This window comes from Lepidochelys kempii, chromosome 9 (assembly GCF_965140285.1).
Source record: "Lepidochelys kempii isolate rLepKem1 chromosome 9, rLepKem1.hap1, whole genome shotgun sequence".
Lineage (NCBI taxonomy): Eukaryota > Metazoa > Chordata > Testudines > Cheloniidae > Lepidochelys > Lepidochelys kempii.
In genome coordinates this window covers 58,096,442-58,231,236 of record NC_136388.1, presented here as the reverse complement: position 1 = coordinate 58,231,236, position 134,795 = coordinate 58,096,442, and the positions used below count along the sequence as shown (strand labels likewise).

General features: G+C 47.3%; 1 protein-coding gene across 3 annotated transcripts; it reads left to right on the top strand.

Moving 5' to 3' along the window:
• The first annotated feature begins 33,271 nt into the window (after window positions 1-33,271).
• On the top strand, window positions 33,272-110,492 carry F8 (coagulation factor VIII). Of its 3 annotated transcripts, XM_073360565.2 has the most exons (26): window positions 33,272-33,715; window positions 42,534-42,658; window positions 44,879-45,001; window positions 45,722-45,934; window positions 46,990-47,061; window positions 50,024-50,119; window positions 51,752-51,973; window positions 53,491-53,758; window positions 56,136-56,310; window positions 66,795-66,888; window positions 69,915-70,126; window positions 72,722-72,872; window positions 73,226-73,435; window positions 79,223-82,604; window positions 84,283-84,448; window positions 87,795-88,007; window positions 89,228-89,456; window positions 89,694-89,876; window positions 90,911-91,027; window positions 94,243-94,314; window positions 95,300-95,385; window positions 99,202-99,357; window positions 100,169-100,313; window positions 101,295-101,443; window positions 102,538-102,714; window positions 108,443-110,492. In XM_073360565.2, the coding sequence occupies exons 1-26, from the start codon at window positions 33,555-33,557 to the stop codon at window positions 108,596-108,598; spliced, it is 7,353 nt and encodes a 2,450-aa protein (XP_073216666.2). In that variant the 5' UTR covers window positions 33,272-33,554; the 3' UTR covers window positions 108,599-110,492. The 3 variants fall into 3 exon arrangements, with proteins under 3 accessions (XP_073216666.2, XP_073216667.2, XP_073216668.1); XM_073360566.2 differs by lacking the exon at window positions 42,534-42,658; XM_073360567.2 differs by lacking the exons at window positions 33,272-33,715; window positions 42,534-42,658; window positions 44,879-45,001; ... (15 more) ...; window positions 90,911-91,027; window positions 94,243-94,314 and adding an exon at window positions 94,356-94,848.
• Window positions 110,493-134,795: the final 24,303 nt, after the last annotated feature.

Below are 134,795 nucleotides of genomic sequence, written 5' to 3'. Positions count from 1 at the left end.
TGAGTGCGTGCGTGCAGGAACGTATGCCATTCCTGGGAAGTGGTTTTAAATGCTTTTCACAGATTCTGCATTTTATTTTTGGTGGGCCCAATCGAAATTATAATTATTTTTTCTTAGCAGTGCAAAGGTAGGCATAAAAAAAATGAGGAAATTCTGCATTAGATTAACATCCCCGAATACCATTGTTCTTTGTCTTTGAGGGTAAAGCTGCAGGACTGGAATTAATGGGGCGCTCTCTCGGGCAATGGTTGAAGAGGGAATTATGACTCTGATCATATTATTCTTGCTGGCAGTGAAGTCAGTGGAGCTACAGCAATCTATATCAGTTGATGACTCATGCTTCTACATATATCTTATTTTATGTTGTTAATTTAAAATGAATTTAGTACTGGTGAAAGGTCCTGGATTTAGACCTGGACCTAGAACAAAGTCCCCTATTTCTGTGTGGCAAGCAGCTCTATTCTGCCCAGTAATTTGCATCCACCCTAACTTGAAAGGGTCATCAGTAGGGGTGAGCTTGCCTAGTCTATCACCTTCCCTCTCTTAGCCCTGGTCAACACTACAAGGTTAGATCGAATTTAGCCACGTTCGGTTGATTTTGTAAGCAATGTGGCGACACAACCAACTCCATTCCATCAACCTAAAGGGCTCTTAAAATTGACTGCTGTACTCCTCCCCAATGAGAAGGGGAATAGCGCTAAAATTCACCTTCCTGGGTTGGTGGTACTGTAGATTTGAGGTACTATAGATGCAGCACTGTGAAATTCGATGGTATTGGCCTCCAGGAGGTATCCCAGAGTGCTCCACTGTGACCACTCTGGACAGCACTTTCAACTCCGATGCACTAGCCAGGTACACAGGAAAAGCCCTGGGAACTTTTGAATTTCATTTCCTGTTTGGTCAGCGTGGCGAGCTCAGCTCCACAGGTGACCATGCAGTGCCAGAATCGCAAACGAGCTCCAGCATGGAGCGAACGGGATACACTGGATCTGATTGTAGTATGGGGAGAAGAATCTGTGCAGGCAGAACTCCAATCAAAAGGAAGAAATGCTAATATATATGCCGAAATTGCACAGGGCATGGTGGACAAAGGCTAACACCAGGGACACACAGCAGTGCCGCGTGAAAGTTAAGGAGCTCAGGCAAGCCTACTACAAGACAAAGGAGGCAAACGGTCACTCCGGGTCAGAGCCCCATACATGCCACTTCTATGATCAGCTGCATGGCATTCTAGGGGGAGACCCCACCAGTACCCCACCACTGTCTGTGGACACCTGCAAAGGGGGAGTCTCACGCAATACGGAGGAGGATTTTGTGGATGAGGAGGAGAATGTGCAGCATGCAAGCGGAGAATCCGTTCTCCCCAGTAGCCAGAACCTTTTTATCAGCCTGGAGCCAATACCCTCCCAAGGTGGGTTCCTGGACCCTGAAGGCGGAGAAGGCGCCTCTGGTGAGTGCACAGTTGTAAGTACGCTACAGGAGTTAAAAGCAATTGTGTTGAATGTTTGATTTGCCCTGAAGAATTGGGATGCATTCGTGGACAGTACAGCTACTGGAAAAGTCTGTTAACGTGTCTGAGGATGGAGCAAGAATCATCCAGGGACATCTCCATGAAGCTCTCCTGGAGGTAAAAGCCTTTGCAGACTGTTTCTGGGGAGGGCTGCCTTATTTCATCCTCTACGGTATGATGCTTTACCACGCCAAGCCAGTAGCAAGTAGTCTGGAATCATCGCAGCACAAAGCATGGCAGTGAATGGTCCTGATTTTTGGTCGCATCCATGCAACATTCAATCTTTGTCTTTCTGTGTCAGCCTCAGGAGAGTGATATCATTCACTGTCACCTGGTTGAAACAGGGGAATTTTTGTACGGGAACAGTAAGAGGACCCCGCTCATGCTGGGCTACTTTGCGCTTGGCTAAAAGGGATCATCCCGGAGAATAGCCACGCGGTGGGGGGAGGGGTGTGCTGCACATCCAACCCAAAACCGCAGCCCCTCTTTTTAAATGGCAAACCCAACCGGCACCGCTTGCCATGGGAAAGGAGGGCGCTGCAGTTTGAAACCATTGCCACATGTTATGAAGGCGGAAGAAGCCAACCCCACGTACCCTTTGGCTTACCATGGCTGCCTGGAAACCGAATTCTGTTGCCCAGCTGTGTGTGATGTGTCACCATATGGGCAGGCAAAGGACCGTGGCAAAGGACCATCCTTAAAGCGCTGCCGCAGCAGCCCTTTAACGTCGCTGCCCCTCCCTCCCCTCCCCGCCCCGACAGCGGCTCTGCTGGTAGGGTCCGTACCGGCAGGGCCGCCGACAGGAGGTAAAAGGGGCAGGGTCATTAAAGCATTGCTGCGGCAGCGCTTTAGGGATGGTCCTCTGCCGTGGCAGCGCCTTGACATTGCTGCGCCCCCCAGCCCGGTCAGGACCCTGCAGCGCTTTAACACCCCTGCCCCTTTTGCCCCCCCCCAACCGCCAATGTGTGGGGTTCCTTTAAATTGCCACAGGAGCCCCGCGCAGCATGGGCCAGGCTGCCTGGCCCATGGCTGGCTGGGAGATGCTGACCCCCACCCCAGCCCCGCCCCTTCCGCTTGTGGCCTGGCCCCGGCCCCGTACTGGTAAGTGTCCTGAGTTACTTTCACCCCTGGTTCCGTCTATCGCCCCACCACAGTTAGGGAACCATATTGCAGAAAACCATCCACTATGACCTGCACAATTCCCAGAGTCACTACCCTTGTGAGCAGAAGGTCGCTGATTGCCTTGGCTACTTGGATCACAGCAGCCCCCACAGTAGATTTGCCCACTCCAAATTGATTCCCGACTGACCGGTAACTGTCTGGCGTTACAAGCTTCCACAGGGCTATCGCCACTCACTTCTCAACTGTCAGGGCAGCTCTCATCTTGGTATTCCTGCACTTCAGGGCAGGGGAAAGCAACTCACAAAGTTCCAGGAAAGTGGCCTTACGCATGCAAAAGTTTTGCAGCTACTGGGAATTATCCCATACCCACAACACTTTGCGGTCCTACCAGTCTGTGTTTGTTTGCCGGACCCAGAATCAGCATTTCACTGTATCAACCTGCCCCACTGCCACCATGATGTCCCAACTGACACATTCTGTGCTTTCAGGAACATCTGTGTCCATGTCCTCCTCACAATCGTCCTTGTGCTGGCGTCTCCTAACCAGGTCCTGCACATACTGCAGGATAATGTGTGAGGTGTTTACAATGCTCACAATGACAGCGCTGAACTGAGCAGGCTCCATGCTTGCCGTGCTATGGTGTCTGTATGGGTAACCTAGGAAAAAAGGCGCAAAATGATTGTTTGCCATTGCTTTCGAGGAGGGAGGAAGGGAGGGGAGACTGACGACATGTACCCAAAACCATCCATGACAATGTTTTTGCCCCATCAGGCATTGGGAGCTTAACCCAGAATTCCAATGGGCAGCGGGGACTGTGGGATAGCTACCCTCAGTGCACCACTCCGTGAGTTGATGCTAGTCACGGTATTGAGGATGCACTCAGCTGACCTACTGCGCTTAGTGGGGCGTACAAAATCAACTGTATAAAATCGCTTTCTAAAGATCAACTTCTGTAAAAATCAACCTAATTTCGTAGTGTAGACATGCCCTTACTGAGACAATCAGCATAGGATGGCGATGACCATTTTTGTCTCCTAGGAATCGATCCGAGCCCTAGCAGCCCAGTTTAGATAGTTCAGCAAACAAGTAATTCCTTACTTGAGTTCTTGCAGCCTTGCTCTACTGGGCTCTGAGAAATAAAATCCAGCACATTTCACAGAAGAGTAAAGACTCTTGGATTAAACCCTCAAGAAAACAACAGGGATTGAAAAGAGCCTGTGTATTGTAACTTGTTCTGAAAACAAATTAAACCAAAGCACATCAAGCACGTATGCAGGATTTTTGGCCCAAGAAATCCTGCTAATGAACAATTTAACATCATGTTGCCCCTCCCAGACAAACACAGGGACGTGTTCAGAGAAGTAGCAGGTCATTTAGGCTGTTGTGCACAAACACATGTGTTTCCTGTGATACTGATTAAGGGAAACCAAAATAATCTGCACATGGGGCCAGCTTTGTGAAACCAAAACTCTGGAAAGCAAGAGGAGGCCTGTGCTGCCTGCACAGTGGCAGGTGGGACTGGGGCCTGGGGGACTGTTTCTGGGGGAGTGGGAGACTGTGACTGTTAACCATGAGCATGCTTAGTTAAAGAGTGAGTCTTACGGACCTAACAGCTCTCCCAACTGGCTGACATGCAGAGATGCCAGCATTTGCAAGCTGCTTCTGGTGTGACTGCTCTTCTTCTCTTGTACAGATAGATTTCATGTAACAAACCTGGAGGTTTCCTAAACTTAAGTCCATGTTAGGGATGCAGGGAGAGGGAGCTGACGCCCATGTAACCTGGCTTGCACTAATGAATGTATTGGAAGGATCGAATGACAAAAGATGACATTTTTGCTGCAAATACTGTACAGTAACCTACCCTCCTCAACCCATAGGCTGGATCTTGTTGGGGGGAGGGGGGAGAAGGGTAAGGCAAACACTGCTTCCGTTAGGCTCATTCCCACATTGGGCTCTGGGTTAGACTTGATTCTATACTCCTGGCACAAAATGTGCCAGGTAAATCTATCTACTACAAAACAGTTAACTCTTCTTCCTTCCATTCCAGAGCAGTTTCTACTGCAAGACAAGTATCATTATTTCTATTTCACAGATGAATCTGGCTCACAGACAGATGACATCAGTTACCTGAGGTTAGCTAGCAAGCCAAGGACAGAGCCAAGAATAGAAACTAGGTCTCCTGACTCCTGTCCTGTCATCTGACCCAAGATATTTCTGGCTCAATATTAACATCTCAATTAGATTAGAGAGAAGACAGGGATCTATGTGAGACTTCTTGTGCCCCAAACAAAATCTTTGAGGCCAGATGAAGGATCATGAGCAGTGTGGGACTTCCATCCTGTCTTGCCTTACGAGTGATCAAGAGGACAATGCTGCAATCTGATTGGCTTGGTCCTTACAATGGTAATGAATAGTGTTTCATATTTACTATTTTTCCTTTCAAATGCATGTACCAATAGGAAGTACAAGGCTACACCAGCTCTGGACTGAAGTAGTACAAATGGGTCAGAACTATAAAGTTCAAGTCCAGAGCCAAATCCCCTCTAGCTCAGGGGTGTTGATGTCTGGTTGGATTCAGCTTTATCATGAGGCAAGTATCCTCAGGCATAACTGGTAATTTAGTTAGCAACGAACAGGTTCCATTGGAGACCCTCTGCCCTCCTGCCTTTTCTTCATGAACCAGGTTGTTTGTTTTTTTTATTAAAGTTTTCAGTATACCTAGAACATAACCTGTGTTTAGCTAGACCTGCCTTGCACATGTCTCTGGGATACATTGGGTTGAAATAATCTGTTAATGTCAATGGAGCCCCAAAAACGGGGCCCATTCATATACACAGAAACAACAGTGAAGCTGTTAAGTCCAGGAGCAATATAGGTAAAAATATGGAGAGGCTAAAAATGTTTGTGAAGATGGAAAAGGGAGAAGGGATTGCAACAGTGTGTGCACTGGAAGGAGGAGGATGTATGCAGGGCGTAGTACTTTATTTTTTCCCCTGGTAAAACTCCACAATTGTTCTTGCACAGCTCCCTAGAATAGGATGCACTGGGTTAGGTATAGCTGGTGTACCATAGATGCATCTCTTGGGGACTAACAGGTGGGGCATGCTGGTTGCAGAAAACCCTGTCAGAATATCAGGTGCCCCTGACATGGTACAGCCAGGAATAACATGTGCTAAATATACACCATTGGGATGAAGTAGAAGAGTGAACCACATCCCCAAGGAGCCAGCACATAGTGCTCTACCCTTGCTGCTCACACCAAGGAGAGGGAGATCCAAACTAAGACAGTTCAGGTTGTCGTTGGATCAAACGAACAAATCCCATATGAAACAAGTATGTCTAACTATTAACAGGATTCTGTTCAGTTCTCTGTTCTGACCAGAGGGCTAACTGCAAAATTAGATCAACCCAAATAACCCAAAATGTGATATGGGAAATTTATTAGCTCCTTTTCAGCTTAGAAAGCTACTTGTGAAATTCCCACCAGGCACTGTACGTTTAGACACACTGTGGCGTTTAAAGACACTGGCCCAGATCCTCAGAAATATTTAGGCACCTAACTCCCATTGATTTAAATTAAATGGGAGTTTGGTGCCTAAATACCTGTGAGGATGTGGGATATGCTGCCCTTTAGAGTCAACAGGCTTGGGGTAAGCTACAAATGCAAGGTCAAACTCACACATGAACAAATGCTCTCAGCCTTGTTCTTTTCCCCCCTCGCTGGCTTTCTCTGTCGAAGAGCTCCAGTTGGCTGCAGTTTGATGATGCTATCAGTGACCCAGTAATCAGATGTAGCTGTTGGTAATAATGTCAGACAGATCCTACACCGACTACTGAGCAGCCAATTGCATCTAGGTTCTCCTGCTTCTCCATATCTCTTCAAGGGAAAGAGATGACTCCAAGTGGGACTTATTGTTAGCGTACTATCTTCACCCTGTGAAAACAAGACATGGTCCCAGGAGGGTGGTGACCACATGCAAAGCAGGACGCCGGATGAAAAGCAGCTATACAGGCACCTATGTTCCTGAAATGCACATGTCTCTGTGTAAAAATACCAGTGTTGCAGTACAAAGAGGTCCGCGTGAAGCCCACACATTCAGGAGTTTCAGATCTCTCTTTTACACGGGGATCAGCCAGGGTCTTGAGAATCCCCAGTTCACACCTACACCTCCCTCCCAATTCGTCACTGCTTTATGCTGCCACCCACATTGTAGCCGCTCTCCTGGCCAAGGAGGACGAGTCAGGCTCTCTTTGGACCCTGTTGACAACTCTTGTTATTGGCCTAGTGGGGAGTGCCTAGCTGAGTCACATGAGCTGCTCCCAGCCTCTCCTGAGAAGGGAGAGACCAAAGCCAGACTTGGCCACTACCCTTTGTTTACCTCAGTGGGCTAAGGAGCGAGGTCTGAATTTCTTGGCTTTGGTAGGTTTTGGGCCAGCCATGTATGTCGACCCTTGGTATTTAATCCTGCGGTAGAACTAACTTACTCCCCTTCTGCCCCAGGAAAAGGGCACAAGTTTCTTCGAGGCCATTGCTTTTCAGACTGTGCTACAGCACTTGGGGAAGGTTTGTGTTGGGGGGTTGACATGGTTTTGGGACCAGATTGGGCCACATTATCAAGAAAGAAGGGGAAGGGAAGGACTGGAAAGGGGGGGCACACAACAGCCAAAGTCCCCAGAGCAATCCTAGCTAACACAGCAAGAATTCCTCTAGGCCTCTGGGGACATGCAGGTCAGCCTGGACAGTCACTGCCCTTCCTTGGATTTTCTAGCAGGGCCCCTTTAAACACAGCCAGGGGTCCCCTAAGAGAACCACTGAGAGGAAGCACTAGATCAGCGCGGCCCTCACCATGCCCTCTTGCTGACCAGCCTGCATATTTTGCACACTACTGACTCTCTGCAGCCTTCACATAGTAGAGGGTGTTGCCACACCGCACCCTGCTCCACCGTTGTGGCAAGCTGGTGCAAACTCAGCAGGAAGTGGGGCCGATGACATGCTCAGCTTACTTTTTCAGAACTTGCTTTTCTCTTTTAGGACAGAAGTGGCTGAAGACGAGCCACAGAGAAACCTGGGCTGTTCTGCATTGGTTCTTGGCCTCATCAGCTTACCTTCGGCTTATCTTTCTCATCAACCCACCCACACCTCCCTGTCTCTTGTGGACACCTGCTTTCTCCCACTGCTGCATTTTCTCTTCCTGCTCTTCCTATCAGGTCTCTCACCAGCAGCTGCAGTCATCCCCTGGCTCTCAGCCTTACTATTTCTTTTGTCATTTTTGTAAGTAACAACGAGAAATCTCTTTTCCAGGCTTAACATACCTCTAATGAGCTGGGATCCTGTGAAACTCTCTAGGGAGAAGCTGATTGAACATTCCCAATTGTTCCAGTACCAACTTGAAATTCAGGGCCAGCCACCTTCCACTTAGAGCAAAGTTGTTCTGTGAAATAAACAAGCCTGAAAACACCTGTGTCTCTCCCAGCCCTCATGCAAAGCTCAGACAAGTAGGAGATGTAACTAGGGATCAGTGTGGGAGGGTACCTGTTCCATGCCCCTGGCATGGCCCTCAGCAGCTGTGCAGCCATATTGCTAATGCCACTGTAGCTGCAGTTGGAGCCCTATGTGGGGAGTTTATCCCTAGGGGTCTGCATTGTGGCATGCTCCTACCCCCCACTCTTCCTCCTGTGCTACTGGAGAGAGAGAGAGGCTCTGGAGTGCATGCGTGAAATGTCCTGCTGTGCAGCCTCTCCAGCCTGGCCACAATGGAGCTAGGGTGGTTCCACTCCCCTGAGGGTCTTCCCCAGCTGCATAGCAGAGGCAGTGTTTAGGAGAGGGACTCACCCGGAGCTGGACGGGGCTCATACTGCACCTGTTTGCACGAGTGCTCAGCTACACATCCTCCCAGGCAATGTGGCTACCCCATCCTTCCTGCCGCACCGAGCCGATGAGTGAAATGTGTACAATCGCTGTGAGAGATGAGCACAAGGTGATCACGCAACTTCCTTCTCTGGGAAAAATAGGGGGTGAAATGCTTTGAATACACATAGAGTTATACAGAGGTGTGCAGCATTGCTCTAACAGAAAGGCTACAGTGTTCTCCAGCAATACACCGGAATGCTCCAGCTTACTGCTATGCTTGAAGCATGACTGCAGAGCACTGTAGCATGATTGTTATTGCAGGGATGGTGGCTCATCACTGCAGATCTTTGTGACTTCTGTGCAATAAAAGGGAGATACATATTAACTGAGCACACAGGCACACTCAGATAGGGACAATATAGCATTTAAGGCATTCAGATGGAACCCAAACGCACACTTGGGTACACACATGCACATACAGATTGGGAATGGGAGATCTTATTTTTGCCAAATGTAGAAGCCACTTAGAAATAGTGGATTCTAGATTTACAGTAGAACTCAGGCCTGGCAAAAAGCCATCTCTAAGCTCCTGCTGCTGTTTTTCTTATAGGTTATTCCACAATCACCCTCAAAGTATAGCAAGACTTTCAAACAAGAAACATTTTCCTAGCATAGATTAGAAATACTGCACAAGGATTTCTCCCCCTTTCAGATTAAATTTTCACTCAGAAAACAATGGTTTGCAAAATGCAAAACTTTGAAAGATGAACAAATCTGATCTTTAAAAAAGAAATAAAACCTCAAAAACTACTTGTTCCCTTAGCAAGTCACCGGCCCCTCAACCTCCACTTTAGCATGTGCTTAACTGTAAGCACATTAGTACTCCCATTGAAATCAATACGACTACCAAAATTCCTTAAAGTTAAGCATGTGCTTAAGTGTTTTGCTCAGTTGGGCTACAGCTCAGCACGGGGGAGCCATTAGCTATTATTAAGAAAATAGCCTTTGAACCTGCACCTTATGGCTCTGATCCAGCAAAGCACTTAAGTGTGTGTTTAGCTTTAAGCAAGTGAGTCCCATTGACTTCAAATGGGACTGCTTAAAGTTAAGAATGTGCTTAAGTGATATGCTGGATCGGGGCCCCAGTGCTTAGCACCTTACAGGGTCGTCCCCATGGAGTAATCAGTGCACCGTCAGACGTGGTCACCATACCTTGCCATTTCTCTCAATGAATCATAAAAAAAGTTTGCTCTTTTACAAAAGCAGGAACCAAAATGTTTTTTCCAGATGGGGCTCAGCCAGGTGAGGGTTACCCTTTGTCCACCAGACATGCTGCTCCTGGATGCTTTCTTAGAAAATGAAACACATTTTTTCTAACCACGTGTCCCCAGCCCAACTCCAGACTCAGCATTTTTAACAGAAGAAAAAAATTAAACAGAAGTGAAGAAAAAAAAAAGGAAGAGACAAGGCTTTGTAGAGCTTCATTTTCTTCCCCTGGGCTTACAGCTTCTTCCTCAGAGTAAAATCCAAAGGTAGCAGGGCAGCTGATGAAGTGGGAAGGAGGCCTGGGCACAACCCATGGTCTGAATCCCCAGTTTGGGTCATTATTGTGCTCCCTTCTTCGTGAACCTCTAGCCATCGAAGCTGCTCTCTGTTGAGCCAGGATGTAGGCAGAGGTGCTGCCGCTTTTATCAGTACTACAGCAAGCAGCTTCTGAATTCCCCTTCCCCCAGGATGGGACATTCATACTCTTCTTACTCACCTCCAGCAGGGACAGTCCCTGCGCCACAGGTTTGGGGCAATGACGAGGGCTCCTCTTAGATCAAACAAGAAACTGGGGATTTTTACTGGGTTTTCTCCCCTCCCCCCTCTCTTTCTTCTAATTTTCTGGAAACGAAGCACACTCAGTCTCCAGTTTTTCATGCCATTTGGCGCGTTTCACTGCTTTGTGGGGGCGAGGGCTCGTCTTTTTAGCCCTGACCACTTTCAGATAGGCTGTAGGGACTTTACAGCCTAGTTTGTCTCTTTCCCGACTTCCACTCAGCAAATAAAGGGACTTTCTTCTCCTCTTGCACTGACAGCTGGAATTTCTGATGATCTGGTTTAGTGAAAGCTTCGTGGTCATTTCCCAGTCAGGCTTTTCCCCTGCTCCTCACTGTACCTCGGCTGGGGTGACCAGATGTCCTGATATTAGGGGCTTTGTCTTGTATAGGCAGCTATTACCCCCACCTCCACCCCCAACCTAATTTTGCACACTTGCTATCTGGTCATCCTAACCTTGGCAAATCCATATAAAGGGTAGTTGTTTTCATATAGAGCCTGATCATATCTCCCATATGCTCTTAGTGAGCAGTTACTCATGCAAGGAACCCTGGGGATTTCAATGGGTCTACTTGAATGCATAGCTGCTCATCCAAATGAGTAAAGGATTCCTGCAAACTGGCCCTCAGGCATTACAAATAGTAAATAATAATAATCATTTATTATTAATCGAGGCAGACCTGAGTTCTGTTCCTTGCTGTGCTGTTGGCCTGTTAAGTGACCTCGGGCAAGGCCTCTTTGTACCTCAGTTTCCCTATCTGTAAAATGGGGATAATTATAATCTCTTTTGCCAAGCATTTTGAGATCTAGAGTTGAAAAGTGCATTATTAATTAAGTATAATTATATTTACATGTACTATATATGTGCAAGGGATATCCATGTTATAGTCAATATTTTTCTAGAAGATATGCTGTAGTTCACGTATAGCTAAAGGACCTGAAGCAGAAATTGATACAGGAAAATTCTGTGGCCCGTGTTATTCAGGAGGTCAGACTAGAAGATCACAACGACCCCTTCTGGCCTTAAAAATCTATGACAAAATTGCTGAGTTATGTGATACTTTGTATCTGCACCCTGCATCTTTGACCAGTTTCACCTGCACTTTGCCCACTGGAACTACTTCAAACAGTTGCTAAATGCAAAAATAAAAAAACTTGCCACAAAATCCAGCCCTGGACTGATGTGATGAAGTGGGAATTTTCTGTAATATTTTTATGAAGCCTATATGTGACTCAGTTTCCCCTATATGCTGCATTGTTACCAAGTGGGGAAAGGGACTGTTTGCTCTCAGGGCATGCTAGGAGACATGGGTATGGATGTCCCCTAGCTGCCTGGCCTTAGTCGCCATATCAGTGGCGCACCTAAGAAGACAATGACAAACCCAATAACCAGGACATTTGACACTTAGTAACCAATGACCCAGAGGGATATTGATTTTCCTCACCTCTCAGCAGGGAAGCTGAGCAACATCCCCAGCTGGAGAAAAAAGGACAGAGGTGAGAGGTGAGGGATAAGAGTTGGCTGCTGGAAGGTGCCAGGGCTCTCACTGGGAGTCTGACCAAGGAGGGACCAAAGCTAGAACAATGGGGTTCACTACAGCTTGTCTGGGCTCCCCAGAGTGGACTATGCATTAACCTTCATTCCTCTGTGTTAACCTAAGGACTTCCTGTGCTGTGTTCCAGTTCCTAATACACCTGACTTTTGGCAATGCTATAACGTCACTGCAAATGCTGGGTGAGCTGCATTAATCCCCGCAGAGTGTACAAGAGTCTATTTCTGTTGGACTCACTGAACAGAGCTCACAGTGTGAAGCAGGGACCTGAAGGCCCAGAAGCAAAGTCTAAGGAGGTGGTGAACCAATATGGCCTACCCTGAAGGAAGAGTGAGACCCCTTGGGGGTCTGGCACACTAACAGGGTTCTTCCTAGAGACTGTTCCATAGCTGGGGGAGTAGCACCAATCCTGTAGATCCTTGACAACCAGCGACAGATTTAAAAACTGAATATCTCATGAACAGATCAGGCTGGCAACAGGTGTTTAATCACATTGGAAAGAGACTGGGATCCCCCTTTTAATGTCTAGTCCTGGTAGGTTCCAGCTTATCAGTTCTTAAAATCATGAACCCCAATAGCTATTAGTATAGGTTTACGCGTGTGCACGCTGTGACACTCTGTACCTTGAGGGAACACCCAGCACCCCCATGTTCATCCTTATAAAATGATTGCATGGGATCCAATGCAAAGTTTGTCTTGTCAGGTGTCTTTGGAAGGCTCATGATGTACTGAGCATTGTTGTTATAGTGATGTTATAGGTTATAATTTCACTTATATAGTTATGAGACTGAAAATGTATCCTCATGGCTTAAAGCAAGCCCAGACAAAAACTCTCCAAGAGCAGAAAGGCAGTTCATCATGGCAGGTATGGGACAAACCAAGCCCAGCCTCACAGGAACAAAAGACCCTGGCTTAGGCAGCAACAAAAGAATCTGTTAGACTCTTGAAGGAGTCACCCCCCTTCCTTTGGTCAGTTTGGAACTGCAATGAGGTAATGCTGACCTGACTCTGAAGTGGGGGGCAAAGCCAAGAGGGAAGAAAGGACATGAAAAAAAGGGAAAAACATTTGCCATGGCTCTCTCTCTCTCTCTTCCACCTACATCTACAGACACCACCACCACCACCAAGCGACTGAAGCACTGATCAAAGGGGAGAGCCTGGCTGAAGAGCAACCAGCCAGCCTGTGGTGAGAAGCATCTAAGTTTGTAAGGACATTAAAAGTGTTAAAAGCAGCTTAGAATGCATTTTGCTTTTATTTCATTTGACCAAATCTGACTTGTTATGGTTTGACTTAGAATCACTTAGAATCTATCTTTATAGTTAGTAAATCTGTTTGTTTATTCTACCTGAAGCTGTGCGTTTGGTTTGAACCATGTCAGAGGCTCCCCTTGGGAGAACAAGCCTGGTACATTTCAATTTCTTTGTTAAATTGACAAACTCATATAAGCTTGCAGTGTCCAGTGGGCATAACTGGACACTGCAAGACGGAGGTTCCTAGGGTTGTGTCTGGGACCGGAGACATTGGCTAGTATCATTCGCTTGCAAGTAGCTGGGAGCAGCTTACATGCCAGAGGCTGTGTATGAACAGCCCAGGAGTGGGGGTCCTCACAGCAGAGTGAGGTAAGGCTGGCTCCCAGAGTCAAGGATTGGAATGGCCTAGCAGATCATTGGTCCGGATAACACCGGAGGGGAGCATTTCCCTCTGTCTCTCATAAACACACACACTCTCTCTCTCACTCACTCACTCATTCTACCTCCTTTATTCTCCTTAAATATTGGTTGGGAATATTTTTTTTCTGGGACGTCCAAGTATCTTTGGAGCTTCTTTCCCTGTGGAATCACATTAAAAACCTGATGTTAAATACAGCCCTTTTTCGGCTTGCTGAAAACTAAGTTGGTGAGATGACTGCCTGGCTCCCCAGGTGCTTGGGTAGTGCTAATAATGCAAAGAGCAGATTTCACCTTTTGCAAAGGGTAAATTAATTCTCCTTTCAGTATGTGCTAGACACCAGGATTAAAGATAAAGGGCTTAGTTCTCAGTTACTCCATCCCTAAGCCTGGGGCTGTCTAACAGAGCAGGCTCCACTATCTGTCATAGAATCATAGAAGATTAGGGTTGGAAGAGACCTCAGGAGGTCATCTAGTCCAACCCCCTGCTCAAAGCAGGACCAACACCACCTCATCATCCCAGCCAGGGCTTTGTCAAGCCGGGCCTTAAAAACCTCTAAGGATGGAGATTCCACCGCATCCCTAGGTAACCCATTCCAGTGCTTCACCACCCTCCTAGTGAAACAGTGTCTCCTAATATCCAACCTAGGCCTCCCCCACTGCAACTTGAGACCACTGCTCCTTGTTCTGTCATCTGGTACCACTGAGAACAGCCTAGCTCCATCCTCTTTGGAACCCCCCTTCAGGTAGTTGAAGGCTGCTATCAAATCCCCCCTCACTCTTTTCTTCTGCAGACTAAACAAGCCCAGTTCCCTCAGCCTCTCCTCATAAGTCATGTGCCCCAGCCTCCTGATTATTTTCGTTGCCCTCCGCTGGACTCTCTCCAATTTGTCCACATCTCTTTCTGTAGTGGGGGCCGAAAACTGGATGCAATACTCCAGATGTGGCCTCACCAGTGCCGAATAGAGAGGAATAATCACTTCCCTTGATCTGCTGGCAATGCTCCTACTAATGCAGCCCAATATGCCATTAGCCTGCTTGGGAACAAGGGCACACTGCTGACTCATATCCAGGTTCTCATCCACTGTAATCCCCAGGTCTTTTTCTGCAGAACTGCTCCTTAGCCAGTTGGTTCCCAACCTGTAGCGGTGCATGGAATTCTTCCTTCCTAAGTGTAGGACTCTGCACTTGTCCTTGTTGAACCTCATCAGATTTCTTTTGGCCCAATACCCCAATTTGTCCAGGTCCCTCTGGACCCTATCCCTAGCCTCCAGTATACGTACCTCTCCCCACAGCTTAGTGTCATCCACAAACTTGCTGAGGGTGCAATCTATCTCATCGTCCAGATCATTAATAAAGATGTTGAACAAAGCCGGTCCCTGGGGCACTCCACTTGATACTGGTTGCCAACTAGACATTGAGCCGTTGATCACTACCCATTGAGCCCGATAATCTAGACAGTTTTCTATCCACCTTATAGTCCCTTCATCCAATCAATACTTTATTTAACTTGCTGGCAAGAATACTGTGGGAGACCATATCAAAAACTTGGCTAAAGTCAAGCTATATCACATCCACTGCTTTCCTCATATCCACAGAGCCAGTTATCTCATCATAGAAGGCAATCAGGTTGGTCAGGCATGACTTTCCCTTGGCAAATCCATGTTGACTGTTCCTGATCACCTTCCTCTCATCCAAGTGCTTCAAAATGGTTTCCTTGAGGACCTGCTCCATGATTTTTCCAGGGACTGAGGTGAAGCTGACCGATCTGTAGTTCCCCAGGTTCTCCTTCCCTTTTTTAAAGATGGGCACTATATTTACCTTTTTCCAATTGTCTGGGACCTCCCCCGATGGCCAAGAGTTTTCAAAGATAATGGCCAATGGCTCTGCAGTCACAGCCAATTCCCTCAGCACCCTTGGATGCATTAGATCTGGACCCATGGACTTGTGCAAGTCCAGCTTTTCTAAATAGTCCTTAACCTGTTCTTTCACCATTGAGGGCTGCTCACCTACTCCCCATGCTGTGCTGCCCAGTGCAGTAGTCTGGGAGCTGACCTTGTCTGTGAAGACTGAGGCAAAAAAACCATTCAGTACTTCAGCTTTTTCCACATCATCTGTCACTAGGTTGCCTCCCTCATTCATTAAGGGTCCCACACTTTCCCTGACCTTTTTCTTGTTGCTAACATACCTGTAGAAACCCTTCTTGTTACCCTTCATATCCTTTGCTAGCTGCAACTCCAGTTGTGTTCTGGCATTCCTGATTACACCCCTGCATGCTCTAGCAATATTTTTATACTCCTCCCTAGTCACCTGACCAAGTTTTCACTTCTTGTAAGCTTTCTTTTTGTGTTTAAACTCACTGAAGATTTCACTGTTTAGCCAAGCTGGTTGCCTGCCATATTTGCTATTCTTTCTGCACATCGGGATGGTTTGTTCCTTTGCTCTCAGTAAGGCTTCTTTAAAATACAGCCAGCTCTCCTGGACTTCCTTCTCCCTCATATTAGCCTCGCAGAGGATCCTGCCCATCAGCTCCCTAAGGGAGTCAAAGTCTGCTTTTCTGAAGTCCAGGGTCCGTATTTTGCTACTCTCCTTTCTTCCTTTTGTGAGGATCCTGAACTCAACCATCTCATGGTCACTGTCCTGCCATCCCATATTGTTACCAGATTTCCCTGTTACTTTGTGGTATGCTCATTTATTAGGGTTACTCTTCTGGGAGAGGGTGCTCTATAATTCTATCAATGTACTGCTTGTGTCACTTATGCTCTCATATGGAGCTCTACTTCTCCCTTCTGCAGGTTCCCTCCCAATGGAGCTATCCTGCAGGACCTAGGTTCCCCAGGGCTGGGTTCTTCGAACCCCAGAATCAGATGAACACAGACATTAACAAAGGGCATCTGAGAGGACTGGGTTAATCAGCACTCGCAAGCTGACCCCTCATATGCCCCTGGACTCAGCAGAATGGGTCAAGCAGCAGCTCCAAGCTGTCACCCTCAGAGGCCCTTGGACTCAGCAGGTGGGTCGAACAGCACCTCCCAGCTGTCACCCCCGTGTGCCACGGGCACCGCACTGGCATAGAGCACGCCTGAGCAGGCTGGGTCGAGCAGCACTTTCAATCTGCCTCCCTCATATGCCCCTGGACTCAGCAGACTGGGTCAAGCAGCACTTCCAAGCTGCCACCCTCATATGCCCCTGGACTCAGCATGTCCCTATCCCCACTTTCACATTACAATTGTTCTGGTAGTAACCCACTTGATGAGCAAATTCCCCAGGGTTTTTGGGCACTACACGGATCTTAAGCTTAGGTATGAGGAGCATTGTTGCAGAGCGAATGAGGAAGCCAAAAAACACCCACAATGGGGGTGGAGGGGAGGGAGAGAGAGAGGCAACCAGCTTAACCATGAAAGTTATTTATTGCCAGGTAATAACCATACAAAGGGAGGCAAACAAACAAAACAGTGATAATATTAAATCTAACTTACATTTGATTATAAAAGTCAGGTTTAGAAAACTATAACCTGATCACACAAGTCAGGGTCAGAAGGCTATACCTAGAGAGAGAGAGAGAGAGCTGGGTTCTTACCACTCCGTGAATCTTGAATCGATCGGGGGTCCCAGGTGGTGCAGAGGGTCCGGAGTGCTGGAGACAGGCAGAGCCTCCAGCATGATCAGTCAGGAGAAGATGAAGTCCCAATGAAACTGATGCAGATTTTGGATCCAGGCATCAGAGCACTTACTTGAGCATGGGCAGAGATTTTTGTAGGGAAAGAACAATGGCTCAAGGGAGAACACTAGATTTGTTTATAGGTAAAGTGATGGTTTAAGGGAGTACACCAAAGGTGTTTTGTTCAGGCTAGACAATAGGAGCTGATCATTCCTGGCTATGGGTGGTGTTTCTTTGAGGGAGCTCACAATGCAATTAGGCAACTTCAGTATTTTGGATACCAATAAAGGATTTATTACTAGAATTGGTCTGATAACTATTGAGCTGGGTGTGTGCAGGCGTGGGTTCATTAACATCTGGAGCAGAGATCCCCCATCATGCAGTGCTTTCCTGCTTTTCTGGTCCCATAGTTCAGTGCAGATCTTGCCTTGGAATCTCTGTTCTCCATTCCATATGCTAATGAGGATGCCTCCCTGTCCCATCTCCAATGCAAATGAGGCTAGGGGAGTTTCCTTAATCCTGTCACCCTTGTCCAAGGGGTTTAGGTGTGTCTCTTCTTGCCTTTTCATTGCTTTTTGTAATTCTTTCTTCTGATCAGCTTTGGTTCAAGCAGAGGTTGTTGTGGGGAGGGGGAAGGTCTTTTGTGAGTCAGACAGGCTGGGTACTGCGCCCTGGTTCCCCAAGAACACAGAGCTGATAGATAACAACACAGTCTTGAATTCCTCATTTGTTAATGCCTTTATGTGATGTATTCATGTTATCACCACCATCACAGTCCCATCCAGCCTTTTTATCTGCAACACTCTATCAGCCCTTTCTTCAGGGAACAGGAGAGCTCTCATCCTTCTGCGATGCCCTTCTCCCTCTACATTTGCTTCCTGTGCTTTTTTAACTACTACTCCCAGCTGATGGGACAATTAGCTCTTTAGAGCCCCCAGTCCACAATCTGGTCAGGTAATTAAGTAGTCCATTCCTCAGTCAAGTTTTCTCTGGGGTGGGGAAATTAACCAGAGCTTAAGTGACCAGAGTGCTGGGACAATTGTTAGCTCTCAGCACTCTGCCAAAAGCAGAGATGGAGGAAGCAAATGGGGAGAGCAAAGCTATTTTTGTACTTACTGTATTGTGAAGCTGTGCAGGCTTCTTCCTGGGCCCTGGCATAAATTAGAGTAGCCTCAGGAATTTAAAGATTATTATTTTGTATTGCAGTAGCACATAGGAGCCCCAATCATGGGTCAGGACCCACTGTGCTAGGTGCTGTACAAACACAGAACAAAAAGATAGTCCCTGCCCCCAAAGAGCTTACAATTTAAGTGTATGATGGGAGGTATCAGGTTGATACAATGAAACAGGCCAGAAGAGCACAAGGTAAAGGTGAGTATGATTAGTGTAATAAGCACTGGTCACAGAGCACAAGCTGAGTCTTTTGTAGGCATCCTGGCAGAGATGAGTTTTAAGGAGAGACTTGAAGGAGGAGGATGCAGTGTCATTGTGGATTATTACAGGGAACTACTCCCAGAGATAGGGGGCAGTGTGGGAAAAAGCATCAAGGTGATTGTGGGAAAATTTTCCTAATGGGTTGGCAACAATGGATAGCCATTGATGATCTGCACTCCCATATAAAAGTTATCTGCATTAATCTTACATTTTATGGGACAAGTCCAAATTAATAGGGTCCTTATAAAATAAAGCAAAGCACCACACCATCTTCTCTCCCCAGAATGCATGTCCCATCTTGCTTCTACTGCACAATACACTTCTGTGGGTTAGAAAGTATTTTGTCTTGAGTTTTGTCTTTGTTCTCCACCTATGTCATCCTAGGTATCTATCTGCCTGATTCATTCAGAAATGCCACAGATGTGAGAAAAAAAAACTAGAAAGGAGAAATTACTGATCCAATTACTGTAGTGATTCAGAAGAAAGCACAGAAAGGACATGGCAAGTTTTAGGGGTTTTTAGTAAAAGATAACACTTGATTAAATGGCTCATTCATGGTTCAAGCCAATATTCAAAGAAGTCAGGGAGAGTTCTATTAACTTCATTGGATTTTGAAGAAGGTCCTGAGGTTAGAACATTGGGTCACAATCAGTGTAGCTCCATTGAAAACACTGAAGCACCTGAAGATCTGGCTTGTTGTATGAAACCTCCTGTGAGTTGGCAGGGAAGATCCCAGTCTGGGGCTCCTCTAGAAGGCTGTAACAATGATAAGTGGGTGTTAGCCAGCATGGTCTGATCTGGGGATCTTTCATGTGGAAGGGGGGAGGTAACCCATACCTGGCAGAGAATATATTTTTGACTTGATTAGGGTGATCTTTATAGAACACTAATGAACTAATGGCATCGTCATCATTATTATCTTACCGTTTCCTTTTGGTCCCCCATCAGTGTGGGGCATCCATCTGTTGTGTCTTGGATCACTCTGAGGCCAATCAGCCTCACTTCCATCCCTGGAAATATCATGGAGCAGGTCCTCAAGGAATCAATTTTGAAGCACTTTGAGGAGAGGAAATTGATCAGGAACAGTCAGCATGGATTCACAAAGGGAAAGCCATGCCTGACTAACCTAATTGCCTTCTATGATGAGATAACTAGCTCTGTGGATGAGGGGAAAGCAGTGGATGTGTTATTCCTTGACTTTAGCAAAACTTTTGATACAGTCACCCACAGTATTCTTGCCAGCAAGTTAAAGAAGTATGGGCTGGATGAATGGACTACAAGGTGGATAAAAAGCTGGCTAGATCGTCCGGCTCACTGGGTAGTGATCAATGGCTCCATGTCTAGTTGCCAACTAGTATCAAGCGGAGTGCCCCAAGGATCGGTCCTGGGGCCGGTTTTGTTCAATATCTTCATTAATGATCTGGAGGATGGCGTGGATTGCACCCTCAGCAAGTTTGCAGATGACACCAAACTGGGAGGAGTGGTAGATATGCTGGAGGGTAGGGATAGGATACAGAGGGACCTAAACAAATTAGAGGATTGGGCCAAAAGAAATCTGATGAGGTTCAACAAGGACAAGTGCAGAGTCCTGCACTTAGGAAGGAAGAATCCCATGCACTGCTACAGACTAGGGACCGAGTGGCTAGGCAGCAGTTCTGCAGAAAAGGACCTATGGATTATGGTGGACAAGAAGCTGGACATGAGTCATCAGTGTGCCCTTATTGCCACAAAGACTAACAGCATTTTGGGCTGTATAAGTGGGAGCATTGCCAGCAGATTGAGGGACGTGATCATTCCCCTCTATTCGGCACTGGTGAGGCCTCATCTGGAGTACTGTGTCCAGTTTTGGGTCCCACACTACAAGAAGGATGTGGAAAAATTGGAAAGAGTCCAGCGTAGGGCAACAAAAATTATTAGGGGGCTGGAGCACATGACTTATGAGGAGAGGCTGAGGAAATTGGGATTATTTAATCTGCAGAAGAGAAGAATGAAGGGGGATTTGATAGCTACTTTCAACTACCTGAAAGGGGGTTCCAAAAGGGATGGATCTAGACTGTTCTCAGTGGTACCAGATGACAGAACAAGAAGTAATGGTCTCAAGTTGCAGTGTGGGAGGTTTAGGTTGGATATTAGGGAAAAATTTTTCACTAGGAGGGTGGTGAAGCACTGGAATGGGTTACCTAGGGAGGTGGTGGAATCTCCTTCCTCAGAGCTTTTTAAAGTCAGGCTTGACAAAGCCCTGGCTGGGATGATTTAGTTGGGGATTAGGTCCTGCTTTGAGCAGGGGGTTGGACTAGATGACCTCCTGAGGTCCCTTCCAACCCTGATATTCTATGATTCTATGACTAAGATCATAAGCTCTTTGGGGCAGAACGTTCTGTTGTTCTGTATTTGTACAGCACCTAGCATCATGGGGCCCTGGTTCATGACAGTCCCCTGCTAGGCACTACAGTGATAATTAACAATACTTTCCAGTGGGAAAGGCTCTCCCAGCAAATTTCCTCATAGTATGGTCATGTATCTCAGCTGAAAGAGAACAGTCTCTCTCTCTCTCTGAAATCATCTGGGTTTAGAATCATAGAATCATAGAATCACAGAATATCAGGGTTGGAAGGGACCCCAGAAGGTCATCTAGTCCAACCCCCTGCTCGAAGCAGGACCAATTCCCAGTTAAATCATCCCAGCCAGGGCTTTGTCAAGCCTGACCTTAAAAACTTCTAAGGAAGGAGATTCTACCACCTCCCTAGGTAACGCATTCCAGTGTTTCACCACCCTCTTAGTGAAAAAGTTTTTCCTAATATCCAATCTAGACCTCCCCCACTGCAACTTGAGAACATTACTCCTCGTTCTGTCATCTGCAACCATTGAGAACAGTCTAGAGCCATCCTCTTTGGAACCCCCTTTCAGGTAGTTGAAAGCAGCTATCAAATCCCCCCTCATTCTTCTCTTCTGCAGGCTAAACAATCCCAGCTCCCTCAGCCTCTCCTCATAACTCATGTGTTCCAGTCCCCTAATCATTTTTGTTGCCCTTCGCTGGACTCTCTCCAATTTATCCACATCCTTCTTGAAGTGTGGGGCCCAAAACTGGACACAGTACTCCAGATGAGGCCTCACCAATGTCGAATAGAGGGGAACGATCACGTCCCTCGATCTGCTCGCTATGCCCCTACTTATACATCCCAAAATGCCATTGGCCTTCTTGGCAACAAGGGCACACTGCTGACTCATATCCAGCTTCTCGTCCACTGTCACCCCTAGGTCCTTTTCCGCAGAACTGCTGCCTAACCATTCGGTCCCTAGTCTGTAGCTGTGCATTGGGTTCTTCCGTCCTAAGTGCAGGACCCTGCACTTATCCTTATTGAACCTCATCAGATTTCTTTTGGCCCAATCCTCCAATTTGTCTAGGTCCTTCTGTATCCTATCCCTGCCCTCCAGCGTATCTACCACTCCTCCCAGTTTAGTATCATCTGCAAATTTGCTGAGAGTGCAATCCACACCATCCTCCAGATCATTTATGAAGATATTGAACAAAACCGGCCCCAGGACCGACCCTTGGGGCACTCCACTTGATACCGGCTGCCAACTAGACATGGAGCCATTGATCACTACCCGTTGAGCCCGACAATCTAGCCAGCTTTCTACCCACCTTATAGTGCATTCATCCAGCCCATACTTCCTTAACTTGCTGACAAGAATACTGTGGGAGACCGTGTCAAAAGCTTTGCTAAAGTCAAGAAACAATACATCCACTGCTTTCCCTTCATACACAGAACCAGTAACCTCATAATAAAAGTCGATTAGATTAGTCAGGCATGACCTTCCCTTGGTGAATCCATGCTGGCTGTTCCTGATCACTTTCCTCTCATGCAAGTGCTTCAGGATTGATTCTTTGAGGACCTGCTCCATGATTTTTCCAGGGACTGAGGTGAGGCTGACTGGCCTGTAGTTCCCAGGATCCTCCTTCTTCCCTTTTTTAAAGATTGGCACTACATTAGCCTTTTTCCAGTCATCCGGGACTTCCCCGGTTCGCCACGAGTTTTCAAAGATAATGGCCAATGGCTCTGCAATCACAGCCGCCAATTCCTTCAGTTTACTTCCTTTACAGTGTAGAACCCCAAATGGATTTACTTTTCATGCCAAAGGGAGAGAGAAAAGAAACAAGAGACAAAACTTTTTTATTAATTTCCAAAATTGAAAACAACTTTTTAGCTAACATCACAAGGGAGAATTCCCTTGTATTGATTCTGTGCTCACTAACTAGTGAGCATCCATTTGCAAAATCTCATTTCTTTCTTTATTGCTCAGCTCAGAATTAGTCAGCAGGATCCAAAATTGATTCCTCTAAGGTAGGTAGTAAGGGTTAGAGCCTCAGGTAATGTAAATTGGCATATGTCCATTCACGTCAATGAAGCAATGCTGGCATACACCAAGCTGAGGATCTGACCCTCTGTATGATAAACATCAGCTGCATGAATAAAATCCCGCTTTGGACAAGCCTGGGGAGGGGTGGGGGCTGACAAGATCCTTAGTTACATTGTTGGAAGGTATCTGGGTTGAAATGAAGCACGAGGTAGAGACTGGAGCACAGTGGAATAAAGGAAAATGAGTCAGGGCAAAACCTTTGAAGCTTTGCTATTACAGTGCACTCCTTTTATAGGAATCACATCCACCCTGCATGATTTGATTCTTATAAGCAGGAATAATTTTGTCCCAGTGGTTTCAATCACTGTATGTGGTTGATTCTTATGTCAATGATTCTTATAAACGGAGGGCACTATGATAGTAGCACAATAGCTTGCATCCAATTTCAGGGCCCCATTGTGCTAGGCACTGTTCATAAGCATAATTAGAGACAGGCCCTGACTCAAACTGTTCACAGTCTGTACAGACAGAAGGTGGTAGAAAGGGGCAGCCCCTGAGTCACTTACATAGAAGAGATTAGACGTGGTTCACTTTTTTCTGAATAATGTTTACCCTACAAATCCTCTGTGTAACTGAGAACACACTCTGCAGGGAAACGAGCCGGGCTTTCTGTGCATACATGAGTACTGGGGTCTGTGTCTACGGTTAATGTCGCCCTCTTTGACATTGGTGCATGTGACTGTGCTCAGTGAGCGGCACTGATTCAGACAAAGAGCTTCCAGAACATTGTGCTGGGAGTACTGGCACCTCGTTAAAGGCACAGTTTCAATGGGCATCTTTTCAATGTTGTCCTTAAATGTGTTTAATTAAGAGGGCAAAAATCAGGTGAGGGGTATGGAGCCTCTGGCCAGTTCATTCCCCCTTTGCGATCTCCAAGAGACATTGCTGGTGAGCTGGTCGCTGAACACAGCAAGCTGAGCCTGAAAGTGGCCAGGGGGGTGTGAAGAGAAGAGGGGAACTTCCCTCCCCCAGACCAATTGGATGTTCTGGGTCCGGGAGACTCCAGACCCACTGGAACCCTTTCTGCTCACTTGGAACACTGGGCAGGCCCAGTGCTGCAGGACCCCGCAGTGTTGATCACCATCAGAAATTTGTGGTGATGAGCCTGTGTGCACCATCCGGATCCAGATTTCAATCACCCTAAACATTGAGGCTGGAGCAGGGCTTGGTTCAGACCCAGCTTATAGGAGGAGGAAGGCGAAAGAGCAGGAGCTCTACTCCTGTTCAGACAGCAAAGTTCCTCCACTGTCTAGCACTTCCCAGTGAGGCTTGCTTTAAGTGGCTGTGAGTTGCTAGAATTTTCCAGCTCATATAAAATTTGCCAGTTAGGTTGCAAATTCAAGGCTAAATCCCTGGTCCCCGTACTCCCATGAGGAGTCCCATTGATTCCACCCCATCCTGCTACTCAGCTCTGTCCCACTTTAAGGGAATCCATATGTTCCTTGCTGAGGCACCTTCTGTCCAAGGATCTCAAAATGTTTTACAAGCATAGCAGCTAAGGATTAAGATCACCTCAGTGTCACAGATGGGGAAACAGATGAGGCACAGAGATGTTAAGTGACTTGACGAAGGCCAGAAACTGAGTCAGTGGGGAAGGCAGGAACAGCACACTGTTCTCCCAACTCCACAGTCTCTCCCTTAACCACAAGAGGACCCCTTCACGCTCCAGCCTTTAGTTGCTATTATTATTATTGTTTTATTTATTTGTGCAGAAGGGCCCCAATCAGAGATCAGGAGTGGAGCTGGGAAAAGTTTTGCAGGTTGCATTTTTTTGGCAAATTAACTATTAGTTACAGGGTGAGTGCAACTATTCACAAATCCAAGTCAAATTCAGCCAAGAGTTTCAGCTGAGGGGGAAAAGAAGAAAAAAAATCAAAACCTTTTGTTTAGATATTGTCAAAATGATCTGTTTTGACTGTTTGTTACAAAACGATCACTTGTTTTGAAATTTTGCTAGATTTATTTAAAAAGAATAGACAAAAAAACTAAATTAAATGAAAAAAGGGGCAAAATGTTTTGGGTCAAACAATTTTTTTCATTGTGGTCGAGAAAAATGAAAATATTTCATGTTGAGTCAAACCCAAACAAATATTTTTCCAGATTTTTCCATTTGATTCTATTTCTGGCTTAGCCAACATCACCCAGCAGGCCAGTGGCAAAGTCACTTTCTTGCTCTGTGCCTCAGTTTCCCCATATGTGAAATGGGAATAATGATTCTGCCCGCCTGTGTAAAGTGCTGAGAGATCTATGAATGAAAAGTGCCAGACAGCTGGGTATTATTCTTAGTTGTTAAAAACGCTTTACAAGAGATATAACACAGACAGCCCTCGCCCTGGAGTATATACAGCCTCACCAAGACAGATGCAGAGTTGACAGGATGTGTGGGAATGCCCACTAAATGCTTTTGCCCTAGTCAGATGTTTGCTGCAAAACATGTTTTTTAAAGAAAGCAAACCCCTTGGACGCAAGGCGAAAAGCTGCTGCAGCTTTTACTTGAACTTGAGGAATTGCTAGTTTTTAATTTCTCGGCTTTGAGCTGTGGGGAGAGTGTTTTCCGCCCAGGTTGTGAGCTTGCTGCTGTGTCAGCCATCCCCTTAGATAACGAGAAGGAAGGAGTGGGCAGTCCCCCAGAGGGCTGGGTTTTTTCACTTGTTAAAGGGGAGAGTCCCTAGAAAATTTTGCATCCGTAGCAGGAGCCCTGCTAGATAGTATCGTTGCTTGGAAGGTTTTCCCCTAAAGTGGCCAAACTCAATATACTCACAATGGGAGGGAGTTATGCTGGGAAGAGAAGGGGTTCTCTGCCCCTCCTTCCTTCCCCCTCCCCCTCACCCCTGAGATGCCTTGGGTGGCTTCTTCACTCCCACAGTGTCAACAGTGGTGCAAAACCACGGAGGGACAGAGCAGCTGGGGTAAATTGACATTGCTCCATTGACTACGGATGGGGCTCTGCCGAGTCACTTAAGCTGAGGGTTTGGCCCTGATGTCAGCTTTGCTGTTTAATCACTGTGTGGCCGTGGGCAAGTCACTTCCCCAATCCGTGCCTCAGTTTCCCCAGCTGTAAAAGGGGGATAATGCTGCTGTGCCTCTCAGAGGGGCTGCAAGGCTGGAGCCCAAGAGGTGAATTCTCAGGTCTGGTCAGCAGAGGCGGATTAAGGTTTCCTGGAGCCCTGAGCCAGAATAAGTGGAGGGTCCCTCCCGACCCCTTCCACCTGCAGCCCTGCCCCGCCCCTTCTGCCTGCAGCCCTACCAATGGCCCCACCCCTTTCTGCCCCTTCCCCGGGCAGCCCTTGTTCCAGTTAGTGTCCCCCCCGCATTCTGCCCCCCTCTGCAGCCCCGCAACCCCTTTTGCTCCTTTCTGCCTCCCCACCCCACCCCATGCGGCCCCAAGACTGGAGAAGCTCTGTCCCCATGCCGTGGCCCTGGGGCTGCAGTGTGGAGTGACAGCTCCTCCAGTCCCAGGGCTGCAGCAGTGGTTTGGGTGCTGGGGCTTCCCCCTCCACTCTCTGTACTTCTGCGGGAGACCAGGGAGGGGGCGCTGGGGCTTCTTTCACCCCACCTGCCTGATGCTTCTGCCGGAGAGTGGAAACAGGCACGGGGGCTTCCCCTGCTGGGGACAGGGTTGGGGGTCACTGAGGGAGGCTTCTCCCATCCTGTGGTTTCTGACAGGGAGTGGAGTTGGGGCGCAGGGGCTTCCTCTGCCCTGCCCATCCGGCGGTTTGGACTCCGCGCTTCCGCTGCCTGGTGGCAGATTTTTGCCAGGGCCCCCCAGTTGGCCAGGGTTCCTGGGCACAGGTCCCGTCGGCCCAGTGGCTAATCCACCACTGCTGGTCAGAGACTCATGTTAATTTCCTCCTTCCCCCTCTCCCTAGATTTCCCTCTTTCTTTCCTTCTTTCAGTTTTTTATTCCCTGCATTTCACTTTTAGAATTTGCATCAGTGCCAAGGAGATTCAAAGGGTGACATGAAGGGGAACAGAAACGGAAAGAAAGAGGAAGAAAATATTTTCCATTGGGGAAAAGGGCAAGTTCTTGGTGTCTGGTGGGGAGACAAGGGCTGGGCTGGATTCCTGTTCCTTCCACTCAAGGAGCTGGGGCTCAGTGCTGTGAGTGCTGCCATGGGGCTCAGCTCCTGGGAGGAGCTCCATCCAGTGGCTTCTATTGGCTCAGTACCCATGAGCAGGGCCTTAACGAATAAATATGCGTGTGACTGAGTATAAAGCCCACACCTACCACGGACTGTGGGATAAATGCTCTCCCTGGCTCCCAGGGTCCCCAGGGCCAGCCAAGCTGTGATTGACACAGGACCTGAGGGACAAAGGTATCTCTCAGGGCTGCTCTAATTTATTCTGGGGTGGGGGGAGGTGGGTGGTAAGTGAGCCCTGAGTGTTGGACCTATCCAATGGGGACATTGTGTGCACCTCGATGCCATTGCCAGGACATGGAGTGCGTAAGTGTGAGCCAGTGTACCCCACAACTGGGCTCCAGTCCAGGAAGAGCCTGTACTCCTGTCATGGAGGACAAGCTCGGTGGCCCTCAGAGGAACAGCACAGGAGAGGTCAGCTCCACCCCACACTGCTCGCCAGAGATTCCCAGCCTGGCTTCTGTGTGTGGCATTGTTCAGAACTGAGCCTGTAGCACTGGTGATCATTAGAGGACAATGAGATGTCTTTCTTTGAGGGAGAAGAAAGCAGAGATCTGTCTTGATTAAATCTGTTGTGCCTTTGTGAATACAAATTCCCCCTGTGGCAGGCTAGCCCCTTGTGGGGCACCCTCCAGTGTCAGGCTGCAGCACAACAGATAGACCTGCCTCAGTTTCCCCTTTCTTCCACCCACAAATGGACCATATCTTTCAGTGTCTGACACAAAGCCCGCCTCCGGCCTTAATTTATTCAACTACACCAGAGCAGTGATTCCCAAAAACCCTTGTAGTAAAACCATTCTCCAATTCCCATCATAAACATACCAAGATGCAACAGGTTTTCCATTCCCCTCTCTGGGGAGATCACCTGACGTCACCTACCCAAGAGTCAATTGCAGCATTGTGTTCCCAGGTCCTTTTCCTCCTCATGCAGGGCCCCACTCTCAAGGCTTCCCTGCCTGAGGGATCAGTCTCACAACTCCTTTACTACACAGTCCCCAAGTCAGGTCTCCTGCAAGAGGGCTCCCCACAGCATTCCCCTCCCCACACCTCCTTGCCTGTGCATCCTACCCTGGCTCAGGGATCCACCCTTCAGCAGCCATCCTCTTGCTTCCAGGCTTGGCTTCCCTTGACCAAGATGGCTCTTCCCCTTTTCCTGGGGGCTGCTCATCAGCTCCCCCAGCTGTGGCCAGTTCTCACCAATACTCCCGTTCCAGCTCTTGTGGGAACTCAGCTCTCTCTACTGGGTCTCCTACTGCTTTCTTCCAAGCAACTGCTGCCAGCTCTTCCTTGCTGCATCCTGTCTCTGAGTCTCAGACACCTCCTCCTTCTGGTTCCTCTCATGCTCTGACTCACCCCAGCAATAGATGCTGGAACGAGGGATGCGGGGGGTGCTGCAGCACCCCTGGCTTGAAGTGGTTTCCATTATATACAGGGTTTACAGTTTGGTTCAATGGTTCTTAGTACCCGCACTATCAAAATTGTTCCAGCACCCATTTTGGTTCAATGGTTCTCAGCACTCACAATATCAAAATTGTTCCAGTAACCATGACCCGAGCTCCTTCCCTCTAGGTCCCGGGTGGCCTCTCTTAAGCCTAACTGGGGTTCAGCTGAGCAGTCAAGGTGCACTGGCCTCTTCCCTGCAGTCCCCCCACTCCCTTAGGTGCCTCAAGGAGCAGCCAAGGAGTTGTTCACCTTGCACGTGCATTACTTCAGAGAAGAGGCTTCCTAGGAATGACTCATGGAGCATTTCCCGCATCACCTCATTTGCATAGCAGAGGACAAAGCAAGGCAGGACCCTCACTCCTCATCTTCCTGCCTTTTTATTATTTGTTTACAGAGAGAAAAAAATCAATGAACTCAGAGTGGGGGGAGAATTTTCTGGTCCTTAAAAACGAGAAAGAAAAATGTGAACTTAAAAATAGTGAAAGATTTGCATAAAACATTTTGGTGAATCATTTATGAGCTGCTCTCCTAGACTCAGAGAGAGGAAAGTTGTTTGCTTTTGCCATGCAGAAGGTCACTAGGCATTGTGGCATGGGGTGTTTCCAACTCTCTTTCATTCTGTCACTCCATTTGGGTCCAGCCAAGTGGGTGTGTTCATAATGGATTCCCCATTGGGGGTGATTTTAAAGAAAGTGTGTGGTGGAATGGAAGTGTTTAAAGAGGGGTAGATGACTGTGTGGCATACATGTAGGAGACATTTGTGGATCGTCTTGTGGTCCTCTGTAACACCCAGAAAAGGGATTTCCCTTGAGCCTGTAATTGGGGTGGATGTGGTGTGAGGCTAATCCACGTGATTTTTGCCCATGTTGGTATGTAGGATAGTCCATAGCACAGGGGTGGCCAACCTGAGCCTGAGAAGGAGCCAGAATTTACCAATGTACATTGCCAAAGAGCCACAGTAATACGTCAGCAGCCCCCCATCAGCTCCCCTCCTCCTGCTCCCAGTGCCCACTGGCAGCCCCACCGATCAGCACCTCCACCTCCCTCCCCGTACCTTCCAATCAGCTGTTTTGTGGGGTGCTGGAGGCTTGGAAGGGGAAGAGCAAGGGCATAGCAGGCTCAGGAGAAGGGGCAGGAAGGGGTGGTGTGGGGGCAGAGCCTGTGGCAGAGCCAGGGGTTGAGCAGTGAGCACCCCCCTGGCACATTGGAAAGTTGGCCCCTGTAGCTCCAGCCCTGGAGTCGGAACCTATACAAGGAACCGCATATTAACTTCTGCAGAGCCGCATGTGGCTCTGGAGCCACAGGTTGGCCACCCCTGCTATAGCAGTTCAGACTATGTAGACCAGCATCCAACCTGACTAATGCTCCAGAGGAAAGTGGAAAATAAATCCAGAGTGTACTTACTCAATAGTGCAGCCTTATTCCATGGACAGAAATGTCCTTTATGGTGATTAGCTGATGCCCAAAAACGTGAAGTTTGATTAGCCTTGTATTAGTATGTATAACCCTCTGTGTAGGGCCTGGTCCTGCTCCCACAAAAAGCAAAACTCCTGTTGTCTTCAGGACCGGGCTCACTATTATCAGGCATAAACAAAGCACATTGTACTGGGAAGCGATTTTTATTCAGGATATTGCCAGACAGAGTTGATACCCAGATCTTGGCACATGTGCTCCGGCACACACACACCTTGGCATCAGGAGGTATCAAGGTTAAACTTCTCATAGGCTCATAGACTCATAGATATTAAGGTCAGAAGGGACCATTATGATCATCTAGTCTGACCTCCTGCATAGTGCAGGCCAGAGAGTCTCACCCACCCATTCCTGCAATAAACCTCTCACCTATGTCTGAGCTATTGAAGTCCTCAAATCGTGGTTTAAAGATTTCAAGGTGCAGAGAATCCTCCAGCAAGTGACACGTGCCCCATGCTGCAGAGGAAAGAGAAAAAACCCCAGGGCCTCTTCCAATCTGCCCTGGAGGAAAATTCCTTCCCGACCCCAAATATGGCGATCAGCTGAACCCTGAGCATGTGGGCAAGTTTTACCAACCAGATACCCAGGAAAGAATTCTCTGTAGTAACTCAGATCCCACCCCATCTAACATCCCATCACAGGCCATTGGGCCTATTTACCATGAATAGTTAAAGATCAATTAATTGCCAATATCATGTTATCCCATCATACCATCTCCTCCATAAACTTACCGAGTTTAATCTTGAAGCCAGATAGGTCTCTTGCCCCCACTGCTTCCCTTCAAAGGCTATTCCAGAACTTCACTCCTCTGATGGTTAGAAACCTTCATCGAATTTGAAGTCTAAACTTCCCGATGGCCAGTTTATATCCATTTGTTCTTGTGTCCACATTGGTACTGAGCTTAAATAATTCCTCTCCCTCTGGTATTTATCCCTCTGATATATTTATAGAGAGCAATCATATCTCCCCCTCAACCTTCTTTTAGTTAGGCTAAACAAGCCAAGCTCCTTGAGTCTCCTTTCATAAGACAGGTTTTCCATTCCTCGGATCATCCGAGTACCCTTCTCTGTACCTGTTCCAGTTTGAATTCGTCCTTCTTAAACATGGGAGACCAGAACTGCACACAGTATTCCAGGTGAGGTCTCACCAGTGCCTTGTATAACGGTACTAACACCTCCTTATCTCTACTGGAAATACCTCGCCTGATGCATCCCAAGACGGCATTAGTTTTTTTCACGGCCATATCACATTGCCGGCTCATAGTCATCCTGTGATCAACCAATACTCCGAGGTCCTTCTCCTCCTTTGTTACTTCTAATTGATGCGTCCCCAGCTTATAACTAAAATTCTTGTTATTAATCCCTAAATGCATGACCTTACACTTCTCACTATTAAATTTCATCCTTTTACTATTACTCCAGTTTACAAGGTCATCCAGATCCTCCTGTAGGATATCCCGGTCCTTCTCTAAATTGGCAATACCTCCCAGCTTTGTATCATCCGCAAACTTTATTAGCACACTCCCACTTTTTGTGCCAAGGTCAGTAATAAAAAGATTAAATAAGATTGGTCCCAAAACCAATCCCTGAGGAACTCCACTGGTAACCTCCCTCCAGCCTGACAGTTCACCTTTCAGTAGGACCTGCTGTAGTCTCCCTGTTAACCAATTCCTTATCCACCTTTCAATTTTCATATTGATCCCCATCTTTTCCAATTTAACTCCCCAGGTGGCCACCGTATCAAATGCCTTACTGAAATCTAGGTAAATGAGATCCACTGCATTTCCTTTGTCTAAAAAAATCTGTTACTTTCTCAAAGAAGGAGATCAGGTTGGTTTGGCACGATCTACCTTTTGTAAAACCATGTTGTATTTTGTGCCATTTACCATTGACCTCAATGTCCTTAACTACTTTCTCCTTCAACATTTTTTCCAAGACCTCGCATACTACAGTTGCCAAACTAACAGGCCTGTAGTTACCTGGATCACTTTTTTCCCCCTTTCTTAAAAATAGGAACAATGTTAGCAATTCTCTGGTGAAATGGTACAATGCCTGAGTTTACAGATTCATTAAAAATTCTTGCGAATGGGCTTGCAATTTCATGTGCCAATTCCTTTAATATTCTTGGATGAAGATTATCTGGGCTCCCCGATTTAGTCCCATTAAGCTGTTCGAGTTTCGCTTTTACCTCAGATATGGTAATATCTACCTCCAGTCGTCCCATTCCCATTTGTCATGCTACCATTATCCCTAAGATCCTCATTAAAGACTGAGGCAAGGCATTGGATCAAACTGGTGTGGGATCGCTGAGAATCAAACAAGCTTCAGTCATCAAAAGTCACAGATGATCTGGGATTTTAGATACCCCAACTTTCACCCACTCCCTCACACACTGGTGGTAGCTGTCGCCATGAACAAAGGATTTCCCCGATAAGCAGTGGGGTTGGTCTCCATGGCCCATTCATTGTTTTGCTTCCCTATTGGAACAGCAGTTGTTGGAAGGAGAGACCTGTAACTGTTGTGTATAAGCTACTCAACAGTCATCTGATGGCAATGACTAGTCTGGAAGTGTTTGGATCTGGAGCTTTGCTTTGGGTCCATCTTTATTGTGGTTACGCTATATGATGTCAGCAAGTGGTTACACTGTATGATGTCAGCATGTGAGGCTATGTTGATCACTAGAGCTAGACAGCCCTGCCTATCTGCAATAAGCCATATGTATCAATACCATAAGAGCAATGTTGGGAATACACTGTCCCCGGAATCTGCACTTCATGAACTTTCAGAGGCTGCAGAACCAGAACTTGGCTTTGAGTCCAAATTTCCTTCTTGGACCCTGAATCTATAATGGGCTGGACCAAGCCCTGGATTTGAACAGTTTTCATATCTAGATGGAATCATAATTTTGCAGCTCAGGCTAGTCTCTGCATCCTGGCTGCTTATTGCTATGAGAGAGTAAAGCACCTTGCTCTCTATGGACTGTGAGAGACTGAACTTGACCCAAGCCTTGCTTTTTTCCTTTGCAGCTGAGAGAGTAGGCAGAGACCACACCTAAATTCCCCTGGCCAACAAACCCCTCCCTTTCACAACTCACTCCAAGATTTTGACTCAGTGGATGCCTCCGAATACAAATAAACACCCTGCACCTGGAGTGCTGCAGACCAGGAAAAGTTTAAGCTTTGCTTGGCCTCCCTTTTCCCTTTGTTTTTTCCTCTCATCCTGTTGCTACTACCCAGAAGGGAGATCCCGTCACTTACGCATGTTCCCCTCTGCACTGCTCCGGTCACAATGACTCCGTCTCCTGATGTCCTCAGAAACCTTTCCAGAGGTTTGACTGAGCCAGTGGGTGCCGGTTTCCCCTCATTTTTTCCTGTGGATTAAAGCTGCTGGATGGAAGATAAATCTTTTTCTTGTCAGAAATTTATTTTTTTAATCAGAAACTCTTCTGCCTCTCCAGTATGAGGGGCACCATGCCGGGAGGAGTCCTGTGCTGCTTTCTGCTGGGTTGTTTCTTTCAGGAGAGCTTTGGAATCACCAGAAGATACTACATTGGTGCTGTGGAGACGTACTGGGACTATGTGCACAGCAGCCTGCTCTCTGTGCTGCAGGCACCAGCTGGGTAAGGCCATTTGTACTGTAAATGTTCCGACTGTCATGTGATGTCCGTAGGGAGCTCTCATCTTGGCTTTGAGGAAGGTGGCACCCTGCATCACAGAGGTGATGGTGGCCCCCAGGGAAATATGACAACTATAAAATATGTGTGTAAATGCAGCTGTATGTACATGAGTGTGTGTGCATCTGTTTGTGGGGGTATATCTGTTTGAATGTGCATGAGTGCATCTGTGCATGTGTGTTTTAATCTGAGTGTGTGCATGTGTGTGAGGGCATATTTGTGTGTGCGCATCATATTGTGTGTATGTGTGTATACATGTGGACACACAAAATCTGATTCTCCCAATGCCTTGCACATTACATCATCACTGGTGTCTATGCAAAGTGGATGTAGAATGCTCCCAGCGGTGCAGGTGAGTGGAGAATTTTGATTTACTAGAATCCTCACACTTGCTTTGCACTCCACTTTCACAGGTGTAAATCATTGGACATGGTTCAAGGCAGGGAGAATCAGGCCCACAAACTCACTCTCGCACTCACTCAGACATACACATACATTCATCCAGGCACACACACAGTGTGATTAGACATATGGGTTAATTCTGCACATGTAGCCAGCGAGAACTGCTTTGATGTTGGAGTTTTAGGTTGCGGTCATGTAGGGTAATTATTATTAACTATGACTTTAAAAACTGTGCATTTTTCCATCCCAAATCTAGTTAATTTATTTGTGACTGAGACCTTGTATGATAAGATAAGAATTGCTTCTCCGGCTGGTACCAGATGAGTAACCAGTCCCTCACCCTACCCTAAGTAGGGTTCTGATTTGCTTTTTGATGAGTTAATAGCTGTGGACTGTGCTTTCCATGTCCCAAAGGTTACAAATGATATTGTCGTGACACCTTTAGGTAAGGTTGGCCAACACTTCCCATTAGAACTGTTTTCAGTTGCTTATAATTTTGCCAAACTGTAACTGTTTGGGCTGAAGTTTTCCATGCGTGGTGTCTGCCTCAAGTGGAATATTTTTAAACATTTCAGCAGAAGTGGTTTGGCCATTTCCAAGAATGAAATTAGGGGAAAATATGTTGTTTTGTCCATGTGAATGAATTGATTGTAAGAATTTTTTTGAGAAGTTCTAGCACCCAGGTACTTTGCAGCAGGACAGGACATTTGGCGGGGGAGTTGCCCTGAACTCAGGGATGTGCCTTTTTGCTTTTCCTGGGAAAATCTGTCCAAATTTGGCCAAGTCTTTGAAAAATTGCAGTTTTCACATGTTCTGTAGAGATTTGTTAGACTTTGACAGCTAAATTATCCGACGATGCCATCTGCACTGAGCATGTTCCAACCCCTCACAACTCCTACGTGTGACTGGACTGCATATGCACCATCCCCCTCAGAGTGACTGAGCATGCTGCATCTGGGGGCTGCAGGACTCTCCCCGCAATTGCTATGCCAGGTTGGCCTGGTACCAGGCACCACAGCTGTGAGCAGGGAGGCTATGCCTCCTGTTGCCTCAGTGTTCCCCCCGCTGGCGCCCAGGCAGCATGGAGGAGGGTGTGGCCTGAATGCAGAGGGATGAGGAATTGGGGTGGAGAATGGGGGAACACAGGAAGGGGGGATTACAGGAGCCAGAAAGTGGGGAGAAGTAGTGGGAGACAGGAACAGGGGAGGGGGATTGGATTGGATAGGAGCAGAGAGAGGGGTGGGGGCAAGGAAGATAGGAGCAGATGGGGGTGTGGAGGATAGGGGGCAGAAGAGTCTCCCATCACTAAAGCACACTCCCTCCAGAACCTGGAATTGAACCCAGGAGACCTAAATCTCTCCAGTCCTCCACTCTCAGCAGATGTCTGTAAAACCCACTGGCAGAGTGTGTCTCGTCCCCCTCTGATGCCTGGTCCAGATACTCAGCCTGCTATTACTGTCAATTACTCTACTAGCTCAAGTAGCAGAGGTCTGTGCCAAGGAGCTAAAGGTCCGAACTCTGCGGCTGACCCAAACTGTGGGTCAATATGCTTTCAAGCTGTTTGCACAGTTTCTTTTAAATTGGGTCCTTGCTGCAATATAAGACTATTGCTTTTTGTCCTATCCTCAGAAGTTAACTACAACAATTTTTCTCCCTCCTCCTTGTGACAACCTTTTATGTACTTGAAAACTGTTATCATGTCCCCTCTCAGTCTTCTCTTCTCCATACTAAACAAACCCAAACTTCAAACTTTCAAACTTCCCTCATAGGTCATGTTTTCTAGAACTTTAATCAATTTTTGTTGCTCTTCTCTGGACTTTCTCCAATTTGTCCACATCTTTCCTAAAATGTGGCACCCAGAACTGGACACAATATTCCAGTTGAGGCCTAATCAGCGTGAAGTAGCATGAAAGAATTACTTCTCATGTCTTGCTTACAATATTGCTAATAAATCACTGAATGATGTTTGTTTGTTTTTTTGCAACAGCGTTACACTGTTGACTCATATTTAGCTTGTGATCCACTTTGACCCCCAGATCCCTTTCCGCAGTACTCCTTTCTAGGCAGTCATTTCCCCTTTCCCCTCAGGGGGACTGAGTCATCTACCTGCTGCCCCGACCGGGAAAACCGAGAAGTCTGCTGCTTGCCAGGAGCTAGGATTCATGATGTGACAGAAAGACTGCCGAGACTCATCAAGCCCTCGGATCGCTACTCCTTCCTGCTTCTCCACGTGGGCACCAACGATACTGCCAAGAATGACCTTGAGTGGATCACTGCAGACTATGTGGTTCTGGGAAGAAGGATAAAGGAGTTTGAGGTGCAAGTGGTCTTCTCGTCCATCCTCCCTGTGGAAGGAAAAGGCCTGGGTAGAGACCATTGAATCATGGAAGTCAATGAATGGCTACACAGGTGGTGCTGGAGAGAAGGCTTTGGATTCTTTGACCATGGGATGGTGTTCCAAGAAGGAGGAGTGCTAGGCAGAGACGAGCTCCACCTAATGAAGAGAGGGAAGAGCATCTTCACAAGCAGGCTGGTTAACCTAGTGAGGAGGGCTTTAAACTATGTTCACCGGGGGAAGGAGACCAAAGCCCTGAGGTAAGTGGGGAAGTGGGATACCGGGAGAAAGCACTAGCAGGAGCGTGTGAGAGGGGAGGGCTCCTGCCTCATACTGAGAAAGAGGGACGATCAGCGAGATATCTCAAGTGCCTATACACAAATGCACGAAGCCTGGGAAACAAGCAGGGAGAACTGGAAGTCCTGACACAGTCAAGGAATTATGATGTGATTGGAATAACAGAGACTTGGTGGGATAACTCACATGACTGGAGTACTGTCATGGATGGATATAAGCTGTTCAGGAAGGACAGGCAGGGCAGAAAAGGTGGGGGAGTTGCATTGTATGTAAGGGAGCAGTATGACTGTTCAGAGCTCCGGTAAGAAACTGCAGAAAAACCTGAGAGTCTCTGGATTAAGTTTAGAAGTGTGAGCAACAAGGGTGATGTCATGGCGGGAGTCAGCTATAGACCACCAGACCAGGGGGATGAGGTGAACGAGGCTTTCTTTTGGCAACTAATGGAAGTTACTAGATCGCAGGCCCTGGTTCTCATGGGAGACTTCAATCACCCTGATATCTGCTGGCAGAGCAATACAGCGGTGCACAGACACTCCAGGAAGTTTTTGGAAAATGTAGGGGACAATTTCCTGGTGCAAGTGCTGGAGGAACCAACTAGGGGAAGAGCTCTTCTTGACCTGCTGCTCATAAACTGGGAAGAATTAGCAGGGGAAGCAAAAGTGGATGGGAACCTGGGAGGCAGTGACCATGAGATGGTCGAGTTCAGGATCCTGACACAGAGAAGAAAGGAGAGCAGCAGAATACAGACCCTGGACTTCAGAAAAGCAGACTTTGACTCCCTCAGGGAACTGATGGGCAGTATCCCCTGGGAGAATTACATGAGGGGGAAAGGAGTCCAGGAGAGCTGGCTGTATTTTAAAGAATCCTTATTGAGGTTACAGGGACAAACCATCCCGATGTGTAAAAAGAATAGTAAGTATGGCAGGCGACCAGCTTGGCTTAACAGTGAAATCCTTGCTGATCTTAAACACAAAAAAGAAGCTTACAAGAAGTAGAAGCTTGGACAAATGACCAGGGAAGAGTATAAAAATATTGCTCGGGAATGTAGGAGTGAAATCAAGAAGGTCAAATCAAACCTGGAGGTGCAGCTAGCAAGAGATGTTAAGAGTAACAAGAAGGGCTTCTTCAGGTATGTTAGCAACAACAAGAAAGTCAAGGAACGCAAGGAACTGAATGTGGGACGCAACCTAGTGACAGAGGATGTGGAAAAAGCTAATGTACTCAATGCTTTTTTTGACTCTGTCTTCACGAACAAGGTCAGCTCCCAGACTACTGCACTGGGCAGCATAGCATGGGGAGGAGGTGACCAGCCCTCTGTGAAGAAAGAAGTGGTCCGGGACACATATAGAATCATAGAATATCAAGTCTCTTCCCTAGACTAAACAATCCCAGTTCCCTCAGCCTCTCCTCATAAATCATGTGTTCCAGTCCCCTAATCATTTTTGTTGCTCTCCGCCGGATGTTTTTTCAATTTTTCCACATCCTTCTTGTAGTGTGGGGCCCAAAACTGGACACAGCACTCCAGATGAGGCCTCACCAATGTCAAATAGAGGGAAACGATCACGTCCCTCGATCTGCTGGCAATGCCTCTACTTATACATCCCAAAATGCCATTGGCCTTCTTGGCAACAAGGGCACACTGTTGACTCATATCCAGTTTCTCATCCACTGTAACCCCTAGGTCCTTTTCTGCAGAACTGCTGCCTAGTCACTTGGTCCCTAGTCTGTAGCAATGCATGTAGCAGTGCAAGGGATTCTTCTGTCCTAAGTGCAGGACTCTATGCCATTATCTAAATCATTGATGAAGATATTGAACAGAATCAGACCCAGAACCAATCCCTGCGGGACCTCACTCATTATGCCCTTCCAGCATGACTGTGGATCACTGATAACTACTCTCTGGGAATGGTTTTCCAACCAGTTATGCACCCACCTTATAGTAACTCCATCTAGGTTGTATTTCCCTAGTTCGTTTATGCTTCTGAGAGTGCTGATTGGCAACCGATGAAGTTACCCCTTCTGGAGGCAGGATGACTGGAAGTGTTCACCAATTACACTGGTGGCTTTCATGGCCCATTTGGGGGTTTGAGTGGGTCCCTGAAGATGGGTGTGCTCTGTCCTCTCCCAGCTATGTTCCTGAAGGACTTTGATGTCTGAAACTGCTCAGATACACTAGCCTGCTGCTATCTAAACTAACTTCATCTAATGGAAACACACAGAACTTCTTATCTGTTACTTATTTCCCTTGTTTCTAATTCCTTCCCTGCATTCCAAGAGACTAAATCTATTTGGTGACTCCTGGTGAGTGACAGGCATTCCCTTTCCTGGGGTTGAGTGGAGTGGGGAACAGGGTCTCTGTGTGTCCTATCAAAGCCTTGAAAATCTCTTCTCAGCCTCCAAGCCTTTTGGCAAAGGAGGACTGGGTGGTAATTTAGGTCTTTAGTATGACAACAGTGCAGAGTGTTTACCTTGGCTGCCTCAGAACTCTGAAGAAATTAATAGATAAGGAAGCCTAACAATGCTGATGAAATGTTCCAGGCACTATCTGCCTTCACTTAGTCTGCTCTTAGGGTAAGAATTCCACTGTGATTTGATCTGATAAGAAGTCCTGGCAAAAATGCTTGGGCATCCAAACTCTTAGAATCATAGAATCATAGAATATCAGGGTTGGAAGGGACCCCAGAAGGTCATCTAGTCCAACCCCCTGCTCAAAGCAGGACCAATTCCCAGTTAAATCATCTTACTTCACCTCTGATCCAGAGCCAACCGGATTCTCCTTTGAATTTCTGGATTCTGCCCTGTTAACGATGCTTGCAGGGAATGCAAAAGGAGCATGTGTGCAGCAGCAGCATCACCATGCATAACTGACTCCCTTTGGGCACAGTATTTAAGGACCAGAATCTATGCTAGTTTCCTGCTGGTGCCATTCCTTTGGCCTAGTGGAGTGGCTGCTGTCTTACAGTAGTATACATGAGATTAGAATCAGGCCCTACAGCGCTGAATGCTTTTTCAATTGTCACCAAAACCAGATTTTCTTGGCATAAAGATTCAAATAATCTGACTCATTTCAGTGGAATGACCAAAGCCTTTTATCTCTGGGGTACCAGCTCAAATCTGGGACATATCACCCAGTGAGTGCAAAATGGTACAATCTAATGACAGTACTGTGGCTAATGTGAAATGAGTTTGGTGGTCTCAATTGCCAGTGGTCAAGGAGCAACAGAAATCACAGCTATAACTGGAACTAACTGGCCAGTTCAGTAAAGAGGCCATTGACTGAATAAACTGTGGAGACTAAATTCATCTAATTTTCTCCAATCTGTCCAGACCAGGTTACAGGCATATTGGCTGGGTGGCATGGAGATGCTTGCACTGCTGCTATCTTGTTCTGTGGATTCAGGAGACAGTCACTCATCAGTAGAGCTCGGGGAAATTTTTCAGACGTATAGTTCATTGAATGTGTCTATAATCCTGGCCCTTGCCAGTTTTCTGTGTCACTCAGTCCCCCTTCATTTCCCCTTTAGGAAAAATTAAGCCAGCTAATGTTATTACAAATGAAGTATTAGTCATAAGGGAGAGAAATCTCTTCCATTTCTTCAAGGGGAAAAATAGCAACTGGCTTGTGTTCCAAAGAAAACACCCTGCAGCAATCAGTGAGAGCATTCATTACTGGAAATGGTCTGTGGGCTGAGACTGATAAGGCATCCTCTACAATCCCTGGAGAAATTCAAAGCTTTGTTATCCTGAGAAATTTACTGGATTTCTCCTATATAATGAGTTTGTTAAGCAGCTTAAAAAAAATCAATAGTAGGTCTAGGTGGTGCAGTCAGTGTGCTAAATCATTAAAGCTGCCTTCCATCTCACAATGAGATCTCATTGCTAAGTGACCAGGGTGCAAATCCTAGTTCGGGTATAAATTAAATGAATTTCAGGACCTCACTCTAATCCCTAAGCAGAAATTCAAAAATCTATCCTGATCTCCCTGCCAGAGAGGACGAGAGCTGGAATACTGTACTGCCAAGGCACTGGACACAGGGCATGGCTATCTGGGGTGTCAAAGACTGCAATAACAGGATGCTGCAGGTCAGAAATGACGTGCATCATTAACAGACTTTGATATCTGAATACTCAGCATCTAATCTCCCTCTCCTGAGCAAGCTCATTGGGAAGCTCGCCAAAGCTCACCTCCCTATGAGAAGGTCTGACACTTTGCAACCAGTAGAGGGCAGACAACCACATATATGTGTTTTGGCAAAGTTCACCCTGTGGAACATGCAACGAAAAATTCTGTGCCTGACAGCCCCTGATTGCAAATCAACCTGTTTCTGTGCATATACTGGTCACAGGGGCTGCAGCTCCATGGCTTAGCATGTGGGGTTTGCAAGGGCTGCAGTATAACAAGGCTTGAAAGAAGTTGATCTTTCAAAAAATAATTTTGACAAATAATATCAATGTTTATTTTTAATGCATTTTTTCTATTTTTATCTATTTACATTTTCACAGGAAATTATGGGGTGAGAGTCTGGCAATAATTATTTAATGACGGTAGATGTTGAGAATAAAAAATGTTAAAGCTTTATAAACGTTAGAACACAAATTGTCAACATCATATGTCAAAATATACAAAGTAAATAGCCTTAAATGAAACTCTAATAAGTTCTCAAGCAGCATTTTTTTTACTTTGCTTATATGTACATTTTGATTATTATCAATGGAAATATTTTGGTGTTGGTTTGTGTGAGTACGTTGACATTGACATTTACTGACATTTACAGATAAAAATCTAATCCTTCCAACCCTAATTATAACCCAGTGGTAAATTCCCAGTCAAACTCATGGCACTGTACAAACATAGGAAGACAAGGGCTCTGTCCCCACAACCCTATAGTCTAATGCATGAAGGAAATCTATGATTTTAATCCACATGTCAGTCATTGTGAGGTTCTTTCTCTTTGGATGAATAAGGTACTTATGAAAAGCATTCCACAGCTGAGCAGGTGCATTATGAACTTTACTTTTCTGTAAAGCAGGAGAGACTGGCTCCTACAGATAAAAGGGTGCTAGATTAGATGGGCTAGGTGCTCTGAGCTGGTACAGTATATCTGATGTGCCTGCAGTTGAAAAGAGGTAAACATAAATGTCTGAGGAAATTGGGTCCTTGTATTATGCAGGATAATGGACCATATAGAGGATATGTTTCTTATCAAACTCTTACCACCTCAGATAGATAGATTCACATGTTCACAATCAATCGATCAATCATACTCATCAGTGGATCTTGTCAGCATGTGTGTATTGTATAAAGTGGTAAGAAGTCTCATTATGATGCATCTTAATCCAGAATGACACATCATGTTATGTTATTACAGATAACTTAGTAATAACAGTTTAAAAACTCATGCAGCGGGTATTAGGAAATTTACAGGGTGTATTAGGTTTCAGAGTAACAGCCGTGTTAGTCTGTATTCGCAAAAAGAAAAGGAGTACTTGTGGCACCTTAGAGACTAACCAATTTATTTGAGCGTAAGCTTTTGTGAGCTACAGCTCACTTCATCGGATGCATACTGTGGAAAGTACAGAAGATCTTTTCATACATGTATTAGGGCAGGTATTGACTAGAACCGACACAAGGGTGTGATATTTTGGGGATGAGGGAGGAAAGGGGTATTTATAAACACCTTATAGATGGATCTGTACAACCAGTGCTAATTTTTTCCTTCTTTAATGCAGAGATTCAGGGGTCCAAGGTCAAAAGTCACCTATGTCTGGCATTTCCACTCGGTACAAGAAGGCGGTGTTTGTGGAATATACTGATTCCTCGTTCACGCAAACTAAACCCAAACCAGCCTGGATGGGTAAAGAGAATGATTGTTATCTATAGTCTAATGATCAATAGCTTGAAATACATCTAATGGTCTTTATTTATACTAGATTGTATGGTGAGGAGAGTGGTACAGGAACCTAGACAGATATAGTTTTAACTGGGGATATACTATATCATATACTACAATGATGAAGATAGATAGATAGATAGATAGATAGATAGATAGATAGATAGATCACCTTTCATCCCAAAGACTCCCGAAGCCCCTTACAAATTATACATAGCGATCACTTCACACACCATCAAAATGCAACCATCTCTGTTGCAAAATATAGTAATGACTTGCAATGCACTGCAGCATTAGTTTTGCAACGAACCGGCAAGTTCCCGTGATGAGGCAATGGGGAAGAAATTACCCAGGGAACCAAGCTACCATCTGAACAACACAAACCTGGTACAAGGAGATGCAGTATCTTCTCAACTCAATTTTCCTTGGTCCAAGTCAACATTTATACTGTTTTATTCCTGTATAGTAACATTTCTGAACTATCACAACTTTCAGTTGCTTAAAAAGAAACAATTATTTTAAACCTTAAGATGTTTATTTCTTAGTTGAAGAATGCATTTCTTCCTCTCCAACTGATCTGGTTTTTGCTCATCCTTAGCATGATGGACAAGCTTGGCAAGAAATCTATTCACATGCCATGTCTCGCTGGGTGCAGTGTTACTATAACTGTGTTGATCACCCACTTTGTCTCCCTCTTATCTTGCTGAAGTCTTTTGGGGTCTTTTTTGACACAGTATAGGTTGAAGTCAGTGACATGTAGCCTCTAAGGTTATTAAAAGTGCTCAATAAATTGAAGCCTCTACAAGCATATTGCTAAATTATATTCCCTTTACAGCGGTGCTGATATTGCTGTTATTTTAAAGAGTGTTTTTTCTTTTAAAAAAACCCTTCAATGTTTATTTTCAGATAATTTTTTCTAGCTCCAGAGGACAAGTGGGATCTTGTTTCCTTTGGACTTGGGGGTCAAATCTTCAAAAAGCTCCAGCCCCATTTTCAGAACTGAGTTAAGCACTTAGGAGTCTAGGGGGTCTGTGCACACTGCAATCAGAGATGCGACTGCAGTACGGGTAGGCATATCCAAACTAGCTTTGGTCTAGCTAGCTCGGACACCAATAGCACTGAAGCCGCATCTGTGCGGGCTGTAAAAACCATCCTGCAACTCTGGGTATGTATTAGGCAACTAGTTGGTACTGCTGCAGCATCACTGCTGTTGGCATCCAAGCTGGCTCGATTACAGCTAGCTCAGGTATGTCTACACATGCTGCAATCACACATCCAATTGCAGTGTAGATAGACCCTAAGTCTGATTGCAAGTCTATGGGACTTAGGCTCCTAAGTCAGGTGCTTTTGAAAATTTTACCCTGCGTCTGAGCTTTATATGCTTTTTAAGGGCACAACTCCTTCAATTCCCTCTCAGAGCCACAAGGATCACCCTGAATTTGCTTTTAATTTCTCCAGTCTCCATAAACACCTCAGGATGCTGTGACATGTGCTCTGGCTCTGGAAGGCTGCACATGGCTTCCTGCCAGTGTCCTCCCCGCACACCACCTTAGTAACTAGGGAAGATTTATACCACATCATCCTAACTGACCGCTGCCTGTTGGGACAGTTTGGCTTGGGACCTGCAGAGTAACTCACATTCTGCTCATGGCATGTTCATTCATAGACTCATGAGTACTAGCCGGGATTGCCTGGCTTTGCTTCAACAGCACATTACGCCATTGTAGTAGCATCATAGAGTCCAAGACCAGAAGGGACTACCAGATCATCTAGTCTGACCTCCTGCATAGCTCAGGCCACCATCCACCCAGTACCCACACACTACACAGAATGTCCATCCAAACAACGTACAGAACCGGAGGCTGCAGGAGGGTAGCCTGTTCAATTCCGTCTGGAGAGCTCTGATGACTCCATGATGCCTCCATGATAAGATTATGACGGGTTGCATGTGATAGTAGGGACTGGACTTGTTGATTCAAGCGGTCCCTTCTCCAGTCCTAAGTTTCTAGGCCTCCCAGCGTGATGCCCCCACACCTCTGGCTATTTCTCCAGTTATCAAGTACCACACACTCCTGGGCCTCTATGGTCCCTCTCCAGGATATGATCTACTCCCCTTGTGTCTCTGTTTTTAGCTCAGCTGCTTGTGTATACAGCACTTACCCTGCACTGTTCTTGCTCTTTCAGGTCTCCTGGGCCCCACCATCCGAGCCGAAGTCTATGACATGGTCGTTGTTACCTTTAAGAATCTGGCTTCCCGCCCTTTCAGCCTCCATGCTGTGGGTGTGACATACTGGAAAGCATCAGAGGGTAGGTCTGTCCTCTTATCTCTGGCTCTGTAACAGCTGTCACAGTGCTTGTTTGCAGGAGGGCAGAGATGTGGGAGCAGGGAGCAGAAGAATATTGTGCTGCATTCAGAGCTAAATGGAAAAGCAACCTCTTTGCCCAGGTTTTCCCATCATAAACCTCATTCTCATGGGTGCATTAAAAACAAACAACAACAAAACCCCACCTTACCACCCAGCCAGATTCCTGGTGGCAGGGAAGAGGGAAAGAGAGAGAGCATTGCCATATTTTTAACTTCTGGTGGGTGTTCAGAGACCACGGTGATTAGGACCATAGGCAGGTGGGTTGGGTAGATATATGGATAGGTGATTGGATGGTTAAGGGAAATTATCACAGGATTTCTAGTGCACCAGTTTGAAATCAGTAAATGTCAAACAGAAACTGTCCATCCAGTAACAAGCTGGTTTAAACTAAACAAGTATTCAGATAATGAACTAACCCATTACTTGGCTATTTAACACTGATCTTCTGTTTGCACTAAAACTAGCTGTCAGACAGAGGTATCAGATAGTAACCAGCTTCATGAATCTGGAGAGAGGCACAGAGAATGAGATGAGCTGCGGGCTGCCCAGACTGTTTTTAAGAATGATAATAATAAAACAAAGGGCAGTTGTGTGGTGACAGGTCATTGGTGCAGTGGAGATGAGGTCATCAGTGATGAGTGGGCTGCTCTTTTGGCTTTAGGCGCAGGGTATAAGGATGAAACCAGCCAGGCTGAGAAAGAAGATGACGAGGTGGATCCTGGTAAGACCCACACATATGTTTGGGAAATCCTAGAAGACCAAGGACCAACAGAGTCTGACGCGTCATGTCTGACCTACTCCTACTTCTCTTACACTGACAGCGTGAAGGACATCAACTCTGGCTTGATCGGAGCCCTGCTTGTCTGCAGGCCAGGTGAGGGGCATGGGGAATCGGAAAAGTAAGTGGGTGATTTAATCCAATCAACCGTTTAGTATTTGGTCATGACTGAAAAGAAAACTGGAATCTTCCTTAAATTGGGTATGAAGCAAAGGCAGGACCCCTGGGAGAAACAGCATCTGTTGTGGACATACAGATTTTCTGGTTGACACATTTTCCAAAGGGTGCCTTTATCCATTCCCAATCCAGAAAGTTAACACATTTTCGAGTGCCATGCTGGAAATAACTTGGTCATCTGTTTCCCTCAAAGAATTTCTTGTATTTCCCAGAGATTCCTAAGCAGTTACTGAGGCAATGGTCTCAGGGTGTGAATGTTTGTCCACCTTTTTAGATGCTTTCACCTATGCCATGATTATTCAATGTAAGTCTAGGTATTTTTTCACACAGATAAATTGATTTTGGAAGACCAAATACAGATGGGGCCATGCCAGCATGGATTTAAAGATCACACACAGATGATGTAGGATGTGTAGTACCAAGCCAAATTTAGGATACTCTTGCCTATTCTATGCATGATCCTTTTGCCAGAATGGAGATTGACTAAAACTTCGTTCCCAGTAGTACCTGAAGTGCATAGGAGCAAAAGGTGATGCCAACTTAGCACAGATCTAGATAAGATGGGCTGTTTCAGGTGATTAAATAAAATCCTGTATGGTACAAGAGGGAGTCAGGATAGGACATATTGAACTATCCCTTCAGTACCTAGACCAGGGAGCCTTCGTGACAGCCTTTGCTTTTCCCCTAGAAGCCTTTCTCCTTAGGATCACCAGGCCACAGCACTGGCTCTTCAGATAAGGGGACTTCCTTATCACTCCATGCACTGGACAAAGACCATGAGCAATGGCAGGCAAGAATTAGGCTCCCTCCTGAGTACCCCTCCCAGATCAGCACAAACCCATGCAAGCCCTGGCAATGGCTTCGCTACCTCCAAGAGGTTGAACAAAAGGTCTCCAGGGGAAGAGAGAGATACAACACCACCCTTGCTGTTTCTTTAACAGTAGCATCATCTCTTTCTCTCCTCTTGCTTGTAGGAGCCCTGACCAAAGACGGAACCCAGGGCACATTGCAAGAATTCGTGTTGCTCTTCTCGGTGATTGATGAAGGTAAATACATGGTATGAGGGCGGCCAGATCCTGTATCCTGGCTTAGGGTAGTCAGATTCTGCTGGTTGGGAGAATTTGTGCCACATCTGGAATATTACAAACAAAGCCAGCATGGCCGAACGCACCTTAGCATAGCTGGAGTTCACGGTCTGGGTATTTCCTTCTTTGATGTATTTATTTGCTTTTAAAGGCTGGCAGAAGGTGCTGGATGGGCGGCCCTGGAGAACAAAGTCTCTTTTTTTGATTGGCTGCAGAGCTGCCTCCTGAGCTGAGTCTGAACACACTGGGTGTGTTGACACTGCAATCGGAGGTGTAACTGCAGCACATGGGATAAACCACAGCTAGCTTTGATCTAATAAGCAATGAATCCACAGCAACACAGGCTTGCTGCTTGAGCATGTACTCAGGGTCCTGAGTGAGGTTGTACAGCCCAAGCTGCTACCCTGGCAGTTGTGGATTCACTATTATTTTTACCCGAGCTAGTTAGACCAAAGCTAGTGTGGGTCTGTATCCCTACGCTGCAGCCCCACCTCTGACTGCAGTCTAAACTCCCCACTCTGCCAGAGGGGTGAGACACCAGGACTGGTATTTGAAATCTGGTCTCCTGCATCACAGCTCTGGAAGATAACCTCCACCTGGCCATGAGGTTCAGTTACTGGGACACTGGTTTTATTCTCAGAGCTGGACCCTCATGACTCTAAATCACTTGAAGATGTCCAGGTGCAAAGAATTTTTGCCAGCCCCTGCATTCCCCCTAGCATATGGAAAAAACAGCCTTCAGACAACAGGGCAGTCAAACCCATAGAGGAAATCTAGATTGTGATGAGCTTTACTGGTGCTGAGCGACCTCAACTCCTGTTGACTTCAGTGGGAATAGAGAGTACTTAGCACTTTGCAATGAAAACTGAGCACCTCTCAGGATCAGCCCCTTACTATCCCAGGCACCCCCGTATCTATCTAATCTAATTGATCTATCTATCTATCTATCTATCCCCATACAACCCCTCTATGTATGTATGTATGTATGTATGGATCTATCTATCACCATACACACCCACATATCTAATCTAATCTAATCTAATCTAATCTAATCTAATCTAATCTAATCTAATCTAATCTAATCTATCCCCATATACACTCTCTATGTATGTATATATGGATAAATCCATCCATCCATCCATCCATCCATCCATCCATCCATCCATCCATCCATCGCCATACACACCCACATATCTAATCTAATCTAATCTAATCTAATCTAATCTAATCTAATCTATCTATCCCCATGCACCCCCTCTATGTATGCCTGTATGTATCTATCCCCGTACACCCCCTCTATCTATCTATCTTAGCTAGCTAGCTAGTGCCATACACCCTTGTGATAAATGAAGTGTGAGGGGGCTCCCTTTTATGGATGCAGCCAACCAGTTAGCTATAAAATCCCTCTCGGTTGCCGTTCTCTACTTGCTTTACCTGTAAAGGATTAAAAGTCTCACTGCGATGCATAGGTAAAAGGAAGTGAGTGGGCACCTGGCCAAAAGAGCCAATGGGAAGGCTAGAACTTTTTAAAATTGAAACAAGACTCCCCTTTTATCTCTCTGTTGTTGTTCTTGGGGAGAAGCAGAGAGGGAGCAGTGATGCTGTAAGAAGCTTTGGGCCAGGTATGAAAAATCATCAGTATCATACCTAGAAGCTACTCATCTAAAACCCCAGATATGTAAGTAGATTAGGAAGTGTCTAGAAAGACGGGATTAGGTTTATCCCTTTTATTTTTTATGGCTTGTGGATTCCTCTGTGCTAACCCCACGTGTTTTTGTTTTGCTTTTAACCTTTAAGCTGGACCTCAAGAGAGCTATTTTTAATGCTTAATTCTTGTATTTGCTCTTTTTAAATCTAGCAATAGCTGGAGCTTTCAGATGTATTTTCTTTCTTTCTTTTTTAATAAAATTTACCTTTTTTAAGAACCGGTTTAGAGTTCTGTGTCTTAAGAGGTTTGTGCACATGTTGTTGTTTTTTATTAGCTGGTAGCAACAGCTGATTTTCTTTGTTTTCTTCCTCAGCTCTTCCCTGGAGGAGGGTCTGAAAGGGCTTGAGGGTACCCCACAGGAAGGAATTCCCAAGTGCACCTTCCTGGTTTATCAGAGTGGTTTTGCACTTGGGTGGTTTACCAATCCAAGGTCAGAAAAAAGCTGTAACCTTGGCAGTTTAATACAAGCCTGGAGTGGCAAGTATTAATTTTTAGCGTCCTTGTGGGCCCCCACCTTCTGCACTTGAAGTGCCAGAGTGGGGAATCAGCCTTGACAACCCTATCAAATTGAATCTAGCTATCTATCTAGTGCCATACCCCCCCCCCGGCCCCCATACACTGCCTCTATGTAATCTAAGTATCTCGCTATCTCAGGGAATTGGAATCCACACATCATCACAGTATCCAAGTGCTAAGGCCCTGACCCAGCAAAGCACTTTGGTACATGCTTAACTTTAACTTGTCCCGCTGACATCACATGCTGCAAGTCATGCATGTCCTTGAGTTGCTTTGCTGCATCAAGGCCTCACTGATTAGCACCCAGAACAACAGTGTGTAGGTGCTGTGCTGCAGTCACTCCAAATATACTGAAGGCAGAGCTCTGAAGGAGCCCTGTCCTTCACAGAAACACGCTGGACCCAGCACATCCAACCAGACAGGATAAATCAATCAGAATAAAAAATAGTGTTTGACCAGCAGCTTGATTGTGACCTGGAAAGGCCTGGCCGCATGACCTGGCGCCCCCCAGTTTAGGAGAATGAACAGTTGAGGGACTGAGTGCCAGCGTGAGGGGCTCTCACCCGAGAGCACACTGCTGCCCACTCCAGGATTCCAAGGCTCCAGACACTGAGGCCTCAGCTCTCGCAGTAGATCACACACCATGAATTTCATTTGGCTAAAAACTCTCCAGCTGAACTTCTTTGTCTCTCTCCCCAGGGAAGAGCTGGTACCCAGAGCCCAACCGCACAGGAACTCCTCGGTCCTTGGCTCAGCTGCATGCTATCAACGGCTATATCAACGGCTCTCTGCCCGGTACTGGATGCTGAGGAGTGTGGGAAGTGAAGGGAGGATGAGGGAGAAGGAGGGTCTGGGAGCAGTGCAGGAGGGAGATTGCTTAGAGTGGCACAACAGGATTATAGGGTCACCTGAAGAGAAGGGATATTTAGACTGGAAGCCAGGAAAAATTTCCTGAGGGTGAGACTAGAGGGAATGATAGCTCAGTGGTTTGAGCATTGGCCTGCTAAACCCAGGATTGTGAGTTCAATCCTTAAGGGCGCCATTTAGGATCAGGGCAAAAATTGGGGATTGGTCCTGCTTTGAGCAGGAGGTTGGACTAGATGACCTCCTGAGGTCCCTTCCAACCCTGATATTCTATGATCTGCTAGGCTGTGCATTAGCCTCCCTAGGGATCCCTTTGTCTGTCTTATTTACCCTGGGAGCTCTCCAGGGTAGGGACTGTCTCCTACTAGAGTTTGCACTGAGTGTAGCACACCGGGCCCTGCTTGTAGTCTTTCCGCATTATAGTAATGAACGGGTGGCAGTCTCAGCGCTGGGGATCTCTAACACTAGCGTAAAGGGAGCACTGAGGAAATATATCAGGGGACAATCCAGCACTGACCAGGGATGGAGTAGACAACACAGCAATATTTTACCTCGATTCCATCTTGAAGGGCCCAGTCACACTCCCATGGTAGTTAGCGGCAAAGTGCCCAGGTGTCTTTACCGATGCAGAGTCAAGAATTGTATCCCAAAAGTCTGCCTGAGGAAAAAGCAGGGGGAGAAGTGAAGAGGAACAACAACTGTTTCCAGATGGAGAGTCCTTTCCATCCCTAATTCCTACAGGACAGAACTTGAAGTTCCTAATCAGGGCCTGACCCCATCTCCCATTAAAGTCAATGGCAAAACTCCCATTCACTTCAGGATTGGTCCCTCTTTTTTTGCTCAGTCCTTGCTCCCCTGGGCCAGATTATGAGAGGTGTTGAGCATCTGCAGTTCATAGAATCATGGAATACTAGGGTTGGAAAGGACCTCAGGAGGTCATCTAATCCAACCCCCTGCTCAAAGCAGGACTAATCCCCAATTTTTGGCCCAGGTCCCTAAATGGCCCCCTCAGGGATTGAACTCACAACCCTGGATTTAGCAGGCTAATGCTCAAACCACTGAGCTATCCCTCCCCCCTGGTACCCTGTCTCCAACAGTGACCAGTACCAGCTGCTTCAAAAAAACGGTGGCCGGCAATGCATGAGCTGATCTCTGTGTGATTGCGAGGGTGGTCAGCAGGAGGGAGGAGTCAAGGAACAGCCATATGTGGTATGTTCCCCTTGCTGGACAATGTGCCATATGGTGCAAAATGAATCATAAGCAGGGCCCTATACATTTCATGATTGCAGAGTTTTCCCTTTGCTGGATAACTGCTCCAGAATGCAAATTTTCTTTAAAAGAAAAAGTGTATAGATTTTAAGGTCAGAAAGGACCATTATGATCATCTAGTCTGACCTCCTGCATAAGACCCAACAGAAGTCAGAGATCCTGGCACGACAGGTTTCCAGAGCTTAGCACCTGTATGGGTTGGCCCATTGGTGTCTCTGGGTGGAGTGGAGGCTATAACTGTGTGATTCTATGAGCTGTTCTCTCATTGGTGCATTTCCCCTCCCTTTCTGGCAGATCTCCAATTGTGCCAGAAAAGACCAGTCTATTGGCACGTCATTGGGCTGGGTACTGCCCCGGAAGTGCACTCTATTTTCTTTGAGGGCCACACATTCTTGGTGAGGAGCCACCGGCATACAACCTTAGAAATCTCACCGGCCACCTTCCTCACCGCTCAGACCATGCCCACCACCAGCGGCAGGTTCCTAATGTTTTGTCAAATCCCGGCCCACCAGCAAGGTAACATCCACCAGCCATCAGACTGGGAGGGATCAGGAGAGAGAGGATGGGCTGGAATCAGAGATGTGTGAGGTGACAAGACTCACAGCTCCCTCATGCTCAGTTAGACTCGCCTAGACCCAGTCACACCCCCTCTATTGATCTGCAAGGGGGTCTAAGGTTGATGTAATTGGCACACTGAGGAGCTGAAAGTGGGAGTGGGGCTATTTAACTTACACCTTTTCATAGGCACCAACTCTGTGAGCACTCTGGGGCTGGAGCACCCACGGAAAAAAGAAAATGGGTGCTCAGCTAGAGTGACCAGACAGCAAATGTGAAAAATTGGACAGGGGTTGGGGGATAATAGAATCCTATATAAGAAAAAGACCCAAAAATCGGGACCGTCCCTATAAAATCAGGACATCTGGTCACCCTATGCTCAGCACCCACCAGCAGCCCTGCCGATCAGCTCTTCTCCCTCCCCCCAGTGCCTCCTGCCCGCCGAGGATCAGCTGTTCAGCGGCATGCACAAGGCGTTGGGGAGGAGGGGAAAGAGTGGGGGCAGGAAGAGGCGGGGCGGAACCGGGGGAAAGAGGCGGGATGGGGGCAGGGCTTGGGGGAAGAGGTGGAGTAGAGGCTAGGCCTGGAGTGGAACAGGGTTGAGCACCCTCTAGGAACTCAGGAAGTCGGTGCCTCTGCACCTTCTTACCCCTGCCTACTGCTTTTCTTGCTACCATCCTCTCTTCCAGCCATTAGACTTGTGAGATTTGCCATCTTCGACTCCTTTAGGCCTGCGGGAAACTCAGAACTTCTGCTGTTGGTTACAAATTGATGAGTGGATGTGTAAGTCAGGAAATAAGCACATCTTAGAAGTCTAATGGGCTGTAAAATTAAAGCAGTGTCCTCTCCCTTACACTGGATAAATCAGGAGTGATTCCATGAATGCCAGTGGTATTATACCAATATAATACAGGTGTAAGAGGGAGGAGAATTACTGAGGCCCACCTGGAATTATTTAGCGTCATCTCTGAATTTGGTCCAGAATCTGTCCCAGATTTGTTTTTTCCTGTGTTATTTCAAGAAGCAAAAAGAACAACACAAATTTCTCCAGAAGTCTGCAGCAATTAATTGGAAGCTAACCCAGGCCTCAATGTAGAGTGTGTGTTATAGAGCTCCTTAAATGATCATTGGTATAATTAATTCTGTCTTTGCAGACGTAGTGGCTGTAATGCCTCTCCCATCTGGTTGCACTGGAGTCTGTTGGCTGTACATTTGTCTTATGTCATCTACGGATACATACGTATAAATCCCTGCCCTCCTCTACTAACCTATCTAATTCCTCTCCTAATCACTATCCTCATCTGTTTCTCCACATCAACCTACTTACCAAGACAGATATAATAGGGCTAGGTAGCTGTGTGTCCATCTGATGTAGAGGCAGGTAAACCGGAGATACTAGTGAAACAATATCCAGAGCTGTGAGTGAGTGAGACAGACAGACAGACATTGATGTTTCTGCCTGGCCCATTTGAATCCAGCTGGCATGGAAGCATACATCAGTGTGGAAGTCTGCCTGGAAGAGCCCAAGATGAAGATGAGGCTGGCCATAGATGCACCAGAGGAAGACTATTATGATGACAGCTATGATCTGGACAACACAGTGATTATGTTTGATGAGAGTGACTCTTCCCCCTCAATTGGCGCACGTGCTTTCGCCAAGCAGGAACCTGTGACCTGGATCCATTACATTGCAGCTGAGGAGGTGGATTGGGACTACGCCCCAATAATGCCCACTTATTTGGACAGGTGAGAGCATGTTAGCATGGCCAGGGAATGGGGCAAGTACAGGCTTGGCCAGCTGTTCCCTTTTCCCCCCTCTGAGTTTTCTTTCTCTTTCTCAAACCACCATGAAGCCTCAGCCAGACCCTTTCCAAGAGCTGCTTACTTCTTCCTCATTAGGCTCAGGACAAGAAGAGAGTGGGCTAAGTTTTTCTCTTAGGTATACTCGCCCAACCTCAGGGGAGTGAGAGCTGAGTTTAGCCCTTATATTTAAGCCATATTCCTTGCTGCTGGCAGATGGTAGGCTGAGCCATACAAGTCACCAAAGCCATAATGTGGTTTACTTTCTGCCCATGGAACCTGATCTAAAGGGAACTGTTGTCATTAAGAATCCTATCTGAGGGTGTATTATATTAGACAATACCATCAACATCATGGCAAAAAGGACTACCCCAGAATAAAGGCTGGGTGAGCAATCTAATATAGCCCGAAGCAGCATGCACAGTACCGGAGCATGGGGCTCCGTTTGGTCCCTTGCCAAAGGTTGGGAAGGGTGTGGAAATGACACAGTCAGCTCCTGGGAGAAAGGGAATTGTTTGATCTACTGTACCAGTAGTCACTAGCTTTCCACAAGCCACTTACCAGTAGCACAGGTAGAGTTCTAGAGGGAACTGTGAGGTGCAAGTCCTCCGAACAGAGGGTTCTGTAGTTGGTGCTGAAATACCCAGCCCACCTTGCCCTCTTAAACTGTGAGGGTGCCATGGTGAGCCATGTGTGCTCCTGTGCTACCACTCTGCTGGTTTCAGTGGAGATACACCAGGGATCCCTTTGGCCCTATATTTTTGCAGATGAGAGATGTGATTGCATTGTCCTGAGAGGATGGATCTGTACCAGATACAAGACAAGATTAGCCCCTAATGATGCTCCACTTCCTTCTGGGTAGCAGTAATCTGAGAATTCTATCATAGCAGTGTCTTACTCAGCACTGCCTGGTAGTGACAGTTGTCACCATTCATCCCACTCGCTCTACTCACGCAAGCTTGCTTGGGTATTAAGCAGGGTCACAGGGTTTTGCTTTCCCATGGAGAGTCTCAGCCCAGCCCCCAAAAGACAAGTATCAACCTCTCAAAACTCACTTTCCCAGTTAGCACTAACTGGGCCCCTTGTCTGCAGGGAAGCCGAGGGCTGAATGGGCTAATAGAGGGGGTCCTTCCAGATCAGGGTCAAGGCTTGCTGTCAGGGCAGTAAGAGGATGCTGTCTTGGCCAAACAAAGTAGTTACTCGGTCATGTGATTTTGGCACATCTGGCAGTGACCCCAGCACATGTGGGCAAGTGCCACGCTCACTGCTTTGCTACAGTAATCAGTTGCTGCCAGGACCGGACACGGTTAACGAACCTCTTGTTGTTAAATTGTGTAGTCAATAGCGTGCCCACACTTGGGTCTGTTATGAAATAGACTCAGGAGTCCAGTAACCATTATCAGCCAGATTTATTGCTAAAAGCCAATACCGGAAAAATGGTTCAATACGATACCAATTTCTGGGATGCCGTATTGTTGTTAAATTCACCTTACATAGAAGGTATGCTCCCAGAGCTACATGTTTCAGCTGGTAGTATTTTTGGATGATTTTAGAGGTTACAAACCCCTTCACACTTCACTAAAACCCAAACATCACTTTGTCCCCATTCCTTAACTTGTTCTGTACCTTCTTTATCTTTGTTGTGGATACTAGCACTTCAGATACTGATCCAAGAAGGTATCTGTACCAGGGCAGAACATTAATGGATTTTGCCTTTGACAAGTTTGCTGTTTTCTAACTCCAAAGTGACTTCAGCTTTGCAAACTGTTATGGGATACTTAGCATAAGTGAACAGGATTATAGAAAGAAAAAGGCTGTTTTAGGCCATATAACTGCTAGAACTATATATATACAATATAATGTTATATTGATATTGTGTGCTTAATGCATATTAATACATCTGGTGTGAATAATGCATATTGATAATGTGATATATATATACCCCAGGGTATATATATATTAATTAGCCCCTTGTATATTGGTCAACACTGTCCTACAACTCCATCTGGTGTAGGCTTCCTCTCTTATAGAAGTGATAGCCTGCATTTGAATCCAGTCTTAGGGTTGTGGAAAAGTTGTATTTTGTTGCATTGTTTTTCAGGGCAGGGACTTCCTTTTCATCCTGTTTCTGTACAATGCCTAGCACAATGTGGCCCTGATCCATGATTGGGGCCTGTGTGCACTACCATGATAACAAATTTATTATTATACAATTATTAATAATAATAATGATGGTGATAATAGTAAAAAATCAGCTCCTGTGCCCACCCCTGGCAATTCTGCCTGGGCTTACTCAGTTCTCCTTTCCCTCTCTCCCCTGTAGAAGTTACACAAGTCAGTTTCTGGAAGCTGGTCCTCAGCGAATTGGTTCAAAGTATAAGAAGGTGATGTTTGTGGAATATGGGGATGGGACCTTTAAGAACCGCAAGATATCAGATCAACGTGACACAGGAATTCTGGGACCTGTCCTTAAAGGAGAAGTTGGGGATCAATTTACGGTAAGAAAAAAAGAGAGACGGCTTTCTGGTAAGAGGGATGGGAAGGGTAAACTCATTACTGATTTATTACTGTTCTTCTTCCTGGTTCTCTATTCATGCCTATGATCCAACACAGATTCTGTACTGAGTCCCTTGTAGTGGCTAGAGTCCACCAGAGAAGAGGACTTTCCTTCAATTGCTACTGAAATCTAGAGGTAAAAGCCTCATTGACTTCAGTGGAAATATACATGGGATGGATTTGGCCCAATGCTCTTGACTTGTCTTTAATGCAATCAGCTGTGCTTAGTAATCGTCCTAACCCATACATGGTACATGCCTCCCAACAGTTCTCTTCCTTCCTTCAGTCTTCTCCAGCTATGTGTGGATTGCACGGGTAATTTAGGATGTACAGTACCTGGGGGAGGCTGCTTTATATGCACAGTCTATCTCACTGTACCCTTTTATTAACCAGCTGCTTGACTTGTTTATCATTAGCAAGAGGCAGCGTGGGTTTCTGGTGAGAACAGGTTATGATTCAGCAGATTCTAGTTCTAGTCTCTTTGATTTGCTGTGTAGCTGACCGCAAGGAACTGAGGCCAAAGACTTCAAACTCGGGTGGCACTTATCTCCATATTTATTTGATTGGGCAGATGTTCAGAAACGCCACACACCCATTTGAGGTGGATGACAGTTGTGGGTGCTCAGCACCTCTGTGAATCAGGCCACTTATTCAAGTCTCTTATGAATTCAGTGTCCAATTATGGGAACCCATGTTTTAAAAAATCAGTCTCAGCCACTCTGGGGCTCACTTTTCCCATCTGTAAAATGGGTCTAAATAATATTTACCTACCCTCTAACAATTCTGCCATTTCCATGCTCTTCCATGGACGGACTGAAACTGGGACCTCAAAGAAAGTCAGGATCATAGCGTTTAAGGCCAGAAGAGACCCACTGGATCATCTAGTCTGACCTTCAGCCATCAGAGGCCACCAGCACCACCCAGCGCTCCCACACTAAACCTGACAACTGAAATGAGACCAAAGTATCACAGCCCACAGGAGACTAGACTGTTATGTGCCACAGACAGAGAACAGGAGGGACTGAGGTGCACCAGTGCCCGAGGCCCCCTGCAATAGCAAGGCAAAGTGTGCCTAAGACCAATCCAGAAAAGATGGAGACAATGCTGAAGATCATAGAATCATAGAGTATTAGGGTTGGAAGAGACCTCAGGAGGTCATCTAGTCCAATCCCTTGCTCAAAGCAGGAACGACACGAACTAAATCATCCCAGCCAAGGCTTTGTCAAGCCGGGCCTTAGAAACCTCTAAGGATGGAGATTCCACCTCCTCCCTAGGTAACCCATTCCAGTGCTTCACCACCCTCCTAGTGAAATAGTGTTTCCTAATAGCCAACCTAGACCTCTCCCACTGCAACTTGAGACCATTGCTTCTTGTTCTGTCACCTGCCACCACTGAGAACAGCCTAGCTCCATCCTCTTTGGAACCCCCCTTCAGGTAATTGAAGGCTGCTATGAAATTCCCCCTCACTCTTCTCTTCTGCAGACTAAACAAGCCCAGTTCATAGAATCGTAGAATATCACGGTTGAAAGGGACCTCAGGAGGTCATCTAGTCCAACCCACTTCTCAAAGCAGGATCGATCCCTGACTAAATCATCCCAGCCAGGGCTTTGTCAAGCCTGACCTTAAAAACTTCTAGGGAAGGAGATTCCACCACCTCCCTAGGTAACGCATTCCAATGTTTCACCACCCTCCTAGTGAAAAAGTTTTTCCTAATATCCAACCTAAACCTCCCCCACTGCAACTTGAGACCATTACTCCTTGTCCTGTCCTCTTCTACCACTGAGAATAGTCTACAACCATCCTCTCTGGAACCACCTCTCAGGTAGTTGAAAGCAGCTATCAAATCCCCCCTCATTCTTCTCTTCTGAAGACTAAACATCCCCAGTTCCCTCAGCCTCTCCTCATAAGTCATGTGTTCCAGTCCCCTAATCATTTTTGTTGCCCTCCGCTGGACTCTTTCCAATTTTTCCACATCCTTCTTGTAGTGTGGGGCCCAAAACTGGACACAGTACTCCAGATGAGGCCTCACCAATGTCGAATAGAGGGGAACGATCATGTCCCTCGATCTGCTGGCAATGCCCCTACTTATACATCCCAAAATGCCATTGGCCTTCTTGGCAACAAGGGCACACTGTTGACTCATATCCAACTTCTCGTCCACTGTAACCCCTAGGTCCTTTTCTGCAGAACTGCTGCCAAGCCATTCGGTCCGTAGTCTGTAGCGGTACATTGGATTCTTCCATCCTAAGTGCAGGACTCTGCACTTGTCCTTGTTGAACCTCATCAGATTTCTTTTGGCCCAATCCTCTCATTTGTCTAGGTCCCTCTGTATCCTATCCCTACCCTCCAGCGTATCTACCACTCCTCCCAGTTTAGTGTCATCTGCAAACTTGCTGAGGGTGCAATCCACACCATCCTCCAGATCATTTATGAAGATATTGAACAAAACCGGCCCCAGGACCTACCCCTGGGGTACTCCACTTGATACCGGCTGCCAACTAGACATGGAGCCATTGATCACTACCCATTGAGCCCGACAATCTAGCCAGCTTTCTATCCACCTTATAGTCCATTCATCCAGCCCATACTTCTTTAACTTGCTGGCAAGAACACTGTGGTAGACCGTGTCAAAAGCTTTGCTAAAGTCAAGGAACAACATGTCCACTGCTTTCCCTTCATCCACAGAGCCAGTTATCTTGTCATAGAAGGCAATTAGATTAGTCAGGCATGACTTGTCCTTGGTGAATCCATGCTGACTGTTCCTGATCACTTTCCTCTCCTCTAAGTGCTTCAGAATTGATTCCTTGAGGACCTGCTCCATGATTTTTCCAGGGACTGAGGTGAGGCTGACTGGCCTGTAGTTCCCAGGATCCTCCTTCTTCCCTTTTTTAAAGATGGGCACTACATTAGCCTTTTTCCAGACATCTGGGACCTCCCCCGATCGCCATGAGTTTTCAAAGATAATGGCCAATGGCTCTGCAATCACATCCACCAACTCCTTTAGCACTCTTGGATGCAGCGCATCCGGCCCCATGGACTTGTGCTCGTCCAGCTTTTCTAAATAGTCCCGAACCACTTCTTTCTCCACAGAGGGCTGGTCACCTCCTCCCCATGCTGTGCTGCCCAGTGCAGTAGTCTGGGAGCTGACCTTGTTCGTGAAGACAGAGGCAAAGAAAGCATTGAGTACATTAGCTTTTTCCACATCCCCTGTCACGAGGTTGCCTCCCTCATTCAGTAAGGGGCCCACAATTTCCTTGACTTTCTTCTTGTTGCTAACATACCTGAAGAAACCCTTCTTGTTACTCTTAACATCTCTTGGTAGCTCCAACTCCAGGTGTGATTTGGCCTTCCTGATTTCACTCCTGCAAGCCCGAGCAATATCTTTATACTCATCCCTGGTCATTTGTTCAATCTTCCACTTCTTGTAAGCTTTTTTTTTGTATTTAAGAGCAGCAAGGATTTCACTGTTAAGCCAATCTGGTCGCCTGCCATATTTACTATTCTTTCTACACGTCGGGATGGTTTGTCCCTGTAACCTCAATAAGGATTCTTTAAAATACAGCCAGCTCTCCTGGACTCCTTTCCCCCTCATGTTATTCTCCTAGGGGATCTTGCCCATCAGTTCCCTGAGGGAGTCAAAGTCTGCTTTTCTGAAGTCCAGGGTCTGTATTCTGCTGCTCTCCTTTCTTCCTTGTGTTAGGATCCTGAACTCGACCATTTCATGGTCACTGCCTCCCAGGTTCCCATCCACTTTTGCTTCCCCTACTAATTCTTCCCAGTTTGTGAGCAGCAGGTCAAGAAGAGTTCTGCCCCTAGTTGATTCCTCCAGCACTTGCACCAGGAAATTGTCCCCTACATTTTCCAAAAACTTCCTGGATTGCCTGTGCACTGCCGTATTGCTCTCCCAGCAGCTATCAGGGTGATTGAAGTCTCCCATGAGAACCAGGGCCTGCGATCTAGTAACTTCTGCGAGTTGCCAGAAGAAAGCCTCGTCCACCTCATCCCCCTGGTCTGGTGGTCTATAGTAGACTCCCACCATGACATCACCCTTGTTGCTCACACTTCTAAACTTAATCCAGAGACTCTCAGGTTTTTCTGCAGTTTCATACTTGAGCTCTGAGCAGTCATACTGCTCCCTTACATACAGTGCAACTCCCCCACCTTTTCTACCCTGCCTGTCCTTCCTGAACAGCTTATATCTCCATCCATGACAGTACTCCAGTCATGTGAGTTATCCCACCAAGTCTCTGTTATTCTAATCACATCATAATTCCTTGACTGTGCCAGGACTTCCAGTTCTCCCTGCTTGTTTCCCAGGCTTCGTGCATTTGTATATAGGCACTTGAGGTAACCTGCTGATCGCCCCTCTTTCTCAGTATGAGGCAGGAGCCCTCCCCTCTCACACGCTCCTGCCTCCTCCCTGTATCCCACTTCCCACTTACCTCAGAGCTTTGGTCTCCTTCTCCCGGTGAACCTAGTTTAAAGCCCTCCTCACTAGCTTAGCCAGCCTGCTTGCGAAGATGTTATTCCCTCTCTTCGTTAGGTGGAGCCCGTCTCTGCCTAGCACTCCTTCTTGGAACGCCATCCCATGGTCAAAGAATCCAAAGCCTTCTCTCCGACACCACCTGCGTAGCCATTCGTTGACTTCCATGATTCGACAGTCTCTACCCAGGCCTTTTCCTTCCACGGGGTGGATGGACGAGAACACCACTTGCACCTTAAACTCCTTTTTCCTTCTTCCCAGAGCCACGTAGTCCACAGTGATCCGCTCAAAGTCATTCTTGGCAGTATCATTGGTGCCTACGTGAAGAAGCAGGAAGGGGTAGCGATCCGAGGGCTTGATGAGTCTCGGCAGTCTCTCCGTCACATAGCCAATCTTAACTCCTGGCAAGCAGCAGACTTCTAGGTTTTCCCGATCGGGGCAGCAGATAGATGACTCAGTCCCCCTGAGGAGAGAGTCTCTGACCACCACCACCCGCCTCCTTCTCTTGGGAGCGGTGGTTGTGGAACCCCCAACCCTAGGACAGTGCATCTCATGCCTTCCAATCGGCGGAGTCTCTTTCTGCTCCCTTCCCTCAGACGTATCATCTGGTCCACTCTTCGCATTAGTACCTGTGGAGATAACATGAAAACGGTTACTTACCTCTATCTGCCCTGCTGGTACATAGACGTTCCCCTTTTTTCTTCTGGAGGTCACACGATGCCAAATTTCTTCACCATCCTTCTGTCCCCAATGTGCAGCCTACTCTGAATCTTCAGAACCTTGTGCCCGTAGAAGCCTATCCTGACATCCGTCCAGGAAATCTTCAGTTTCTCTTATGCACCGCAGGGTCAATACCTGTTGCTCCAGACCTTGAACCTTCTCTTCCAGTATGGAGACCAGCTTGCACTTTGTACAGACAAAGTCGCATCTGTCCTGTGGAAGAAAGACAAACATAGCACATCCAGTGCAGGTCACAACAGCTGAACACCCCCCATCCATGTTACCTTCCTTCTATGAGCTTCCTAAGGAGTTGTAGTAATTACTCAGAGAATCCGACAAGATGTAAGCCACAGTGGGCTCTCCCCAGGCAAATTCCTTTTGTTAACTGACAGGTTTCAGAGGAACAGCCGTGTTAGTCTGTATTCGCAAAAAGAAAAGGAGTACTTGTGGCACCTTAGAGACTAACCAATTTATTTGAGCATGAGCTTTCGTGAGCTACAGCTCACTTCATCAGATGTTTACCGTGGAAACTGCAGCAGACTTTATATACACACAGAAATCATGAAACAATACCTCCTCCCACCCCACTGTCCTGCTGGTAATAGCTTATCTAAAGTGATCAACAGGTGGGCCATTTCCAGCACAAAACCTGGATTTGTGCTGGAAATGGCCCACCTGTTGATCACTTTAGATAAGCTATTACCAGCAGGACAGTGGGGTGGGAGGAGGTATTGTTTCATGATTTCTGTGTGTATATAAAGTCTGCTGCAGTTTCCACGGTAAACATCTGATGAAGTGAGCTGTAGCTCACGAAAGCTCATGCTCAAATAAATTGGTTAGTCTCTAAGGTGCCACAAGTACTCCTTTTCTTTTTGTTAACTGCTCTGCTGTTCGCTGCTCAGCTGGTTCGCAACTGACTGGCTTTTTATGCAGTCAGGCCCACTTAAGGCTCACCTGGAACAAGGCACACCCAGTTCCCACCCTTTTCAAACAACCAATCAAGCACACAGCACACAGTCACACTGTCCTCACAACACTCAGATACTCACCAACACAGCCTCCTTAATGCAGCCCTTAGCGTACCTCCTCTCAGGCAGATCCCAGGCAAACTCCTTTTGTTACCTGTTAGTTCCCTCAGCCTCTCCTCGTAAGTCATGTGCCCCAGCACCCTGATCATTTTCATTGCCCTTCACTGGACTCTCTCCAATTTGTCCACATCCCTTCTGTAGTGGGGGGACCAAAACTGGACACAATACTTGAGGTGTGGCCTCACCAGTGCCGAATAGAGGGGAATAATCACTTCCCTCAATCTGCTGGCAATGCTCCTACTAATACAGCCCAATATGCCATTGGCCTTCTTGGCAACAAAGGCACACTGTTGACTCATATTCAGCTTCTCGTCCACTGTCACCCCAGGTCCTTTTCTGCAGAACTGCTGCTTAGCCAGTAGCCTGTAGCAGTGAATGGGATTATTCCTTCCTAAGTGCAGAACTCTGCACTTGTCCTTGTTGAACCTCATCAGATTTCTTTTGGCGCAATCCTCCAATTTGTCTAGGTCACTCTGGACCCTATCCCAACCCTCCAGCATATCTACCTCTGCCTCCAGCTTAGTGTCATTTGCGAACCTGCTGACGGTGCAATTAATCCCATCATCCAGATCATTAATAAAGATGTTGAACAAAACCGGCCCCAGGACCAACCCCTGGGGCACTCCACTTGATACCGGCTGCCAGCTAGACATTGAGCCGTTGATCACTACCCACTGAGCCTGACAATCTAGCCAGCTTTCTATCCACATTATAGTCCATTCATCCAATCCATACTTTTTTAACTTGCTGGCAAGAATATTGTGGGAGACCATATCAAAAGCTTGGCTAAAGTCAAGCTATATCACATCCACTGCTTTTCTCATATCCACAGAGCCAGTTATCTCATCGTAGAAGACAATCAGGTTGGTCAGGCATGACTTTCCCTTGGTGAATCCATGTTGATTGTTCCTGATCACCTTCCTGTCCTCTAAGTGCTTCAAAATGGATTCCTTGAGGACCTACTCCATGATTTTGCCGGGGACTGAAGTGAGGCTGACTGGCCTGTAGTTCCCCGGGTTCTCTTTTTTCTCTTTTTAAAATATGGGCACTATATTTGCCTTTTTCCAATCGTCCGGCACCTCCCCTGATCACCACGAAGTTTCAGAGATAGTGGCAATGGCTCTGCAATCACATCAGCCAACTCCCTCTGCACCCTTGGATGCATTAGATCTGGACCCATGGACTTGTGCAAGTCCAGCTTTTCTAAATAGTCCTTAACCTGTTCTTTCACCACTGAGGGCTGCTCACCTACTCCACATGCTGTGTTGCCCAGTGCAGCAGTCTGGGAACTGCTTTGTCTGTGAAGACGGAGGCAAAAAAATCATTAAGTACTTCAGCTTTTTCCATATCATCTGTCACTATGTTGCCTCCCCCACTCAGTAAGGGTCTCACACTTTCCCTGACCTTCTTCTTGTTGCTAACATACCTGTAGAAACCCTTCTTGTTACCCTTCACATCCCTTGCTAGCTGCAACTCCAGTTGTGCCTTGGCCTTCCTGATTACACCCCGGCATGCTCTAGCAATATTTTTATACTCTTCCCTAGTCATCTGTCCAAATTTCCACTTCTTGTAAGCTTCCTTTTTGAGTTTAAGCTCACCGAAGATTTCACTGTTAAGCCAATCTGGTCGCCTGCCATATTTCCTATTCTTTCTGCACATCAGGATGGTTTGTTCCTGCATCCTCAATAAGGCTTCTTTAAAATACAGTGAGCTCTCCTGGGCTCCTTGCCCCCTCATATTAGCCTCGCAGGGATCCTGCCCATCAGCTCCCTAAGGGAGTCATAGTCTGCTTTTCTGAAGTCCAGAGTCCGTATTTTGCTACTCTCCTTTCTTCCATTTTTCAGGATCCTGAACTCAACCATCTCATGGTCACTGCTGCCTAGGTTGCCACCCACTTCGACTTCCCCTACCAATTCTTCCCTGTTTGTAAGCAGCAGGTCAAGAGGAGCACAGTGTGACCTTGCACCCCATAATGCTTTGTAGAAATATGCTTATGAATGTAAATATAACATAACTGGAATATGTTTTATGCTACGTATGCCATGTAACATATCTCTGCAAAGGTTATGATCTACTGAATATATTCATCCTATTTGTATGTATGTATCATATTTTGTATTCATAGTTATGAATATTAGCTATGTACTGTGTACTTGTTTGTTTGTTTTAAGTAGCCTCAGTGAAGCATTTGCTCAGCTTCTTGAGTAAGTGCCCAATCAAGAAACACTTAAGCTGACAATAGACTTTGATAGATGCCAATCCACATCTGAGCTTTCCTGGGAACATTCCTGTAGAGAACTAAGTCATGCATGGACATGTGACTTGCCCAGGTGACTCCAAAATTCCATCTTGTAGAGGGGATTCTACACAGGGGGAAGGAGGGGGTTCCACCCACAAGAGAGAAACTATATAAAGCCCTGGGAGACCCCTCATTTTGTCTTCACCTGTCTCAAGAGATAGCCTCTCCATCCCCAAAGGATACCTGAAAGAAACTGGAACAAAGGACAGTAACCACAGGGGTGTGAGTGATTGCTGGACCCAGAGTAGAAGCAGACTAGTCTGTAAATGAAGCTTATTGGAACATCTAAGTGCAGGGTCCTGCACTTAGGATGGAAGAATCCAATGCACCGCTACAGACTAGGGACCGAATGGCTAGGCAGCAGTTCTGCGGAAAAGGACCTAGGGGTGACAGTGGACGAGAAGCTGGATATGAGTCAGCAGTGTGCCCTTGTTGCCAAGAAGGCCAATGGCATTTTGGGATGTATAAGTAGGGGCATAGCGAGCAGATCGAGGGACATGATCGTTCCCCTCTATTCGACATTGGTGAGGCCTCATCTGGAGTACTGTGTCCAGTTTTGGGCCCCACACTACAAGAAGGATGTGGATAAATTGGAGAGAGTCCAGCGAAGGGCAACAAAAATGATTAGGGGTCTAGAACACATGACTTATGAGGAGAGGCTGAGGGAACTGGGATTGTTTAGTCTGCAGAAGAGAAGAATGAGGGGGGATTTGATAGCTGCTTTCAACTACCTGAAAGGGGGTTCCAAAGAGGATGGCTCTAGACTGTTCTCAATGGTAGCAGATGACAGAACGAGGAGTAATGGTCTCAAGTTGCAGTGGGGGAGGTTTAGATTGGATATTAGGAAAAACTTTTTCACTAAGAGGGTGGTGAGGGTAACACTGGAATGCGTTACCTAGGGAGGTGGTAGAATCTCCTTCCTTAGAGGTTTTTAAGGTCAGGCTTGACAAAGCCCTGGCTGGGATGATTTAACTGGGAATTGATCCTGCTTTGAGCAGGGGGTTGGACTAGATGACCTTCAGGGGTCCCTTCCAACCCTGATATTCTATGATTCTATGGTCTCTGAGGGTGAGATTTCATCTGTAATCACTTTCTTACTGTATTAGGCTTAGACTTGTGTGTTTTATTTTATTTTGTTTGGTAATTCACTTTGTTCTGTCTGTTATTACTTGGAACCACTTAAATCCTGCTTTTTGTATTTAATAAAATCATATTAACTTATTAATTAACCCACAGTATGTATTAATACCTAGGGAGGGCAAACAGCTGTGCATATCTCTCTATCAGTGTTACAGAGGGCAAACAATTTATGAGTTTACCCTGTGTAAGCTTTATACAGGATAAAACGGATTTATTTGGAGTTTGGACCCCATTTGGAGTTGGGTATCTGAGTGCTGGAGACAGGAGCACTTCTTAAGCTATTTTCAGTTAAGCCTGCAGCTTTTGGGGAACGTAGTTCAGGCCTGGGTCTGTATTTGTAGCAGGCTAGCATGTCTAGCTCAAGCCAGGCAGGGCACTGAAGTCCCAAGCTGGCAGGGAAAACAGGCTCAGAAGTAGGCTAAGCACATCAGGTGGCAATCCCAAAGGGATTTCTGTGATACAACCCGTTACACATGGCCCCTAGTCAGTTCCTCCAGCACTTGTACCAGGAAGTTGTCCCCAGCACTCTCCAAAAACTTCCTGGATTGTCTGTGCACTGCTGTATTGTTCTCCCAGCAGATGTCAGCGTGATTGAAGTCCCCCATTAGAACCAGAGCCTGTGAATGACCACAAGGAAAGCTTTGAAGACATAGGGCTATAGACGCTAAGTGTTATTGTTGTGTGTTGTCATTTCAGATTGTGTTCAAGAATCTAGCAAGTCGGCCTTACAACATCTACCCTCATGGGCTCACCAGCATAAGTTCCTATCACCCAGTGAAGTCTTCTGAAGGTGAGATTGGCTGAGGAAGGACACTGGAATTTAGCAGAGCTGTTGGCAAAGATCACATACCTCAGAACAGGAGAGTTTTGTGAAGCCCTCAGTAAATGGGTTGTTTTACCTATTCGAAGTACTTGGGTACTTATGTCCTCTCAGACTGCATTAACTCTTGGGGAGAGACCCCTCTGCACTGTGGAACCCTCTCTTTCAGGGAGGTTTTGAGGACAGGGGCTGACAGGAGAGGTCCTGTTGATCAGGGAACTGAGGGTCAGCCAAAGGGGTCCAGGAGGCAGTGTGGAGTCCTCCCTCATGCAGATAGCTCTGGCCTCTCTAGGGCCCCCAAGATCTGAGAAGATCTGCATGTTCTGGAGTCCAGATCTCCTGCTGCTTCCAGTGAGAGGCCAACCCTGCCCGACAACGGCAGAATTCAGAGGAGGCTGTACAAAGGGAACCTCATGGGGTTTCCTTGCCTCTGCAGAAGTTCTGCAATGTACGATCATTCTATGGTCTCATGTTCCCTCATGATGCTTCCAGACAACAGAACCGATCCCTCTGCTGCTGTTCTTCATCAGTAGCAGAGGAATCACCGAGCCTCAGACATCCTTGTCTTTACACAGGATTTCTTTAGCATATCAGATCATCCAAGTCAGTATCCCCCTCTGGCTGTGGCCAGCAATGCTTCGTAGGAAGGAAATACCCACTGCTATAATTCACCTTCTAGTGAGCGATGCCGTATATGTGCACTGGGGGAATTCGTTCCCATCCCATGCACAGTGATCAGCATATGCCTTGTATATTTCACTTTCTCCTCATTCCCTGGGCATTTCATACTGACCAGCCCCTCCAAAAACCTTCCTGGAACCACACAGCTATAAAATGGGGTTTAAATGGTAGCTTAAAGCAAAGTCAACTAAATAAACTTGTGTAGTTCTAAAAGTGTTTTGAATGATCAATTGGCATTTATTACAACATTCCTTAACATAAAACACTGCTCTATTAGCAGTGGTGTAGTAAGGTAGTGACATGGCTGTCAGCTGCAGTGTTTTGAGCCATTGTTGTAGGATAATGCAATATTTTTATTATATAATCAATGCCTAGCTCTTTTCAGCAGTAGATCTCAAAGCATTTCACAGTTTTTAATGTATTTAGCCTCACACAGCTGTGTGAGGCAGGGCCATGCTATTATTCCCATTGTACTCATGGGAAACTGAGGCACTGAGCAACTTGCCCCAGGTCACACAGGAAATGTGGCAAAATTGAACCAAGGTCTCCCAAGCCCTTGGCTAGTGCCCTAGCTGCTGGACCATCTGACTGGGGACAATGACAATCACTAATCCTCCTCCTCCTGCCATTTTACTTAATACAACCACCCAGTTATGCCACCTTCCCAGTGACCAGTACTGAAATCAACAGGACTGCTTCGCAGTCAGATGCTGCTCAGTGGATTGGAATCTTATCTCATTTATACCAGTGTAAATCAGGAGTAATTGCATTGAAGTCAGCAGAGTAACACTGTTGTAAAATTAGTGTGAGGGTGGCAGAATCAGGCCCTTTGTGGCATCAGTGAAATTCTCCCTGGGCAGGAATCCTCCGTTCTGATGCTGCCAGGATGGGTGAGCTGGCCACACAAGCGCTCTCCTGCTCTGCTTTAATTTGGGGTTTCCCTCTGGTTCAACTTACCCTCCTGGTACTGCTTCTTGTTTTCCTCTGTGCAGTTGCTAGGTTACCACCTGGCCTTCCAACCACTGCTGGACTGCTGCCTGGTGGGAATCTTTGGGAGACACTGTTACTTAGGAACCATCGTGATTCTTGGGTAGGCATCATGCACTTCTGTCTCCCTCCTCTTTCTTCCTTAAGGATTAAAACTATCTAGGGCAACAATCGCAGTGCATGAACAAGATCCTCTGCTGCTGCTTCTAGCTGGGATGGGAACCTCCAAGAAAAGGAGAGGAACCAGTGGCTTCAGGTTTCATAAAACTAGATCAGATTTGCAAGCCCCCCCTTTTTTTCCCCCCTATGATTTAATTTAAGCTAGTGCCTTCCTCCAGGACAGCTAGGTTCTGTTCCCGGCTCAGCCACTGACTCACTGCGTGACTGTTGGCAAGTCACGTCCATGCTTGGTGGCTCCGTTTCCCCAGCTATAAATTTGGCAGAACACTCACCTATCTTTGTGGGATCTCTGCCTAATGATTGTTGTGCCATAATTTAAGGGTGATCAATTAAATCCAAGTTTTTCTAGCAAGTTGGGCTCTTAATTAGGAGTGGATGAGCCCCCTTCAGAAGCATATTGGGCATAAGCAATTGCCCTGAGGAGGTATCATCATGGTATTTATTTGATGTTAGCGTTTTCTGTCTTCTCGCCAAACTTCTTTTCTCACAGTTATTCTGTATTTGTTTGTCATTCTGCCCTTCTCTGCATCACTCTTCACCCTATCTATTCCCTTGCCATTTCACCTATAATCCCCACTCAGCAAGACACAACCCAGATAAATTTGAGTTCAGATCAGACTCAGCCCATGATACTCATAAGTGGTTTCAAAATTAGGCACAAACCTTCCCTTTCATCCCTGGCTCTGTTTGGCTCAGGCAAGTACTAGCACCTCCAGAGAAGTCTCCATACCTTCCCACCATATTGTACAGGCCTTTTGGGTTTGCAAATGTGGTCCTGATTCAGGAAAGCACCTAAGTGTGTGCTGAACTTTAAGTGCCCTTCCTGAAGGGGAATGCTCTGTTGGCTCATGGTCTTGGGCTGAAAGTGTTGCGGGATCAGGCTTTCTCATGAGATTTCAGGAGCTCTGATTGGGGTTGGGCCAGCAGTCCCCACAAAAGAAGCTCCAATCATGGAATCTAAGTACTGTTGCTTCTGGACCTAGATGCTTGTCCTTGACCTTCTGTTGCTTCTACAGGATGCTTGTATGATCTTGATTCCTACTTGACCCATTCAATCCCTTCCTTCCTGCAGCCCATTTTATAAGTAGGATTACCCCCTCCTCTGAATGAATGCTAATGAATTGCTTTTGGGGGTTGTCTGTTACTAGATAAAGATGTGAAGGATATACCTATTGAGCCTGGCCAGTCATTCAAGTACAGCTGGAAAGTGACGACTGAGGATGGGCCAGCTGGCTCAGATCCTCGTTGCCTGACCCATTTCTACTACAGCTCCATCAACCCAGTCCGAGACACGGCCTCGGGGCTCATCGGCCCCCTCTTGATCTGCTCTAAAGAATCGATGGATCAGAGAGGGAATCAGGTGAGCTCTTCCCTTTCTGCGTAACCACCTGCCATTGCGGAGGTGGGGGTGTGGCCAAAGTGTGCTGGAGTCCCATTCCTTGTCTGTCTGAGCTGCAGGACAGAGCCATTGCAGTGCGACATAGTGACACTGCACCACAGCTTCCCAACATTTGAATTTTCCCATGGTGATAATGCATCATTGCTTGCTAATTTTTCATCCTTAGGGACAGATCCCAAAGCCCTTATGTAGGCAAATCTCCCATTGGCTCACGTGGGAGATTTGCTTGGTTAAAGGGCTGCAGAATTTAGTCTTTACTTTCCATGACACCAATATTAATCAGAACTGACAAAACACGTGTCTGTCCCCTGGATTTCAGTGTAGACATATGGTTACCTGCTCTGAACAGCTGGTTCTGCTGTCAGGTGCCTGGTCATATATCCATATGATGGGTAACTTACATTACTAAGGGATGCCCTTATATTTGAGATCAGAGCTGAGGTTACAGAAATGCAGCAGCTGAGTTATATGAAATGATTCATATTGTAACTCACACCTATGCTCTCCTGCCACTGAAGGATCTCAATGATTCTGGAATAATAATCATAATAATCCCTAGCTCTTTTCATCCATAGATCTCAAAGCACTTTACAAAGGAGTCATGATCATTATCCCTGTTGCACAGATGGGGAAACTGAGACACAGGGAGGGGAAGTGACTTGCCCAACGTCACCCAGCAGGCCAGTGGCAGAGCTGGGAAAAGAACCCAGATCTCCTAAATTGCAGTCTAGTGCTCTGTCCACTAGACTGCACTGCCTGAGAGGAAACAGCCTCATAAGTGCATAGGTCACTAACATATCCATGGCACCAGGTGCATAGTAGTGTAACAGCAACATTAAGAGTGAGGGAGTGTATTATAAGGCATGACCACCCCATAGCACTTCCTTTTGCCCAAGCATGGCACTGCCAGCACTCCCTGCCTCAGTTTCCTTCCCTGAGGTGGATCTCCTCAGCTCTCCAACATAGGTCTATGCTGGAGATGTGGCTTGGCCCTCCAGCCGTGTCACAATGAACATGACCCCTTCCGGGGTAACAACAATCCAGCTAAAAGTCCCAACAAACAAAAAGGTTCTTCTGCCCTCCATGGGAGTCTTTTTAGCCTACCCTTTGCATCCTGGTCCCAGCCCCTTTCTGGGTTATTTTGGTGTCTTCCCTGCTCCAACAGAGGGCACTCGGTCCCAGGCTGGTGCCCCTGGAGAACCCGGCCTTCTGCAAACCCTGGCTCATGGCCATACCACTCCCTGGGATTGCACATCCCAGACTGAGCTCTGTCAACCCTTTGATGAGGCCCACTGTCACCTGGCCCCCTGCCCCCTCAGGCTGGGAAGCAGCAAATCCCTTATCGCACAGGTGGGGCTGGCCCCATCTCCCCAGAGTATCACACACCCTGTTCATGAGACAGAGGATTTGTTTTTGTTCTGGTCCTGTCTCTGTGGCCCTGAGCAAGGGCCCAGTCCTACAGAGTGCTGACCCCTTCAATGTCCTTTTAAGACACTGGGAGTTAAAATTAATGAGCTCTGACAACAAAATCTATTGACGTTTTCTTAAATCCCCAATACATATGGTCAGTGACAGGGCTTTTGGCTACTGCCAGGGTTTCGTTGGTGTCAGTGAAGGTAGAATTTGGCCCCAAAGGTTCAGATGTTTGCTTTGGATGAGCATCTAGCACATGTCTGCTCCTCCAGAGCCCACTCCTGGGCAAGGAGACTTGCAAGAACAAGCTTTCACGGTGCATTTCCAGTGCTTCTCTTTGGGTTGAGGCATGAGTTGTCCTTTCTGCAAAGAGCTTCTCCCAACCCTGATTGTAACATGAACACAAAGCAGCATCATGCTCAGCCTGGCTACTGTGGCTCACTCTGGAATCTACCATCTCTGAACTCACCTAATATAGCTGCTGCCTACATACTGTGAGGCTCTAGGTTGGAGTTTGGCAGCAGCCATATCCCGGCTACGTGCACGCACAGGACGTGCAGCCACAGGACTCCGCTAGCTGGCTGAGAGCGCTGTCATGCCCACTGGCTGAGGCAGCGAGGGGGCAGGCCAGAGCTGGAGTCAAATGTGTGCATGGTGATGGGGTAGCGGCAGGTCAGACTGCATCAGAGGTGGCCAGGACAATGGTCAGAGCTTTCTGGGGGTCAGTAGGCGAAAAAGCCAAGCCCCGTCACTGGGTCAGTGGGTTGGGGAGGTGAGGTCAGGCAAGGTAACAAGGCAGGGCTGGGAGAGGCAGCAAACAGCAGACAATGATATGTTGCTCAGACAGCTTCCTCTTCCTGTTGGGGCCTTTCTATAGTCCAGGTACCCAGTGAGAGTGCTCCTGTCCCTCCAATCAGGGGCCCGTAGGCCTTTAGCAATCAGGCTGTTGGTCAGGGAAGGGATTACATGCATTGCTGGGCACAACAGCTAAGGCTGCCACCTGGTGGGCCTGGGTGCAGTACCAACATCCTGCCCAGTCTTGGGTGGTAGTTGGCAGGCACACTGTGACCTCTGAGTATAAGTTTACATTCTGGCCAGAGCCATCCCAGATTATGAATAACCCCCTTCCTCTGTGATTCCCAGATGATGTCAGATGAGACGAGGTTTGTGCTGTTTTCGGTCTTTGATGAAAACCACAGCTGGTACCTGGCAGAAAACATACAGCGGTTCTGCACAGATGCAGCTATGGTGAACCCACAGGATCCTGAATTCTATGCTTCAAATGTTATGCACAGTGAGTATCCCAGGGTGGGAGCTGTAAGTGAAGGACTGAAGGAAAAAACAGCATTATCCATACATAAGGACCTATCTTATTTATTGGCTCAGCACAGTTATGGTAGATCAGTGTTAGCTGATACTAGCTAGCAATAGATGACCTGATCTTGGGTTCTTTCTTGATTGTAAGCTGGTCATGACTGTCCTGATCTGGGCTCCTTCTGGAGCGGGAATGTGATCAACACCTGGTTGTTGTCAGGGAGTGAACTGAAGTCTTAACTGTATTGTCACACCCAACTAAAATATAAAAGGTTAGCCGTCATGTGAGACCAAAGCACTGATAAAACTTCTCACACCCCATGTCTCTTCCAGGTATTAATGGGTACGTCTTTGACAACCTGCACCTGAAACTTTGCCTGCATCAAGTGGTGTACTGGTATGTCTTAAGTGTCGGTGCCCAGACAGACTTCCTGTCTGTTTTCTTCTCTGGAAACACCTTCAAACACAACATGGTCTTTAAGGACACGCTCACCCTCTTTCCACTTTCTGGAGAAACCGTCTTCATGAGCATGGAAAAGCCAGGTTAGTAACTTTAGTTGTTTTATAAATTACTTTGCCCAGCTGCTGTTTAATATATGTTGACAAAGACAGGTCAGCATGTTACAATAGGAGCATTTTACGTGTATGACTGTAGGGATCAGCTAGAAAAATAACCAGCTTTATTAAGAGAAAGAGAGATAAAAGAATCAAAACTCAACTGAAACTGCATGAGCAAGTAAATGGCAATTCCAGGTGCATCTGGTTCCTCACCCCCACTCACACTCCCCCTGCAACAGAGCTCTCCAGCTAGCTATCAAGTTACATCATCAGAACAAACTCTTACGGTGTGGCTATCTTACAGAAGTTTGCCACGTTTGAACATGGTTGTGAAGAATCAGCCTTGCTGGCCTGATGCTGACCATGACCTGGTGCCCAGTGTATAGATGAAGAAAAATCATATTCAGTATTGTGTGCTACCCACAGTCAAATCCTACACATTATAGATTCAGAGAAGGACCTCATCTCCAGTTTGTGAAACCTTTCTTAGGTGTGACCTGTTCCAGAGAAATAAGAGAGCAGAGCTGAGAAATACAAGACACATTCACATTTTGTGCCTATTTTGGAAACTAACAAATGATGTGAAGAATGCTGAGATATGTAATGTTATTGTGAAGTTACCCCTATAAAAACTCTAAATTTAAAAAATAGTTAAACTTTTAAACTTTTTTTTTTTTTGAACAAGGAACTCAGAGTAATTCCCACAGTATTTTATTCAGGTGCCAGAGGCAGAAGCTGATTGGTCATTCCCAAAAGACTTTAAAAAAGCCACAATCTCTCTTTTGGCCACTCTGATTCCACCCTTATGGAATGCAACAAGCACCCTTGTCAAGTTATTGACTTGAACTGGGACCATATAGAACATGGTTGCAACCCAGCTCCTGTAGTGGCACCAAATCTTATATAAAGGGGGTCAAATGAGGTGTCTAAGACAAGGTTATGGTTTGCTGGTTATGATTATGCTGTCTATGTGTGTATCATTTTTGTAGTTAAAGTTATGAATATCGGCGCTATACTGTCTGTATTTCAAACTTGTGCTATGCTCCTGGGTGACACCCCAGATAAGTTGGTGTCAGTTCTGCCTAGCCTGCTTGATGTCCCATTAAGGACTATCAGCTATACAAGTGACCTATTGAGAGAAGACAGATATGCCTTGCAACTCAGCAAGGTATGCAGGGACATGCCTGTGGAGAGAACGCTGAGGTTTTTCCAGGCCATGTCATGGACAGCTTGTCTTTGGAACAAAGAAAGAAAGACTACATGGCAGCTGGCTCATATCCAGAAGGAGATGCTCTCTTCTTTGGAAAGCTGCTGCAGCTCCTCCATCTTGTCTTCAGTCCTGCTTCATACCTCTGGAGGAACTTTGCTACACTGAAGCTTTGAACCAAGGACTGAAAGACCCATCCAAGCTGTGGATGTTTTCCAGAGACTTGATTTGAACCTGCAGGTTATTCCATCACTGCTGCAAGCCTGAACCAAAAACTTTGCCATTACCCTATGTAGTTGATTCCATTTAACCAATTCTTGCTCTCATCTATATCTTTTTCCTTTTATAAATAAACCTTTAGATTTTAGATTCTAAAGGATTGGCAACAGCATGATTTGTGAGTAAGATCTGATTTGCATATTGATCTGGGTCAGGGGCTTGATCCTTTGGGATCAAGAGATCCTTTTTTCTTTTACTGGGGTATTGGTTTTCATAACCATTTGTCCCCATAACAAGTGGTACTGGTGGTGATACTGGGAAACTGGAGTGTCTAAGAGAATTGCTTGTGACACTTGTGGTTAGCCAGTGGGGTAAAACCAAGGTCTTCTCTGTTTGGCTGGTTTGGTTTTCCTTGGCTTGCATAGAAACCCCAGCCTTGGGCTGTAACTGCCCTGCTTTAAGCAATTTGTTCTGAATTGGCACTCTCAGTTGGGTCCCACCAGAACCAGCATCATTACAACCCTTAACTTGCCCTCACTACTCCCTGAGCTGCAAAACTAGACTGTTCCACTCCTACAGAATCCCATGTGCGATGGGTGATGGGACGCAGAGCCTTCTGCCTCAATGGGACTGGTTTGACAAGGTAAATACTGTTACTATCTGTCAGGGTTCCCTCCCCATTCTGAACTCTAGGGTACAGATGTGGGGACCTGCATGAAAGACCCCCTAAGCTTATTTCTACCAGCTTAGGTTAAAAACTTCCCCAAGGCACAATTTGTTCCCTGTCCTTAGACGGTATTGCTGCTACCACCAAGTGAGTTAGACAAAGATTCAGGAAAAGGACCACTTGGAGTTCCTGCTTCCCCAAAATATCCCCCCCCCAAGCCCCTTCACCCCCTTTCCTGGGGAGGCTTGAGAATAATATACCAACCAAATAGGTAAACAAGGTGAGCACAGAGCAGACTCTTGGGTTTTTAGGACACTAAAAACCAATCAGGTTCTTCAAAAAAGAGAACTTTTTTCTTTATAATAAAGTAAAAGAAGCACCTCTGTAAAATCAGGATGGAAGGTAATTTTACAGGGTAATTAGATTTAAAACACAGGGGATTCCCCTCTAGGCAAAACTTTAAAGTTACAAAAAACAGGAATAAACCTCCCTGTTAGCATAGGGAAAATTCACAAGCTAAACCAAAAGATAATCTAATGCATTTCCTCGCTATTACGTACAATTTTGTAATCTTAGATGCTTATTTCAGGTAGGGTTTTAGGAGATGTTTTTTTCATGCCCTGGTTCCTCTCTGTCCTGGAGAGAGCAACAAAGACAGCCCAACAAAACCTCACCCCACAGATTTGAAAGGCTCTTCTTCCCTTATTGGTCTTGTACCAACCAGGTTATGTGAGCTTAATCATAGAATATCAGGGTTGGAAGGGACCTCAGGAGGTCATCTAGTCCAACCCCCTGCTCAAAGCAGGGCCAAGTCCCATTTTTTTGCCCCAGATCCCTAAATGGCCCCCTCAAGGATTGAACTCACAACCCTGGCTGTAGCAGGCCAATGCTCAAACCACTGAGCTATCCCTCCCCTTACAGGTGGAGGAAGGATTTTATGCTACCCTTAGCTGTATGTTTATGACACCATCTAATGGTGATCTGCTGTCCTATGTGAAGTGCCCAATGGCTTTAGTCCCATTTCTAGTGGCAATAAAAAGCTACCCTCAGCACTAGCCTCCTTGGTGGCCATCTGAGCACAGAGACAAATGACTCAGGCCTTGATCCACGAGGGAAGAGCTCTGTCTGTGCACAGCCTCATTGACTTCTCTGGGACTATGCAAGGGTGTAAGAATCTGCGCCCATAGATCTGGCAAGATAAGGGCCTAAATGAGCTGGAAAGAATGAACATACCTTTCTCTTCTAGGGGCGCCTCTCTGGGATACATTGACAAGGACAGTGTGGAAGAAGCATATGCTGCCTCTGCCTATACTGCATCTTGTCTATAATAAATACAGGCCTTCAATTCCCAGGGCTGTCAATCTGGCACCTTTCACCCCCATCAAACATACTTAAAACTGTATTAAAAATAGTTTAAAAAATACATCTGGACTGAGTCATGGTAGACAAGGTTTCACCATCAGGGGGTGCTGTTTCTATTCAATAATTTGTTTGTTTCTTGTCAAAGTGATCTGCACATAATTATTTTTAAAATTAGGCTTGTGCCTTCCCCCTCCCCCCCTTATCATTTATAGAGAAGGCCTTGAATTTTTTAAAGTCACTATGGTTTCTGCTGGTTTTGCAAGGCCAGCATCATTAACTGTTTCACTGCTGATAGTTTTAGCAGAATTTCAGCTTTTCTGTAGTTGTGGGCAGAGCCTAGGTAGATTACCACCACATTTTTACCGGTCTGAGTCATGCCATTGCATGACACTGCAGGGAGATCAGCCCAGCATAGCACATGTCCACAGATTTAAATTTTTAAAGGCTGCACGAATGTTAGGTGCTGCCTTTTAAAAACTCAGAACAAATCTTACTGACAATATGTCTGGCTGGAGAACAGACTATATTTTAGTGCCTAGTTGAGATTTTAAGTGTTTTTGTTCTGTTATAATGCATGCAAATCTTTCCATATACGCTCTGTCAAGTTTGTTCCAGCCTCCCAACCCAGTTCCCAAATGATAGTGAATCCCAACGTGCTGGGCCTGTGGCTTTCTGCTGGTGTCAAGAAAATCACTCAAAGTGAGGGATGGAAACACTGCTGGGGACAATTCTGTGGAATGAGCCTAATTCTGTCTGGGGCATCTCGGCGCTGCAGTCCAGTTTCCTCCATATACACTGACAGATGAAATGTATCTGCTGAGCTGTTAAAATAAAAGTCACTGAACAGCTTGAATGTAGTAACTATAATCCCCATCATGGATCATGGCTGAGATTGCCAAAGCCACATCAAGGTTCCATTGGAATGAATGCCAATCCAGTGTCCACATCCTGTAGGCAACTAGCCAGATCTTAGCCCACATATTTAACTCAATCGTTTAATCTCAGAATTTACCTGCTGGCCTTTCTTCGTCCTCATCCCTAACCTGCCTGTCACACTCACTGGGTCAGACACTCCCAGCGGAGTCTAGTCACAGAGTTTTATGGGAGTTGGGTTAGGCCTGTTATGATGCTAGTGTGCTGTGCAATCAATGACAACTGCCCTTGAGCTTTTTCCTGTTTTTGATTTGAAACAGCCACATGGGCACTGGCAACTCAGAGTTGTGCTTGTGGCTTTAACCCTTGGCCCTTCGTCCACCCTGGGGAGAGTAAGAAAGTGGTATAACTGTATTTATGTAAGTGAATTTAGAACGAGTGAATGGCACCAGCCTATTTGGTGACCAGGATGAGCACAGCCCCCCAAAGCAAGAGAAGGCCCTGTCCTCTCTAGTGAAGGGACGAGGGGGAACCCCGAAATCAACAGTTCATGGGGAGAATTATCTAAACCTAGATTATTGTTGTTATATCCAGTCTTGACAGTTCAGAGTTGACCAGGCAGGAATGAGCTGGTCAGAGCAGAGGGGTAGGAAGAGGGGCGTTGTGATAGAGGGGCTTTGATTTCTTTTACCTTGAGCAGGAGAGAAATGGTGACTGGGACTCAAGAGATCAGCATATGCAGAAGACATTCTGCACCATAGATTCAAAGGCCCTCCTGCAGAACATAGGCCAGAGAACTGCCCCATAATATTCCTGTTTGAACTAGAGCAGATCTTTTAGAAAAACTGACCGTCTTGATTTAAAAATTGCCAGAGATGGAGAATCCACTGCCACCCATGGACAACAAACCAAGTATTGGCTCTTCTGAGATTTGTGAACTCAGATGACTGGATTCAAAATCCAGAATGGTGACCATTATACCATAGAACCAGTATAGTGTATCTGACAGCACCAACCAAACCTTTGATGGGTTGATTCTGGAATCCCACTGGCACTTACATGTAAAGTTGCAGCCATTTTATTGACCACTTCATAGCTACTCTCCACTGAAGCCATTGTGGGGACATACCAGGTAAAGGTGATGGTACCAGGGATGCATTCAATTCATTAGGTGTGTTAGGGAGCATTAAAGCAGTTAAAAATCCTTGCCAGGGATAATTCTAAACACTGCCAGAAATGTTGCAGCACATGGAGACATGCATGACAGGTGAACCCAGTGTGTGATAGATTTCAGTGGGAGTGGAAACAAGAATGTCATTGGTTTATGTCAGAAGCATTCTTAAAATACAGAACTTGCTAATGAGGGAGCACCAGCTGGGTGATAACTCTTGAAATTTCCTGGTATATTGAACTAATGCTGTTCTTTTGTCCTTTTCTGGGATAGGCGTATGGATGCTGGCATGCCTGAATCCTGACTTCAGAGACAGAGGAATGTGGGCAAAGTTCACAGTCTCTGAATGTAACACTGATCCAGAACTGTATTCCTATGGGGAAGATTATGATTTGATACCGGAATACTTGATAAATGAGGGCAATGGCCTTCAACCTAGGGGCTTCCCCAGGAATAAGGGATGGCGCAGGCTGTGTCTGAGGAAGCATCATAATGTCACCTCTCCCAAAAAGGAAACAGAGTCGCTTAACCCGCAGCTAACACTCTGCTTGAGAAAATCCAGCCAGCTCCTCAAATTCAGTAACAGACTTCAAAACAGCAGGAATAATTCCATGGACCCCTCTTCCAACAGCACATCAGTGCTGTCTGATCTACATGGCCTTTCACTATCTTCTCAAACAGAGTCTAACTTTGAGCCAATATCTTATGATTCCTTCTCAGAAGAGGCAGGTTTGTCAGAAATGATCAGCCCTGACCAAGAATTTGGACACCCGTCTCCTGAAGGAAACTCAACAAGCTTAAGTGACATGGTCCATCATAACACACGCTCAGCCAGCGCTGCAGCAGCTGGCTCATATCCAGAAGGAGATGCTCTCTTTTTTGGAAAGCGTAGACCAATTCAAGCTGTAGAGATGGTTAAAGAGAATTTAGAGCTGCACAAGTCAGTGGACAATGTGATGTCCCAACCAACTGCTCCATTAGCCAACTTAGAAAAATTTCTTAAAGGGAATGTTACTTTGGCACAATTAAAAGAGTCAGCACGTGTGATGGGCCATCAGGAACCTTCCTTTAATGCTGAAGAAACTGGTCTTCGAGGGAATGATAGTTCACTGCAACTGAATGACTCAAAACATGATTCTAGGTTTCAAGAAAGGATTCCATTAGATGAAGAAATGCCTCTAGAATTGAATATTACATCTTTAGAGCCACACATACCACTGAATGATACAATAACTACAGATAACACTTTTGTTAAAGGGAATAGTACTTCAGCATCATTAGACAAGTCAGCAGATAACACAAGTATACGTGTCATCACCTATGTGAACAGTGGGAAAGCATTTCTTAAAAGCAGTGGTGCACCGATTAGGTTAGAAAATGACACCAGACTTCAAGAAGAGGCTTCGCTGGGCTTTTATGAAACTTCTCAAGAAGGAAAGTTAAATAGCCCAGCACATGATACCATGCTTCAAGAGAACACATCCACTACAAATGGAGACGTATTCTTTGAAAAGACTGTAGAGAAGTCTTCAAATGATACAGGAATTCAAAGGACCCCTGCACCACATCAGGAAGATCTTCTCCTTGGTAGGACTAACATATCGCTGTTAGATATCAATGATACAGCAGATCTGAGGCTTGCAGGAAACCATCCGTTGGACCATGAGACAAGGAGTGTTACACCGCTAAGACAGGATAAATCTGGTGATGGCCTGGGTCTTTCAAACGTAGAACATTCCTTGTCTGCAGAAAGTAGCATCAGGCTAGCCTCAGATAAACTTACCAATGCTTCTAGAAGGCTTGTACCAACATTTCTGGGCCGCAATGACATTTTTGCCACCAGCTATGTTACTACACAAGAAAGCGATGAATTAATATTGGGGACAAAGTTTCAAGAAGCTACAGAAAACGAAGAAATGTCTGAAATGGAGAACGTTGACTTACTCAAATTAAATGTTATGGCCAACGAGAGGAAGCTCGAAAAGGCCCCTTTACAAAGCAGCAAGGACACATTTCTGAAACACAAGGTTACTGTGCTAAGTTTAGATGGGCCAACAAATGAAGACAACAGCTTATTAGATAATGAGGAAGTTTATCTCAACGGGAAAGTGCCTCCAGCAGAGCTAGTGGACTTGATAAATGGTACACATCGCCTGGAGGCCAATTCATCAGACAAAGAAGGAACACTCTATAAAAGTAAGAGAATGGAGCTGGACTCGGACAGCCAGACCCCTGGAAAGCTAGTGCAAAGGACAGCTTTCAAGCCCTGTGATCAAAACTCTCAGGGATGCAGCACTCATGTAAAAAAGAGGTCCCTGGAATCACATGGAACTTCACTGGAAGAAACAGAGGTGCAGCAAGGACTGGAGGATAAAGCCAGAGCATTGAAGGGAAGGCAGAGCTCTGGTAAACATACAGGAGGAATTGGAGATGTGCTCAGAGGCACTATCAAGATAATCTACAATGACAGAGCAAACCACCTCGCTGCTAGGCCACTCTTGGTAGACACAACAGCAAGAGATCATAGAGCAACTGGCACTGATAACCCCACAGGATACATCAGGGGTGTGTCAGCTTCTCTTCCATCAAGCCCTAGCCAAGCGGATGCACTATCATACCATGCCAGCAGTCATGAGCCACCAGCAGTAGAGGGACACTATGACAACCAAGGTGAAAGTGATACAGCTCAGAGAGGAGGTAACTCCTTTCTGAAGGTGGAAGAGTCAGAGGAGGAGAAAACTAGTGCTACCTCTGCCTATTCAAGTGAGAAAACTACCAAAGAGGAACAGGAGGTAGGAACTGAGGCAGACACAAAGCCCACTGCATCAGCAGTAGAGCGAACAACAAGTATGGTCTCCATCTCAACACAGGTTGTGGGGCAAGTGAGTGGAATTAAGACACCTGCAGTAACTGCAATGCAGCGTAAAAGGGGTGTTGATTGGGAGGCACATTTGAGCTTGCAGCCCAAGGGAAATGTGACAGATGGGGAAGTGAGCACCTTGGACCAGCTGGAGCTGAAGGAAATGTGGATCTTCAGTAAACTGCAGCAGGATATTGAATCTAGTGCTGTTAAGGACCAAGTATTAGGAACTGAATCTAAGGATTTTCCAGCAAGCAAAGAGGTCTCAGAGATCCTGACAAAACGGGCCTCCAAAGAAAACTATCCACTTCCCCAAGATGGCGTGGCTCTCAATCAGACTCTTAAAGGGGACCAATGGAAGCTGAAGCACAGCCAGCAAGAAAATCAAGTGTTTAAAGAAGAAGACGCCATTCCCCTCTCAGGTAGTAAAATACAGACACCAGAATGGAAGGAGGTGGTGCAGGGGGTAGATGGGACACAGAGCAGCAGGGAAAGCACCAGCAAAGCAAAGAACAGGAGCTCCTCTCCTGGATCTGAGGAATATTTTGACACCTCTGCAGAACCCAATGCCCTAAACAACATGGTCAAGTCCAACATCTCAATGCCCCAGAAGGAGAAATCAGACTATGACGACTACAGCAAACCCGAGAGAGACACTGAAGAGTTTGACATCTATGGGGAGGAGAACCAAGATCTGCGCACCTTCACTGGGAGGGTCCAGCAGTATTTCATTGCAGCTGTCGAGGTGCTGTGGGAATATGAGAGCCAGAGACCCCAACACTTTCTAAAATTGAAGTAAGTTTTATCAGACACATCCTTCCCCTTGCACGAGACATCTTTCCCACCCTACTGATTGCTTTCCCTTCTATAGGGCAGCATGGATGAACAGACAAGGCTTAGATCAGTGGTTCTCAAACTTTTGTACTGGTGACCCCTTTCACATAGCAAGCCTCTGAGTGTGACCCCCCCTTATAAATTAAAAACACTTTTTAATATATTTAACACCATTATAAATGCTGGAGGCAAAGCGGGGTTTGGGAGGGAGGCCGATAGCTTGTGACCCCCCATGTAATAAGCTTGAGACCTCCTGAGGGGTCCCTACCCCCAGTTTGAGAACCACTGGCTTAGATCCATCCAGGGTACAGGCCCCACCACGAGACAGACATTGAGTTCCAGCACAGCCTGTCCTACTTACAGCGCTCCGCCCCAGTAGAGTCTTGTCTTTCTCTTGAGTCCTTGATCTTCCTTCGAAGTGTAGCAGCCCAGCTGGCAGCAGTCAACTGAGTTCTGCCCTGCTACTCCACTTTGTTGAGGAGTTCAGATCCTCCCTAGCTTGATCTCAAAGATTCTGGCTCTAATGTGTCCTCCCAGTGGTTTGCAGTATCAGTTCGCCTTACCAGGTGAGGGGCAGGAGTTGGAGCCACAGACTTAGTCATTGGCTTCCTATAGACCTGGCAGTGCTAAGGAGATGTAGGAGAGGAATGACCAGCATCTTGGTCTGTGGTTAGTCCACTACTTGACAGTTTGTCCACACTGCTGGGGGACTCCAAAGGGAGCATCCTCCATGAAGCGCTGTGTGGCTGCTGAGCTGGCCACAGCCATGTCCAAAACAATCAACTCAGAGGAGGAGCCAGCGAGATGAAGATAGGGGCACTCTCAGATACCTCCTCTGCTCTCAGTCTGAGTGCTACCCCATAGAATCATAGAATATCAGGGTTGGAAGGGACCTCAGGAGGTCATCTAGTCCAACCCCCTGCTCAAAGCAGGACCAATCCCCAACTAAACCATCCCAGCCAGGGCTTTGTCAAGCCTGATCTTAAAAACTTCTAAGGAAGGAGATTCTACCACCTCCCTAGGTAGCGCATTCCAGTGCTCATAGCCATGCTGGAGAGCTAATCCACTTGGATTGCTCTCCAGCATGGCTATGAGCACTAAACACTAAGAATCTAGAGAGGGTCCAAGACAGCAAAGGCTGGAGCTGCTGTAAGTACCTGGATGTACCTCAGCCCCTGGGCTTCTGAATGGGGTCCAGTCAAAGAAGAGCTGCACCAGAGAGACTATGCCAACATACAGAGCTCGTTGCTGATACAATTTGTATCCGCAAAACAGTCCGTAGATATAAAGCGGATATCCACAGATTTGCAGGGCTCTACCAATATGTCTTGGCAGCTACATAGATCTCTCTGTCACAGTCAGCTCATGCTTTGCCTCTTGAAGGCCAGTCGGAGCCCTTTGGTGGCTCCTGGCTTGGCTCTACATTCAGACTCTCTGCCTGAGCAGGTATGTAGCTTGAGATCACGATGCCAACCGAGATGCTCATTTGGGGTGTTAGCAGAGGGACTAGAGCTGTGATGGGAGTTGGGGTGAAGAGAGGCATTAGAGCCCAGACTCCAATGTCCATGCCTCAAGCCTTCCACTCAGTGAGCATGGCTGGTGCCTTCCCACAGGATGTGGTCCTTTCTTGTTCTTGCAGAGGCCCAAGTAGGGGCTGGAGGAAGCCCTTCCAGCCATACAAGAAAGTGGTTTTCCGAGGGTACCTGGACAACTCTTTCACCCAGCCGCTGGCGCGTGGGGAGCTGGACGAACACTTGGGAATCCTAGGGCCATACATCAGGGCGGAAGTTGATGATGTCATAATGGTGAGTCAGACTGAAAAGGAAAATCCCCATTTCCTTAAAAGGAGTTAGGACATTCCCAGTGCAAAGCTTCCCCTCTAGTTCTAGGTGGGTCTTCCTGCTACCTCTTGTGCCGGGACCCGTTAGCACTAAAGGCCTGTCTTGCACCATAGGCTGCAGTTAGAAAACTGCCAACCAAGGGCCATGGCTGAGATCTGTCACGTTCAGTTTACTCCCTTGTGGTTCCCTGGGTATGTTGTCTCTCATTGCACTGACAATGCAAGGATATTCTGTGGGGAATTATTATTTATGCTAACACCATCCCAGCTCCCTAAGGTGTTCATAGAATCATAGAATATGAATCATAGAATATCAGGGTTGGAAGGGACCTCAGAGGGTCATCTAGTCCAACCCCCTGCTCAAAAGTAGGAACCATACCCAATTAAATCATCCCAGCCAGGGCTTTGTGAAGCCTGACCTTAAAAACTTCTAAGGAAGGAGATTCCACCACCTCCCTAGGCAACGCATTCCAGTGTTTCACCACCCTCCTAGTGAAAAAGTTTTTCCTAATATCCAACCTGAACCTCCGCCACTGCAACTTGAGACCATTACTCCTTGTCCTTTCCTCTTCCACCACTGAGAATAGTTCTAGACTATTAGACTATTAGGTCTAGAACTATTCTCAGTGGCGGAAGAGGACACCTAACTCCCATTGATCAGCACCTAGATAGCTGTGAGGAGCTGGGCTGTGGTACCTAGAGGCCCCCGCTGAGATCAGGGCCCCTTTGTGCTGCTGAGAGCGAGAGATGGTCCCTGCTCCAAAGAGCTCACAATGCACATAGACAAAGGCTGAGAGGGGAAACTGAGGCACAGAGCAGGGAAGTGGCTCAGCCAAGATCATTTAGCAGGTCCAAGTCACAGATTAGGGTCTCCTCGTCACAAGAGCAGTCTCTGTAGAAATACCACATGGCACTTCTGGGAAAAAGCCTCTGAAAAGGCAGAAGGAGGTGGGAAGGGAAGAAAGCTAACTGGGATTCAGAATGGCTCCCAAGGGAGACACACGAGTCCCCAAGTTCAATCAGGCTCCGATTCATCCTCCCTAAAGAGCAGGGTACCAAACTGAGGAACTGTGTATAAACTCAGGCCTTATAGAATCATAGATTATCAGGGTTGGAAGGGACCTCAGGAGGTCATCTAGTCCAACTCCCTGCTCAAAGCAGGACCAATTCACAATTTTTGCCCCAGATCCCTAAATGGCCCCCTCAAGGACTGAGCTCACAACCCTTAGCAGGTCAATGCTCAAACCACTAAGCTATCCCTCCCCCCACATGGCAAACTGCATCGGTTTAATAGATTGCTAAACCTTTCTATTTAGTGCAGACTCCTGTGTGGACACTCTTATTTTGGTTTGAGAGGGGCCTGTTTCAGTTTAGCGTCACCTTGTCCCAACTGGACTCAAGCTAAAACCAAATAACAGCATCCACAAAAGAGTTTGAAATTGGATCAGCTTCAGTTCACACCTTAGGCTAAACAGTGCAATTTGCTCATGCAGACAAGGCCTCTTTTCCCACACAGCTCCAGCTGAGCTGGGTGATAGTGTGAGTTTGGCTGGGCAGTGTGCACAGCTGGGACTCAGGCTGGGGTCCATTCTTGCTGACCGGCTGAAACTGAGTCCAAAGACACACCCCAGTCCAGTGTGGATTGGACCTGTACTCATCATATGTATCAAGGAAGAGGGAAATTCTTAGCATATGTAACCCTTCTGCCAGGTGGAGCCAGCAGCAACAAGTGCCAGGTTCAGTATCTAGGGGTTCCTTTTCAACAATACAACAAAGAACCATCTCGAGCCCCCACCCGTTTCCTGGGACAATTACACAACACCCCTGGGCACCTTTAAGAGGAAATACTTCCTGTCTCATAAGCACAGACTCTGAGTGTAGCAAAAACTTTTAATAAAAGGAGGGAAGTAACTCAGCCTTAATTTGGGAAAACCCCACAACTAGGGTTCATAAACATAAACCATGAGCAAAAGACCCACCTCCAAGTAAGTTGGGCAGTGTCCTTTTCCCCTAAGGTTCTCAAGTCCAGCAACCCAAAAGCCCCTTTAACATGCTCATCCCTTCTCTGCACCCCACTCAAGTTGCTGTCTTTTGGCAAGTGCAGCCTCAGAGTTCAGAGGTTCATCTGCAGAGTTTACCTCCCACCCTGGGTGGAAGGGGGGATAAGGAGGCACCTTACACGCTCCACTACTCAGGCACACGCTTGTCACCCTGCTAGCCAATTGCCACACCTCTCTGCAGGGCTTTGCTCTGGTCCTCTCTGCCAGCCGCACTGCTGGCTGCTTTCCATGCCTCTCCACCAGCCACCTAGCTGGCCACTCACCAAGATATCTTCAGGGCCCACCACTTAACACAGCTCTCAGTGATTTCAGCTGTTAGCAGGCGGGCATCACTGCTGGTGCACACGGGGCAGTCTTTTGCAATAGAGACACTGTCCCAAAGTAGGTCTAATACTTAGACCTAGGTATCAGTGATTTCAGCTCTGTAGCACATAAAAAAACTCTCAACTGAGTCTAAATTAGCTCTTTTATTATACCAGGGAGGAAAAAAAGGGTCAAGTGGTACTTAGGATCTTTAAACAAGACCCACACCACCAAATACAAGTACCTCTCACCACCCTTTCTCAACTCCTTGGGCTTTGGAACCCATGTTCCCTGCCTAGCGAGTGCCGTTGAGTTGAGAGTGAGTCCTTTATTACTCCTGCCCCAATAACAAGGAGACTGGGGATCCAACACCAGCCACAAGTGATCATTTGGACAAGCAATCATAGAAGATTAGGGTTGGAAGAGACCTCAGGAGGTCATCTAGTCCATGATCACATCATGCTGAGCACCTAGGCAGGGTGGGGGTGTCCATGCAAATGAGATCAGCTCCTGAAGTCCTTTTCCACAGCTCACCACTAAATGTCAGAGGAGAGTTCATTCAGACTCTGTTTACACATGTAATAGGGGGTGGCAAAACCCTGAACTGGGGAGGAAGAAAAGACCAGATAATATGGATTCAGAAGGCTGGAGCTGGGGGAAAAGGCAATGGCAGGGACTGGCCTGTGTTTGACTGCCACTGTGGAGAAAACACACATCTTGCCTATAAAAACACATGTGCCTTTCCCAACAACTCCAGCGAGGGATGCACAAGCAGAACTGACGCTAGGATCTGTCTCACTGAGCTTCACTAAAGAACAACAGCAGGAAGGGTATGGGGCATAGCCAGTGCCCCACACAGGGAAGGAGTGCAGGCAGGGCCCTGGCTCCAAGTTTTCCCCCCACAAGGAATGTAACCCTTCTCTTTGCTTCTTTCCCTCCACGGTGCAGGTTAGCTTCAAGAACCTAGCTTCCCGGCCTTACTCCTTCCATTCCAACCTCCTGCCCTACCAAGGAGGCCTGGGGGAAAACAGCACACCCAGCCAGGAAGCGGTGCAGCCTGGCGAGCTCCGCGAGTACTCCTGGAAGGTGCTGCCCCAGATGGCACCCACTGTCAATGAGTTTGACTGCAAGGCTTGGGCTTATTTCTCCAGTGTTAACCTGGTAGGTGGGAACCATTTATGAGAAACCTGTTGGTCTCTCTGCTAGCCATCTCTGCCCTCACCTGCCTCTCAACCAGAATCCCAGCTCCCCTGTTCCATGCAGACCCAACGGGATTGGTGCCTGGGACACTACTGCATAGGATATTTCTGTGACACATTGATGGGGGCTTTCATCAGGCCATTTGTGAATGGGTCCGAGAGTGTATAGAAATAGAAACGTAGGGGTGGAAGGGATATCGACAGGTCATCAAGTCCAGGCCCCTGTAGGACCAAGGAACTCTAGACCAGGTGTTAGTTCCACCTGGTCTTAAAGACCTCCAGTGATGGGGATCCCACAACCTCCCATGGGGGCCTGTTCCAGAGCTTAATCACCCTGAGAGTTAGAAAGCTTTTCCTACCACCTGGATAAGTCACATTTCACAGGCCAGATCCTCAGCCCCTCTCTGGCTGCTTGTGGGACCCAGAGGTACAAAACTCCCCCTGCCTTGGTGATGCCTTAGGCAGTGCAGAGCCACTCAGGGGGGATGTCTGGGGCATCCTTATGCCCTGGCAGTCCGTGACATGACTGGCCCCATGCAGGCTATGGATAGAGCAGCCATCAGACTTAAAAATCTGGTCCTTCTCAGCCACAGACTGACTAATGCTCACAACATCCTGTACCGTTGTCCAAAGTGTTTCAGGTGGGGCAACTGAGGCACAGCAGGATTAAGTGACTTGCCCGAGGTCAGGCACTGCGTCAGCAGCAGAGCTGGGAAGGGAACCCAGCGAGTCAGAACTACAAATCAAATCAGAGCAATTCTAAGTGTGCATTCCTCCCCCATGTCAGATTGGGATCGAGAGGAAGGGGGCTTCTGCCCCCTTCTGAAACCCAGCATGCCTCTCCAACTCCCAGCACCAGTGCCAGGCTCTGCACACACCTTGCTCCTCTCATTTTTGGCTTTTCAGCTGAGAGCTGGGAGCATTCATCGCCAAGGCCTCTTCCCCTGTCTGTCTAGTCTGAGGCCACACATGCTGCTGGAGTTGTGGTTGGCACTCACAGGGCGGTGCTGGAGTTTGACAGGCACAGAGAGAGCAGCCCTGGGACGAAGCACACACTTCCAAAGTCCTGCCTGACGGTGGTTAATGTTGTTCTGAGTAGCCACATTGTGGCATTGTGGATGGGGTGGAAGTTAGGAGTGGACTCTACATTCCCATTACACTCTGGTTATTTTCCCTTTCTAGGAGAAGGATCTGCACTCTGGCCTGGTTGGGCCACTGCTTATCTGCCGCCCCGGCATCTTGAGCCCTGCCTTCGGGAGGCAGCTGGCGGTGCAGGAATTCTCTCTGCTTTTCACTATCTTTGATGAGACCAAAAGCTGGTACCTCGCCGAGAACATGGAGAGGAACTGCCCACCCCTCTGCCAGATCCAGCCAGACGATCCTGATTTTAGAAGAAGCAGCTACTTCCCTGGTAAGAGCTCCAGCTCCCCTCCCCTCCCTACCCAGCCATCCCACATAGAAGGGAAACTCTGTAGGGTCTGCTGTTAGAGCAGAGCTTCAGATCAAGGGCTTCAGAATCCCCTTCCTTGCCCATCCCCTGGGTAACAGCAAGAGTGACCTCAGCTCACTCCAGCATGGCTGCTGCTGTTTGCAGACTTTGAACCTCTCCCCTGCCACAGCACGTCCCAAGTGTGCTCTTCTCCTCCAGCTATCAACGGCTACGTGATGGATGCACTGCCTGGGCTGGTGATGGCTCAGCACCAAAGGGTGCGATGGTACCTGCTGAATGTGGGCGGCACTGAGGACATCCACTCAGTCTATTTTCATGGGCAACTGTTTGCCATTAGGACGAACCATGAGTATCGAATGGGAGTCTACAACCTCTATCCTGGTAAGAGTTGACCCAGGTGCTGGGAGCTAACCTGTCTCCTGGAGAGGATTGATGCAGGAGAAGCCAGCAGCCTAGCTCCAAAGAGTGCCCACCTAGCTTAGTGCAGCTGATGCACTCTGATTAGGGTGAACATGGCACCAACCTGACATCAAGGGGTAGCTAAATAGACGAGTGCCTCTCAGCCTGAGAAATAGGCCCTGGACCAACACTGCCTCAAATATTTGGATCCAAATGGCCATTAGCTAGTGACGCCTTACTGGCTTTGAAGAGTCTTGTTTTGTTTGTCCAGCACTTCGCACAATGAGCTCCTTGTCCGTGACTAGGGCTCCTAGGAATGAGTGGTGGAAGTGTCCTAAAAGTGGGGCGGGCCACAGGTCCCCAAACCATGGCCCCATCCCAGAGCTGCACTACCCCCAGGCCCAGCCCCTGCACCGGCCCTTCCCACCCGAAGCTCTGCCCTCGCACCACTCATTCCCCCTGAAGCCCCACCCTCACACAGTCCCTTCTCCATGAGCCCCTGCCCTCACACTGTCCCCGCCCCTGCACTGCCTCTTCCCCCAAGACCCTAGCCCCCACTCACTCCTCTCCACCACCTTGCTCCTGTCGCTCAGCTCTATGGCTGGTAAAAAGTGATGGGGCCATGGCCCCCTGGCTCTCCCATTCCAGTGCCCCTGCTCCTAAGTGCAATGTAATACAAACAATTCATATTTTTGTTAATTATTTTTATCAAATTCAAGTGCATTTATTGGGCCAAACTCATTCCTGTCTAACGGTACTGGCTTTGATGAAGTTACACCAGGGAACAATTTGACCCAGTCAATGTGCTATTAAGGCTCAGGAAGCACCTGGCACCCATACCCACCTTGGGCAGTACTTTACTCTGTGAGTAGTCCAGTGCAATTGGCATCATGGCAGCACAATCTGCCCTCAGCATGAGTGAAGCAGGAGTGGGTGTAGCCACCACAGGCTTCTCCTTTAGCCGCTAGAAATAAATAATCCTTTGTTCTGCCCTCCCTCCCCTTCTTCTCACCCAGGTGTCTTTGGAACAGTGGAAATGCGCCCCTCCCACCCGGGGATCTGGCGGGTGGAGTGCGAGGTTGGAGAGCACCAGCAGGCTGGAATGAGCGCCCTGTTCCTTGTGTATGACCCGAGTGAGTGACTCTTCTCCTTGTTCTACAGTTGCCTTCACTGACTCTTCATTCACCTCCCGAGAATTTCATGTTAGACAGCATGGGGGAGCATTTTCACAGGTGCAGAAGTACCCGCCTAAGGCACTCTGGAGAACAGGGCTCAGGCTCCTCCGGTCACTTAGGTGCTTTTGAAAATTTTGCCCTCATGGCCCTCAAACGTGGACACGCCAGTTTTCACCCTCAGTCAGCTCTGGGCGAAGGAGAGTTACAGCGCTGAACAATTGAACCACCTGACCAAACCTACGGAAGAGACAGCAGGATAGCTAACTGCCATCATTCACACCTGCAGTGAATTACACCCCCATCTAAGAGTGGGCATGTGACTATGGGTGCAAAACTGGAGGCCGGCTTGAACCACCTTGAAAAATTTGCCCCCAGCAGCCTGATTTTCAAACCCTAAGACGCTATGGGCCACGCACAAAAATGTGCATACTCTTATCACCATGTCTGCATGCGCCCATCCAGCTGGCTAACGGAATAGGGAAATACCCATTTGTAGATCGGTAAACTGAGGCACAAAGAGGCAACGTGACTCACCAAGGGTCACAGAGGCTGGCCACAGGTGGTCATTTTCAGCAACACTCTTTACCATGTAAAGTGGTGCAAAATCTGTTGGGAATTGCAGTAAAGTCTTTGCCAGCTCAAGAGTGTAAATCAGTTTCCACCTCATTTTAAATACTAGTTTCAAAACAGAAGGAAAGGATTGATTTGTTATACTTAAGAGAATCATAGAATCACAAGGGTCATCTAGTCTAACCCTCTGCCAAGATGTAGGATAGTTGGCTTTACATAGTAAAGGTCTTTTTCCTCTTCTTAAAGGAGCATTAAATGTGAGCCAGAAAAGCTTTGTTTAAAGATAAATTAAAAAGCCGCTTAAGATTCAAAATCCACTTTTTACTAGAAAGGGCTTGACGTGAAAAGACAGTGTCAAGTACTATGATTTTTTAAGAGTCTAAGTTATAATGGAAATAAACACCGCAGTGCTCCACAGATCAGCAAAGGGACTTTAAAAAATAGGAGGTGTCAGCCAAGATGTTCTTAGAAACATGAAGATTTGTGTTTAAAAGACACTGCCTAGCAACAAACAGGCCTGGGAGCCAGACATAGAATCATAGAATCATAGAATCATAGAATATCAGGGTTGGAAGGGACCCCAGAAGGTCATCTAGTCCAACCCCCTGCTCAAAGCAGGACCAATTCCCAGTTAAATCATCCCAGCCAGGGCTTTGTCAAGCCTGACCTTAAAAACCTCTAAGGAAGGAGATTCTACCACCTCCCTAGGTAACGCATTCCAGTGTTTCACCACCCTCTTAGTGAAAAAGTTTTTCCTAATATCCAATCTAAACCTCCCCCACTGCAACTTGAGACCATTACTCCTCGTTCTGTCATCTGCTACCATTGAGAACAGTCTAGAGCCATCCTCTTTGGAACCCCCTTTCAGGTAGTTGAAAGCAGCTATCAAATCCCCCCTCATTCTTCTCTTCTGCAGGCTAAACAATCCCAGCTCCCTCAGCCTCTCCTCATAACTCATGTGTTCCAGTCCCCTAATCATTTTTGTTGCCCTTCGCTGGACTCTCTCCAATTTATCCACATCCTTCTTGAAGTGTGGGGCCCAAAACTGGACACAGTACTCCAGATGAGGCCTCACCAATGTCGAATAGAGGGGAACGATCACGTCCCTCGATCTGCTCGCTATGCCCCTACTTATACATCCCAAAATGCCATTGGCCTTCTTGGCAACAAGGGCACACTGCTGACTCATATCCAGCTTCTCGTCCACTGTCACCCCTAGGTCCTTTTCTGCAGAACTGCTGCCTAGCCATTCGGTCCCTAGTCTGTAGCTGTGCACAGTACACAGTACACAGTACACAGAAGAGACATTTGTCAACACAGCTGTCATACCAGTGATCCAAAGAGAGGAGATGTATCAGAGGACTCTCTGAGAGGCAGCTGTGAATTGTAATATATACCATCCCGGATTGGCTTATAAACCAATAATAAAAGCTGATATCACCCGCAAGGGTCAAAATTAGGAACAAGGGTCTGTAAGGGGCAGATTTAAAAATTTGCAAAGAATTTTTTAAAATGCTAGAAAATCAACTCCTGCCTTACTTATATGCCAGGACCTGAGTTCAGGCTTTTGGAGTCCTCCTGTGAAAGCTGTAGCAGTTAGGGTCACTAACAGCTAAGGCTGGATGGAGGTGTTCTCTTGTTTTGCAGCTCTTGCTGTATTTAGGACTGTCCCTACAGTGCTAGCAAAAAATCAGGGTTCATGGTTCTATCTCCCCTTTAAAGCGAGTTTAAGATCTCTGACACTATGTTTAAATTCAACACCTGTCAAAACTTCCAGGAGAGACTTGTCATGTCACTGCACTGTGATGCCTCTTGACATCTGCACTGCACAGTGACTATTAACACAATTGATCTGCAGCATTGCATTGTCACATGGCGACATTGTAGCACAACGAAGTGGCATTGGCTCTAAGGATATTGCCATCCTGGGATGCTTTCAATACCCTGGCTGCGCAGGGTGGTAGGTCACAGATAGCAGGACCTGGTCAGAACTGAGATGGGGTGGGGGGGAACTTGGCCATTTGAATTCTCCAGTGTTGGCACAAGCCGTTGTCTGTCTTGGTTCATATGGGTCCCCACATCCTGAGTTTCAATTTGGAATCCAGGTTTCAATGAATCAAGAAGTTCAATGGTGCTCAGCTGACTCTGCCAAGTTGGCCTGGTTCCTAGTTGAAACTACTAGGTATCATATGATTTACTCTCCAAATCTTGAACGGCCCACCCCCGAAGCCTAGCAGTGGCTGGAAACTTGGCCCAGGTTCACACGAAGCCCCACAGAACTTGGTGCACCTTTCAGCAAGCCTGGCCTGACCTCTGGGTTGGTAACAAGCCCACACTTGTCCTGGGTTGTGGGTTTGTTCTGAAAGGCTGGCCCAGCACTAACTGAGCGCCCTTATGGCAGGTGATGTCACCTGAGTACAATGGCCACCAGCCCCAGGGAAGGCTCCAAAGCAGTGCTGCGTGGGCTCCCTGGCTGCTGTGCCAAACCAGACTTGGGAACCTAACTCAGCGTCCAAGACTGAAGGCTCACCTAGGCCTTAGCTTCAAAGGCCAAATGAAATAGCCCATAAATCTTCTTTCCTCTCTCTTCCCCTTTGTTGCAGAGTGCCAGAACCCCCTTGGCCTAGCTTCCGGGAATATTGCGGATGCTCAGATCACAGCTTCAGGGCAGTATGGTGAGTGCTGGACTTTTTGGCCTTGTGACCAGGAAGAAGGTCAAGTTTTCATCAGGCTTAGCCAACACATGCTGGCAAGACCTGACCTACTCAATCAACTTTCCTAGTCGAGACAAAGCCTTTTTTATGGAGTGGTTCCTACTTCCCGCCGGATACCATCCCGGTATTGAAGGAGTTGTGGAGGGAGCAGACAGGGGCTGGCAAAGGCCATACCATTGGCTCTGAGGACCCAGCTCTAGAATGCCTTCTTCCCTGGGCCCATTCAACTGAGTTTCAAATCCTTTCTTGATTCCTAGAGGCCTCAATATGCTGCATTGCTTTGCCTTGGCGATTTTATTCCTTGCCTTCTATGCTTGGGATGATTCCATTGTAACCACAGTTAGATGAGGCGTCTGCAATAGACTGGTGCCTTGAAACATCCTTGCTGTTTAATTCAGTACTTCATCTCAAGTTCAGCTCTCCCTGCCTGCGGTGGCCAGCGAACACCTCTTCTGTCAGCTGAGAGCAACCTCCTCCAGCCCCCAGAGGAGTCCAGTGAGAATCCATTTTTTAGCCATTGTTATAGCAGAAGTGTGGCCAAGATGCTTGTTTCTCTACACAAGAAGATATGGCCCCTTACAGTCCAGACAGCATGTGATACACGGGGAGACCCTGTCCCTTGGCAGGATGGTGGCCACTGTAAAAGAGAGGGTAAACGGGAGAAGTAGGTCTCTGTCAGACAAGGATGCCTGAGTGGGGTTACCCAGACTCTGTGTTTCTCTGTCTTTTTAATCTGAGCCCAGATTTTACCAGTGCAGAGCTCTCTGATACCTGCACTTCCCATCTGACAGTGAACCAGGTCTGAACAGTGAGGGGCAGGCAGACAGACCCACTGAGGGATGTGCTCTGACTCTGCTGCTGGTGCTGTAGTCATCACACCTGTCTGTCCATGTCAGTGAGTGAACTCACGCCATGGCTTCCCCATCTCTCTTGTGTTCTTCCACAGGTCAATGGGCGCCTAGGCTGGCCCGGTTAGATCATTCTGGGTCTGTCAATGCTTGGAGCACTGACAGCGGCAACTCCTGGATTCAGGTAGGTTTCACTTATGGAGGAAGGAGACATTGTTAAGTGAAATTAATAGTAGCCTCTGATGCCTGCAGGCACCAGCCATTTGCCCTGTGAATGAGCTACAGAAAGAGGCAGTGAGCAATTCAGTCTGGGCAAGCCCCTCAGTTTCTCCACCACCACATCTACAGTGCCCTCAGGCTATTCAGGCCATTGCCAGATTGGGATGTTTCACTCCCCTCCAAACTCCCTACACACACACACACACACACACTCACTCACTCCTCCAAACCCCCTACACACACAGACACACATACACACTCACTCACTCCTCCAAACCCCCTACACACACAGACACACATACACACTCACTCACTCCTCCAAACCCCCTACACACACACACACGCCCCTCCAAACCTCTACACACATACACACAAACGCCCCTTCCACCCCCCTCCACACATACACACACATGCACGCACCCCTCCGAACATCCTATACACACACACGCAGCCCTCCAAACCCCCTCCACACATGGATATACACCCGTCCCTCCAAACCCCCTCCACACACACACACACACACACACACATGCCCCCTCCACACATACACACACATGCATGCACCCCTCCAAACCCCCTACACACACCCACACCCACATGCACCCCTCTAACCCCCCACACACACCCCACCAAACCTCCTACATACATGCATATACATCCATCTGTCCAAACCCCCTCCACACATACACACACATGCACGCACCCCTCCAAACCCCCTCCACACACACACCCCTCCAAACCCCCTCCACACACACCCCCTCCAAACCCCCTCCACACACACACACCCACATGCACCCCTCCAAACCCCCTCCACACACACACACACACCCCTCCAAACCCCCTCCACACACACCCCCTCCAAACCCCCTCCACACACACCCCCTCCAAACCCCCTCCACACACACACACCCACATGCACCCCTCCAAACCCCCTCCACACACACCCCCTCCAAACCCCCTCCACACACACACACCCACATGCACCCCTCCAAACCCCCTCCACACACACACACACACCCCTCCAAACCCCCTCCACACACACCCCCTCCAAACCCCCTCCACACATACACCCCTCCAAACCCCCTCCACACACACCCCCTCCAAACCCCCTCCACACACACACACACACCCCTCCAAACCCCCTCCACACACACCCCCTCCAAACCCCCTCCACACACACCCCCTCCAAACCCCCTCCACACACACACACACACCCCTCCAAACCCCCTCCACACACACCCCCTCCAAACTCCCTCCACACACACCCCCTCCAAACCCCCTCCACACACACACACCCACATGCACCCCTCCAAACCCCCTCCACACACACCCCCTCCAAACCCCCTCCACACACACACACCCACATGCACCCCTCCAAACCCCCTCCACACACACACACACACCCCTCCAAACCCCCTCCACACACACCCCCTCCAAACCCCCTCCACACATACACCCCTCCAAACCCCCTCCACACACACCCCCTCCAAACCCCCTCCACACACACACACACACCCCTCCAAACCCCCTCCACACACACCCCCTCCAAACTCCCTCCACACATACACACCCACATGCACCCCTCCAAACCCCCTCCACACACACACACACACCCCTCCAAACCCCCTCCACACACACCCCCTCCAAACCCCCTCCACACATACACACCCACATGCACCCCTCCAAACCCCCTCCACACACACACACACCCCCTCCAAACCCCCTCCACACATACACACCCACATGCACCCCTCCAAACCCCCTCCACACACACACACACACGCACACTTTTCCCTGCAGGTTCAGGTTTCCCTTTTCCCCACTTGTCCCCTCCTGCCAGACTCTGTGCCCCCATTCTGACCTCAATGTCTGGTGCCGCATGTTCTGCACCCTCTGGAGCTAACCTCAGTGCCCCCAGACGGGTCTGCTGCTGGAGTGAGAAATAGCATGTGACTCCCAGTGCTGCAGAAAGGGTCCCCTCCTCCTGCCTACCCCCTCCCTGCACCTTGTGCCTAGCATCTCACCCACAGGCTGGTGAAGTCAGTAGTATCTGCCTTCCTCGGATGGAGAAAACAAGAATATTTCATGTTGCACAGAGAGAAAAATAGCAGATTCCCTTTTGGTGAGAAGTTTCCTATTAATGAACAGAACAGATGAGCTGCCCTCCATGTTTATTTTTAATGTGGATTTTCCTGCATTGATGTAACACGCATAACAGTGATTAAGTAATGCACTGTAACATTGCAACCCTCAAAGTGGATTCTCAGCTCAAACTGCTGTGTGTGAGGATGCTAGCCCTAAGAATAGGAGCAATCCCCCAGCTTTAATAGTTAAAATCTTGACAAGTATTGTAGCCAGCCTTGCTTTAGTCAGCACTAATCATCCCCGATTCACATAAACACCAGATCAACCCTCACAGGTAAACAGGAATCATAGAATATCGGGGTCAGAAGGTCATCTAGTCCAACCCCCTGCTTAAAGCAAGACTAATCCCCAATTTTTGGCCCAGGTCCCTAAATGGCCCCCTCAAGGATTGAGCTCACAATCCTGGATTTAGCAGGCTAATGTGCAAACCACTGAGCTATCCCTCCCCCCTGGTATCCTGTCTCCAACAGTGACCAGTACCAGCTGCTTCATAGGAAGATGCAAATTCCCCTACCAGACAGCTTTGTAATAATCTAGCCATAAGGGAAGAATCTTCCTGACCCTTATCAGTTAGGGGTTGACTTGTGCCCTGAAGTCTCAAAGTTGATATTCCTTATACTATTTTATCCCATCTAATATAACTTTGGGTATTCTTATTATTAATATAAATGTCTAATCCTTTTATCAATCCTGCTACACACTTGGACTCCATCATATCTTGTGGCAATGAGTTCCAAAGGTTAATGATCGACTGTTTCCTTTTACCAGTGTTAAATTCATCCCTTTTCAATTGCATTGAGTGCCCAAAACTATGCTGTGAAAATGTGAAGGGAAATGTAAATCCACAAAAGTCACTGTCATGTTAAGATAATTATAACAAAGCAAATAAAACTGTAATGTGCCAGCACAGTGTCTGTGATAATCTCCTGACAATACACACACAATAATAATACTCTTATAGCATGCTCCATCCAAGGATTTCAGAATGCTTCACAAATAGTCATTCAACCTTTTAGCAACCCTGTATATTATCGCTATTGTATGGATGGGGAAACCGAGGCTTGAAGTGACTTGCCTATGGTTACTCGCAGGTTTGGTAGAGCATGAGTCGCTACCCTGTTTTTTTAAACCCGAAGACCATGTCCCCTCCCTTTGAGGCTCCTCTTTCCCCAAAGGCGGTAGTAATCTTTGGTCCATTCAACCATACTGGTGGGTGTGATTTTCCTAACGCTGGTTAATATTCGTGCTGGCTGTGAGAGACTGGGGCCACTGGGGCTGCAGGGTGAGTGGAGAGAGGTAGATTGGCACATTTCTTAGGGGCTGTCAGTGCCATTGCAGAAGGTTGTTTTGGTTTGAGTAGCAGAGGGGAAGATGATGAGAGGGTGGTCTGAGGTCTCCCAGTGGCCCCTGCAATCACTGATGGTGTGGGATACCTCAGCCTGGTCCTGACAAATTATCCTTGCTCAATGAGCCAGGGTTCTGCAACACCCTCCCCAGATATATCAAGGAGGGAAGCTCCTCCCCAACCCCAAACCTGGGAGGAGTCAAACCCGGTGCGCAAGTCGCACTATCGTTGGGAGTAGATACCAAATGGCAATCATCCTATGGGAAAAGAATCTCTATATTCCCTCGGTAGGTGGATCTGCTGCGTCCCATGATCCTTCATGGCATAAAGACCCAGGGGGCCCGGCAAAAGTTCTCCAGCCTCTACATCTCCCAGTTCATCATCTTCTATGGTCTTGATGGGGAGAGGTGGAAGAGATACAAGGGGAATGCCACCAGCTCCCAGATGGTGAGTAAAGGAGAGAGGATAGGATCTGAAAAGGATGCTGCATCTTTCTAGAACTGACTGATAGGCCAGGGTGTGATGAAGGCAGGCATCCTGTCTTCTGCAGGGGCCAGAACCCCTTTCAATTCATATAATTATACAATGTTGTCTCGGGGGTAAATATCTTCCTAATCCCAGCAGGTGATACATTTCTATCCTGAAGCATGAGGATTCATTGCTCCAGTAATTGCATCCTAGTTCATGTCATGGCAGATGTTTTTGTCCATATAAGTGTCTGACCATTTGTAAACCTACTCTTCAGTGACATCATGTGGCAGTGAGTTCCAGGGGTTAATTTTGGGTTGTGTATAATAGTATTTATTAGTATCCATTTGAATGGTGTTTCATATTTATTTCATTGAGCCCTTATTCTTGTGTTATGAAGCTGGTAAGGTTAATAAGTGCCAGACTGAAGTGACCATCTCCTTGCCACTCATTATTGGTAATGGTCTCAAGTTGCAGTGGGGGAGGTTTAGGTTGGATATTAGGAAAAAACTTTTTCACTAGGAGGGTAGTGAAGCACTGGAATATGTTACCTAGCGAGGTGCTGGAATCTCCTTCCTTTGGGGTTTTTAAGGACAGACTTGACAAAGCCCTGGCTGGGATGATTTAGTTGGGGATTGGTCCTGCTTTGAGCAGGGGGTTGGACTAGATGAACTCCTGAGGTCCCTTCCAACCCTGATATTCTATGATGCTATGATTATTTTGTAGACCTCTGTCCTCTTCCTTCTGCAAGCGCTGGAGAAACAGGGCCCCATCTGTTCCCTTCCTGCAGGTGTTCTTTGGGAATGTGGATGCAACAGGGGTGAAAGATAATCGTTTCAACCCCCCCATCATAGCCCGGTATATCCGCCTCCACCCCACACACTACAGCATTCGGACCACTCTGCGCATGGAACTCATTGGCTGTGATCTGAACAGTAAGTCCCACCATGAGGCCGTGATCTGAACAGTAAGTCCCACCATGAGGCCCTCTGCTCCTGGCTCCTCCTCATGCCCTCTAAAATCTAACTCTGGAGCAGAGGGGGACAGGGGCCTGCACCTGTGAGGTGCTAAACTCTCAACTCCCGCTGATTTCAGTGAGAGACGAGGGTGCTCAGGGCCTGGCAGGGTTAGACCATGTTGGTGGTGGGGCTGGCACCAGACACACCAAGATTAGCTGCAGGGGACAGGAAGGGGGAGTGACATCTGGCAGGTAAGTGATGCTTGAAAATCTCCTTATTGGCTGATGGCTATGGCTATCCTGGGAAGAGCGCAGAGCTAGCTCTCGGTGCTGACGCTGCAGCTGTGGGTGGGTGTGTTAGCCACGCTGAGAGTGCCCTCCTAGAAAGAGTGTCTGATCCTCACCTGTTTTAAGGAACCCTGTTTGCTTTTGGTTTTTAGTCAGCTGCCATTTCAGTCTAGGGGGAGCAGGTGAGCAGATGGAGTCCCCCCCTCCCACACACACTGGGGCTGGATATGTGGAGGCACGTTGGGGAGTGAAGGACATTTCCTCCTGACAGGTTTCAGTGGTAGCCATGTTAGTCTGTATCAGCAAAAAGGACAAGGAGTACCCTCTAAGGTGCCACAAGTACTCCTTGTTCTATTTCCTCCTGAGTGACTCAAGGAGAACAGACCCCCCTCCCTCCCGGCAAGAGCAGGCTGGAGGGAGCAGGAGCTGCTTTGGGTATTGGGTGTGTGTCCAATGCACAGGACTGTTCTGGAGACATGGGAGCTGGGCTGGCAGGGGATTGCAGAAGCTGAAATATAGCCAGGTAAGGTACGTGCACAGCAGGACTGTGACAGGTGGTCTTGATGTGATAACAGATGCTGCCTCCCATATGTTGGCCAGTAGGCCACCAAATGGGAGTAATGGGCAACCAGAAGGCATCTTGGTTTCTATTGCTTCAACTCTCTTCCAGGCTGCTCCATGCCCTTAGGAATGGAGAACAAAAGTATCTCCAACCAGCAGATCTCTGCCTCCTCCTACAGTGAGAACATGTTCTCCAGCTGGGCTCCCTCCCAAGCCCGACTTAACCTGCAGGAGAGGACTAATGCCTGGAAGCCAAAGGTAACCATGGGGCATGCCCCACTTTTAAATGGGGGTTTCCCAGCCCAAAGGAGCACTGAGCTAGTGACAGAGCACTGGCTCGCCACACTCCCCACCTCTCCCGACAGGAGTCCCTGTGGAGAATGGTAGAGGAGCAGTAGCTGTGGGTCAATCATAGCTGCTCCAGTCTGAGCAGGAGGTGCTGTATGGCAGGGTGCAGGAGGTCTGGCTGTGGGTCAGATCATAACTACTCCAGTTCTGGCCTCTCCAAGGAGGATGCGCTACAGAGATGAGAGTAGGAACAGTGAGTGCACTTAACATGAGCTGTGATCCCTGGCCTGGTGTTCAGAAATGTTGAGCACTCACCATTCCTTCCCACTGACATTAGTGGGACGTGCAGGGGCTCAGCCCCTCTGAGAGTGAGGCCAGTTCAGTTCAAAGTCTCTTTGGATCCAGCAGCTCCTCGTAGAACATTAAGGCCCCATCCACAATACAAGTAAACTGTGACTGCGACACTCTTGTCTGCCATGCTTACAACACACCAGGCTGAGTTGTGTCCACACAGCAGCCTTTTTCGCAACACACATGTGTCTCCAGTGGGTTTGTGCATCTGTACCGATCATGCTCCTTGCCATGTTTGTATCAGGGCACTGTGGGAAAATCAGGGTAGCTATCCCACAATGCCTCAGCGGAGCACATGAAGCAATGCATTTTGGGATTCCCTACTGCAAAGAGTCTGGGAAGGAGTGCTGGCCAACCTGGTGACACAGATGCTGTGAGGAGATCCTACCCACACAAGGAAATAAGTGTCCTCATTTGGTTCCAGGAGCATGCTATGTGCCAGTCTAGCAGGGCAACACCTGGTTAGCTGAGATTGTTCCGAAGTTTTAGCACCAACCATGTCCAGAGATGGTTACCAACTTGGTTCAAGGTTACGGCATAGAAAGGGTTTTGGCCTGTCTGCTCCCTGGCGCTGAAGACATTCTGAGAGTAGTGGGAGGGACTGGACATGGCTAAGTAAAAGTTCTGACATGTTGAGAGCTGAGGGGACCATTTGCACTGTGTCTGGTGGGTATTTCTGAAGGGGACATGAAGGCTGGTGTGTCATTCCCCAGGTGAACAGCCCCAATGAGTGGCTGCAGGTGGACTTTGAGAAGATCATGAGAGTCACTGGAATCGTAACCCAGGGCGCCAAATTCATCTTCAGTAAAATGTTCGTGAAGGAGTTTGCTGTCTCCAGCAGTCAGGACGGCTCGCGTTGGACTCCAGTTCTCCAGAATGGCGAGGAGAAGGTAAACAGATCCAGGCTGGTGCCTGGGATACCAGGGAAAGCCCAAGGGATCACAGACACTGGTACTCAGGGTTGTCCTTAGGCATGCCCAGCTATGCTGCGTAGGACATCCAAAAATATGGGGCACCCCTGGGTCTTAGTGTCCACCCGCTACCTCTTCCTATCCCTGTTCTGACCCTTTCTGCAGGCTCCGACCACAGCTGGCTGCTGCAGCCTGGTGAATCTTCCTCTGAAGGGGATCTAGTACTTAAAAGTGAAAAAGATCAGGCTTGACAAAGCCCTGGCTGGGATGATTTAGTTGGGGATTGGTCCTGCTTTGAGCAGGGGGTTGGACTAGATGACCTCCTGAGGTCCCTTCCAACCCTGATATTCTATGATTCTATGAAAAGCCTTCCAGACCTATTAGGACAACACTGAATCTGTTAAAGAGCCATTCAAGTGGTAATGAAGCAATTTAACAGGCATTTGCCAAACCCCAGGTATATACTGTCAGTTTCTGAATTTTACTGACAAAAACAGTTGTGCATTACTGTAATATTTACTCAGAACTACAGGATCTTAGTTTAAAATTTGCTTTAAAAATATTTCATTAGTGTGTTGCTGAAGATTATAAAATCACATCTCTAAAAAATCCTCGCACATATTTTTAGATGCACAATCTGGTATTCATCTTTAGCTTTAAATGCTTGGATCTTCAGGCATATAATTTTTTTAATAAATCCTTCAAAAGACCACCTTTTCTAAAATATACATGCAAGCCCGAGCTGCCATCGGGCATAGGGCACCAGTTTAATAATACTGCACAGAGCCCCATAAATCCTAAGGATGGCCCTGCTGGCTCACACTTGGAGAGGGGCTTGCAACCCCTCTGTATCCTTTATTTAACCAACAGCAACTCCTGGGGCTTTTGTCATGGGCAACTCAAGGACCACTTGGCAGTGATGTGCTGCCAGGGTTGTGATGGTGTCTCTTTGGATGGAGGAATTAGTCAGTGTTTGGGGCCTTGCAGGGTTTTTTCTGCTAGGATGAGAAGTTGGTGCTAGGAGTCAGGTCTGTTCTTGGTGCAATCCTGTTTATCTACCAAGAACACACACACAGTCCTCGTTCTCTCAAAAGGTAGAAAGAAACAACAGCAGGCAGTTTCTTGGCTGTAAAATTCCCAGGTCTGCCCCTCCAGTAGGGGGCCACTCACTCATTCCTGAATACTGGACATTCCAGTACTTCTGGGAATGGCGTGACCCTGCCCCTGCCAGTGTGACCCTACCCGCACTGGTCGGACCTTGGACGCACAGTGCAGACAAGGTCATGCTGCATGGGGTAGCGGGGGACAGGCCATTGTTAAGAGCACACTGCTTTTCAGAAGGGCGTCCCACATCCAAACTAAACCATGTCCATTTTTTTCTGTGCAGAAGTGGGACATACCCTAGAAAAGTAGGACTGCCTGGTTTAATACTGGACAGCTGGGTTCTTATCCTCCAGTGAGCTCAGCTTCCTCTCAGGATCACACTCACAGCTTCTCCAGTCATCCTGCTGGCTTTCTTCCGCTAACACACACAGGCTTCCAAACCAGTCTCCTAGCCCCTGAGTTTGTACTCAGCCCACTGAACTGCCAAGTACTTTGGGCAAGCCCTCCATTGTCTCTGCTGCATAAAGGGTGTTGTTTGCTCCTTCCATTGAGCCTAAAAAAGAGCGCTTGGCACAACCATTGGCTTTACCAGGGTCTGTATTTGCTTTGGATCAGACTCATTAGTCAGAGCCATCAGTAGCTTTCAGCCCCCCTCAGCCAGCTGTGAACCCCTATTCCAGGGTAAGGGCTGGTCTACACTAGAAAATTAGTCAAACGTTGCTCAGGGGTGTGAAAAATCCTTGAGTGACCAGTTAAACCAATCTAAAAGTCCCTTTGTAGACAGCGCTAAGGCTTGTCTACACTACAAATTTATGTCGACCTAAGAGCAGGTCTACATTACAAATTTACATTGGCGCAGCTCCAGCCTGTCTGGTGAAGATGTTCTAAGCTGATGGGAGAGAGCTCTCCTGTCAGCTTAATAACTCCACCTCCGTGAAAGGTGGTCACTGTGTCGGCAGGAGAAGCTCTCCCTTTGACATAGCACTGTCTACAGAGGTTGGTAGAACTACATCGCTCAGGGCGGGTGTATTTTTCACGTAGTTATACTGAAGTAAGTATGTAGTGCAGGGGTGAAAGTAAGTCTAGGGACTTACTGGTACGGGGCTCGGGCTGGCTCTGGCCCCTGGAAGGAGCAGGGCCTCAGGCGGAAGGGGCGGGACTGGGGGGTCAGAGCCAGCCCCGGGCCACCCTGTACCAGTAAGTGCCTGCTTCCCCCTCCCCTCCCCCCGCCGGGGTAATAGCGGCAGCCGGGGGCTCTGGCAACGGTTTAAAGGGCCCGGGGCGGTAGCGGCGACTGAGCCCTGGGCCCTTTAAATCGTCCCCAGAGCCCCACCACCGCTTCCCCAGGGCTCCGGCAGCAGGGCTCCGGGGAACAGGGCTCCAGCCGCCACTACTGCCCCGGGCCCTTTAAATCATCCCCAGAGCCTGCTACCGCCCCGGGCCCTTTAAATCGCCGCCCCAGCCCCGCCGCCGCTACCCCAGGGCTCTGGCAGCAATTTAAAGGCCCAGGGGCTGCAGCCGCTGCTGAGAGCTGCAGGCCCTTTAAATTGCGCCTGGGGAAGCCGATGCACCCCGGTACGGTGCACCAGCTCTTGCCAGTAGGCTGTACCGGGGCGTACTGGCTTACTTGCACCTCTGATGTAGTGTAGACCAAGCCTTAGTTATGTACCAAGTCATTGCACAGTAATTAAATCACTTTTGTTCCTTGTGTTTGCGGTGCATGTCCTCCCCAGGAGCGGTTGTACCAATTGTACTGTCAGTGTGGGGCATTGTGGGATGGCTTCTGAAAGCCAGTAACAGTCAATGTAAGCTCCACACTGACCTGCGTCAACCTACTACATCAACATTGACTCTACGCCTTTCACGGACTCAGTGTAATGGGGCAGTTACAACAATGGGAGCAAAATTTTAGTATAGACGCTTAGAGTTAGGTCAAGCTGCCTTGTGTGTGTCGACCTAACTCTGTACTGTAGACCAGGCCTAAGTCAATGGATGAATTCTTCCGTCGACCTAGCTACAGCCTCTCAGGGAGGTGGATTTACTGCAGTGATTGGAGAGCCCCTCCCGTCAGTGAAGGTGCTGTCTACACTGATGCACTATGGTGCTTTAAAGGGCAGACATAGCCTGAGTGTGCTGCAGGGTGCTATGGGACTACGGTAATGCATCTGCTCTACCATTGAAACAAAACTGTCTTCTCAGGGCACTAGCAAAGGAGAGGTGCAGCAGTCCCACTTGGCAAACAAACGTTTCCTGAGTTGCACTCGCTAGGAGTGCCTGGGGTGGTTCCTGCATGTGGATAGCATAGCACAGTGCTGCTGGAGGCAAAGGGAGGATAGCCTTGTTGCAGGGCTGGGCATATTTTTCCCCATTTGAAAATACCTTGCCCAAACCAAAACTTTTCCATTTGTTCCAAAGATTTTCTAACCCTTTAAAAATAAAATTGAAGCAAAATTTGAAACAAAAAGTCATTTTGAATCAAAATATCTATTTTCCATTTTTTTCCATTTTTTTCTTGAGCAGAACAATTCAGAGAATTTGACACAAATGTATGAGTTTTGAGATGAGAGAGTTTTGTCCAAAAAATTTCACCCAGCTCTAAGGTATTGTTTCCTGCCATTGTGCCCATTGGTGCTTGCTCCATTATGAAGCCTTGCAATGGCGCAGAATTCCATCAGCCCTGCTTGTAACTGCATCAGCCCTTGTGCCACCTGGTCCGTCAGAAAGCAAAGTACAGGGACTTGTTGAAAACACACATCACCCACAAATTAGAAACCTGCAGGCCAGAATAAGGGGCTTTGTAAAATCCTGACTGTGCAATGGCCCTGGGGGATGGGGATAATGGAGGAGAACTGATTACCGTGTGTACTGCAGCAGCTGGGAGATGGGAAGAACTCATGATACAGCAACAGTCTATTAGTATGTGTATTCCCTCTGTGTATAAGAATCATAGAATCATAGACCCAGAGGGTTAGGAGGGACTGCAGGGGCCATCTGATCTAACCCCCTACCACGATGCAGGATTTGTTGTGTCTGACCCATTCAAGAGTATCCAGCCTTCTTTTGAAAACCTCCAATGAAAGAGCTTCCACAACCTCCCGAGGAGTCTGTTCCATTGTCCTACTGTTCTTACAGCTAGGGAGTTTCTCCTGAGACTTAATCTAAATCTGCTGTGCTGTAGTTTGAACCCGTTGCCTCTTGTCCTGCCCTCTATGGCAAGAGAGAACAAATTTTCTCCATCTTTTTAATGGCAGCTTTCAAATATTTGAAGACCGCTATCACTTCCCCCCCGCAATCTCTTCTCTTCCAAACTAAACATATGCAGTTCCTGCAGCCTGTGCTCATACAGCTTACATTCCATCCCTTTGATTATCTTTGTCGCTCACCTCTGAATCCCTTCCAGTTTCACTAAATCCTTTCTATACATTTCAGAGCAGCAGCCGTGTTAGTCTGTATTCGCAAAAAGAAAAGGAGTACTTGTGGCACCTTAGAGACTAACCAATTTATTTAAGCCTAAGCTTTCGTGAGCTACAGCCAATGAAGTGAGCTGTAGCTCGCGAAAGCTTATGCTCAAATAAATGTGTTAGTCTCTAAGGTGCCACAAGTACTCCTTTTCTTTCTATACATTGGTGACCAAAACTGGACACAGTACTCCAGCTGAGGCCTAACCAGCGCCGAGTAGAGCGGTACTGTCACCTCCCGTGACTTGCATGCTATGCCTCTGTTAATGCAACCTAAAATTGCATTTGCTTTTTTTGTAACAGCATTGCATTGCTGACTTATGTTGAGGTTGTGATACATCACAGCTCCCAGATCTTTCTCAGCAGTGCTGCTGCCAAGCCAGTTATTCACCGTTCTGTATCTGTACATTTGGCTTTTTTTCCCTAAGTGCAGCACCTTCCATTTGTCTTTGTTGAATTTCATTTTGTTGTCTATAGCCCAATTCTCCAATTTATCAAGATCCCTCTGAATTTTAGCTCTATCCTCAAAAGTGTTGGCATCCGCCCCCCAGCTTTGAGTCATCTGCACATTTCATCAGTATGCTCTCCATACCTACATCCAGGTCATTAATAAAGATGTTAAACACCACCCCATACACTGCCTCCCCATATAGTAGACCTGGGCTGTAACAGAAAGATAGAGAAAGCCTATTAGAGCAATTAGCTGTCTGCACCCAAGCCAGTGCAGAATTGATTCCTCTAGTTTATTCTCCAGATCTTTGTCCTGTTTATTTTTAAATTTCCCAAGTGATGAAGCTTCTACCCCTTTCCTTGGGAATCTCTGCTGCAATCTGATAGACCCTGTTGTTTAGAACCCTCCCCCTCCGCTGTTATCTTCCTTTGCTTCCTTTCTTCCCACTCCTCCCAGGTATATCCTCTGCTTGCACCACCTGAAATAAGTCCCCTCCTGTGCCCTTCAGATACAGGGATCGCCTTCCTTAGCATTGTCCTACCCCCAGCTGAGTGAGATTCCCACCTAGAGTAACTCCACTGACATCCAGGGGCTGGTTCCTGGGATGAATCTCTGAATCTTTCCCCACTGGGGGAGTGAGCAGCCCTGACATGGCAGAGCAGAGAAAGTGCCAACTATTTCTTCCTCCTTTCAGATCTTCAAGGGCAACCAAAATCACTTCAGCACCGTGGTGAACTCCCTGGATCCTCCGCTCTTTGCCCGGTATCTAAGGATACACCCCCGCCGGTGGCAAAACCACATTGCCCTGAGGATGGAATTCTTAGGCTGCGACGCCCAGCAAACATACTGATGGGCTGATAGCTTTGGATTAAAGGACCTAGCTTTGGCTGGACACTGAACCATCACCAAGCCTGGAGCGATCCAAAGAGGAAGATCTTCCAAAGCCCATATGAAGGGCCACATTCACTGCAGGTCTAAGCAGAAGCAGCACCATTCACTTCCGTGGAGTTTTATGCATTTACACTAGCTGGGTTGGGAATGTGGCACAGAGCACTCCAAGTGGTCGGAAGAAAGGGGCCTGCAAAGGTTTATGGGTCGCCTGCCCTTCCCCTGTCTTTCTCATATACTGTGTGCCATATAATCGGAACATAGCACTAAATAATTAAACAGTAATTTTCCAGCAAACATCTGCTGCCACCCCCCACCCCTGTCTTCCCCAGCTCAGCCAGCCTTGAAATCCCCATGGGGCTTAGAGTCAGCATTCATAGCAGCTAATAATTAATTAGCCACTGAGATCTGCTTCGTTATTTTCCATAAACTCTCAGTGACCTGGCCCTGGCTATGGCCCCAGCACAAGTGATGGAGGGTGTGGTCTGGAGGGAGAGATAAGAACATCGCCCAAGGGCCACATTTTGCAATCAGCTGGGGTTCAACGCACCCAGTGGCCCCTGCCAGAGTCCAGGCTGGGGCTGTGCTAGCTTGGTGCAATGCCTGAAGCCAGCAGCCATGCAGCCTGACTCAGGGCTGTGGGATTTGCCCCACATGCCCTTTTGTTTCCCTTCCTTTGCTGAGTCAATAGTGCTCCTGCACTGTCATGGCCCAGTGCCACCATTCTGTCTTCAGCAAGTTGCTCTCTTGTTGGCAGTCATCTCCTGGAGCAAACCCTCCTCCTCCTGGGGCTTTTCTCCCTTTCTGTGCTCTCGGTAGCCTGCTATGGGACTTTGGCCCCTCATGCCGACACCATGTAGAGTGCAGCCCAGGCAGGCTCTCAGATTGTCACAAACAAGGATACTTCCTGTCGCACACACATACCCACCCCCACCCAGAGACTCTGTCAGGCCAGGGGCCATTGGAGGTTGGGGACATTTTACAGTAAGGCCATCTAGCCCAGATTGCTTCTTCACACTGAGCCCCATACGTTAGGGGAATCTGGAGTGGGAGCTGGATTTGGCTGTTATGCTCTTTCTCTGCTTTGGCTGAACCCAGTGGCTGCTTTCCCATTAACTTTAGGTAGACTGGGCCTGGATCCAAACCGCAGGACTTGGGCCCATCTCGGCTTATGCTAGTGTCTGCTGCCAGCATATTAGAAACAACAATGCTTGGAGCTCTATGATTAGACTAGACTGCCAGGCTGTGATTCAGTCCCTTTCCCAGGCTGCACTATAGACACTGGCCACACACTGTGTAGAATCCAAACTCGCCGCGTCCTGATAGTTGGCTTTATTAACAAGGCCACAATAAGATAATGTTCAGCTCAAACCTTCTCCCCTGGCTTGGCTTCTCCTAAGGCTCCTCCTTCTTGACTACTCAGCCTACACCCCAGATCCTTGGTCCCCAGAGGGCCCGTCCTACCTCCCTTATAGCCAAGTGGGGTAATGAGTTACCTGCCTTGGAGACTCAGGAGAACACAATTAACCCTTTCCCAGCAGGGTCTCCAGGGTGGAGTATTTCAGTCAAACACTGCGAGCCTGTGACAGGCACAGAGACGGACTGATCCCACCTCTGGAGCACAGCCAGTCAAAGAGCAGGCATGGACCCCTCAGTATTATGGTCCTGGTGTGGGTTCTGGTGTTTTCAGATGGGTGCCCACCTACAATGACCTTTTCACTTCTTCCCCCAGCACATTTTGTTGGGGTGTTACAATTACCAAATCCCCAAACTGTGCAGACATTGTTTAAATTGAACTGAACAAAAATAAAATCGATCTTACTGATGTAATCCTAATAAAGTCCAGACTCCAGCCAGATGGCACTGTGCTTGCTTTCAGGGTTTGCAACCAATCCAAGTGCTCGCTACTGGAAGCCAATGCCAGCAATGCAGACCACATAAAAGCTCTCACCCCCAAGTAAAGTTTAGCAGCAAAATATTTTTAAAAAGAAAAGAAAAGGAAGACTTGTGGCACCTTAGAGACTAACCAGTTTATTTGAGCATAAGCTTTCGTGAGCTATAGCTCACTTCATCAGATGCATAAAGTGGAAAATACAGTGAGGAGATTTATATACACACAGACCATGCAAAAAATGGATGTTTACCATACACATTGTAAGGAGAGTGATCACTTAAGATGAGCTATTACCAGCAGGAGAGTGGGGTGGGGCGGGAGAGAAAACCTTTTGAAATGATAATCAATGTGGGATAACCTTTTGAAGTGATAATCAAGCTGAATGAGGGAGCCAACCTAGTGACAGAGGATGTGGAAAAAGCTAATGTACTCAATGCTTTTTTTGCCTCTGTCTTCACTAACAAGGTCAGCTCCCAGACTGCTGCACTGGACATCACAGCATGGGGAGTAGATGGCTAGCCCTCAGAGGAGAAAAAGGTGGTTAGGGACTATTTAGAAAAACTGGACACGCACAAGTCCATGGGGCCGGACGAGTTGCATCCGAGAGTGCTAAAGGAATTGGCGGCTGTGATTCCAGAGCCATTGGCCATTATCTTTGAAAACTCGTGGCGAACGGGGGAAATCCCAGATGACTGGAAAAAGGCTAATGTAGTGCCAATCTTTAAAAAAGGGAAGAAGGAGGATCCTGGGAACTACAGGCCAGTCAGCCTCACCTCAGTCCCCGGAAAAATCATGGAGCAGGTCCTCAAAGAATCAATCCTGAAGCACTTACATGAGAGGAAAGTGATCAGGAACAGTCAGCATGGATTCACCAAGGGAAGGTCATGCCTGACTAATCTAATCGCCTTCTATGATGAGATTACTGGTTTTGTGGATGAAGGGAAAGCACTGGATGTATTGTTTCTTGACTTTAGCAAAGCTTTTGACACGGTCTCCCACAGTATTCTTGTCAGCAAGTTAAAGAAGTATGGGCTGGATGAATGCACTATAAGGTGGGTAGAAAGTTGGCTAGATTGTCGGGCTCAATGGGTAGTGATCAATGGCTCCATGTCTAGTTGGCAGCCGGTGTCAAGTGGAATGCCCCAGGGGTCGGTCCTGGGGCCGGTTTTGTTCAATATCTTCATAAATGATCTGGAGGATAATGTGGATTGCACTCTCAGCAAATTTGCAGATGATACTAAACTAGAAGGAGTGGTAGATACGCTGGAGGGCAGGGAAAGGATAAAGAGGGACCTAGACAAATTGGAGGATTGGGCCAAAAGAAATCTGATGAGGTTCAATAAGGATAAGTGCAGGGTCCTGCACTTAGGACGGAAGAACCCAATGCACCGCTACAGACTAGGGACCGAATGGCTAGGCAGCAGTTCTGCGGAAAAGGACCTAGGGGTGACAGTGGACGAGAAGCTGGATATGAGTCAGCAGTGTGCCCTTGTTGCCAAGAAGGCCAATGTCATTTTGGGATGTATAAGTAGGGGCATAGTGAGCAGATCGAGGGACGTGATCGTCCCCCTCTATTCGACATTGGTGAGGCCTCGTCTGGAGTACTGTGTCCAGTTTTGGGCCCCACACTACAAGAAGGATGTGGATAAATTGGAGAGAGTCCAGCGAAGGGCAACAAAAATGATTAGGGGTCTGGAACACATGACTTATTGGGAGAGGCTGAGGGAACTGGGATTGTTTAGTCTGCAGAAGAGAAGAATGAGGGGGGATTTGATAGCTGCTTACAACTACCTGAGAGGTGGTTCCAGAGAGGATGGTTCTAGACTATTCTCAGTGGTAGAAGAGGACAGGACAAGGAGTAATGGTCTCAAGTTGCAGTGGGGGAGGTTTAGGTTGGATATTAGGAAAAACTTTTTCACTAGGAGGGTGGTGAAACATTGGAATGCGTTACCTAGGGAGGTGGAAGAATCTCCTTCCTTAGAAGTTTTTAAGGTCAGGCTTGACAAAGCCCTGGCTGGGATGATTTAATTGCGGACTGGTCCTGCTTTGAGCAGGGGGTTGGACTAGATGACCTCCTGAGGTCCCTTCCAACCCTGATATTCTATGATTCTATGGGCCATTTCCAGCACATTTCCAGGAGTTAACAAGAAAGTCTGAGGAACAGTGCGGGGGGTGGGGGAGGGAAGGAATAAACAAGGGGAAATAGTTTTACTTTGTATAATGACTCAACCACTCCCAGTCTCTATTCAAGCCTAAGTTAATTGTATCCAATTTGCAAATTGATTCCAATTCAGCAGTCTCTCGTTGGAGTCTGTTTTCGAAGTTTTTTTGTTGAAGAATAGTCACTTTTAGATCAGAAATCGAGTGACCAGAGAGATTGAAGTGTTCTCCAACTGGTTTATGAATGTTATAATTCTTGACATCTGATTTGTGTCCATTTATTCTTTTACGTAGAGACTGTCCAGTTTGACCAACGTACATGGCAGAGGGGCATTGCTGGCACATGATGGCATATATCACATTGGTGGATGTGCAGGTGAACGAGCCTCTGATAGTGTGGTTGATGTGATTAGGCCCTATGATGGTGTCCCCTGAATAGATATGTGGACACAGTTGGCAATGGGCTTTGTTGCAAGGATAGGTTCCTGGGTTAGGGGTTCTGTTGTGTGGTATGTGATTGCTGGTGAGTATTTGCTTCAGGTTGGGGGGCTGTCTGTAGGCAAGGGCTGGCCTGCCTCCCAAGATTTGTGAGAGTGTGGGGTCGTCCTTCAGGATAGGTTGTAGATCCCTGATAATGCGCTGGAGAGGTTTTAGTTGGGGGCTGAAGGTGACGGCTAGTGGCGTTCTGTTATTTTCTTTGTTAGGCCTGTCCTGTAGTAGGTGGCTTCTGGGTACTCTTCTGGCTCTGTCAATCTGTTTTTTCACTTCAGCAGGTGGGTATTGTACTTGTAAGAATGCTTGATAGAGATCTTGTAGGTGTTTGTCTCTGTCTGAGGGGTTGGAGCAAATGCGGTTGTATCGTAGAGCTTGGCTGTAGACAATGGATCATGTGGTGTGGTCTGGGTGAAAGCTGGAGGCATGTAGGTAGGAATAACGGTCAGTAGGTTTCCGGTATAGGGTGGTGTTTATGTGACCATCGCTTATTAGCACTGTAGTGTCCAGGAAGTGGATCTCTTGTGTGGACTGGACCAGGCTGAGGTTGATGGTGGGATGGAAATTGTTGAAATCATGGTGGAATTCCTCAAGGGCTTTTTTTCATGGGTCCAGATGATGAAGATGTCATCAATATAGCGCAAGTAGAGTAGGGGCATTAGGGATGAGAGCTGAGGAAGCGTTGTTCTAAGTCAGCCATAAAAATGTTGGCATACTGTGGGGCCATGCAGGTACCCATAGCAGTGCCACTGATTTGAAGGTATACATTGACCCCAAATGTGAAATAGTTATGGGTGAGGACAAAGTCACAAAGTTCAGCCACCAGGTTAGCCATGACATTATCGGGGATAGTGTTCCTGACGGCTTGTAGTCCATCTTTGTGTGGAATGTTGGTGTAGAGGGCTTCTACATCCATAGTGGCCAGGATGGTGTTTTCAGGAAGATCACCGATGGATTGTAGTTTCCTCAGGAAGTCAGTGGTGTCTCAAAGATAGCAGGGAGTGCTGGTAGCGTAAGGCCTGAGGAGGGAGACTACATAGCCAGATAATCCTGCTGTCAGGGTGCCAATGCCTGAGATGATGGGGCGCCCAGGATTTCCAGGTTTATGGATCTTGGGTAGCAGATAGAATACCCCAGGTCAGGGTTCCTGCGGTGTGTCTTTGCGGATTTGTTCTTGTGCTTTTTCAGGGAGTTTCTTGAGCAAATGCTGTAGTTTCTTTTGGTAACCCTCAGTGGGATCAGAGGGTAATGGCTTGTAGAAAGTGGTGTTGGAGAGCTGCCGAGCAGCCTCTTGTTCATATTCCAACCTATTCATGATGACAACAGCACCTCCTTTGTCAGCCTTTTTGATTATGATGTCAGAGTTGTTTCTAAGGCTGTGGATGGCATTGTGTTCTGCACGGCTGAGGTTATGGGGCAAGTGATGCTGCTTTTCCACAATTTCAGCCCGTGCATGTTGGTGGAAGCAGTCTATGTAGAAGTCCAGTATGCTGTTTTGACCTTCAGGAGGAGTCCACCTAGAATCCTTCTTTTTGTAATGCTGGTAGGAAGGTCTATGTGGATTAGTATGTTGTTCAGAGGTGTGTTGGAAATATTCCTTGAGTCAGAGACGTCGAAAATAGAATTCTAGGTCACCACAGAACTGTATCATGTTCGTGGGGGTGGAGGGGCAGAAGGAGAGGCCCCGAGATTGGACAGATTCTTCTGCTGGGCTAAGAGTATAGTTGGATAGATTAACAATATTGCTAGGTCGGTTAAGGGAACCATTGCTGTGGCCCCTTGTGGCATGTAGTAGTTTAGATAATTTAGTGTCCTTTTTCTTTTGTAGAGAAGCAAAGTGTGTGTTGTAAATGGCTTGTCTAGTTTTAGTAAAGTCCAGCCACGAGGAAGTTTGTGTGGAAGGTTGGTTTTTTATGAGAGTATCCAGTTTTGAGAGCTCATTCTTAATCTTTCCCTGTTTGCTGTAGAGGATGTTGACCAGGTGGTTCCGCAGTTTCTTTGAGAGCGTGTGGCACAAGTTGTCAGCATAGTCTGTGTGGTATGTAGATTGTAATGGATTTTTTACCTTCAGTACTTTTTTACCTACAGGACAGGCCCAACAAAGAAAATAACAGAACGCCACTAGCCATCACCTTCAGCCCCCAACTAAAACCTCTCCAACGCATTATCAAGGATCTACAACCTATCCTGAAGGATGACCCATCATTCTCACAAATCTTGGGAGACAGGCCAGTCCTTGCCTACAGACAGCCCCCCAACCTGAAGCAAATACTCACCAGCAACCACATACCACACAAGAGAACCACTAACCCAGGAACCTATCCTTGCAACAAAGCCCATTGCCAACTGTGTCCACATATCTATTCAGGGGACACCATCATAGGGCCTAATCACATCAACCACACTATCAGAGGCTCGTTCACCTGCACATCCACCAATGTGATATATGCCATCATGTGCCAGCAATGCCCCTCTGCCATGTACGTTGGTCAAACTGGACAGTCTCTACGTAAAAGAATAAATGGACACAAATCAGATGTCAAGAATTATAACATTCATAAACCAGTCGGAGAACACTTCAATCTCTCTGGTCACTCGATTTCTGATCTAAAAGTGACTATTCTTCAACAAAAAAACTTCGAAAACAGACTCCAACGAGAGACTGCTGAATTGGAATCAATTTGCAAATTGGATACAATTAACTTAGGCTTGAATAGAGACTGGGAGTGGTTGAGACATTATACAAAGTAAAACTATTTCCCCTTGTTTATTCCTTTCCCCTCCACACACCTCCTCCACACACCCCCCCACACTGTTCCTCAGACTTTCTTGTTAACTCCTGGAAATGTGCTGGAAATGGCCCACCTTGATTATCACTTCAAAAGGTTTTCTCTCCCCCCACCCGACACTCCTGTTGGTAATAGCTCATCTTAAGTGATCACTCTCCTTACAATGTGTATGGTAAACATCCATTTTTGCATGGTCTATGTGTATATAAATCTCCTCACTGTATTTTCCACTTTATGCATCTGATGAAGTGAGCTGTAGCTCACAAAAGCTTATGCTCAAATAAACTGGTTAGTCTCTAAGGTGCCACAAGTACTCCTTTTCTTTTTGCGAATACAGACTAACACGGCTGCTACTCTGAAACCTGAAAATATTTTTAGTCACCAGTCGACTTAGAGTGGAAATATTGAAGCAGAGCGCTCCTCTGATGAGGATGCTGACTCCGAATTTGCTTCATGGGTCCTTGATTGACTGATCCCAGATGACCTTATTTCTTCTTATACCAGGGTTGATTCAGGGGTTAGACAGTGCACATTTCTCTGCTGGAGGGCAGGGATAGGATACAGAGGGACCTAGACAAATTGGAGGATTGGGCCAAAGGAAATCTGATGAGGTTCAATAAGGATAAGTGCAGGGTCCTGCACTTAGGACGGAAGAACCCAATGCACAGCTACAGACTAGGGACCGAATGGCTAGGCAGTAGTTCTGCGGAAAAGGACCTAGGGGTGACAGTGGACGAGAAGCTGGATATGAGTCAGCAGTGTGCCCTTGTTGCCAAGAAGGCCAATGGCATTTTGGGATGTATAAGTAGGGGCATAGCGAGCAGATGGAGGGACGTGATCGTCCCCCTCTATTCGACATTGGTGAGGCCTCATCTGGAGTACTGTGTCCAGTTTTGGGCCCCACACTACAAGAAGGATGTGGATAAATTGGAGAGAGTCCAGCGAAGGGCAACAAAAATGATTAGGGGTCTGGAACACATGACTTATAAGGAGAGGCTGAGGGAACTGGGATTGTTTAGTCTGCAGAAGAGAAGAATGAGGGGGGATTTGATAGTTACTTTCAACTACCTGAGAGGTGGTTCCAGAGAGGATGCTTCTAGACTATTCTCAGTGGTAGAAGAGGACAGGACAAGGAGTAATGGTCTCAAGTTGCAGTGGGGGAGGTTTAGGTTGGATATTAGGAAAAACTTTTTTACAAGGAGGGTGGTGAAACACTGGAATGCGTTGCCTCGGGAGGTGGTGGAATCTCCTTCCTTAGAAGTTTTTAGGGTCAGGCTTGACAAAGCCCTGGCTGGGATGATTTAATTGGGGATTGGTCCTGCTTTTGAGCAGGGGGTTGGACTAGATGACCTCCTGAGGTCCCTTCCAACCCTGATATTCTATGATTCTATGATTCTCATCAGCTCCAATGGGCATTCAGAGTGCGCTGCACTAGAACTAGTCAGAAAATCATTTTTTCCCCGCTGCAAAAAATGTCAAAAATGTGGGTTTTGTTTGAAAAATTTCTTTGCAATTTTTTAGATTTTTGTTGAAAAACTAAAAGCTGTATGTGGGGGGCAGGAGAGAAATCACAAAACCAGAAACAAGTTCCTTTACACCAACAATTTTTTACAAAAGTGGACTTTCATTTTTGGTGAAAATATCTGTTTCACTGAGAAGCCTAAAAAGACTTCTCTCCCCTTTTAAATACCATCCAGCTTGAGGCCCAGGGTCTGCTGCATTCCGGCAGGTCAGAGCGTGAAACGTTTAGAGAGTCTGGCAGAGGATAGAGGCTGCAGCGATAGGAACCTAATGAGATTAGATGAGCTAATGTTGAGGCGTTGGGGAGGGAAGTGGGTCCCTCTCTCTCGAAAAGTGATCCACCGTGTGGAAAAGCACCCAGCCTCCCTTAACCAAATGCAGTGATTCAGGGGAGACAGGTGATGGTTCACCAGCTAAGCTTCCATAATCAGCCTGCTCTTTGGGGATCACTGCAGACTCTGTCCAGCTGCCAAGGATTCGGGATGAAGGGGGTGCAGGGGTGAGAGTACAGGGCAGCGAGATGGAGGGGGAGCTCCCCCTCTTCTCCCTGGCTTGCAGCTCCCTGTCACATTAGGCCTCAGGCTGGCCATTTGGGTGAGGGTGGGCGCCTGGCTCACCTCCTACATAGTTCTCTGGTGCGGTTCTGAGGTGCCCCCTTCCATTGGTGTCATGTAAGCAGGCCTGCCGCCTGCCAGGGGATGGCAAGCAGGCCAGACAAAAGAAAACTAGTTCCACGGTCCTTGCCTCATGCATAGGAGATGGGAGCAGGCTTTCAGCACTGCAGGCTGTTGCGGCTCCCACTCTCCTGGGTGGCTAAACAGGGTCTCAACAGCAATAACAGCCCAGCCCATCTTCGTCCTCAGAGGGCTGAAGCAAGCGGTGCATGCACACCATACACCAGCTAATAACAACACAGTGCCCCAGTCTGGTTTGGGTGGCACCCCAATTTGTTGCATTCCTCCCTTTCATAGACCCTTGTTGGGGTCTGACAAGCCTCATAGATGCTTGGGTGGGGGCTGATCCTTAACCCCCTCTTGACTGATGTGTGTATGGGGGGGGGGGTCAACTCAACTCCCTCCCCCCACAGCTGGATAGTGACATGAGAGCTCCCCCGTTTGTTTCAATCTTCTTTAACCAAGGCAGGTGTGGTGAAGAGAAGGGGGGCGGGGGTGATGTCATAAAAACAGCAGAGTTCCACGTGGCAGCTTTAGAACCCAGAATGGAAGACTCCGAGATCAGATGTGATCAGGTGTGTGCGTGTGCACACACGCACGAGCATGTCCTCTGGGGCTGGCACTCTGCAGTTTGGCCATCATCTGGAACCAGCAGCCTGGTTTGTTCCCCCGGGGTTTGGCCTCACTGCCCTAGGGCTGCCTCTGACAGTGAGTACCTGGTAATTTGCTCTATACAAAAACCGTTTTACGGACCTGATGGCCTGACAGCAAGAGGATCTCAGTCCTTGCTCTGTAATGTGGCACCGTTGTATTGCTCTGGTAAAAGATGAGAAATACAGCCTTGACATTCTGGAGTGTGTCTGTATATGCATGTGCAGATACAGATGTGCGTGCCTGTGTATGTGTGGGACAGTGATTTTCCTGGGGACTGTAATAACAGCTCTTTGCATGGGCGGTGTAGCGAGATTCCGAGACATTGCTGGCCAGCCAGGACAACCACTCCCTTGGAGGAAAGCAACACGAAGCCTGAAGCAGGTTGGTCTCAGTGGAGGAATGTCTCTCCGTGCCACTGGGTGACTAGCTGGGCTGTAATAGACAGTGAGAAATGCATCCCTACAGCAGTGCTAGCTCAATGGCACAAGGCAGCAGGACAGTGAAAGAGTATCTTCAGTGGGTCCTAGGTACCCTAACAAGGACGACAGGCCTGAAGACTAGGCCTGCCAGCTGGTGGAGGCACATGGAACACCCATTCTCTGTGCCCTAACACTTGGAGCGGTCAGCTGTGGATCGAAACACACAAGCATCCTGCTTTTACAGTGCTGCACAGGGCAGGATTCCTGTGCGTTTCAATAGGCATGAAGGATGTGCCATCGCATAGGCCATCAGTGCATCCCCCTGGTAATCCACATTCAGCAGCAGCCAATATCTGACACTTCAGCTGACAGGAGGATTCAAACATAATGCCACCAGGTGGTGCTGCATTGCTGTATGTGAGTGGCCAGAGGATCCCCTCCTCGTTGGCCGCTGCAGTGACTTATTGCCCAGAGTAGGAGATCCGATTACCCTTCAGTCCAACTGCATCATCACAATAACAACCTGCTCACAGGAACAGAGTGACCAGACTGAAGGACGGCTCCTCATGCTCATCAGAGCAAGGAACTCCTGCCTGTGTGGCTGGTGACGTGGATCTTAACAGGGTCATTGCCCTCATTAGGGGAAACAAAGAGCACTTCAAACTCAGGGCTGGAAACCTAAGGATTCCCAGGGCTCGGAACAGTCTGTCTCTCAGTGGCTTGCAAGCTGATCTTATCTTTTATTTTAGGAACAGACCAAACAATGTCCCTTTCCAAGGTGATCTTTCCAGAACCCAGAGCAGCTGCAGGATATACACTGAATCTAGGTACTCCAACTCACTCAGTGTCAGAACACAGCTGGCTAGGGCCACTGCACCACTCAGTGATTTTTGCTCCATGATACCATTTCATGATGGACCACCCTCCTCATATCAACCAGCAGCTCACAAGCTAGTGCCAAAGAAACCCGGGGTGCCATCTGACATGCCCTGCAGAGATCCATCTTGCATTGGCAGAGAGATGGACCAGATGGCTAGGCAGCTCTGTAGTTCCTGTCATACTAAGCCACCCTGTGGGGAAAGGGGGGTTGGGTCCCCTGGGAGGTGTGGCCTACAGTGACAGGTACCTCCTCCAATGATAAGCCTGCCCTTGCCAGCTGTGTTCTGAAGCTGTTAGACTAGGGCCTGGGCTCCCTATTCCATATAGTCACTGCAGCTTCCTTGGCATTGGTAAAATCAGCAGGAAAGGGGTCAGGAGGCCAAAATGGTTGGTCTTGGCTTAGAAGGTGGCAGTGGCCAGAATAAAGGTGCAAGGGGGGTATAATCAGGGGCACCTGTGGAGAATGGACCAATCCACTCAATCGCACCAGCCTCCACCACTGGCACATCCCAGAGCCTCTCTTTTGTATCTGCCTCTCCTTTGCGAGGCCAGGGTCTCTTGGGCTGCAGGGCTAGTGAGATGCATTGAAAGGATGGTGGTGCTCTCTCACCAGCTTCAATTCATCCTGCTCAAAGCAGGAGTTGCGACTCGCTGCCCTAATCCCAGATGCTGAGTTTTTAAAATATAGTGATAAAGAGATTTAAAAGAATCAATCAATTGGACAGAAGGTCAACCCAGAAAGTGTCCAAGCTGGAGTGTTCCCAAAGTATGAAGCCAGCCTTGAAATTCCAGGCACCAGGGTATGAACAGGGAAACTACACTAAACCTGCAGTCCGTGGGCAAAGTCACAAGTCCCTTGCGGCAACTCCAGCTGCCCAGAAGTCATGTGACGCAGTAATGGCTGTGGAGTGCTGGATTGTGGGCGGTGGATTTGTAAAGCCTGACAGGCTCCTGGACTAGTTTCCAGAACGGTCTTGTTAAATGTATCTTCTTCTTGGGAATGGAAACAAGAGCTGGTTTCCCCTTGCCATGAGTCAGAGCTCCCCAAATCCCCGGCCCCCATGTCATCTCGAAACAAGAATTCAAAGGTTCTGCAGAGTTAAAGGGCCCGATCCTCAGCTAATGTAAATTGTCGTAGCTTTGTTGCCTTCAGTAGAATGGTGCCACACAGTTTACACCAGCTGAGGATCTGACCCAAAGTGCTTGCATGATGTAAACTGGTAGCAAGTGCTAACAGTGCAATTAGGTTGATTTGGGGATAGAGGATCTTTCCTGCAATAGCATCTCAAGATTACTGAAACCTACTCAGTTTAGGGTCAGGGGAGTCTGATAAACTGTGTTATGAAATAAACCCTGGTCATTCTTTCAAGAAACAGCATGGAGGGATTATCCATCACCCGGAAGCTTCTCTGAGATATCTCACTGATGGTTTCATCCCCCTCCCCCACAAAGCCATACCTCAGGTTATCCATTTTCCTCTTTTCTAGCCTCTCTCTGTCTTTCTGCCTTTTCTTCCTCTCTTCTCACTCTCTCCTTTTTTCTTGTGGCTGATCTTGCTTAGACTTCAGGTATCCATGTGAGTAACTTGGTTCCAAACAGCAAACCCAAACCCTTTGCTGCTTTGTGCTACACTGCTGGTGGATTTTGGGTCCACAGGAGTATCACATAGGGCTCATCAGTGGCATAGAGCTGGTATATTGGCTCCTACATCACCCCTACTCGTACCTGTCAGCACAGGGGGCGTAAGAGGTATTTTGTACACCCTGTATCGTTTACAACTGCCTTCAGGCTATTCTAAATTATGCCAGGGAATTGGCTTGTCAACACAGCTAGCCCAGGATTGGGAGAGCGCAAAGACCACCTTTGCAACCACCTCTTGAGCTGCAACAGCCACAGCTTGAGGATCTGGGTCACAGAGTCACTCATGTGACACAGAACTACCCTGTCTATTGCTTATGTACAGGCTACCCTGGATCCTGCCAAGAGGCCAGTGACGTTTTTGTGGGTGTCTTTGCTTTGGACTTCTATTCCTGTCCCTAGATACATTTTAATTTCTTAAAGCATTTAAAAAGAAAAATATTTCCCCCACACTGAAAGGCACCAGAATAAACATTTGTTACAGTGTCAAAATGCTGGCTAAAAAGGGCTTTTTCCCCCAAATAAAATGGCAAATGACAAGAGAATCAGGGCAAATAATGGGACTCTAGAAACAGCAGAATCCAGACCCAGCCATCTCTGGGAGCCCCTGATATTGAGCACATGGGGTACATCCAGGGGCCCCGCAGGCCCAGGAAATTGACCAGGTGAGGGACACTTATCTGATCCTAACAGACAGACCCTCAATACTCCCAGGAAGGCATAACCCACCCCCAAGGTCCTTCCTGCTATATCCCAAAAGGGAATTACTTTTCAATCCAAAACGTGCTGCTCTTTTCAACCCTGTGCATGAGCAGGAAGCACACTGTCCAGGGGAGACTCTTGATACTGGTAATGTCAAACCCTGCTGCTGTAACAGTGGGTTCTCAACACCAATTCTATGAAAACAGATATGGGAGACTGATATAAGGGGACAGTTAACATTAATTAGCAACAATTTGTTATTGTCAGAATGAATCCCATGCTGCATAAAATCGATCACTTGATGATTACCTCTTCTGTTCATTCCCTCTGAAGCACCTGGCATTGGCCACTGTTGGAAGACAGGACACTGGGTTAGATGGACCGTTGGTCTGACCCAGTTTGGCTAGTCTTATGTTTTTACAAAATACAGGACCAGACCCAAAAATGGGAAACAACCCAGAGGGAGGGGGCAGTGTAGCCTAGTGTATAGGGCACTGAACTAGGAGCTGGGGTCAATTCCCACCTACACTGATCTGCTGTGTGAACTTGGGCAAATCATGTCCCCACTCCGTGCCTCAGTTTCCTTTTCTGTAAAACAGGGATTATGGCATTGCCCTCCTGTGTAGAGTACAGCTGAAAAGCGCTATAGAAGAGCTCAGGATTATTATTATTACATGTATTCAGGTACTTACAAGCCCCATCTGAGCCCCTCCCAAGTATTCATTCTCACAAAACCTCCATCAGGTGGGGCAGTGCTATTATCTCTGCTTTACAGGGGGTGGGGAACCATGGCAGAGAGAGACAAAGTGACCTATCCAAGCCTATGGCAGAGCCAGGAATTGAACCCAGCCCAGTACTTTAACTACATGATCAGCCTTCTTCTTGCATGGGCTGAATCAGAGGGCTATTAATTACACTGAAGATCCCCCATGCTGTCTGAACGTATTTAATGCCCCCATGAGTGTCAGATATCTGAGAAGTCATTGTCAGTTGTATCTTCCGTGCAGGATCTGAAGCTTGTGGGGGACAGGGTAAAGAGGACACACTGCTGTTGTATGGCAATCTATGTCCCCCAGGAATATTTGTAATGCTCAGATGCAGTGTCAATTTAATATCAGATATATTCTCTGTTGGGGGACTCCATTTGCCTCTGGCAGGGGTGTGGACTCGCTGATTCAATAGGGTCTTTTCTATCTTGGCTATGATCCTAAATGGTTCTCTTCATATTTCAGAGTAATTCTCCTCTTCCCTGCTGTTTATACCGTGGTTAGCTGCAGGATTGTAGTTTGCTCTCTGCATTTGTAGGCTCCCACGGCAGCCTTTTCATTGTTATGAGCCTGTCTCATGCACTATTAGGATAAGGGAAGCATGAAATCCAAACAGCCCTGCTTCTCCTAGGGATGCACAAGAGAGTCTTTATAATAAGTGCTCATAACAGCACAGTTCCTAGCTATGCCTGCAATCAGATGACAAAGTGTGATTCCATGGATCATCCTGGATCCAGACTTCCTCAAATGATGGGGATGTTGGAATCCCAGCTTTATAGCTCAGGCCTTGCCTCTATATTTATAAATTCAGAATCTTTCTGAGTGAGATGCTCTTTCTAGCAAGAAATACACTTAAGAGCCCGTCTGACTGGCTAGAGAATTAAGAGACTACTTTCAAATGTGGGCTGCAATTTGCATCCACTTAAGCCTGCATGAGCACATCCAAACAGGCACTACGGCACAGTTGTGCATTATTTGGGCCTGTTCCAAAGGCCACTGAAATCAGTGGAAAGGTTCCCATTGACATCACCGGGCTTTGGATCAGGCCCTGTGTGGACAGTTACTCATCAGCATGTTGGGTTCATACAAATTTTTCTGCTGTAATAAAGGGAATTGGTCTGGGAAATTTTCCCCTTAGTAACTGACAAGTCCCTAACCCCTTTTACACTTTTCAGTCTTCTTGTGGTCAAAGGATCCCTAAAGATCAAGACTAGGGCAAGGGCAAGCGTGTGAGGGGCCAGGTGGAACCAGGTGAGGAGAATCCAGCCCTGTGAGAAGTCCCCTGGCAGGAAGAAGCCATGGCACTGCTGTTGCACAAGGCTGTGTTTCCTCTGCTGGTCTGGCTGATTGCCTCTGCCTCCTGCTACCAGCCCACCTCCAAGCCTGAGGCCATCTCCCATCCACGCAGGCACCTCTTCAGGATCAGAGAGTGGGGAGCCCAGAAACCAGTCCCAGGAAGACTTCTGGCTTGGCAGAAGGGGAAAGTTTACCCCTTTGCTGTGGGAGAGAGAGGAGACCCAGGCCAGGAAATCCAACGTAAGTAGCAAAAGCAGCAGCTAAAGAGAGACAGGCCCCATGCCTCCAGCTCAATGGGGTGGAAGTAGAGAATGGTACTGCCAGATCCATTGGTAATGCTCGTAGATGACATATTTTTAAACCTCTCTCCTGGTGTCTGGAATCTGCAGGGTGAGGTACAGGATGGATGTGAGGCTTATTATTCCCTTGGAGTCAGTTCAGTGCTGGAGAAATGGATAGGATTTGCAGCCCTGAAACTATAAATTCTCTAAAAGAAAAGGAGTACTTGTGGCACCTTAGAGACTAACCAATTTATTTGAGCATGAGCTTTCGTGAGCTACAGCTCTAATAAATTGGTTAGTCTCTAAGGTGCCACAAGTACTCCTTTTCTTTTTGCGAATACAGACTAACACGGCTGTTACTCTGAAACCTAAAAATTCTCTGTGTATCCCTAAGAGCATCTACAGCACTGGCCCTAGCTATGTACCCCAACTTGGGCCTAGGAGGAACCCAGTTTTAGAGACAAGAGAGGAGTTCAGTCACCATGACCCATTCAGTTCTTGGTCACTCTGCTAAAACTGCTGCCAAGGGGGAAGGTTAGTGCCAACTGGGAGGGGGATGTGTGATGAAACTGTCATAGCTAGTTCCTCCACCCCGCTCCCGTGCCAAAGGGGTACGTGGATGTTTCAAGAGGGCAGAATATGATTTGTTTACCCTGCCACCAAATGACCCTCCATTTCCTTTGTAGGAAGGGCTCGGGGTTGTCTCTCTGATTGCAGATTATTTTTTACTTTTATACAAAGCATCGAGGGCACTGACACTAGACTTATCTCCTCCTCGAGCTCTTGTGCCTTACAATGTCAAAGGACAGAAAGGTGAGGCAAGTGAAGAGATAAGTGTATTCTTAGTTCTAATAGTTGATCCTACATAGCTCATAGTGTTTAACAGGGGCAAATGGAACAGGAACTGAATTATTATACTATTCATGCTTCAGAATAAATTCTGATTTATTGGTCCTTTTCTAAGTCTACTTTTATGAAAAATCTCACTAAGACTGAAACTCCTTGGGTCAGTTAAAATGGGTCCTCTTGGTCTCTGTTCAAATAACTATCAGAAAACTCAAACATTTAACAATTAATATTGGGGTCTGTCTACATGGGAACACTCAGGAAAGTTAATCTGAATTACCTAAAGGTGTGGATTTAAAGTGGATTAGTTAAACTGCATTAAATTCCTGTGTAGACTCTCTCATTCAGAATTGAAGTGACTTTAATTCCATTTTGCTTAATTCACAGAATTAAATTAAACCAAATTAAAGCCACGTTAATTCTGAATGAGAGAGTTTTAATGAAGTTTAACTCATTGACTTTAAAAATTAATTTGAATTAACTTTCCTGAGTGTCCCCAGGCAGATGAGCCCTTAGAGATGTTCCAGTCTTTCTGAAGGCTATTCAGGCTGTTTCAGCTTTCCCCAAACCTACCTTTCAGGTTCCAAAAACCTAATGAGATAGAACCCACCTTCTCCCAAGTATCTATGTTCAGCCCAGGGTCCAATCCTCATGTGACTCTGGGACCCAGGAGTCTGCCAAGAAAAGACACACGGGATCTGGATCTCTATTGCTTCACAGATGTCAGGAGAATGTGTCTATAGGTTCTACTGTACCAAGTTAGAACCTTCTTATATTACCAGGCAACCAGCTTGTTTCATGTAGGCTACTAACAAGCCATCAGGTGGGCACTACCAGCCTGGTCTGCATTGAGAAAAGCGACCTAGAGATGCAAATTGCCCTGGGCCCTATCCTGTTCCCATGGAGGTCAACTGTGTTCACTGGGAGCACAGACAGGTGCTATATTCCATCACCAGTCCTCAGAGCTATCCATTCCTCACTCTCTGGGCTATGGAGAGACAAGGTGGGCGATATAACTGGCTGGGCATGTGGGGAGGCAGCAGGGACTCGCCAATGTAATACTTTATTGGCTCTCCCACAGACAGAAATGCATGTAGAGGATCAGATGCCACATACCTTCTTCCCCTGTGGTGCTTTTAACGAAGGACATCCCTGTAGCAGATTTTTTATTCTATCCCTCCAGCACATTGCTCCTTTTGCTGACTAGAATGTGTCACCTCTGCAGGAGTCCGCAGGTCCTGGCTGGCAGACTACATGGATGATCTCTGGACCCACATCCGTGGATCCTTCCCCCGGGCAGCTCTGTATGCCTTCCCTTTTGCCTTGGGGATCATGCTCCTTCTCTGCTGCATCACGTAAGTGTGCGCATAGCCTCGTGCTCAGGGCATATTACACATCCTCCCTCTGTGCCCCAATACTGTAGGGCTGATGGTTGTATAAAAATCAGGTAGTCTTCTCTTGGAAGAAAAGACTAGCTTCCTCTTGTCTAGAGCTCTGGGTTGACATGGTTGACAGCTTCATTCCTCTACAGAGGTTCTCAGACTGGGGGCACGCCCCCCTGCAGGGCATGAGAATCATAGAATATCAGGGTTGGAAGGGACCCCAGAAGGTCATCTAGTCCAACCCCCTGCTCGAAGCAGGACCAATTCCCAGTTAAATCATCCCAGCCAGGGCTTTGTCAAGCCTGACCTTAAAAACCTCTAAGGAAGGAGATTCTACCACCTCCCTAGGTAATGCATTCCAGTGTTTCACCACCCTCCTAGTGAAAAAGTTTTTCCTAATAGCCAATCTAAACCTCCCCCACTGCAACTTGAGACCATTACTCCTCGTTCTGTCATCTGCTACCATTGAGAACAGTCTAGAGCCATCCTCTTTGGAACCCCCTTTCAGGTAGTTGAAAGCAGCTATCAAATCCCCCCTCATTCTTCTTTTCTGCAGACTAAACAATCCCAGCTCCCTCAGCCTCTCCTCATAAGTCATGTGTTCTAGACCCCTAATCATTTTTGTTGCCCTTCGCTGGACTCTCTCCAATTTATCCACATCCTTCTTGTAGTGTGGGGCCCAAAACTGGACACAGTACTCCAGATGAGGCCTCACCAATGTCGAATAGAGGGGAACGATCACGTCCCTCGATCTGCTCGCTATGCCCCTACTTATACATCCCAAAATGCCATTGGCCTTCTTGGCAACAAGGGCACACTGCTGACTCATATCCAGCTTCTCGTCTACTGTCACCCCTAGGTCCTTTTCCGCAGAACTGCTGCCTAGCCATTCGGCCCCTAGTCTGTAGCGGTGCATTGGGTTCTTCCATCCTAAGTGCGGGACCCTGCACTTATCCTTATTGAACCTCATCAGATTTCTTTTGGCCCAATCCTCCAATTTGTCTAGGTCCCTCTGTATCCTATCCCTCCCCTCCAGCGTATCTACCACTCCTCCCAGTTTAGTATCATCCGCAAATTTGCTGAGAGTGCAATCTACACCATCCTCCAGATCATTTATGAAGATATTGAACAAAACCGGCCCCAGGACCGACCCCAGGACCTAAAGAAGCTTTAGGAGAGTGGTGACTGCTGGCCGGGTGCCTGGCTTTGAAGGCAGTGCCGCCACCAGCAGCAGCACAGAAGTCAGGGTAGCAATGCCATATCATGTCACCCTGACTTCTGCCTTGCTGCTGGAGGTGGTGCTACCTTCAGAGCTGGGTGCCTAGCCAGCCATCGCTGCTATCCGCTCTGCCTTCAGAACTGGGCACCAGTATATGTACTTGTGTTGTGGGAGGGGCATAAACGACTACAGACTCAAAGAAGGGGGGTGTGATCAAATAAGTATGAGAACCACAGCTCTGGCACAATGGAACTCTCAACAACAACGGTTAAGTTCATCTGTGCGGGAGAGAGCTTTCTTGGGGGGCTGGTCAGACTGTGGAATGAATTCCCCCAGGAACCACAGACCTCCCTGTGATGGGTTGGATCACAGAAACCCCCTTGGGGCTGCCAATTGATGTGCCAAGACTACTTCTGCCTCTGCTTTCCCTGCCCTCCCAGCTTGGGACTTCAGTGCCCTGCCTGGTTTGTACCAGACCCGCTAGACTGCTGCAAACCCAGACCCAGGTCTGAACCACATCCCCTAACATCTGTAGGCTTAAACTGAAAGCAGCTTAAGAAGTATTCCTGTCTTTAACACTCAGATGCCCAAACAAATCCATTTTACCCTGTATAAAGCTTATACAGGGTAAACTCATAAATTGTTCGCCCTCATTTAGTGTCTACTGCATTTCCCATTTCTTTGTGCCCCGGTAGGCACTCTGATGCAGATTCTTCTGTCTCTTTGAAGAAGGCTTTTAATTCAGGCCTGGGTTTGAGGCTATGGCAAGGAAAGGGTGCACTGCAATTACGCCTGCCCTCGGCCCCTCCCTCTGGAATTTCTCTGGGCTGGACCCCACTCCCTGTGAAGTTTCACCCATACAGAGATTTTTTTCCCTCCTGCCTTGAAAAGACAGTTTTACCTCTTACAAGCGTAGCAAGAACAACATCTTTCAGTGGGGTGCTTTGGATTGGTAAGACTCCTTTGGGCACCCCACTTTCTGTTCCCAAAAGGTTAGCTGGGGGGTCACCCCCTTCCGAGAGATCTGACCCCCAGTCTTCCCTTAAACCTGATCCACAGGAGAGGGGTCTGACATTTTAAATACAGATTCTTCACCCTCCTCCTGGGAAAGATCCTCCCTAAAAAAGGTGGGCAGACTCTCCGACCCCCCCTTCACCTTCCATCTGGGTTTCCCTCTCGGTCAGCCATTCCTGTGTCCCCCAAAAGGACTCACAGCTACCAGCTATGACAGACCCTTCACTGGCCAGCAAAATTCCCCCCCTTTCACTCAGGTTGGGCTTGCTTCGGGCTACAGAGTCCTTGGGGTCTGTTCCCACCGCAGCGGTCACTAGGACCCCAAACTCCACCTTCAGGACATGTCTCTGTGCACCCCAGTGCAGGCCCTGCCCCCTGCTGACCTGCAACTTCCTGGCAGTCAGCGGCTGGTGTGGCCCCCCTGCTACAAGGTGGTGCATCCCCCTCCCCTGGGGAGATGATTAAGGGACAGGAGCTGGCTTTGTGCAGCCCCTCCCTCTGGAACTTGCCTTGAGCTCCCGGGCTACAGGAACTGTCCACAACCATCCCTGCCCCCAAAGCTGCATTCTTTACTACTACTGAAGAGACACCCTCCTAATCCCCAGCAATCCATGTGACTTTCCCCCCCAGCCCCGTGGCTTTTAGCCAAGATTCCTGCTCACTGCTAACCAACCCTGGGACAGATTCTACCACATTAAAGAAATCATTCCCCAGTAGAAACGGTGCAGAATTGTGTGCCACTGTTGCAACTGTCAGCTCAGCCTGCAAATCCCTAGTTTGCATGTGTACTTTAGCTAAAGGGGCAAGGACTTTGTGACCCCCTACCAGCTCCAATTCTGCCAGTTTCCCTGGCAATAAATCCTTCTCCTGGATCAGGTCCCTCCTGACCATAGAAATCTCGGCCCCTGTGTCCCTCAATCCAAGAAGCTTGTTACCATTCAGTTTACCAGCACGCATATGCTCACTGCTTGGTTGTGTGGAAGCAAGCTTTATAAATCCTGTGTGGAAAGAGGCAGCAGCTGGGCTCTTAGAAGCAGCAGCTTCATGTGTTACTTGCTGCCTGTTTCCACTCAGCAAGGGACACTTATTCCTCAGGTGCTCAGTGGACTTACAATGGTAACACCTCTTGGGCTCCTCTGCTTGTCTAGGAGTCTTGGGACGAGTAACAGGGGAATGGGGACGTGAATACCCAGCCTCCTTTTCCCCAGGCGTAAAACGGTGATTCTGCTTTCCCCCAACCCTGCACCCCTCTGCCAGTGGTTTGTGTTTAATTGCAGCTTGTGATTGCTCATAAGAGTCTGCAAACCCAGCTAATTCACCCATCTTTGTCCCACAAATACTGTTTTACATCATCACTGCACATATTTAGGAATTGTTCCTGAGTAACCAAATCACACATTCCTTCTAAGCTTGTAATGCCTTTCCCCCCTCACCCACTTATCTACCAAATCTCTCATTTCATTTACATAAGCCACGTTATTCAATCCAGATCCCCTCTTAAGACTCCTGAATTTAAGCCTGTAGGTTTCAGGTGTAACCTGAAACTGTTTCAAAACCAGTTCCTTAAATTTACCATAGTTTGAAGCATCATCAATAGGCATCTTATTGAATATGTCCAGGGCTCTGCCAGTCAATTTTGCAACCACAGTGGTCACCTTTTGATCTTCAGGGATCGCATGGAGGGGGCACAGTCTCAAAGATGATGAAATATTCGGCAATATTGCTGGATTCATCATACTGTGGACGTAGTCACTCCCATTTGTGGATTTTTGGGGAAGTGGAGCCAGCAGCTGGAGGGTTTTTCTCTTCAACTCCATAACAGCCAGTTCATGCCTCTGGGCCTCCATAGCTCTCTTGTGGGCAGCCTCCTCCCTGGCTGTTTCTGCCTCCATAGCCTTTCTGTGTTCAGTTGCCTCTGCTTCTTTGTGTTTCAGTTGAAACTCCTGGTCCTTTACCTTCTCTTCTGCTTCCAGTCTAGCCAGCACTAGTTTAGTAGCTGCTTCACTGGTAGTCATTTTCCTGCTTTCTTGTGCTGGGCCACGCCCCCTCTGCAGTTCATTGAAACTGGGATGTACTCAGCTCAGGGGCTTCTTAGGTAACAGAGACTTTCCCAGCACCCTGTGTTCAGGCTTGCTGGGTAATTTGCAAACTGTGCAGTTCTAGCTTCTTCTGATCCTCACTCTTATTTATTTTGCTTCCTTTTCTGTCCCTATTTCCTTTACGCGAAATAAGCAAACAGAAAATAACAAACCAGTAACCATTTTGTCTGTTCTCCAGCCACCACATTTAAAACTCACTTAAAATCACTACCAGTGTCTCAAAGCAATCAGCTGTACACAGATCCTGTTCGCAATGCCACTGTGACAGGTTGGATCACAGAAACCCCCTTGGGGCTGCCAACTGATGTGCCAAGACTACTTCTACCCCTGCTGCCCCTGCCCTCCCAGCTTGGGACTTCAGTGCCCTGCCTTGTTGAGCCAGACATGCCAGTCTGTTCCAACACAGACCCAGGGTCTGAACCACGTGCCCCAAACCTACAGACTTAACTGAAAGCAGCTAAAGAAATGTTCCTGTCTGACACTCAGATGCCCAACTCCCAATGGGGTCCAAACCCCAAATAAATCAATTTTACCCTGTATAAAGCTTATACAGGGTAAACTCATAAATTGTTCGCCCTCTATAACACTGATAGAGAGATATGCACAACTGTTTACCCCCCCCTTTCCCTCCAGGTAGTAATACATACTCTGGGTTAATTAATAAGTAAAAAGTGATTTTACAAAATACAGAAAGTAGGATTTAAGTGGTTCCAAATAGTAACAGAGAGAACAAAGTGAATTACCAAGCAAAATAAAATAGAACACGCAAGTCTATGTCTAAGAAAACTGAATACAGATAAAAACCTCACCCTTAGAGGAACTCCAGTAAGCTTTCTTTTACAGACTAGTCTCCTTCTAGTCTGGGTCCAGCAATCACTCACACCCCCTGTAGTTACTATCCTTCGTTCCAGTTTCTTTCAGGTATCCTTGGGAGTGGAGAGGCTATCTCTTGAGCAAGCTGAAGACAAAATGGAGGGGTTTCCCAGGGGTTTAAATAGGCTCTCTCTTGTGGGTGGACACCCCTCCCTCTCCATGTGTAGAATCCAGCTACAAAATGGAGTTTTGGAGTCACATGGGCCAGTCACATGTCCATGCATGACTCAGAACTTACAGGTAGCAGCCATGGGTCACATGCTACCTTGAACATCCTCAAGTAGACTTCTTATGTGGATTGGAGCATTCCAAGATCCATTGTCCCTTAAGTGCTCCTTGATTGGGCACTTAATTTGCACATTCCTTTCTCAAGAAGCTGACCAAATGCTTTCCAAAGGCTACTTATAAATCAAGCCAGTACACACCCAATATTCATGACTTTGAATACAAAAATGATACATGCATACAAATAGGATTAATAGATTCAGTAGATCATAACCTTTACAGAGATACGTTACATGGGCTATGTAGCATAAAACATATTCTAGTTATGTCATATATACATTCATAAGCATATTTCCATAAAGCCTTATGGGGGGCACCGTCACACTCCTCACCTACCTTCTGCTCCAAGTGGAAGGGGAACTTCTTTGACCTGCCTCTCTAACATAAATACATCACCCCCCCAAACCACCCCACCCTAACAAGACACTCCACTGCACACACTTCGTCCCCTGGGAAGAGGCTGAGAGAATCAACACCAAGTGCCAGGTGTTAGTCACCCTGCTGAATGTGCTACTCAAGGTATTCAGCTACTACAGGGAGGAGTGTGATATAAGAACCTACACAGAACAGCAATGGCTAATGCATCCCCCCCACTCTCTATGGAGTATGTTTCCAGTGAGATGGTTTGATTGGGGCAGGGAGAACAATTAATTTTCTTTCTTTGAAAAACAGCATTTGCAGAGCCAGGGCATTGGATGCCTTGTTGTGGAGAAGCCCTACACTTGGTCCCTTAAGCAGTCTTGCTTTATTCCATTCAGGAGGCGTGACCGGTGGCCCCCGCTGCGGACTTGGCTCATCCTCTGAGAGATTTATGGTTCTAGTCACCTAGAACAGGCCTTCTCTTCTTCGTCCCCACCCCCCACAACTCACACTACTTTCTGGCTTTTAAATGCCACGGCCAGAAGCCTTATTCCATCAAGCAGGAGAAAGTTGTAGTTACAGCAAATTGAGTCTTATTTTCATTACCCTTCATTACCCTTATTTACCTTCCCCTTCCTGCCTCCTCCTCTTCTCCCTGTTTCCTTTCTTCGGTGACTTACATTCTTCTCCTCTCTCCTTTGGTTTCTCAGGGTTCTTTTGGACTGAAGAGTCAGAGGAACTTCCAGACGTGTCTATGTCCTCTCAGTCCAGCGACGAGCTGCCAGTTGGGCCGAGGTGCACATGGCCCCACTGAAGGAAGCCTCCCCAGGAAGTTCTAGGTGTTTGTGTTCCACAGATAGAAGATTAGCCTGTGCTGTTACTTATTTCCTTTTCACAGTGGTGGTTTTATCTTAATGAAAAACATTTTCCCAACACCCACATTGAATTTCATATTTCCAAATAACTCTTAGAAAAGCTAATCTGAAAGTATGTCTACACTAGGAACACTGTACTGGCATAGCTACATCACTGTACCTATGCCAGTATAATTTCACAGTGTAGACACAGCCTACACCAAGAGAAGGGTTTTTTCAGTCTGAGTCAGACCACCACCTCCCCACACAAGGGCAGCTATGTCAAATGAAGCTGCATGTACACTGGGACTGAGGTTGGCCTAGCTCTGTCGGTCAGAGGAGTGGAGACCTGTGGTGACATCAACTGTAAGTGTAGACCAGGCCTGAGAAAAGTTTAAAGTGGATTAGTTAAATTGCATTAAGCCCCTCTGTGGATGCTTTTATTCAGAATTAAAATGACTTTAATTCAGTTTAGCTTAATTCACTTGAGGTTAATTAATTCACTTGAGGGGAATTAAACTAAACTGAATTAAGGTCATTTTAATTCTGAATAAGAGCATCCACACAGGGGTTTAATGTGATTTAACTAATCCACTTTAAATTCACACCTTGAGTTAATTCAGATTAATTTTTCTGAGGGTCTCTGTATAGATAAATCCATAGATCTTCAGTTTCTACTTTCTGATAGTCTGTTATTAATAGGGATCACATTAAATGAGCAAAATGGTTTGTCAGCTCATCTTCCTCTGGTGCCATTACCAGTACGTAGATCTTCAAACCCTGCTCGTGTCCATGCCTTCATCTGTGGGCAAGCACACTGACAGATCTGTCTTCTGTCAGTCGGGACATGGCTCTGCTACATAAAGGGGAGGGTTTCTTGCCACACATTGCTCAAAGGCACTGATTGTGAGCCCTACAAAACTGTATACAAAAGCTTTGATTAATTCTTGTTTAAAATATTTATTTTTAAAAGATGCCATTTAAATGGGATTAAACCTTCCTGGCTGCAGTTTTGAGTCTTGCTGCTTGTCCCTCCCAAGCAGGCTGCACTGTGATATGAG

What these genes read in the sequence shown, in the direction of transcription:
- F8 (XM_073360565.2), top strand. Translation starts at nt 33,555, where the DNA reads ATGAGGGGCACCATGCCGGGAGGAGTCCTGTGCTGCTTTCTGCTGGGT. An exon ending in ACCCAAACCAGCCTGGATGG is followed by an intron (nt 42,659 to 44,878) that starts GTAAAGAGAATG and finishes TTGCTCTTTCAG; the next exon opens with GTCTCCTGGGCCCCACCATC. An exon ending in AAGAAGCAGCTACTTCCCTG is followed by an intron (nt 89,457 to 89,693) that starts GTAAGAGCTCCA and finishes CTTCTCCTCCAG; the next exon opens with CTATCAACGGCTACGTGATG.